Source organism: Nycticebus coucang, chromosome 12 (genome assembly GCF_027406575.1).
Source record: "Nycticebus coucang isolate mNycCou1 chromosome 12, mNycCou1.pri, whole genome shotgun sequence".
In the NCBI taxonomy this organism is placed as follows: domain Eukaryota; kingdom Metazoa; phylum Chordata; class Mammalia; order Primates; family Lorisidae; genus Nycticebus; species Nycticebus coucang.
This window is the reverse complement of record NC_069791.1, coordinates 74,870,816-75,014,994: the sequence shown is the minus strand read 5'-3', so window position 1 is coordinate 75,014,994 and position 144,179 is coordinate 74,870,816. Positions and strand designations below refer to the sequence as shown.

The following is a 144,179-nucleotide window of genomic DNA, read 5'->3' as shown; positions in this document are numbered from 1 at the left end:
GCCTTGAGTGGCCTCAGGCTCCAGCAGCCGCTGCTCCTGGCCCCACACAGGCACCACAGCAGGTGAAAGGACCAGGTCAGATTTCAGACTGATCTACACTCTGATATGGAGAAGTGAGGGCAGGTGGAGAGGCCTTTCTCAGTGTTCATTCATCTAAAACCCAGCTGCTTTCACTGTTTCCTGAGCTTCCCCACAAAAAGAAGTCCTTTTTGAAAGGAAAGGTGAAGAGAGAGTAGTGAGGGATTGCCAAGAAAACAAGTGGTGTATATAAATTATTGGTGTGATGCCCACTGCCCAGTGCCTGACTGTCCCTTCCTCACAGACGATAACATTTCCAGGCTCAGGAACAGGCTGGCAAGCACCAACCACCTTGGTAACAACTCTGCTATACAAGCATTTTTTCCCAAGTTTAAAGTCTCCATTTCAACTTGTTCTTACAGCAGTTCTCAACCTGTGGGTCATAACCCACAGGAACTGTAGTAAAGGGTCACGGAATTAGGAAGGTTGAGAATCACTGTCTTAGAGCCTCCACTGACAGTTTTTAATAAAGGAGTCAAAGCCTGCTGAGCCCACAGAGATCCAGGAGAGGCAGCAGCCAAGAAGAGGACCAACACAGTCCCTAAAACACTAGAGTTCATTTTTTTTTTTTTTTTGAGACAGAGCCTCAAGCTGTTGCCCTCAGTAGAGTGCTGTGGCATCACAGCTCACAGCAACCTCCAACCCCTGGGCTCAAGTGATTCTTCTGCCTCAGCCTCCCAAGTAGCTGGGACTACAGGCACCTACCACAATGCCCGGCTATTTTTTGGTTGCAGCTGACATTGTTGTTTGGCGGGCCGAGGCTGGATTCAAACCTGCCAGCTCAGGTGTAGGTGGCTGGTGCCTTAGCCGCTTGAGCCACAGGCACCGAGCCAACACTAGAGTTCTTCAGGTCACATCACAGTGGGTTTTTGACAAATAGAATCTTAATATTTTTCAAATCAAGTATTTCTTTTGCATTTTTGTAAGTGTTTTTATAAAATGCTTTTCACGATTTCAAAAGACATTATTAAAATCCTGCCTTCTAATAAAGTACTTACACACACTTTCACACATGCGCACACACAAATTGCTATGCACAGACTATCTCTTGGACAAGAGCATAAGAAACGAGCACCCATGCTGCGTCCGGAAGAATAGTAGGAGATGTTTTTCACAATACATTTTTTTGTACCATGAACAATGTTTTGTACTAAAAAAAAAAACCCAAAAAACCCTCTTTTCTTAGAATAACTTGAAGGACTACTAAATAACACTAAGACAAACTACAATTTAGAAAAGAATCTTTTTCTCCTTTAATTCTGAAATAAGCCTTTTTGTCTAATTGTACACTGCCCCCTAAGAAAACCCTTTATTTTTTCACTTGGTGGCTGTGGAGAGGCAATCTAAATATTGAACATCCTACGTTGTAAAGCGTTCCCTGACATGGGCCTCCATAAACAGCTCCTAGCTTGCTGACTTCTTCAAATACCTCACCCTTTGGAGCCTCTTAGAGCCTGGGCTTACTGATACAACACTGTGCCTTTGTTTCCCCGCTCCACATTCCCCGGGACAGTCTCTCATGGGACTTTTTTTTTTTTTTTTGAGACAGAGTCTCACTATGTCACACTCAGTAGAGTGCTGTGGCATCACAGCTCATAGCAACCTCAAACTCTTGGGCTTAAGTGATCTCTTGCCTCAGCCTCCCAAGTAGCTGGGACTACAGGAGCCCACCACAACGTCTGGCTATTTTTTTGTTGCAGTTGTCACTGTTTATTTTAGCTGGCCCTGGCTGGGTTCAGGCTGGTGGCAGCCTCAGTGTATATGGCTGATGCCCTATGCACTGAGCTATGGGCACCACCTCTCATGGGGCTTCCTACAGGAACAGACCCTTGGGTGGGCAACTCCCTCCCACCTCTCACTCCGCAGGCCCCAGGAGGTCCTGTCCCACCACTGGAGTGAAGACAGAGAGCCCTGAGGGCCTGGTGCAGGGCTCACTGTGCCCTGCCACCATCTAGGAGTCTCCCCAGATGCCACGGCAGTGTGTAGTGGCAGAATGTGCCACGGCAGGAGGGCAGCCATGACCCAGAAAGGGGAGCATGTTGTGTGACCCTTGTCCCAGCATGGCCGCATACTGGGCATCTACTGCGACACATCCTCAAGCCCGCCCAGGCCGGCCTTACCCTCCATGGGAAATACTGGTCTTCTAGGCGACCGATCCCCAGGCACCCTCGGATGTTCTTGCCCCACACAAACAGCTCTCCTTTGTCTGCAAAGAAAGGAAAATAGTAGCTTGGTTGGGGCTATGCAAAGAATAAGTTTCTGAGAAGAGAACGGGTCATGAGAACAGGCTGGCTGGAACCAGGTGCAAACAAAATCCCCTGTTAAACTACAATTTTTACCAGATGTTAATGCTTTCTTGTGAAAGGAAAAGTGTTTTAGATGCTGCCCCCATACCAAAACCACGTCCAAGGCCAAGACTTGCACTGTGTCCATCCACATGGGAGATGAGCTCGTGCATGGAGCTGGAGGTGGAGGTGGCTCCTGCACACGCTGCCTGTCACTCAGGCCCAGCCCCCACCACAGTCTGACCAAACTGCCCTCCATACATCCTGGCTACACCTTGCGCTTCCCATCTTGATAGTGAGAAGTAGAACAAATGGTATGTCATTCCTTCTTTGGGTTCCACTTCTCAGGAACATTCAGTCAAATGACATCTAGTTCCTGGGACCCTGTTTGTACCGGCTCTATGTCTGTGTTCTGGGAACAGACACAGGATAGTGACTGAATGGATATGGGTCCTGTCCTGCATGGGACTTGATTTAGTCAAAGAGCTAGAAATAAAAATGATTAACTGGCTCAGCGCCTGTGGCTCAAGTGGCTAAGGCGCCAGCCATATACACCTGAGCTAGCGGGTTCAAATACAGCCCAGGCCCGCCAAACCACAATGACGGCTGCAACAAAAAATAGCCGGGCATTGTGGTGGGCGCCTGTAATCCCAGCTACTTGGGAGGCGGAGACAGGAGAATTGCTTGAGCCCGGGAGTTGGAGGTTGCTGTGAGCTGTGATGATGCCATAGCACTCTACCCAGGTTGACAGCTTGAGGCTCCATCTCAAAAAAAAAAAAAAAGATTAACCAACAAATTCATGATTATAAATTGTTTAAAAAGTGTCATGAAGGGGCGGTGCCTGTGGCTCAGTCGGTGAGGCGCCGGCCCCATATACCGAGGTGGCGGGTTCAAACCCGGCCCTGGCTGAACTGCAACCAAAAAATAGCTGGGCGTGGTGGCGGGCACCTGTAGTCCCAGCTACTCGGGAGGCTGAGGCAGGAGAATCGCTTAAGCCCAGGAGTTGGAGGTTGCTGTGAGCTGTGTGATGCCACGGCACTCTACCCAAGGGCCATAAAGTGAGACTCTGTCTCTACAAAAAAAAAAAAAAAAAAAAGTGTCATGAAGGAAAAGGACAGGGTGCTGCCATAAGAGGGCAGCCCAGGAGGGAGAATCTAGACCAGGGCCCTGGAGGTGCTGCCTCAAGGAGGGTGCTGGCTCAGGGCAGCCTCTCAGAGCCCACCTCCAGACTGGACCCCATCCACACAGCTCGGGCAGTCCCCAGCACTGAGCCTCCTTTCAATACCAGCTATCAGGCAAAAAGCACGGGTCACAGGAGGCAGAGGAAGCAACCTGAAAACACCAGGACTACAACAACTTGAGCCGATGAAATATGAATCCTCTTTCAAGCTGTCATAGCCTCTTAGGTCTGGCCATCCTCCATGCCTCCGTGTCATACGTGTTTACAGAACAATTTGATCTGACTCCTAGACATGTTAGCTGACCATGGGATAAACAAACCAACTCCAATTCCATTGGCAAACTCTGGGCACACAGGCAGGGGAGAACCCCAAGCTCTGATGCTCTTTCTACTGAGGCACTGTAACTTCTATCTAGAGCAGTGGTTCTCAACCTTCCTATGCCACAATGTATTTTCATTGTTACAAAGGGTTGCAACCCACAGGTTAAGAACCACTGGTCTAGAGGATGGCTGTTGGGCCTTGGGGGAAATCTGGAGAAGGATTTCATTGCAGTGTGACCTGAAATAGCTACGAGGCATGACAGCAAACAGAGAACAGTCCACTCTAGTCAAATGCTTCCCACGGATTTCCAAACACTTGACTTCGCATGTAGTTTAAGCCTTAGAATATTCTGGAAGTAAATATTTTTTGTCCCCAGAATTAATCCATATGACTCTTACATGCTAACTCAAAAAATTCACAAGCCCTGGACTCATCTGGGAGGTAACTGCACTAGTGCAGCAGGGCAGGGAATTCTTCGTTCTCAATGCCTCCACTCAGCGCGTCACTACTCTCAGAGGTGACAAAACTCCACTCCCAACCACCCAGGCTCCAGCCAGCCGGTTTAAAGGCCCCCCAAAATCTGGAACTCAAGACAGTCCCCACATAAGCATGAGGCCAGAGAACACAAACAAGAATAAGCAAAACTGACTGTTCTGGGCCATGTGTTTACAAAAAGAATCACTTGCCATTAGATGGAGAGATTTCCTTATTGCAAGGAAATAACTAGTTTACTTGAGAAGCACAAAATGAAATTAACTTAGTACAGTTTTACTATTCAAGTCAACTAAAAAGCAGCAAATGGAACTGATAGTAACTGTGGAATAAGAGATGTGATCAAAGAAAAGCACACATTCTAGAGGTCTGGAGAGTAACTGGATATTCTGTGGCTTTGTAATTTGGCAAGTCTTTAAGAAAACCTCCACCTCAGCCTTCCCTTTCATCATTTTTTTTCCCCCAGCACTTTGGAGAAATTGGTAGATTTACCTCCAGAAAGCCATAGGACAGTCGTATAAGTCTGCCTCTTGCCATCCCATGTCCCTGGGTCAGATCATGGTTTTGGGAGTGGCCAGGGAATGGGATTATGCCCCACACAATCATTTCCTCACTGCCCACCTGTCAATTCGCCAAACCTCTGCTGGTTTCCTCTAGTGCCCCAACATAGTTGAGGTCCCCTCCTCTTATCACCAGCGGGTACACTCCTGAGAATCTTCACTTTCACATTAACCTAACCACCAACCAAACGAACCAAAAACAAAACTCCAGGATGAGGAAAAGACATATATTATATAACCTCAAGCCAAACAACTTCTAGATCAGCCGCCCTCTTTAATTAAACCATACAAAGCCACTGCTCCACTGGATGGATGGAATCTGAGAGCTGCCCACAGTTGGGGTTGTAGCTGAAAGAGCAAGCTTCTGCCAGTACTACTCTGGGGCTGCCAGGGCCTGGTCACTTACTGGTAAGTGCTGCAAAGTGGCTGAGTCCACATCGAATGCGGGAAACACCGACTTCTGGGTTGAACTCCGTCAAGCCAAAGAGAGTGGGTGGAATCATTTCTGGAAGAGCAGTTTCTACCAGGTTTGGTCCTTTCCCAAGAATTCCATATCCCCAGACAAAAACATGTCCTTCCCCTACATTACAGGAAAAGCAACTGTTAGCAAGTCAACCCAAGGAGAGCCTTCCCTCACCAGAAACTCAAACTGTACCATCAAGATTGATTATATCCACACAGACTTTTTTTCTTTTCTTCCTTGCTTGGCAAGAACATGCTGACAGAGATTTAAACTTAATTCCCTCTCCTCTGCTTAAATTTTTGCTTGTGGAGTCTGTCTAGCCAGCTAACCCATCTCAGAATGCAAACTTCCCACATCTTGAGCATAACCTGGAAGGGACCAGTCCATCAACCAGCCAGAAAACCCACGTGAGCACAGAGAAGTTGAGGACAGTTTTTCCCCTCCTGACAGCTTTAAGTTGCACACTGATCAGAAGACTGAGCCAAAAACACATAAACAGTTTCTGCCCAGATTCTTAAAACCCTTGGAAATAGTTTTCCGTTATAAAATGTTTAATATTCATCAGTGGTGCCAGACATTTAATCCCAGGGGCACCAATCTCAGTTTCCAACTCTGAGGCTCTTCTCCCATCTGCCTTTTATTTCTTGGCTGGAGAAGGCAGAGCTGGAGTCGCTAGCCAGGCTGAGTAGGGAGGATAAAGCAGTTTTCATTCTCCGCTCCAGAAGTTTGTGAGAGTATGACTAAGCTCTGTTGCTGTCTGTCTATATAAATCACAAGCTGTTATCCTTCTATCAAGAATCTCACCCTTACCCTGTAATAACTGGACTTCATCCAACTAGATCTTCCCATACCACATTCCCTTCTCTAGGCTGAGGTCTACAGCCTGTGAATCCAATGGACACTGGTCACTCCATCCAACCAAACTAGTTATAGCTTCCCAATGAGCTGCCAGAAGAGGTCTCACCATTGAGCACAGCACAGCCTGTACCACCACATGCAGCCTGCCGCACCTTCCCCACTCCTGAGAAGGGTAAGCACCGGGGCACATTGACCTGAATCAAAGAAAGGGGCCACAGTGTTAGAAAAGCAAAGAGGTGGGGACCAGGCAGCACTCTCGTCTTAAGTACAGAGTAGTAAGCCCCACTTCATTCCTTCACTCCACAAACATCTAATGTGGGCTAAGCATCATGCTAGGTGCTGGGAGTGCAAGAGGGAGCAAAAGAGATCTGGTTTCCACCCGCAGAGAGTTCTAGCCTAGCAGAAGAGGCAGATGTTGACTGAAATTAATAAAAAATTACATTTGTGTTAAATACAATGAAGGAAAGTTCAAGGGCCTCTGAGAGCGACCCCTGACGAGGAGTCGGGGGAGGTGAATAAGGATGAGGCTTGTTCAGGTGGGAGACACACAAGGGAGGTACAAAGGCTGACAGCCAGAAACCAACAGAGAGGGAGAGGTCGAAATGATGAGAGAGAAGGCCCCACAGATGGAGTAAGGTTCTCAGAAAGGATCTTGTGCGAAGGATCCAAGGCTTCAAATGGAGCTAGCTCCATTTTGTGTATGTTTCTTCTGTGGTTACAAAGGGAGCACGCCCTAGGTGGGTATGGACACAGAAGTGTGTGGGACACCCAGTGCACACAAATAGATGGCAGCAGTCTACGAAATTGGAGGCGACACCTGCTAAGAGAGAGATGGGAGCGTCAGAGGCTTGGAGGGGGGATGTGTGGCCAACTGAGCTTTCCAGCAGGACTTGGTCTCAGCAATTCTGCTGAGAAGTAACTTTAGAAAGATAGATTTTAAGTTCCTCAGTGACAGCCTTGAATCTCTACAGATTCACTTTCAGATGGAGACAGCTGAAAAAGAACCATCCCTTAGTTGACTCTAAAGGAACAAAGGGGCTTGCTGGCCCAGAAGATCCTGCCTCTGTGAAGCAAGGCTGTCAGAGCTGGGACCCAGACCTACTGCGGAGCTTGCAGAGCGTCTCTGCTTAACTGTGCTTTGGCATGGCACCCTCAGCACATGCTGGGAAATTCTCTACAATAGCCACTGGAAATACCACAGGGGTCAATGACAAGAAGAGGCTCAGGCCACAAGAAGAAATCCAGATGGAATCAAATTTTTTTTTTGCAGTTTTTGGCCGGAGCTGGGTTTGAACCCGCCACCTCCAGCATATGGGGCCAGCACCCCACTCCTTTGAGCCACAGACACCACCTGATGGAATCAATTTTTAAAAATAAATAAATAAATGTAATTTCTAAAAACCCAGATTGTGGTAAAATGGCTCCCAGTGATCCCATCTCTAGTTATTCACACTCAGATGTAATTCCTACCCCTTATGTGTAGGCTGGATCTAATGACTTGCTTCTAAGGAACAGAATTCCAGCAACAGTGACAAGGTGGATGTCACTTCCGAGATTAAATTATGAAACGCTGGCTTCTGCCTTCTTGGCAATCTTCTGCCCTCTCATTTGCTCGCCTGGTGAGCTGTGAGCTGCCACAGCTACCATGCTGTGAGCTGCCCCATGGAGAAGCCACGTGGTAAGGAAGCATGGAAGGCCTGGCCAACAGCTACCACATGGCTGGCTTCCAGCAAGGAAAGGGGGCCCAGTCCAACAGTCCACCAGGGGATGCCCCCTCCAGCCACCACCAGCAGCAGGAGCTTGGAACAGATCCTTCCCAGCTGAACCTTGAGATTACTATAGCCTTTGGCTCAGGGTCTGAGCCAAAAGACCCTGCTAAGCCACCTCCAGGTTCCCAACCCACAGAAACTGGGACATGATACCTGTGTGTTGTTTTAATCACTAAGGTTTAGGGTCATGTGTTACATAGCAATAGATGGCATGACATTAGATCTACAGGAAGGTCGGGGATACATTTTTCTCAGGTCTTGGCATCAGAAAGAGCAGTACTTCTCCTGAACACCTTATTTGCTGTTTATCTTACAAAAATAAGAAGGCATTTAGATGACCATGTTTTCTTCTTTGTAAGAGAACTCAGAGCCAAATCTGCATACTTCTAGCCACTGTGCCAGACCCCAGAGGAGGCATTTCTTTATTTAATTAGCTGATCTTTAGTTTCCCTCTGAGTTCTTTATCTATTAATATATATTTAAATATGATCGCATTAAGGAATGTAGTATGTTTCCTAAACAATCCTTGAGACATACTAAAACATTTATTGAATGAAATACAATATCTGGGATTTGCTTCAAAATAATTCAGGACAGAGAAGTAGATGGAATTACAAATGCAACAAAAGTGGCTGTTACTGATCATGGGGCCTTTTGGAAGAGTGATAAATGGTCTGGAGTTACAAAGCGGCGACAGTTGCACAAACTTGTGAATATACTAAATCCACTAAATTATACACTTTAAAATAGTGAATTATGGTATGCAAATTATATCTCCATTTAAAAAAATTGGTAATTATTAGGGAATTTTTGAACAGAGGTGATAAGTAGAAAAAGATTAGTTATACAGTAATCTGTTTTTTGTTTACATTTGAAATGTTCCTAATAACATACCAAATACCCTATTGCATTGTATTGATAGTGACTCCCTTTGCTGAGAAAGAGGGGACAGTGCTGGGGAGAGGTCACACGGCAGTGCCACTTGTATCCCACCATGGGACCTGGGGGAGGCACGCAGGTGTCTTCTTCAAGGTGCACACTTAGGAGGCCTTGTGTACTTTTCTGCATTGCATATATGTCATATATGTTATAATGCAACCAGAGGCATGATGTGACATCATGGGGACTTATACAAACATCCTCATATCCCTTTTAGAATGAGACAGAGGCAGCCATGTGTCCACCATGCCTGGCTAATTTTTTTTTTTTTTTTTTATAGGGATGGGGTCTCATTATTTCCCAGGCTGGTCTTGAACACCTGGCATCAAGTGATTCTTCTGCCTTGGGCTCCCGAAGTCCTAGGTTTGACCAGGTGAGGTGGCTCACGCTTGTAATCCTAGCATTCTGGGAGGCTGAGGCAGGTGGATTGCCTGAGCTCATGACCAGTCTGAGCCAGAGCGAGACCTTGTCTCTAAAAGAATAGCTGGGCGTTGTGGCAGGCGCCTGTAGTCCCAGATACTCGGGAGGCTCTTGCCTCAGCAAGAGAATCACTTAAGCCCAAAGAGTTTGAGTTTGCAGTGGGCTGTGATACCAGGGCACTCTACCAAGGGTGACATAGTGAGACTGTGTCTCAAAAAAAAAAAAAAATAGAATGAGGTAGGGTATACAGGCATGCCTAAAATACTGATCTAAATCAGTACTGTCTCATGTAATTACTGATAACAATGGCTTTTTAATCTGACCTGCTTTTAAGCTCCATGGAGATTGCTAAGAACTCAGTACCCTGAAGAGGTTGCTTTACAACAGGTTAAGCTAAACAATTTATATATCACAACTTGAAGAACCTCTCATAAGCATCCTTAACACTTTTATGTTTCCATACCTCCCAGCACCATGCTGTAGGTAACCTCATACCTGTGTAGATTCAGTGACAGAAGCCAGCTGCCGGTACTCAGAGTTTCCCCAACCGAAGAGGCCTCCATCAGCAGACACGGCCAGGCAGCAATCACCATAGGTGGCGACCTGGACAACGTTCACCCCCACAAGGTCTCCCCTGAGCTTCGTGGGCACACTGGTGATATTGTAGTGACCCAGACCTAACACAGGAAAAAAACATTTACTTTTAATTATTCATTCTTTTAACAAAAACTTATACAGACTTCCTATGTCATCCACTATTTAAGCACTGAACAAGTATCAACTCAGAAATCCTAATCTGTTCCTCTGCACACTCATATAATTTTTTTCTCCATGTTCTCTCAGAGATGGAAAAAGGATGTAATTTTAATTGGTATATTTTTAAAACCCTTGGTATTTTCTAGGTCTGATTCAAGTTATACAACTTTGCAAGATAAAATATCACTACACAATCAATGTATCAGAATTTGTGTAAATTACAAGTAATTTTTTTTTTTTTTGAGACATTATGTCACCCTCGGTAGAGTGCCGTGGCATCATAGCTCACAGCAACCTCAAACTTCTGTGCTTAAGTGATTCTCTTGCCTCAGCCTCCCAAGTAGCTGGGACTACAGGCACCTGCCACAATGCCTGGCTATTTTTTTGTTGCAGTTGTCATTTTTGCTTTAGCTGGCCTGGGCCGGGTTCGAACCTGCCAGCCTCAGTGTATGTGGCCGGAGCCCTACCCACTGAGCTATGAGCGCCACCTTTCTTTTTTGTTGTTGTTAACAATAATTTCTAATGCACTGCTGGGCTTGCTAGAAAATAAAGGAAATTTCTAAGAGCCCAACCCATCCCCAACACCATGCCCAAAAAACAGTGATCCAAAAACAACATGGTCACAGCAAACAGAGGAAAAGACAGAGCTTGCCCTAAGGACAAACATCAATATGGCACTACAGTGGGGTGTGGGGGGGGACCGTGGGCAGCAGCCCACAGCAGAACACAGAACCGCAGACTCCTGCTTTGAACCAGGACTCCTTAAATGGGGCTGAGGCAGCATCAGATTGGTAGCACCCCACGGCAACAGGCAAAAGCAAATCCAAGTTCTCTCTGGAGGAAACATCTCCAATTTAGATCCTCAGGGCTTCCACAAATTAAATTCAATAAAATACAAGTTTACAATCAAAAATCACTAACCGTGTAAGGAAAAATGCTACTGTGAGTAAGTCAACAGAACTAACCAACCGCCAAGTTACACTCTCTAGACACTGGAATTATGACATGTAAAATGAAAAATGATTCCATGTGCAACGCTTATACAAATAAAAACAGGAATATAAGACTACCGAAAATGACAAGCAATAAATACTTTAAGAAAATGGGGGCAAATTTGAAAAGAAAACAATTAGAAATGAAAATTACAGTTAAAATTAAAAACTCTAATGGACAGGCAAAAACAAAAGCCACAATTTGGAAGACTGCAACATAGTGACTGATAAAGAATACGGGCTCGGCGCCCATAGCACAGTGGTTACAGCGCCAGCTACCTACACTGAAGGTGGCTCGTTCAAACCCCGCCCAGGCCAGCTAAACAACTGCAACAAAAAAATAGCCAGGCATTGTAGCAGGCACCTGTAGTCCCAGCTACTTGGGAGGCTGAGGCAAGAGAATCACTTAAGCCCAGGAGTTTGAGGTTGCTGTGAGCTGGGACACCATGGCACCCTACCAAAGGTGACATAAGCAACTGTCTCAAAAAAAAAAAAAAAAAAAATAAGAATATGTAAAGAATTCCTAAAAACTGGGCGGCGCCTGTGGCTCAAAGTGGTAGGGCGCCAGTCCCATATGCCGAAGGTGGCAGGTTCAAACCCAGCCCCGGCCAAAAAACCCACCAAAAAAAAAAAAAAAAGAGAAAAAAAAAAAGAATTCCTAAAAACTAGTAAGAAAAAGACAAATAAGCCAAGAAAATTGGGTCAAGATACGATGTACTCTTCAGAGAAGAAAAAATTAGATAATAAACATGAAAATACAGTTATTCTCAGTAGTAATTAGGAAAATGAAAATTCAAACCAGTGATACATTCTTTCACCCCCTCTAAAGAGGCAAAAAAATGTTAAATAGGCAATACCAAGCCTTGGCTAGCCTATATTGAACAAGTCCCTAGTGATATGTGTGTCACCTCTTATAAATATTTTGGAAAACAATAATTTGAATATGAATGCATACCCTATAACCCAGCACTTTCACCCCAAGAGTCTTCATTATAGCTCCTAAAACTCCTGTACAAGGAGACATACAGGTGGTCATAGCAGCACTGCTTGTTACATAACAAAAGGCTGTAAACCATCTGTCTGTCAATAGGAAAACAGATAAATTGAAGAACAGTCCATCACAGAATATCGTACAGCTATAAAAATCAATGAACTGCATTCAGCAAAGTAGCAACATACAAAATCAACACATAAAAATCAATTGCATTTCTTTACACTAGCAATGAACAATCCAAAATGGAAATTAAAAAAACAATTTACAATAGCATCAAAGAGAATAAAAACCTTAGGAATTAAAAATGGAGACTTGGGCGGCACCTGTGGCTCAGTGAGCAGGGCGCCGGCCCCATATACCAAGGGTGGCGGATTCAAACCCAGCCCCGGCCAAACTGCAACAAAAAAAAATAGCCGGGCATTGTGGGGGGCACCTGTAGTCCCAGCTACTCAGGAGGCTGAGGCAGGAGAATCGCCTAAGCCCAGGAGTTGGAGGTTGCTGTGAGCTGTGTGACGCCATGGCACTCTATCCAGGGCAATAAAGTGAAACTCTGTCTCTACAAAAAAAAAAAAAGTGGAGACTTTACATCCTTCGTATTAACCTGGATGGAAGTGGAAGACATTATTCTTAGTAAAGCATCACAAGAATGGAGAAGCATGAATCCTATGTACTCAATTTTGATATGAGGACAATTAATGACAATTAAGGTCCTGGGTGGGGGGAGGTAGGGAGGGGGGTGGGGCCTTGGTGTGTGCCACACCTTCTGGGGGCAAGACATGATTGCAAGAGGGACTTTACCTAACAAATGCAATCAGTGTAACCTTATTGTACCCTCAATGAATTCCCAACAATAAAAAAAAAAAAACAAGAAAAAAAAACCTTAGGAATTAACTTAACCAAGAAAGTCAAAGACTTATACAATGAAAACTAGAAAATACTACTAAAAGAAATTTAAAAAACAAAAATAAGGGCAGCACCTGCAGCTCAGTGGGTAGGGTGCCAGCCCCATATACTGAGGGTGGTGGGTTCAAACCTGGCCCCAGCCAAACTGCAACAACAACAAAAAAAAATGGCCAGGCATTGTGGCAGGTACCTATAGTCCCAGCTACTCGGGAGGCTGAGGCCTGAGCCCAGGAGTTAGAGGTTGCTGTGAGCTGTGTGACGCCACAGCACTCTACCGAGTGCAAAAAAGTAAGACTCTTGTCTCTACAAAAAATAAAAGGAAAGACATCCTATGTTCATGGGTTGGAAGACTTTAACACTGTTATGCAATCCCCATCAAAATCCTCATACTGTTTTTTTACAGAAACAGAAAAATGCATCCTAATTCATATGGAATCTCAAGGGACCCCAAATAGTTAAACAATATTGAAAAACAGAAAACAAAGCTGAAGGACACACACTTTCTGATTTCAAAACTTACAACCAAGCTACAGTGATCAAAACAGTATGGTACTGGCATAAAGATGGACATACAGACCAATGGAATTAGAATAGAGAACCCAGAAATAAATATTCACATAAATGGTCAAATGATCTTCAACATGACACTCTAGTCAAAAAATAATGCTGGGAAAACTGGATAAACAGATGCAAAAGATTGAAGGCTGACCTTTACCTAATCCACAGGTATCCATAACTCAAAATAGATCAAAGCCCTAAATATAATACAAGAGCTAAAACAATAAAACTCTTAGAAGAAAAGATGGGGCAAAACTTCGTAACAATGGATTTGGCAATGACTTCTAGGATATGATACCAAAGGCATAGTCAACTAAATAAAAAATAGACTAACTGGACTTGACAAAAATTGAAAACATTTGTGCATCCAAACACAACAGAATAAAAAGGCAACCTACAGAATGGGAGAAAATACTTGCAAATAATATATCTGATAAGGGATTACTATTCTAGAATACACAGAGAATTTCTAAAACTCAACAAGAAAACCTGATTTTAAAATGGACAAAACTTGAATAGACATTTCTCCAAAGAAGATATACAAATGTCCAATGAGCACATAAAAAGATGCTCAAAATCATTAATCAATAGGAAAATGCAAATCAAAACTACAAGATACTGCTGGGAAGGTGGCTCACACCTGTAATCCTAGCACTCTGGGAGGCCAAGGTAGGAGGATCCCCTGGGCTCAGGAGTTTGAGACTAGTGTGACCAAGAGCAAGACTTGGTTTCTACTAAAAATAGAAAAAATAAACTGGATGTTGTAGTGGATGCTTGTAGTCCCAGATACACAGGAAGCTGAGATCGAAGAATTGCTTGAACCAATGAGTTTGGGGGTGGCGGGGTTTGAGACAAGAGTCTCATTCAGTCACCCTAGGGTTGAGTGTCCTGGTGTCATAGCCCACAGCAAACTCAACTCTTGGGGCTCAAGCAATTCTTCTCTTGCCTCAGCCTTCTACATAGCTGGGACCACAGGCACCCACCACAACACCTGGCTATTTTTTTTAGAAACAGGGTCTCGCTCTGGGTCAGGCTGGTCTTGAACTCATGAGCTCAGGAAATCCACCCACCTCAGCCTCTGAGAGTGCTAAGATTACAGGCATGAGCCACCTCGTCCAGCATTAGGCAAGGGGATATTATTCAGGACTAAAAATAAATGAGTTATCAAGCCATGAAAAGACATGGTGGAAATTTAAATGCACATTACTGAGTGAAAGAAATCTATCTGGGAAGGCAACACACCATATGATTCCAACTATATGACATTCTGCAAAAGGCAGAACCATGGAGACCGTAAAGATGGGTGGTTACCAGGGGTTGAGGGGAGGGAGGAATGAATAGATGGAACACAAAGGATGTTTAGGGGAGTTTGCAAGATACTATAATAGGGAGACATTACTTTGCATGATATTTAGGGGGACACATGTCATTATACATTTGCTCAAGCCCATAGAATGTACAACACCAAGAACGGACCCTAATGTAAACCATGGACTCTGGGTGAAAATGATGTGTTAATGCAGGCTCATCAACTGTTACAAATGTACTGCTCTGATGGGGGATGTTGATAACAGGGAGGCCACCCACGTGTGGAGGCAGGGGTTGTAAGGGGAATGTCTGCACCTTCTGCTCCATTTTGTTGTAATCTAAAACTGCTCTAAAAAATAAAGACTATTTTTAAAAGGGGGGGAAGGAAATTCTGATGCATGCCACAACATAGATGAACCTCGAGGATATTATGCTAAGGGTAGTAAGGCAGTCACAAACACCAAATATTGTATAATTCCACTTATATGAGGTTCCACAAGTAGTCAAATTCATGGCTTATTTTTTTTTTAAGTAGTCACATTCATAAAGACATAAAGTAGGGAAAGGTGGTTGCCAGAAGCAAAAGGAAGGAAATGGGAGTTATTGTTTAATGGTACAGAGTTTGAATTCTAGAGACACGTGGCAGCGATGGCTGCACAACAATGTGATTGTACTTAATGCCACTGAACTGTACACTGAAACATGGTCAAGATGGTAAATTTTATGTTATGTGTATTTTACTACAATAAAAAGAAAACTGGAGGGGAAAAAACAGATTATAGGCTGGACTGGCTATCCCAGTTGTAGGAAAATAAATAAATAAATGAACTGCAGATATGTATAACACGGCTGAATCTCAAGAAACTATGTTGAGTTTAAACCAAGTCACAGTAAATTGTATATAATATGGCCCCTATAATAAGCAAAACTAATCAATATAGGAATATGTATATATATAATTTTTTACCCTCAAAGAAAGGGATAAAAGATACAAAATTTAGGGTAGTGGATCTCCCTCGTGGAGAGAGAAGGGGATGGAACAGGAGAAGAGCACAGGGGATCAGTACTTTGTTCCCATGTCATGGCTGAATAATACTCCATCGCGTGGCTATGCTACATTTCAATCCTCCATCAGCGGAGGACTGGGTTGTCCAACCCATGGACAAGTGGGTTGTTTTTACTTTTGGCTGTTATAAACAATGATGCTATGAACTTTTGTGTACAAGTTTTTATGTAGACATATGTAAACATTTGTTTCCTCTTGGGTACATGCCTAGGAATGGAACTGTTAAGATATATGGTAATTCTACATTTAACTTTTGGAGAAACAGCCAAACAGTTTTGTACAACAACTGCACCATTTCATGTTCCCACTAGCTATGTCTGAGGATTCCAATGTCAGCACTTGTTATTTTCTGTTTATTTTATAGTAGCTATTCTAGGGGTAGGAAGAGGTATATCATAGCGGTTTTCCATGATGCATGTGACTTTCATGTGCTTATTGGCTACCTTTACAATCTTCTTTGGAGAAATGCCTACACCAAACTTTTGCCCATTTTTCTAATTGGGTTGTCTTTTAGTTACTGAATTGTTAAGAGTTATTTATGTATTCTAGATACTAGACCTTTATCAGATGCATAGTTTGTAAATAATTTTCTCCCATTTTGTGGGCTATTTTTTCACTTTCTCAATGATGTCTTTGGTTTGTTTGCTTTTTAGAGACAGAGACTCACTCTGTCTCCTAGGTTGGAGAACAGTAGTTCCCTGTAACCTCAAATTCCTCTCTTCAAGCGATGCTCCTGCTTCGGCCTCTCCAGTAGCTAGGATTACAGACATGTACCACCAGGATCGGCTAATTTTTTTATAGAGACAGGGTCTCACTATGTTGCCCTGAGTAGTCTTAAACTCTTAGCCTCACACGATCTTCCTGCCTCAGGCTCCCAAAGTGCTGGGATTGTGTGAGCCACAGCTCTAGCTGATAGTATCTTTTAGTGCACAGAAATTTTTAATTTTAATGAAGTTCATTTTACTCTTTCTTATGTTATTTATGCTTTTGGTATCATACTGAATAAACTATAATTTAATCTAAGGTCACCAAGATTTACACTTACATTTTCTTCTAAGAATGTTATAGTTTTACATTTATGTCTTTGGTCAATTTTGAGTTAATTTTTATAGATGGTGTAAGAGGTCTACCTTCATTCTTTTGCATGTAGATACATCCAATTGTCCCAGTGCCATTTGCTAAAAAGAATACTCTTTTCCTCCACTGAATGATCTTGGTATCCTTGTCAAAAATAACCACAAATTGACCTTTTCTTTTTGAGACAGAGTCTCACTATGTCGCCCTAAGTAGAGTGCTGTGGCATCACAGCTTACAGCAACCTCAAACTCTTGAGCTTCAGTGATTCTCTTGCCTCAGCCTCCCAAGTAGCTGGGACTACAAGTGCCTGCCCCAACGCCCAGCTACTTTTTGTTGTAGTTATCATTGTTGTTTAGCAGGCCTGGGCCGGGTTCAAACCCGCCACCCTTGGTATATGGGGCCGGTGCCCTACCCACTGAGCCACAGGTACCACCCAACAACTTTATTATTCTTATAAAAAACTGATTATTTTAAATAATGCACACCAAGATTTTAAAAACAGAGACTTCAACTTCATAGTTACCAGAGAAATGCAAAAATTTTTAAACTTGCAAAGTTAGACTATGATTAAAGTGGTACTTATATACATTGCTGATAGCAGTATAAACTAGTAAACCTTTGGAAAGCAGGACTGGGCACGGTGGCTCACACCTGTAATCTTTGCAGTGTGAGGGGCTAAGGTGAAAGGATCACTTGAGGTCAGGTGTTCAAGACCAGCCTGAGCAAAGTGAGACCTCCATCTCTACTAAAAATAGAAAAATTAGCCACATGCCTATAGTCCCAGCTACTTGGGAGGCTGAGGCAGGAAATTGCTTGAGCCCAGGAGTTTGAGGTGGCTGTTAGCTAGGCTGAGACCACAGCACTCTAACCCAGGTAACAGAGCAAGACTATCTCAAGAGAAAAAAAAAAAAAAAGAAAGAAAACTTTTGGAAAGCAATTTAGCAATTTAATCTGAAAACAATAAATTATTCTAATTTTTTGACCCACTTCTGGGAATTTATCCTTAAGACATAATCCAAATTAAAAAAAGCTGTATGTGCACACATGATAAATAGAATAATATCTCCAACAATGGTTCCCCCCCAAAAAAGAATGTCCCCTGACGACAGGGAGATGATTAAGTACTTTATGGTAAATTAATGGGATGCTGTATCATACACATATTAAAAAATGTAATTCTGAATATCATACCAACATGAAAAATGTTTTATATAAATTTAAATAATTTTAAAACAAGTATACACAATTATATTATTCCAATATAAAAGATGTATACATGTAAACAAGGGCTGGGAGAAAACATAAGACAGTGAACAAAGAGGGTGTGATGCACTGCTAGGATTAGAAAGGGTTTATAGAAAACTAAAATCTTAAAGAGCCTCTTTTGAAACAAATATAAAAAACCAAAATGACAATAATTAAGAAAATGCCAGGAAGGCTATGTTAACCAGGGTGATGAAAATATGTCAAATGGTATATAAAACCAGTGTATGGTGCCCCATGATCGCATTAATGTACACAGCTATGATTTAATAAAAAAAAAAAAAAAAAAAAAAGAACTACTCCTCCAGGTCAGAGGTTGGCAAATTACAGCTGTTAGCCAACTCTGGCCCTCTGCCTCCTTTTGTAAATAAAGTTTTATTGGCAACCCCCCAAAAAAAACCAAAATGCTACTCGGGAGGCTGAGGTAAGAGAATCACCTAAGCCCAAGAGCTGGAGGTTGCTGTGAGCTGTGACGCTACAGCACTCCATGAGGGCAACAAAGTGAGACTCTGTCTCTAAAAAAAAAAAAAAAACACCAAAATGATGAAATATGTAAGGCTGATACAGCTTGTGCCTTATTCCTCCTTCCCTTAATCATACTCTTCTCAAATTAGTTAAAATTGAGTTCCTTCAGGGCAGTGCCTGTGGCTCAGTCGGTAAGGCACCAGCCCCATATACCGAGGGTGGTGGGTTCAAACCCGGCCCCGACTGAACTGCAACCAAAACATAGCTGGGCGTTGTGGCAGGTGCCTGTAGTCCCAGCTACTTGGGAGGCTGAGGCAGAAGAATCGCTTAAGCCCAGGAGTTGGAGGTTGCTGTGAGCTGTGTGACACCACGGCACTCTACCGAGGGCCATAAAGTGAGACTCTGTCTCTACAAAAAAAAAAAAAAATTGAGCTCCTTTAGGCGGCATTCGTTTCTTCTTTAAAAGGCTCAGCTGCTTCTCAATGCTGAAAGGCTGAGAACTCTCCCAAGCGGCTAAAGCTACCTCAATGCTTTCTTGGTTCCCATCTATGGGAGCCAAGAGTGAGGGGATGCGAGGGACGCAAAAGAAGAGTACTCACCAGGAAGTAATAAGAGGTAAGAGCCAAACAAAGGCAGGTGGGTTCTAGACCATAAACCACCGCTCCCCCAGCTCACAGCTCCACATTCCATGGGCCATGAGCTTGACCTGCCCCCAAAGAGGTGAGAAGTACACTACCTGTCTGCCCATCAGCACCCCATCCGCAAGAATACACTTCTCCCTTATCTGTTAGGAACAGACTATGATCCTGACCACAAGCGACCTAGAAGACAAACAGAAAGGGTGATGCACCCCAGGATCCCAGTTAATGGAGCCAAAGGACCATTCCTAAGCACTCCTGAGAGCTGGAGAGATGGCCCAGGCAGGCTGCCCCACACTGCCTCTAATGCATGTTCTTTCCCAATCCACTGCAGCCTCACTTTGTCTCCCACTCCCCTGAAACTGCTCTTGCTAAAATAAACAGCACATCTCCTAGGGGACAAAAGCAAGAGCTGTTCCATCCATCCTCTTGTACTTCTGAGGAACCACCCTTCCATAATCCTTCTCCTTCTGTCCCTCTCTTCAGCTGTGTGATAGCTCCCAGCCTTGTCTGAGCTCAGTGTCTACTTTGTAACCTTTCTTGCTGGCATCTTTCTCCAAGGCTTGTCTTCTGCGCTCTTCTCTCCCCACTCCTCACCCTACCTTGGGAGACCACACCCATTCCCATAGCTTAACGTGCACCTCTACACTGCAATCTCCAGTCTCAACAACTTACTGAGTTTCAGACTTATTTTTCTATCTGCCTAATGAAAAGCACCATTTACTGAACACTTATTATGAGGGGCACTGTGCCAAGTCAATAACCAAAACACCTAGGAAGAAGCTGAATCTCAGAGAAGTTTGTAACTTGCCCAAGTCACTTAGTCATAAGTGGAGGAGGAGGGACATTACTTTGAAGCCTGTTCAAGAGGCACCACACTCTACTGTATGTAGCCTTAGAACCAAATGTAACCTGCCACCCCCAACCTCAAGGCTGCTCCCCTAGAACTCCCCACCTGGGTTAAGAACATGAGCACCCACTCGACTGCCTACTGAGTCCTCCTTGCCTCCTTCCAACCATCTCCCTACCCATGTGGTCAAGCCCACACATAGCCTGCTAATGCTCCTCCTTACATGTCTCTCCCACCTGCCCCTTCTCAACTGGCCCTCATCACCTTCTCCCCCAACTCTACTCAATACTGTCACCAAATTATCTTTCTAAATGTCACTCACTCTGCTTAAAACCTTTGCCCTCAACTGTCAAAAGACGAAGTCTAAACTCCTGAATACCCTGTAGCATTCACTCTCGGTCTGTCTCTCAGACTATTTCACGCCACTCCCCGCAAGTACATTAAACTCTAGCCACAAACTGCACACCCTCCATACATCAAAGTTTCAGGCCACGCCCTTCCCTCTGCCTTAAACCTTTCCCATCATCTATTGCTGCCTGTCCAGTAAGCTCCCCTGCCACTGCCTCCATGATGCCCTCTCTCCCTTCCATCCCAACCCTGGTAGACTTGACAGTTCCCCTTTCAGTGTTTTCACAGCACTTTCTATAAGCATTCATATGCATATTTAAATATTTGTTATAAGTACCGGCCATTAGCCAGGCATAGCTCTGGGGATAAGAATAAAATAGTGAGCAAGATACAGCCAGCCTGGAATATCCACAGCACTAAGCACACTGTCATACAGACAGATTTCAGCCTGTTCCCCTATTTAACGCTTTCTCCCCAAGTCTTATTTATTTATTTAGAGACAGAGTCTCATTTTGTCACCCTGGGTAGAGTGCCATGGCACCATAGCTCACAGCAACCTCAAACTCTTGGGCTCAAGCAATTCTCTTACCTCAACCTCCCAAGTAGCTGAGACTATTGTTAGAGATGGGGTCTCACTCTAGCTCAGGCTGGTCTTAAACTCCTGAGCTCAAGCAATCCACCCGCCATGGCCTCCTAGAGTGCTAGGATTACAGGCATGAGCCACCTCGCCCAGCCCTATCTCCCCAAATCTTAAGAAACTTTGTATCCCTAATACCTATTATAAATCCTGGCAGGCAGGAGGCAGGCTATAACTTTTACTAAAATAATTTTTTTTTTTTTTTTTTGTAGAGACCGAGTCTCACTGTACTGCCCTCGGTAGAGTGCTGTGGTGTCACACAGCTCACAGCAACCTCTAACTTTTGGGCTTACGCAATTCTCTTGCCTCAGCCTCCCAAGCAGCTGGGACTACAGGCGCCCGCCACAACACCCAGCCATTTTTTTGTTGCAGTTTGGCCGGGGCCGGGTTTGAACCCGCCACCCTCGGTATATGGGGCTGGCACCCTACTGACAGAGCCACAGGTGCCGCCCTAACTTTCAACATTTTAAAAGTACTTCCAGAGATAGGAAGAGCAGCTCTCAGCCCATGTCTCTTACCTGGACAACCTGTCCATCGAAGTCCTGCATTCTATGGATTTTATGACTTTCACTATAGCCAACAGCAAAGTAGAGAGAAGCAAGAGATATGGTCATGACAAGCACTGTGCAGTCTGGGCCCTCCCTGGCCCCCCTAACTGGTGGTCCATCCCCACATGTACACAGTAACTGTTAAGTGAACTCTCTTCAAACACAAGGCAGAACTAGGCCTGAGCATGAAAGTAAAACAAAACAAAGAAAACAAAATCGGGGCGGCGCCTGTGGCTCAAGGAGTAGGGCGCCGGTCCCATATGCCGGAGGTAGCGGGTTCAAACCCAGCCCCGGCCAAAAACCACAAAAAAGAAAAAAAAAAAAAGAAAACAAAATCGTAGGTGATTTTTTTTTGTAGTTTTTGGCTGGGTCTAGGTTTGAACCAACCACCTCTGGCATATGGGGTGGGCGCCCTACTCCATTGAGCCACAGGTGCCACCCCTATGGATTTTCATATGCAGCCAGACCTGAGACTGATGTTTAGACCTACCAGCATAATAAAAGGAACTAGAGCAGCGGTTCTTAACCTGTCGCAACCCCTTTGGGGGTCGAACAACCCTTTCACAGGGGTCACTTAAATACATCCTGCGTATCAGATATTTACAGTATGATTCATAACAGTAGCAAAATTACAGTTATGAAGTAGCAATGAAAATAATTTTATGGTTGGGGGTCACCACATGAGGACTGTATTAAAGGGTTGTGGCATTAGGAAGGTTGAGAACCACTGAACGAGAGGGAAATTTGTTTAAACACTGAAAAGAACTGAAGTGAAAGGGGATTTTCAAAAATTAATTTGGTAAAATAAACAATTAACTTACAAAAATTAATTCAAAGAAAATCTACATGCAGCTACCAGTCTCATCTGCCAGCCTCATATCCCACCAAGCTAATACACAGAATCCCGCCTGGAAAGGAACAGCACTCCCCACATCTCTGCCAAATCTTCCCAGCTCCCTCTCAAGCAAGCCTTGTCCTGCTCTGTGGGTGTACCACATGGTAACCACTCATGAAACATTTAGTGGTTACATAATACGAGACAGGATTATCCTCTTGGAAACTCACCTATAAATTTCATCTTCGACCACCTTTCTTCCACACTGCCCATAAGAATTATTTCCCATACTGAAGACTGAAAAGAACACCATCAATTAAATAAGTTCTGCAGGTTCACAGGATCCTAGAATGACAAGACTGAAAGAGGGTCTCAACAGTGGTTCTAGTCCTAATTAGCTCACCCTAAGTGCCCCTTGGCTTCCTTTTCCAACATTCCCAGCCTCTGCGGGCACGCCCAGCAGCATGTAGGGGTCGAGACCCACCTCCCAAGTCCTAGTTCTGCCTCTTGGGAACTACACATTATGAGACTGGCACGCGATTCCCTACACTTGTCACTAGTTTGCCCTTGATGCCAGATTCCCTCTTGAAAGAGCTCCTGACCACCACCTTCACTGTCTTTTCCTATGGAGTACGCTTAGCCATTCCATTTTCAAATGAAATTTGAAAAACGTAGCCACATTGGCCTTACCCTAGAAATAACCCCTCATCTGGAGAAGTTGTTACCCAGAGGCCTGGACTTTGAAAGCCTCGCACCACTCGGAAAAAGTGTGAGCAAACAGGCTTCTTTTGGTACCAACAGAAAAACACATCTATCCATACAGCCCAGCTCAGTGGCTTTATAGCAGGGGGAGCGGGGCTTGATAACCCTGCCTATGTGCCCTGTCACATTTATAAATACCTGTAATTTCCCAAGAATTACAGAGAGCAGAGCACATAAGATTTAGCAAGGTCTATCCAACACAGCTCTCTTGAGCAAACCGACTGTTCTGCTCAGGAAATGCCAACTTTCACGAATTGAATGTGGCTCAATTAAACAAGCTACTCAGGCCCAACACCCCTCCATGAACTTTCAAAGGTCAACTCACCTCCCTCGCTGTCTGTCAGGACGAGGGAGTGTGCTCTGCCACAGGAAACCTGCAGAACTCGTGTCTCCTGAGGTCTGTCCAGAGGCAGTGGGATGGGTGAGGGCTCCAAAACATACTCGTAGCCCCTAGCTGAACAGAGTACATGACAGTGACTGAGAGTCACAACATTTCCAACATTAGAAATCCTGGTGTCCAACCCTCACACTGCCACATAGGAAGAAAGCGAGTCAGAGGTAGGAAATCTACTCAAGGAACTTAGTTTAAGTAAAAGCATTTTCCTCCTGTATTGCCCACAAAATTTCTTAGCAAGAACAGCAATACTATATGATACCATTTACATAAAAAAGAATATGATTATGAAGAAATTAATATGCTTGCAGATGAGCTGAATCTCTCTAGATTCTAGAAAGGATAAACTGGAAGCCATTAACATAGGCTGTCTCCAGGGAGAAAGGCAGGGCTGGGAGGACAGAGGCGGAAAACAAACTTCTTACTGTATATTCGACCTCACCTTTAGGATAATGAACTATGCAACTATATTCTCTATTTAAAAAATAAATTTAATTTTAAATTTTAATTTTTAATTTTTAATTTTATTTATTTATTTTTTTTGGAGACAGTCTTACTATGTCACCCTGCATAGGGTGTCATGGAGTCACAGCTCACAGCAACTTCAAACTCTTGGGCTAAGTGATTCTCTTGTCTCAGCCTCCCGAGCAGCTGGGACTACAGGCGCCCGCCCCAACGCCCAGCTATTTTTTTTGTTGCAGTTGTTTAGCTGGCCCGGGCTGGATTTGAACCCACCACCATCCTCGGTGTATGTGGCTGGCACCATAACCATTGTGCTGGAGCGCCAAGCCTAATTTTAAATTTTAAATAGGCAAGTTAGGGTGAATGCTTTTTACTTTATTTTTTTTTTTTTTTTTTGAGACAGAGTCTCACTATGTCACCCTCGATAGTGTCATGGCATCACAGCTCACAGCAATCTCAAACTCCTGGGCCCAAGTGATTCTCTTGCCTCAGCCTCCCAAGTAGCTGAGACTACAAGCGCCCACTACAACATCCGGCTATGTTTTTGTTGCAGTTGTCATTATTGTTTAGCTTGTTTATTGTTGTTTAGCTTGTTGTATGGCTTCGGTGCCATAACTACGGTGCTATAGGCGCCAAGCCAAGGGTGAAAGCTTTTTAGAACTCACTCTACAGAAGAATTTTAGGGCCAGGTATGGTGGCTCACATCTGTAATTCCAGCACATTAGCAGTTCGAGGTGGGAGAATTACTTAAAGCCAGGAGTTTGAGACCAGCCTGGGCAATAGAGAACCAAAAAGAAAAATTAGCCAGGTGTGGTGGCTCACACCTGTTGTCCCAGCTACTCCAGAGCCTGAGCCAAAAGGATAAATCAAAGAAAGTAGGCAATGTTGTTATCTTATACAACCTTATTAACTACAAATACAGTACTTTAAAATACTGAAAAGTGGGGCTGGGCACAGTGGCTCACGCCTGTAATCCTAGCACTTGGGAGACTGAGATAGAGGTGGACTACTCTCATGGGTTCAAGACCAGCCTGAGCCAGAGCAAGACCTGGTCTCTAAAAATAGTCAGGCATTGTGGCGGGCACCTGTAGTCCCAGTTACTCAGGAGGCTGAGGCAAGAGAATCGCTTGAGACCAAGAGCTTGAGGTTGCTGTGAGCTATCACACCATGGCACTCTACTAAGAGTGACAAAGTAAGAAACTCTATCTCAAAAAAAATAAAAAATAAAATATTGAAAAGTGATTCACATGCCCCATTTCAGTCATGACAGTTAGACCCCTAAGCATCTACATAACATTTAAAGGGACCCTGTTCTAGGTCCAACCATCAATTCACAGGGAACCATAAAGGACAGAGGATCACATTGAATGGCACCATAGAGATACATTCAGCTAACTGCAGGCTAGAAAATTCCAGATAAGGAACACAATTTCTTCAACAAATAAATTTCAAAGAAAAAAAAAAAGATTAACGCATACATAAAAGACTTTTTTTTTTTTTTTTTAGAGACAGAGTCTCACTTTATCACCCTTGGTAGAGTGCCGTGGCGTCACAGCTCACAGCAACCTCCAACTCCTGGGCTTAGGTGATTCTCTTGCCTCAGGCTTTCAAGTAGCTGGGACTACAGGTGCCGGCCAGAATGCCCAGCTATTTTTTTGTTGTAGGTTGACCGAGGCCGGGTTCAAACCCGCCACACTCGGTATATGGGTCCGGCGCCCTACCCACTGAGTCACTGGCGCCACCCACGTAAAAGACTTTTTTAAAGTCAGATCAACCAATTGCAGTGTCTTGCATCTTACCCGGATTTTGAGTCAAAGAATTTTTTAAAAAATAAATAAAAATCTAATGACATTTTCAGACAACTGACAATTTGAATGCTGGATATTTGGTGATATTAAAGGATTATATTTAGCCAGGCGTGTGGCAGGCACCTATAGTCCCAGCTACTCGGGAGGCTGAGGCAAGAGAATCGCTTAAGCCCAAGAGTTAGTGGTTGCTGTGAGTTGTAACGCCACGGCACTCTACCGAGGGCGACCTACTGAGACTCTGTCTCTAAATAAATAAATACATAAATAAAGGATGGATCATATTGTTAATTATTTTTTAAGTGTGATATGATACTATGGTTACTTTTTTAAAAAGAGTCCTTATTTGTTAAATACATACTAAAATATTTAGAGATGAAATCAATAATGTTGGGATTTGCTTCAGATGTACTGAGGGGATGGTGACAGATACAAATAAAACAGTGACAGAGACGAATAAAATAATATTAGCATGAGCTGATGATTGCTGATCACACGTATAATACATAAACTATTCTGTCCACTTCTGTACATGTCTAAAATTATTCCTAATAAAAGGTATAAAAGAGGTAATGTGGATTCTTCCAGCCAATAAAGACTTTAATATCGAGATCGTCTCGTGCACCCCCGAAGCCCGGACTTGCATTCCCGATCCCTTTTGGTTCCAAGTCCAAAATGGCAACTGTCAAGGATCAGCTGATTCTTAATGTTCTAAAGGAAGAACAGACCCCCCAGAATAAGATTACAGTTGTTGGGGTTGGTGCTGTTGGCATGGCCTGTGCCATCAGTATTTTAATGAAGGACTTGGCAGATGAGCTTGCTCTTGTTGATGTCATTGAAGACAAATTGAAGGGAGAGATGATGGATCTCCAACATGGCAGCCTTTTCCTTAGAACACCAAAGATCGTCTCTAGCAAAGACTATAATGTGACTGCAAACTCCAAGCTGGTTATTATCACAGCGGGGGCACGTCAGCAGGAAGGAGAAAGCCGTCTTAATTTGGTCCAGCGAAATGTTAACATCTTTAAGTTCATCATTCCCAATGTTGTAAAATACAGCCCAAACTGCAAGTTGCTCGTTGTTTCAAATCCAGTGGATATCTTGACCTATGTGGCTTGGAAGATAAGTGGCTTTCCCAAAAACTGTGTCATTGGAAGTGGTTGTAATCTAGATTCAGCCCAGTTCCGTTATCTGATGGGGGAGAGGCTGGGAGTTCACCCATTAAGCTGCCACGGATGGGTCCTTGGGGAGCATGGAGACTCTAGTGTGCCTGTGTGGAGTGGAGTAAATGTTGCTGGTGTCTCCCTAAAGAATCTACACCCAGATTTAGGCACTGATACAGATAAGGAGCAGTGGAAAGAGGTTCACAAGCAGGTGGTTGAGAGTGCTTATGAAGTGATCAAACTGAAAGGCTACACCTCCTGGGCCATTGGACTCTCTGTGGCAGATTTGGCAGAAAGCATGATGAAGAATCTCAGGCGTGTGCATCCAGTTTCCACCATGATCAAGGGTCTCTATGGAATAAAAGATGATGTCTTCCTTAGTGTTCCTTGCATCCTGGGACAGAATGGAATTTCAGACCTTGTGAAGGTGACTCTAACTTCTGAGGAAGAGGCCCGTTTGAAGAAGAGTGCAGATACACTTTGGGGGATCCAAAAAGAGCTGCAATTTTAAAGTCTTCTACTGTCATAGCACTTCACTGTCTAGGCTACAACAGGATTTTAGTTGGAAGTTGTGCATGTTGTCCTTTTTATCTGATTTGTGATTAAAACAGTTATATTAAGATGGCCCAGGAAGAACATCATTGTCCTAAAGTTAAAAATGAGAAGGGTTTGTAAACCCTACAGTTGTATCCTGATACTAGATGAACCTTACTTACCCTGTGTAGTCCTAAATGGATTAGTGTAAGACAAACAGTTCCGCCACTGCTGAGGCATCACTGCCAATGTGGCACACGCTGCAGTTGCCCTTTGAACCAGATGTGTGTTCACTGGTGTTATATTACTTCTGGTTCCTTTACCCAACATGCCTAGTCCACCCTTTTCCCAATCAGTCACATCCGGGGAGCTAATGTATAAATTCCAACATTGCATGTCCTGCACATAACTGTCGTAAAGGATCTTATTTTATGCGCTGTATTTATCAGTAGTGTACATTGCCGTATAATGTAAAAAGAAAGATCTACATGTAAACAGTGCAACCAACTACTCAAATGTCATACCAACTGAACTACCCAATAAACCTTGAACAGTGAAAAAAAAAAAAAAAAAAAGACTTTAATATCGACTTATGAAAGACATTTCTGATATAAAATAAGTGAAAAAAGGCAGAAAACAAAACATATGCTATGATCAAAATTATGGAAAAATATATTTGCATATGAACAGGGAATAGAGAAAAAAGAAAAGTTTTCCAGTATTTCGGGTCATGTCCCTCTTACCTTAGGAAATATTTCATATTGTTCTTATAGTATTATTAGCAAAAGTCTACTTACTTAAATACCATTGTAAGTTATTTCTTTTTTTTTTTTTTTTTTGTAGAGACAGAGTCTCACTTTATGGCCCTCGGTAGAGTGCTGTGGCATCACACAGCTCACAGCAACCTCCAACTCCTGGGCTTAAGCGATTCTCTTGCCTCAGCCTCCCAAGCAGCTGGGACTACATGCGCCCGCCACAACGCCCAGCTATTTTTTTTTTTGGTTGCAGTTCAGCCGGGGCCGGGTTTGAACCCGCCACCCTCAGCATATGGGGCCGGCGCCCTACCAACTGAGCCACAGGTGCCGCCCCATTATAAGTTATTTCTAACATTTTTATAATCCAAGTTTCAAACATTAGGAATAAAACTTCCATCTTTAGCCGGGCGTTGTGGCGGGCGCCTGTAGTCCCATCTGCTCGGGAGGCTGAGGCAAGAGAATCGCGTAAGCCCAAGAGTTAAGAGGTTGCTGTGAGCTGTGTGACGCCACGGCACTCTACCCGAGGGCGGTACAGTGAGACTCTGTCTCTACAAAAAAAAAAAAAAAAAAAAAACTTCCATCTTAAGGATTTCATTGCTCTTTTCTCCAAAACATATTTTTGGCAGAGTATTTCAGGCTGTCTCCAAGGTAGAAAAGAAAGGTTATCCCTTTGGGGCCAAAAAGGAACATCAATGTTGTTACCAAAGAGGCCAAAATATATAATCTAGTTCAGACTGTTTCAAATGACATCCCTTTAAGACTCCATCTATTTAGGCCAAGTGCAGTGCCTCACGTCTCTAATCCTAGCACTCTGGGAGGCTGAGGCTGGAAGACAGCTTGAGCTCAGGAGTTTGAGACTAGCCTGCGCAAGAGCGAGATCCCATCTCTACTAAAAAATAGAAAAATTGAGGTAGGCAGATTGCTTTAGCTCAGGAGTCCGAGACCAGCCTGAGCAAGAAAAAGACCCCATCTCTAAAAGAACAGCTAGGTGTTATGGCAGGTGCCTGTAATTCCAGCTACTCAGGAGGCTGAGGCAAGAAGATTGCTTGAGCCCAAGAGTTTGAGGTTGCTATAAGCTATAATGCCATGGCACTCAACCCCAGGGTGACTGACTGAGACTTTATCTCAAAAAATAAATAAATAAATAAAAAGTAAAAAGCAGCGGGTGGCGCCTGTGGTTCAAGGAGTAGGGCGCCGGTCCCATATGCCGGAGGTGGCAGGTTCGAACCTAGCCCCGGCCAAAAACCCAAAAAAAAAAAGTAATTAAAAAGTAAAAAGCAGAAAAATTAGTCAGGCACTGTGGCAGGTGCCTGTAGTTCCAGCTACTAGGGAGGCTGAGGCAAGAGGATCGCTTGAGCCCAAGAGTTTGAGGTTGCTATGAGCTATGGTGACACCTTGGCACTCTATCAAGGGCGACAGAATGACACTCTGTCTCATTAAAAAAAAGACTCTACCTATTTTCTTATTATGGTAGGTTAATGTAATCATGTCCTTGAAAACCAAAGAGAGCGTTCTCAGACTGATCACAACAGAGAAGGCAAGATGATGTTGCTCACTTTTATCTTTCCGGCTCCTTTGAAATCCAAGCTGAGAGTCTTTGTTGAGTCCCATTCCCCAAACTTTTGTAACATCCTTGGTTTTAGAGGACAGCAACGTGAATCCATAACCACAGGCAGCAGATGAAATCTAAGAAAGAATTCCCATAAAGCATTAACTGATTTGTAATGTAAAGTTTTTTCAGCAATATGACAGGTTACTTACCAAAACCAAGAACATATACTATTAGTATAGTAACTAATATTTACTGAACATTTACTATGTGCTTGATATGTTATTATTTCATTTAATCTTTATGATCACTCTTATGAAGTATGATTTACATGTAGATCATAATCTATATCTAATGGCAAATGCTGGCTTAACAAAGTATTATCATCCCATTCACCAAGACGTGTCTAGCATAGCAGTTGACAGAATGCCTTACTTTGAAACCTGGCTCCACCCCTTAACAGCCATGTGACCTCAGCTAGATTACTTTACTCTCTATATCTGTTTCCTTCTCTACAAAGTAGAGATGATGACAGCATCTCATTGGGTTGCTGTGAAGACCAAATGAGTTAATATAGCTAAAAACCTCATAGTCAATGGCACCTGACTTAATGTAAGAGGAATATAGTGTATTTCTTATTGTTGGTAGTGTTAGGTGGATGATAAAAGTGAGGCTCCCAGAGGTTAAGTAACTTACCTTTCACCCTTATGCTACACTGCTACATTCTCAAACCATTACCAGACAGAGGAAGAATCAGCACTATAATGGCCATGAATTTAACACATGGCCAAGGTCTTTGTTGAGGCAGAGGGGGTGTGGGAGGGGCATTAACTAAACTCTTATCAATCTTCACCTTCACTGACCAGATTAGAAAACTGGGGCTTCCTTGGGCGGCGCCTGTGGCTCAGTGAGTAGGGCGCCGGCCCCATATGCCGAGGGTGGTGGGTTCAAACCCGGCCCCAGCCAAACTGCAACAAAAAAATAGCCGGGCGTTGTGGCGGGCGCCTGTAGTCCCAGCTGCTTGGGAGGCTGAGGCAAGAGAATTGCGTAAGCCCAAGAGTTAAGAGGTTGCTGTGAGCCCTGTGACGCCATGGCACTCTACCCGAGGGCAGTACAGTGAGACTCTGTCTCTACTAAAAAAAAAAAAAGAAAAAGAAAACTGGGGCTTCCAGTGGGGCTGGACATAAACCAAAGGTGATTTGATTTTAAAAATCAACCCTCTTTCCATACTACCCTGAGTGATCTCATATTCCCAGCTGGTGTTTACACCTTTGTCCCAACATTCACTTTTAAGTTGAACAACACAATATGTGGTTACCTTAACTATCCCTCACTGTCTCTCAGCTATGGGAAAAACTGCTAAACTGCTGGAACTTCAACAATAGCAGGAGTCTGCAGCCTTCTTGTCTTAGACTGTTTCACCAACAGCAGTTCAGTCAGCACAGACATTTTAAGAGGGTGAGACTGGCTGCAAAAACCTCAGCATGGCTGCCAGGAAGGAGAGATTTACTTTGGGGGAGGGTGAAACTCACGCCAAGCAGCAAATTCTATATGAAACAAACAAGTAAAACACACAGCTTGGCAAGCATGAGGTTGCCATCCTGATTGAGGCAAGAGGAAATTTAAATCAGCCAGAAATGTACCTGGATGATCCTAGAAATAAGAGAACCATCAAAAAGGCTCTCCACATATCCATGGCTTACTGGGAAACTACCCAAGTGAACAGGGGAGACCAGAGCACCTGGGGCACCCTGTAGAGTGTAGCACTAGGACAGACCTGAGAACTCTGTGATCTCCAACCTATACAAAGATCAATGGCATAGGCTCAGCACCCGTAGCACGGTGGTTACGGTGCCAGCCACATGCACTGAGGCTGGTGGGTTCCAGCCTGGCCCAGACCAGGTAAACAACAACTGCAACAAGAAAATACCTGGGTGTTGTGGCGGGCACCTGTAGTCCCAGCTACTTGGGAGGCTGAGGCAAGAAAATCACTTAAAGCCCAAGTAGTTTGAGGTTGCTGTGAGCTGTGATACCATAGCACTCTACTGAGGGCAACATAGTAGACTCTGTCTCAAAAAAAAAAAAAAAGGCTCGGTGCCTGTGGCTCAAGTGGCTAAGGCACCAGCCACATATACCTGAGCTGGTACATTCAAATCTAGCCCAGGCCTGCCAAACAACAATGACGGCTGCAACCAAAAAATAGCCGGGCGTTGTGGCAGGCGCCTGTAGTTCTAGCTACTTGGGAGGCAGAGGCAGAAGAATCACTTGAGCCTAGGAGTTGGAGGTTGCTGTGAGCTGTGATGCCACAGTACTCTACCCAGGGCAACAGCTTGAGGCTCTGTCTCAAAAAAAAAAAAAAAAAAATCAATGGCACAAAACAGAAACCCCACAAGCTGAAAGTGTTTGAGCACAACCTCTATGCAAATAATTTATCACAGCAGTACTAAAGACAGAGGAAAATACTAGGAAGCCAGATTTAAAAAAAAAAAGGGTAAACAAATAAGGAGAAAAAAACTATATTAAAAAAAAAAAAACTGGCTTGGCGCCTCTGGCTCAAGCGGCTAAGGCGCCAGCCACATACACCTGACCTGGTGGGTTCGAATCCAGCCCAGGCCCACCAAACAATGACAGCTGCAACCAAAAAACAGCCAGGCATTGTGGTGGGCACCTGTAGTCCCAGCTACTTGGGAGACGGAGGCAGGAGAATCGCTTAAGCCCAGGAGTTGGAGGTTGCTGTGAGCTGTGATGCCACAGCACTACCCAGGGCGACAGCTCGAGGCTCTGTTTAAAAAAAAAAAAGAAAAAAAACTCTGAGCAAACATATCAGGGGTCACACACAGCAAGGGAGACTGACTATATAAATCAAGTCCATAAAAGTTACTAACAGAATCCAGAGTTATTACAATATATCATCCACAAGTCTAGTTTTTAACAGAAAAGCATAAGACATTCAAAGAAACAAGAAAGCATGACCTATATATGCTGAACGGACAAAGCAGCCAACAGAAAACACTGAGTAGACCCACTGTTAGATTCATCAATGATTTCAATAAACTATTGTTCAAAGAACTTTTTTTTTTTTTTGTAGAGACAGAGTCTCACTGTACCGCCCTCGGGTAGAGTGCCGTGGCGTCACACGGCTCACAGCAACCTCTAACTCTTGGGCTTACACGATTCTCTTGCCTCAGCCTCCCGAGCAGCGGGGACTACAGGCGCCCGCCACAACGCCCGGCTATTTTTTTTTTTGTTGCAGTTTGGCTGGGGCTGGGTTTGAACCCGCCACCTTCGGCATATGGGGCCGGCGCCCTACTCACTGAGCCACAGGCGCCGCCCTGTTCAAAGAACTTTTAAAAACCACATTTAAGGGTGGCACCTGTGGCTCAAAGGAGTAGGGCGCCAGCCCCATGTGCCAGAGGTTGGCAGGTTCAAACCCAGCCCTGGCCAAAAACTGCAAAAAAAAAAAAAAACAAATTTAAAGAATTAATGAAAGTCTAAATTCATCAAAATGAATGCATTAAATATGAACAATTTTTATACAGCAGTTAAACCTCGATAAACCTTTAAGATAAATTAAAGGAAAATATGATGATAATGACTCAACAAACAGGGAATCTGGAATAGAGAAACTTAAAACTACATTAAAAACCTAAATGGAGGCTTGGCGCCTGTGGCTCAAGCAGCTAAGGCGCCAGCCACATACACCTGACCTAGTGGGTTCGAATCCAGCCTGGGCCCGCCAAACAACAATGACAGCTGCAACCAAAAAATAGCCAGGCGTTGTGGCGGGTGCCTGTAGTCCCACCTACTTGGGAGGCAGAGGCAAGAGAATCACTTGAACCCAGGAGTTGGAGGTTGCTGTGAGCTGTGATGAGATGGCACTCTACCCAGGGCAACAGCTTGAGACTCTGTCTCAAAAAAAAACCTAACTGGAGGGCAGTGCCTGTGGCTCAAGGAGTAGGGCGCCGGTCCCATATACCAGAGGTGGCAGGTTCAAACCTGGCCCCAGCAAAAAAAAAAAAAAACCTATGGGCAGCACCTGTGGCTCAGTGAGTAGGGCGCCAGCCCCATATGCCGAGGGTGGCGGGTTCAAACCCAGCCCCGGCCAAACTGCAACAAAAAAATAGCCAGGTGCTATGGCGGGCACCTGTAGTCCCAGTTACTCAGGAGGCTGAGGCAAGAGAATCGCTTAAGCCCAGGAGCTGGAGGTTGCTGTGAGCTGTGTGATGCCACAGCACTCTACCAAGGGCCATAAAGTGAGACTCTGTCTCTAAAAAAAAAAACCTAAATGGAGGGGGAATTCTGGCAAGATGGCTGAGTAGTAGCAACCCCTGGTAGAGGCAGCTGAGCAGACGAAGAATAGCTGGACGGAATGGGACTCTATGAAGCCAAAGGTGGGGAGCTGAGCCAAGAAAGTCCTGCAAGCTGTAACTCTAAGGAAGAGCATTAAAGAAAACAAATTACAGGTACAAAACCTATCGACTAGAGGACGGGAGATCCCTCCCCCAAGAAGGAGGCCTGCTGCAGGCTATCTGTGAATGAGCAGGGAACAAAAGACCTCTCATTTTACCTAGCTAGAGAGAGCCACTAAACTCCGGGTCTCTTTCTCCAGGGAGGTCCCACTTATGAACCTAGACACCACCCTGCCAGGCATAAAATTGAACAGATATTTTCCCCCACAAGTCCAAACTCCCAGTCCACCATTTGTCCCTCACAGTCTGAAGTTCTGCCCCCTGCAGAGCACAGAGTGTTTGGTCTTATCCTAAGAGATCTGGGCATAGTGTGGACTGCCAACCATCAGGACAGAATCTGTGACTAATGCGGAAGAAAGAGGGTGTAGGAAGAAAGGGACACTTGGCAAGAGGAGGAGCAGTCCCCTGGTTGTGACTATGCCCAGCCAGTGGTTGTGTTGACCCTCGGTTCGGGCTGTGTCTGGCAGGATGGAGTGCAGCACCCCTGGCTCTGACAGTACCCACAGTGGGAGAGTGGTTGCCCCATGTGGACTGAGTTCAGCAGACAGGGCTGGTCCCCAGCTCCTGCTGGGCCTGCAAGCAGAGGCTTGATAAGCGTGGACTGAGACCTGAAAACAAGGGTGTGGCCCCCTGATTCCAACAGAACCCTCAAGCAGTGGCTTACTGGGTGTGAACCAAGACCTGAGGGCTAGGGCATGGTCCCCTATCTCCAGCAGGGCTGGTGAGCAGAGGCTTACTGGGTGAGGACTGAGACTTGTGGGCAGGGTGCGGTGCCATGACTCTAACAGAGCCTGCGAACAGAGTCTTGCCAGGCAGTGGACTGAGTCTGGCAGGCGGGGGCATGGTCCCCAACTCCAACTGGTCTGGCAAGCAGAGGCTAGCTGGGTGTGGACTGAGACCGGTAGGTGGGGGCATGGTCCCTGGCTCTAACTGGGCCTGTGAGCAGAGAAGTGGACAACAGTGGACTGAGTCTGGCGGGTGGGAGTGTGGATCCCTGGCTCCAACTGTGCTGTTGGAGACCCTTGAATCCCTCTCTGCTGAGCAGGGTTTGCACCGCCTGAGACAATTTAATTGGAACTTGTGCCTGGGGCTGTCCACTTGGGGACACTCTGAGGTTGACTTTAGAAGTTCTGTAGAGGAAAAGAACTGAAGGGTAGGAGATGGGCGCCAAAGCTATTTGTATCTCTTCACAGTCAGATTTAAACCTAATACTGTGGTTTCTTAGGACAGGGTAGAGATTGGCTGATATCAAAACAGAGGTAGCTTACACTATCTCACCAAGTAGGTCCTCAGAGTTTCCAGCCAAAACTCTGAAAGGGGCCTTTGTAAGGTTACAGGAGATAAGCCATAATTACAAAGCCTAGCGCTTTGGTAAGGGGCTATCTCTACTACCTGGGAACCCCAATTCAATCTTACCCTACCAGTTCTAATAACAAATGGTGGAAAATAATCATGGTGCGGACCCAACAGAAGAACTCTGGCAACATGAATAACCAGAGTAGATCAACCCACCTAAGAAATGACAAAGGAGATACAACTGAAGATGCCATGCATAGACAAGTGGCAGCAATGTCAGAAATCGAATTCAGAATACGGATTGCAAATAAGATAAACAGAATGGAGGGAAAGATAGAAATTGAATTCCACAGAGTAGTTCTAAAGTTGTCTTAAGAAATTAATGAATTCAAAGCCCAAGTCACCAAAGATATGGACATAATGAGAAAAGAGATAGCAGAGCTCAAGGAAATGAAAAAGTTAGTTGAGGACCTCCAAAATACAGTAGAATCCCTCAGTAATAGAGTTGACCAGGCAGAAGAAAGGATCTCTGAAACTGAAGACAAAGCTTTTGAATGTTCCCAAACACTCAACGAGGCAGACAAATGGAGAGCAAAACTGATCATTCCCTGAGAGAGTTGTGGGATCACTCTCACAAAAAAGATCAAACATTCGTCTTATAGGAATTCCCGAAGGAGAAGAGGATGGTCCTAAAGATACAGATGTTCTACTCCAAGAGATTTTGGAGGAGAATTTCCCAAGCATTGCCAGAGATACAGAACTTCAGAGAGCAGACAGTTTCAGAACCCCAGCAAGACTCAATCCAAATAAAGCATCTCCTAGACACACTGTGATTACACCAAAGTTAAGATGAAGGAGAAAATTCTGCAAGCAGCCAGATGTAAGAAAAGCTACACCTACAAAGGGAGAAGTACCAAAATGACTGCAGATCTCTCAGCCAAAACGTTTCAAGTCCAAAGAAGATGGTCACTGACCTTCAATCTCCTAAAACAAAACAACTTCCAACTCAGGATCCTGTATCCAGCTAAAGTGAAATTCATTTGTGATAGAGAAATCAAATACTTTAATGACATAGACATGTTGAAGAAATTTGCCATAAGTAAACCAGCTCTCCAGGATATTCTCAGACCCATCCTCCACAGTGACCAGCGCAATGCTCTACCTCCAAAGTAAACTCACCCAGAAATTTTTGAACAAAACCCAATATCCACAGTGGTGAAAGGATTAAAAATGTCCACTGGACATCCAAAAATCATGACACCACAAACACAACCAGGCTTATCAATTCTCTCAATTAATGTGAATGGTTTAAATTGTCCTCTAAAGAGGCACAGGCTGGCTGACTGGATACATAAACTCAGACCAGATATCTGCTGTATACAAGAATCTCATCTTACCTTAAAAGATAAAAATAGACCCAGGGTGAGCGGATGGACTTGTATAATACAGGCAAATGGAAACCAGAAAAAAGGAGGGGTTGCAATTTTAGTAGCAGATACAATTGGCTTTAAACCAACAAAGATAAAGAAAGATAAGGAAGGTCACTACATATTTGTCAAGGGAAACACCCAACATGAAGAGATTTCTATAATTAACATTTATGCACCCTACTAGAATGCTCCTCAATTCATAAAGCAGACCCTAATGGACATGAACAACTTGATATCTTCCTGCACTACAATAGTTGGAGATTTTACGCCCCTTTGACAGTTTTGGATACATCCTCCAAGAAGAAACTAAACAAAGAAATTTTAGACTTAAACCTGACCCTAGAACAAATGGACTTTACAGACCTCTATAGAACATTTCACCCTAATAAAACTGAATATATACTCTTCTCATCAGCCCACAGGTCATCCTTCAAAATAGATCACGTCCTAGAACACAAGTTTAACCTCAGCAAATTTAAAAGTATAGAAATTATCCTTGTATCTTCTCGGACCACCCTGGAATAAAAGTTGAACTCAACTTCATAGTCAAACAAAGTCATGGAAACTAAATAATCTTCGGCTGAATGATAGCTGGGTCAAAGACGAGATTAAGAAGGAAATTACCAAATTTTTGGAACAAAATGATAGTGAAGACACAAATTATCAAAACCTGTGGGATACTGCAAAGGCAGTCCTAAAAGGGAAATTTATATCATTGGAAGCCCTCATCAAGAAAACAGAAAGAGGGTGGCGCCTGTGGCTCAAGGAGTAGGGTGCCGGTCCCATATGCCGGAGGTGGCAGGTTCAAACCCAGCCCCGGCCAAAAACCACAAAAAAAAAAAAAACAGAAAGAGAGGAAGCCAACAACTTAATGGATCATCTGAAGCAACTGGAAAAGCAAGAACATTCCAACCCCTAACCCAACAGAAGAAAAGAAATAACCAAAATAAGGGCAGAATTAAATAAAATTGAAAACAAAAGAATCATTCAGAAGATCAATGAAACAAAAAGTGGGGTTTTTTAAAATATTAACAAAATTAGCCGGGCGTTGTGGCGGGCGCCTGTAGTCCCAGCTACTCGGGAGGTTGAGGCAAGAGAATCGCTGAAGCCCAGGAGTTGGAGGTTGCTGTGAGCTGTGTGAGGCCACGGCACTCTACCGAGGGGCATAAAATGAGACTCTGTCTCTACAAAAAAATAAATAAATAAATAAATAAAATATTAACAAAATTGATAAACCTTTGGCCAACCTAACCAGAAACAGAAAAGTAAAATCTCTAATATCGTTTATGAGAAACAATAAAGGAGAAATAACAACAGACACTTCAGAAATACAAATAATCCTCAATGATTACTACAAAAATCTTTATTCCCAGAAATATGAAAATCTGAAGGAAATGGACCAATACCTAGAAGCACACCACCTTCCTAGGCTCAACCAGAAAGAATTAGAAATCTTGACTAGACCTATATCAATCATTGAAATAGCATCAGTAATACAAAATCTCCCAAAAAAGAAAAGTCTGGGACCAGATGGCTTCACATCCAAATTCTATCAAACCTTTCAAGAGGAACTAGTACCTATATTATACAACCTTTTCCAAAGCATAGAAAAAGAAGGAATACTTCCCAACACATTCTATGAAGCAAATATAACCCTGATACCCAAACCAAGAAAGGATCTAACAAAGAAAGAAAATTATAGACCAATATCATTAATGAATAGAGATGCAAAAATATTCAATAAGATCTTAGCAAACAGAATTCAGCAACACACCAAAAAAATTATACACCATGATCAAGCTGGTTTTATTCCAGGGTTACAGGGTTGGTTCAACATACACAAATCTATAAATATAATACATCACATCAATAAAATCACACGAGTCTCTCAATTGATGCAGAAAAAGCCTTTGATAATATCCAGCATCCTTTCATGATCAGAACACTTAAGAAAATATGCATAGAAGGGACATTTCCTAAACTGATAGAGGTCATCTACAGCAAACCTACAGCCAATATCATATTGAATGATGTAAAATTGAAAACATTTTGGCAGTGCCTGTGGCTCAACAGAGTAGGGCGCTGGCCCCATATGCCAAAGGTGGCAGGTTCAAACCCAGCACCGGCCAAAAACTGCCAAAAAAAAAAATTGAAAACATTTCCACTCAGATCAGGAACCAGGCAAGAATGCCCACTGTCTCCACTGGTATTCAGCACAGTAATGAAAGTCTTAGCCATCACAATCAGGCAAGAGAAGGCAATCAAGGGTATCCAAATAGGGTCAAAGGAGATCAAACTCTCACTCTTTGCTGATGATATGATCCTATACCTGGAAAATCCCAGGGACTCAACTTCAAAACTCTTAGAAGTGATCAAGGAATACAGCAGCATCTCAGGATACAAAATCAATACTTACATGTCAGTAGCTTTTATATATGCCAACAATAGTCAAGCTGAAAATATAGTCAAGGACTCTATTCCTTTTACAATAGTACCAAAGAAGATGAGGTATCTGGGAATTTACCTAACAAAGGACATGAAAGATCTCTATAAAGAGAACTATGAAACTCTGAGAAAAGAAACAGCTGAAGATCTTAACAAATGGAAAAACATACCATGCTCATGGCTGGGAAGAATCAACATTGTTAAAATGTCCATACTACCCAAAGCAATCTACAGATTCAATGCAATCCCTATTAAAGCACCATTGTCATACTTTAAAGAACTTGAAAAAATAGTACTTCATTTTATATGGAATCAGAAAAAACCTTGAATAGCAAACATTACTCAGAAATAAGAACAAAATCAGGAGGTATCACATTACCAGACTTCAGGCTATACTATAAATCTATAGTAATCAAAACAGCATGGTACTGGCACAAAAACAGAGCGGCAGATTTATGTAACAGAATAGAGAATCAAGAGATGAACCCAGCTACTTATCACCATTTGATCTTCAACAAGCCTATCAAAAATATTCAGTAGCGGAAAGACTCCCTATTTAACAAATGGTGCTGGGTGAACTGGGTGGCAACCTGTAGAAGACTGAAACTGGATGCCGACCTTTCACCATTAACAAAAACTAATTCTCACTGGATAAAAGCTTTAAACTTAAAAAAAAAAAATGGAAATGGGATGGAGTTTAAAAATACAATAACCAAAATTAAAGTCACCAGACAGACTCAATAGCAGGTTTGAGACAGAAAAATCGGTTGACATGAAGAAAAATTAAAATTGCCCACCCTAAAAGACAAGCAAAAAAAGATTAAAGAAAATGAACAACGCCTCACAGACCTGTCACACAACAAGTGTTATCAATATTTACATAATGTGCCAGGTACGGTGGCTCACACCTAACATCCTGGGAGACTGAGGCAGGAGGACTGCTTGAGCTCAGGAATTTGAGACTTGCCTGAGCAAGACTAAGACCCCATCTCTACAAAAAATAAAAAGACCCAGCCAGTAGGACTGCTAGAGCCCAGGAGTTTGAGACTGGAGTGAGTTATGATGACACCACTACACTCAACTTAGGGCAACAGAGTCAACTCTTATCACAACAACAAAAAAGGCAATATATATGTAATGGAACTTATAAAAGGAAAAGAGAAAGTAAGAGGCAGGAAAAAATATTTAAAGAAATGGTCAAAAACTTCCCACATTTTATGTAAAACATCGATCTATAGATCAAAGCTGCTCAATAAATCATGGTTAAACTGTTGAAAAACAAAAAGAGAATTTTAAAAGTAATAAAAGAAAATAGACTCATCAAGTACAAGGGAATGACAATAAGACTTACAGCTAATTTCTCATTAGAGACAAAAGACCAGAAACCAGAATGACACATCAAAGCAATGGAAGACAAAACTGCCAACCAAGAATTCTATATCCAGCAAAAATATCCTTTGTTAAGATAAAGGATAACTGCATAACAATAGTTATAAAATTGTATTACTGGGCTTAAAACATATAAAGGTGTAATATATTCTATATGAACCACACAAAGGTAAGGGGAGAAAATGGAGCTATGTTACATAGAACAACGTTGCTAGATTTATCAAAATTAGATCACTACCAACCTAATAGTGGTTGTGATAAGTTAGACTGTGATACATTAAAATGCATGTTATAATCCCAAGAATTTTTTTTTTTTTTTTAAGAGACAGTTTCACTTTATCACCCTCGGTAGAGTGCTCTGGTGTCACAGCTCACAGCAACCTCCAGTTCTTGGGCTTAGGCGATTCTCTTGCCTCAGCCTCCCGAGTAGCTGGGACTACAGGCACCTGCCACAATGCCTGGCTATTTTTTTGTTGCCGGGGCCAGGTTTGAACCCACCACCCTCGGTATATGGGGCCAGCACCCTACTCACTGAGCCAGGCACCACCCAAGAATTACTTTTTTAAAAAACTCAAAAGGGCACGGTGGCTCACACTTGTAATCCTAGCTCTTTGGGAGGTCGAGATGGGTGAATTGACTGAGCTAATAAGCTTGAGACCAGCCTGAGCAAGAGTGAGACCGCCCCAGGGCGGCGCCTGCCGCTCAAAGGAGTAGGGTGCCGGCCCCATATGCCAGAGGTGGCAGGTTCAAACACAGCCCCGGCCAAAAACTGCAAAAAAAAAAAGAAAAGTGAGACCCCCCCAACTTTACTAAAAAAAATAGAAAAACTGAGGCAAGAGGATGGCTTGAGCCCAAGAGTTGGAGGTTGCTATGAGCTATGACACCATGGCACTCTACCCAGGATGAGACTCTGTCTCAAAAAAAAAAAAAAAAAAACTCAAAAGATATAGGGAAGTTAAGCCTGTTCTCTCTCCCACAAAACCCAATTTTAGTAGCTTCCCTCAAATAAAGTCTTCCTTACTGTCTTTAAATACACACATACACACACACATATACTCACAGACACACACAGATGGTCCTCAACTTACGGGGTTTTTTTTTTTTTTTTTTGCTTTATGATGGTACAAAAGCAATACACATATAGTAGAAATCGTATTTTGAGTACTCACACAACCATTCTGTTCTTCACAATCAGTACAGTAGTCAACAAACTATATAAGATACTCAACACTTTACTAAAAAATGGGCTTTCTAGAGATGATTTTGCCCAACTGTAGGCTAATAGAAGTGTTCTGAGCATATTTAACGTAGACTAGGCTAAGCTATGATGATAGATAAGCTGTAAATTAAATGTATTTTTAACTTGTAATATTGTCAACTTACACTTGGTTTACTGCAATGGAACTCCCACTGTAAGCTGAGGCATCTCTGTGCGTGTGTATAGTGTATGTGCACATATATATACACATACCTAACAAAGGAATTTAAAAGGTACATTAGAAAAATATGAAGGCAGTAATAAATGAAGAACAAAGGAACAAAAAAGGTATACTGAAACAAATGGCAAAATGGAGATATAATCTAACCATATCAATGATTACATTAAAAGGATATGGATTGAGTAAGTGATATTAGCAAAATAGTAGGGCTCCAAAACACTGGCATATATTAGAGACAAAGAAGGGATTTTTACATTAATACACAGTCAATGCATCAAGAAGATACACTAATTATAACCACGTATGCACCTAAAAACAAAGTCACAAAATACATGAAGTAAAAGCTGACAGAAATTATAAACAAAGTTCAATAATAGTAGTTGAAGATATCAATGATACCCAACAACAGCAGAATACACATACTTTTCAAGCACACCTGGAATATTCTCCAGGATAGACAATATACTAGATCTTAAATCAACAGCCTCCCTTTCCACTTTAAGAAATAGAAAAGCATTGGCTTGGCGCCTGTAGCTCAGCAGCTAAGGTGCCGACCATATGCACCGGGGATGGTGGGTTCGAACCTGGCCTGGGCCTGCCAAACAACAATGACAACTACAACAACAACAACAAAAAGATAGCCAGGCATTGTGGCGGGTGCCTATAGTCCCAGCTACTTGGGAGGCTGAGGCAAGAGAATCACTTAAGCCCAAGAGTTTGAGGCTTCTGTGAGCTGTGATGCCATAGCACTCTACCGAGGGAGACATAATAAGACTCTGTCCCCCACCCAAAAAAAAAGAAAGAAAGAAAAAGAAGGAGAAATAGAAAAGCAAACTAAACCCCCAAAAGAAAGGAAATAATAAAACTTCAAATGGAAATCAATGAAATAAACAGGAAAAAAAGGAAAAGAATTCAATCAAATGTTGGTTCTTTCAAAAGATTAAAAAAATTGGTGGTGCCTGTGGCTCAGTGAGTAGGGGCACCGGCCCCATGTGCCGAGGGCGGCAGGTTCAGGCCCAGCCCTGGCCAAACTGCAACAACAACAAAAAATTAGCCAGTGTGTGGTGCATGCCTGTGGTCCCAGCTACTCGGGAGGCTGAGGCAATGAGCTATGATAACATAGCACTCTACCAAGGATGACAAAGTGAAACTCTGTCTCAAAAAAAAAAAAAAAAAAGAAAGATTAACAAAATTGACAAATGTTCAGCTACAACAACCAAGGAAAGAAAATAAAAGACACAAATTACCAAAAACAGGAATTAAAGAAGAGCCATTACTAGCAACCCTACAAACATTTTAAAAGTTACATGGAAGGGCGGCGCCTATGGCTCAAAGGAGTAGGGCACTGGCCCCATATGCCAGAGGTGGCGGGTTCAAACTCAGCCCCGGCTAAAAACTGCAAAAAAAAAAAAGAAGAATTACATGGAAATATTAACAACTTTATGTTACCAATGAGACAACTGAAATAAAACCAACAAGTTTCCGGGGCGGTGCCTGTGGCTCAGTCGGTAAGGCGCCGGCCCCATATATCGAGGGTGGTGGGTTCAAACCCGGCCCCGGGCCAAACTGCAACCAAAAAATAATAGCCGGGCGTTGTGGTGGGCGCCTGTAGTCCCAGCTACTCGGGAGGCTGAGGCAAGAGAATCGCTTAAGCCCAGGAATTGGAGGTTGCTGTGAGCTGTGTGAGGCCACGGCACTCTACCGAGGGCCATAAAGTGAGACTCTGTCTCTACAAAAAACAAAACAAAAAAACCCAACAAGTTTCCAAAAAGATACAAACTATCAAAGTGAACTCAAGAAGAAATAGAAGATGTTAATAGACCTATAATTTTTTTTTTAATGACTTCATAACCCAGAAGAGGTGGTACATACCTGTAGTCCCAGCTACTTGGGAGGCAAAAGCAGAAGAATCTCTTGAGGTCTGGAATCTGAGGCTACAGTGTGCTATGACTACACTATGAATAGACGTAAGACGAATATGTAAAAACCAATGAACACTCCAAAAATTAAATTAAGAACGCAATCCAGGCTCAGCACCTATAGCTGAGCAGCTAGGGTGCCAGCCACATACACCAGAGCTGGCAGGTTCAAACCCAGCCCAGGCCTGCCAAACAGCAATGACACCTACAACCAAAAAATAGCCTGGTGTTGTGGTGGGTGCCTATAGACCCAGGTACTTCAGAGGCTAAGGCAAGAGAATTGCTTAAGCCCAAGAGTTTGAGGTTGCTGTGAGCTGTGATGCCACAGCACTCTACCAAGGGTGACATAGTGAGACTCTGTCTCAAAAAAAAAAAAAACAAAAAACCCCACACAATTCTATTCATGATAGCATCACAAAGAACAAAATGCTTAGGAATACATTTTAAAAAATAAGTAAAAGACATACACTGAAAACTAATACACGGTTGAGAAAACGACAGATCTAAATAAACAGACATTCCATGTTCATAGACTGAAAGACTCCAAATTGTTTTGTTTTGTTTTGTTTTTGTAGAGACAGAGTCTCACTTTATCACCCTCAGTAGAGTGCCATGGCATCACACAGCTCACAGCAACCTCCAACTCCTGGGCTCAAGCGACTCTCCTGCCTCAGCCTCCCGAGTAGCTGGGACTAGAGGCGCCCGCCACAACACCCAGCCATTTTTTGTTGCAATTCAGCTGGGGCCGGGTCTGAACCCGCCACCCTCGGTACATGGGGCCGGCGCCCTACTGACTGAGCCACAGGCACCGCCCAGACTCAAAATTGTTAAGATGGCAATTCTGCCCAAATTGATTTAGAGATTCAACTTAATCCCTATCAAAATCCCACAAAGTATTTCCGCAAAAATTGGTAAGACAATCCTAAAATTCTTACAGAAAAGCAAAGTATTTAGAGTAGCCAAAAGAATTTTTTAAAAAGGACAAATTTAGAGGACTGACATTCCCAGTCCAAAATTTATTATAAAGCTACAGTAATCGAGACAGTGTCATTTTGACATAAGAACAGAGATATATATCAATGGAACAGACTTCAGAGTTCAGAAATAAACTCTTACATTTACAGTTAAGTGACCTGGTCAACCAATTTTCAACAAAGGTGCCAAGATGATTCAGTAAGAAAAAGATAGTCTGGCTCAGCACCTATAGCTCAAGCGGCTAAGGCGCCAGCCACATACACCAGAGCTGGAAGGTTCGAATCCAGCCTTGGGCCTGCCAAACTATGACAACTACCACCAAAAAATAGCCAGGTGTTGTGGCGGGTGCCTGTAGTCTCAGATACTTGGGAGGCTGAGGCAAAAGAATCACTTAAGCTCAGGAGTTGGAGGTTGCTATGAGCTGTGATGCCATAGCACTCTATCCAGGGTGACAGCTTGAGGCTCTGTCTCAAAAAAAAAAAAAAAGAAAGAAAGAAAAAGAAAAAGATAGTCTTTTCTTTTCTTTTTTTTTTTTTAGAATTGTAGCTTTTTATTTATTTATTTATTTTCTGCAGTTTTTGGCAGGGGCCGGGTTTGAACCCTCCAGTATATGGGGCCGGCGCCCTACTCCGATTCGAGCCACAGGCGCTGCCCAAAAGATAGTCTTTTCAACTAAGGATTCTAAGATATCTACATGTGAAAACACACCTACCTACACCAGACACAAAAATGGTTTAACAGAGCTAAATATAAGAGCTAAAACTACTAAGCTTATACAAGAAAGCACAGGGAAATAATCTTTGTGATCTTTAGTTATGCAAAGATTTCTTATATACTATACTAGAAATACAATCCACAGCAGAAAAACTGATAAACTGAATTTCCTAAATATTTGCTTTTCAAAAGACACTATCAAAAAATTTAAAAAGGCTGGACATGATGTCCCATGCCCATAAATCTAGCACTTTTGGGAGGCCAAGACAGAAGGATCACTTGATGCCAGGTGTTCAAGACCAACCTGGGAAATAGTGAGACCCCATCTCTACCACAAAAACAAAACAAAACAAAACAAAAAATTAGCCAGGCCTGGTAGGGCACATGCCTATAGTCCTAGCTACTTGGAAGGCTGAGGCTTGAGGACCACCTGCCCACACAAGTTTAAGATTGTAGTGAACTCTGATGATGGTGCTGCACTGCAGCCCAAGCAACAAAGCAAGACTCTGACTCAAAAAAACTAAATAAATAAGAAGCCAATCGTAGCTGTACCCCTATAACCCCAGCTACTCTGGAGACTGAGGCTACAGCCCAGAATTAGAGACTAGCCTGGGCAACATAGCAAGACCCCATCTCGAAAGAAGGAAGAAGAAAAGGGAAAGGAAAGGAAAAATGCCGCACCCCCGGCATCAAGCCGTGGCGGGATGGCTCTGTCCGCGTTGTAAAAACTGTGGTAAGGCGGTGAGTGCTCCCCGGAGCGTTGCCCCCGGTCCCCCTGGCCTGCAACAGCAGCGCATAAGTTGCCTAGCATGCCTTTTAGTGAACGTAAGAATTCATGAGGTGCGGCATAAAGGCCTGAATAACCTTTACCCTGAAACCTGTTTGAAACTTGTTTGTTGAGTTGAATGGTTAATTGTTGCTTGAATGTCCTCAGAAACTAAGAATAAACATAATGACTTACTAATCCATGACTTCATCTATACAATGGAGACTAAATGTCTCCAAGGGAACACGTTCCCACCATAAAGGTCAGTTAATTGAAACAATGTATCAAGAGAATGCAGGGATGATAAGTTAAGATGTTCCTACCAGATACCCGCTCCCTCCGGTCTCTTATCTCTACCTTATGTCCCTTTGAAACTGTTTCTTTGAAATAAGTTTTCTATAAAATTGCTTTCTCTATAATTTTGTCACTATACACTTAAAACATATACATAATTCACTATCAATTCACTAACAACATAAAAATCATAATCAAATATAAAAATATAAAAATACAAAATGTGAACAAAGCAGTTTTACAAAGAAAGAAGGTTTAAACATAGATAAAGAGAAGTAAAAGAGTAACTGCTGATAAGCAGCAGTCCTTTGTTCCCCCTTACGGGCAGAAACATTGTCTAAGAAAAGACAGTTGACTACTCCCATCTACAAAACTCGATAAGAACTTTGTAAGCATCAGCAAGTCATAAAAATATCTTTTGTAGTTTGTAAGACATTGTCAAAAATGTATAAATACCATGCCTAAAAATCAGTAAAGTACAACTGCTTTCTTCATCATCCTTGGTGTGTGGCAGTTTGTCATTTTCCTGCGTCGCCCTTTCAATCAACCTGAGCCGTTCTCGCCCTGAAAGCCCTCGGACTGAGACTCATTCGACTGGCGGTCCGCGGCAGCTGGCGCCTCGAACAGGGACCTGAAGGACAGGTGATCTTTCTTTTTCTTTCTTTCCTCTCTTTTTCAGATTGAAGGCGACTCTCACCAGGGAGCTGCAGTCCCGCCGGTAAAGGCTGACCGGTTAAGTGTGAGTAATCCGCAGGACAACATGGGGCATACATTGGGTAAGGAAGAACACATGCTCAGTGTCATGATACAGCGTTTGTTAGAAAAAAATGGTTTTCATGTGTCTCTCAAACGGTTGGAGGAGCTTATGCATTTCATAAAGTTGGTTAGTCCTTGGTTTCTGGAGGAAGGCTCTCTCTCTCTCTCCGACTGGAAGAGAGTGGGACGCGAAATGCGGAAATACATGCAAGAACATGGGGAGAAGGTCTTGCCCCCTCAGGCTTTTCCTTTATGGTTACAAGTTAGAGAACTTTTAGCTGACAATACCTTTTTAGAAGCATTTATAAGAGAAACTGATTCGGAGGTTGGTGATCCTGAATCTAAAGGGGCACCGATTCCTGATGAGGTTCCCCCCGAGGTTCTTAAAGATCCTGAACCGGTACCAAACACTGAGAGCGTTGTCCCTTCGGCTCCAACGCTCAAAGACATTCTACCACCACTCCCACCGGTCGATAATTCCTCAGACAGTGACGAGTGGGATGTGGTCGATGAATTTACTAAACCAGATGAGAGGGACAGAATGAATGATTTTATTCACCCCCGCCGAGCTTACCCGGCTGTTCGTGTCCCAAAAGTCACATCTAAGACAACCTCACAAGCTCCGCTTCCCCGCGTACCTCCTTGTCTCCCTCCGCCGCCCGCGGGCTTTCAAGCGGCGGTGCGAGAAGCCCGTCAGCAGGGAGATTTTACATTTGCTTTCCCGGTACGCTTTCCCACTGAGGATAGGGCACCACCCACCTGGGAACCTCTGTCGTTAAAGACGCTTAAAGAACTGCAACAGGCTGTCCGTACATCGGGAGCTTCTGCCCCTTATACCTTACAAATTGTGGAATCAATTAGCAGTCAATGGCTTACCCCGTATGATTGGCAGCAAACGGCCAAAGCCACGCTTTCCCCAGGTGATTATATTTTATGGAGAACAGAGTATGAAGATAGATGTAGAGAAAGTATTAATCAACATGTAGGAAGAAAAGCACAGCCCACGCTGTCCATGCTTCTAGGGACAGATGAATTTGCTTCTTTTGAAAATCAAATTAAACTACCCCGACAATTTTTAGAGATAGTCAGCCATAATGCAGTCTCCGCTTGGCGAAAAATACCTCCTCCGGGAACCAAGGGCACAACTTTAGCAGGCATAAAACAGGGTATGGAAGAGTCCTATCCTGACTTTATTTCTCGCCTGGAAGAAGCTATTAATAGAATGCTTCCACCATCAGAGGGCACAGAATTATTACTCAAGCAATTGGCTTGGGAAAATGCAAATACGCTGTGTCAGGACTTAATACGTCCACTCAGGAAAACAGGTACCTTACAAGATTATATTAAAGCATGCATGGATGCCTCACCAGCAATTGTCCAGGGAATGGCGTTTGCTGCAGCTATGCGGGGTCAAAAATTTAGTTCATATGTTAAAGGTGCTTTTGATAGAGACCCCAGTAATACATGTTTTGGGTGTAATCCCCCACATGACTTACCCACTTGTTATAACTGTGGGAAGCCAGGTCATATACAGAAGGATTGTAAGAAATCCACCGGTGCTAATAATAATAATAATAAGTCCCGTGGATTACCCCCGGGACCATGCCCTCGTTGTAAGAAGGGCAGGCACTGGAAAAATGAATGTAAATCTAAATTTCATAAAGATGGAACCCCCTTGTCAGACAAGGGTGCTAACTTTATTGATACCAACCAGACAAAAAACTAGATAAGGGGCGTTCTCCTAGCCCCAACTCCAAGGGAGAGTCTCCTGCTTCTACCGCAGTACGACCTAAGTTAGAGCCCACATCTACTGTTAATTGTATACCACCTGAATGGACAATTCATGATCTCCCACGTGGGACTCCTGGCAGTGCAGGTTTAGACCTTGCCAGTTCTAAAGATATAATCATATCCAAACATGATGGTGTTGTGTTAGTTCCCACAGGAATAAAAGGAAAGTTATTGCCAGGTACTGTTGGTGTTATATTGGGACGAAGTTCCAATTACACCAAACATTTTGAAATTGTTCCAGGAGTAATTGATTCTGACACTGAAAATACAATTAAAGTCATGGTAAAGTCTCTAGTAGAAACTACACAAATTCATAAGGGACAAAGAATTGCTCAGTTACTATTATTGCCATATATACCACTCCCCACTTATCACTTACATGATGCCAGGGGAGAGGGACAGTTTGGATTTACTGATAAAGATTGTGTGGCTCTTATACATGATTTATATGATAGACCGATGTTAAAAATGAAAATAGAAGGCAGGCCCATTAAGGGCCTGATGGACACAGGCGCTGATGTAACCTGCATTGCTGCCTCCGACTGGCCGAGATCCTGGCCGGTTCATCGAACTGGGTCTTCTTTAGTTGGTCTCGGTTCTGTTTCTGGTGTCATGCGTAGTACATCTCATTTGTTATGTGAATATAAGGACAAGAAAATTTACTTTCAACCTTATGTGTTACCCTCTCTACCCTATACTTTATGGGGACGAGATCTTTTACATGTCCTAGACATGAAACTAGTCACAGGGGATCAACTGAACGATCAGTGTTTTTCATAGGGGCCACTGCAGAAAACTATGCCTGTAAGATAAAATGGTTAACAGATGTTCCTGTGTGGGTTAGTCAGTGGCCCCTAACAACAGAAAAGTTACAGGCATTACAAATTTTAGTACAAGAACAATTAGATAAAGGTCATTTAGAGGAATCCACTAGTCCATGGAACACTCCTGTGTTTGTCATTAAGAAAAAATCTGGCAAATGGAGACTTTTACAAGATTTAAGAGCAGTAAATGCCATTATGGAAGACATGGGCTCCCTTCAACCTGGGCTTCCGTCTCCTGTAGCAGTACCAGAACAATGGTCACTTATAATTATAGATCTACAAGACTGCTTTTTTACTATTAATCTACATCCTGAGGATTGTCCTCGTTTTGCTTTCAGCGTTCCTTCTTTGAATTTACAGGAACCGTTTAAAAGATATCAGTGGAAAACTTTACCACAGGGCATGAAAAACAGCCCTACCTTATGTCAAAAATTCGTGGCGGCTGCATTAGCTGCACTGAGAAAACAATTTCCTAGTGCTTACATAATTCATTATATGGATGATATCTTGCTAGCTCATCCTGAGCTGCCAAAAGTACAGCTAATGCTAGAAAAGGCTATAGAACAATTAACTAAATTTGGCTTAGTCATTGCCCCAGAGAAAATTCAGAGAGATAAACCATTAAGTTATCTGGGACAATGGATTCACTCTGACTATATTGCACCTCAAAAGGTGCAAATAAGGAGAGATAAATTACAAACTCTTAATGATTATCAAAAATTACTGGGAGAAATAAATTGGATTCGACCTTTTCTGAAGATTACTACGGGAACCCTTAGTCCTTTGTTTACTATCTTACAGGGAGACTCTAATCCCCGTTCCCCTAGACATTTAACTCCAGAAGCCTTGCAGGCTTTACAAGTTGTTGAACAGGCTTTAACTCAAGCTAGGGTTAAACAAATTAATTATCAAAACCCATGGTCTTTACTCATTTTTTCTACTGAGTATACTCCTACAGCTTGCCTATGGCAGGAAGGTATTTTAGAATGGATTCATTTACCACATGTTCAGACAAAGATTGTTGCTGATTATCCATACCTGGTGTCTTTATTAATTGATAAAGGAAGAAAAAGATCACGGGAATTATTTGGTAAAGATCCTCATGTAATTGTAACTGCTTATAATAAAACTCAAGTGGAACAACTATTTCAAAATAATGATGATTGGGTATTGGCCTTACAAGGCTATGCAGGTCAAATCTTATACCATTATCCTAAACATCCTTTAATTGAATTTACAAAAACAGTTTCACTTATATTTCCTCTTATGTGTTCCAAACAGCCTCTGTCTGACGCAATAACCTTGTTCACAGATGGCTCCTCTACAGGTCGAGCTGTAGTTTTTAGCCCAGGCCTGTCTCCTCTTATTAAAGAGGTCACACAAGCCTCTGCCCAACAAACAGAATTATGGGCTCTAATCTCGGCCTTTAATAATTTCAAACAAAGGTTTAACTTGTACACAGATTCAAAATATATTGCTTCTCTTTTTCCAGCTCTTGAAACTGCTCTTTTAACAGGAACCTCAACTATTCTACCTTTATTAAAGAAACTACAAACTTTAATTCAGCAAAGGAATAATCAATTTTATATTGGTCACATAAGAGGACATACTAACTTACCTGGCCCTTTGGCCCAAGGAAATGCCACTGCAGATTTATTAACACGTACTATAGTGGCATCAGTGGCCGACGCTGAAGAAAGCCACGCCTTACATCACCAAAATGCTAACGCATTAAGAAAAATGTTTCAAATTACTAGAGAACAGGCAAGACAAATAGTCTTGAAGTGTAAATCCTGTCCTGTTACTCATCATCCTTTAAAATTTGGTGTTAATCCTCGGGGTTTACGCCCCAATGTATTATGGCAAATGGATGTAACACATGTGTCTAGTTTTGGAAAATTACAATATGTACATGTTACTGTTGATACTTTTTCTCATTTTATCTGTGCCTCTGCAAGACCTGGCGAGGCCTACAAAGATGTTGTACAACACCTGTTTTACTGCTTTCAGCAGCTAGGTGTCCCTCTTCAACTAAAAACAGACAATGCTCCAGCTTATACCTCTCGAGCATTTGAACAATTTTGTATACAGTGGAAAATTTCTCATTCTACGGGGATCCCGTATAATCCTCAGGGTCAAGCGATTGTTGAAAGAACTAATCAAATATTAAAATTACAAATTGAACGCCTTCAAAAAGCTCATAAATATTTTTCTCCTCATCATATTTTAACCCATGCTTTATTCGTCCTAAATCACCTTAATGTAAACTCCAATAATTTAACCCCTGCTCTCTCCCATTGGCAGCCACAATCGGCTGCCACCCTTCCTAAAGTTCTTTGGAAAGATTTATTATCGGGCCAATGGAAAGGCCCTGATGTATTGTTAACCTCCGGACGAGGCTATGCTTGCATATTTCCACAGGATGCCGACTCTCCCGTCTGGATTCCAGACCGGCTCATCAAACCGGCTCCTCCGGAGACCCCGGCGCAGAAGACAACGCCTGCGGCGGATGAAGATCCTATCTGCACAAATGAGGACGACTGTGGAAATTTCACCGAAACCCTCCAAGACCACGTGGACACAGATCCGTGCCCTGGTGAAACAAGCTAAACAACTTCTCATATCTCAAGGAAACCCTCTAACTCCTACAATGTACTTTCTTGCGTTTCTATCACTAATCTCTACTCCTAAGGTAGAAACTGCAGCTTATTGGTCTTATGTGCCTAATCCTCCTCTACTACACCCTGTGGGCTGGCTAGATCCAGACCCCATAAAAATTCTTTCTAATGATTCTATCCGCTTAGGAGGTTTAACTGACTCAGAATCCAGACATCATGCTGCGGCTTTAATTAATTTCACTGGCAAAGCCGACTCCTTGCCTATTTGCTTTACTTTAAGAGGCAACACACCTCCTTTTTGTTTACCTACTAGCTACAGGGTATTTTTAACTGATGCTCCAGATCCTCATGATGCAAATAGACGTTATGTTTGGGAATATGAGTTACAAACTATTGGAAGTCCTAATTATAATGAAACCTGTTTATCTGTTAACTCATTACCTCTCCCTAACTGTAAAGAAAAATATAGAAATAAAAATCAATTCTGGGAATCATCATTAACTAAAACACCTACTTGGCTTTCCTGTGGATTCCCAAATGCTGCCAACAAGCATTCTCCTATAAATTCAAACACAGTCATCTGGGATTATTCTCCTACTTCTTGTTTTGATCATAATAAATATTTCTCGAACCAATTAGATAAATTTCATCAGTATCAGTGGTCTGGTACTCCCCAACCAATACGACGATGGTTCACACCTGGTCTAGTTGAGCCCATATGGGTAGCTCAAGACAAAAATAAAACTCAAATACACTATGATTTATTTAGACTTGTTGCTGCATCCAACTTAATTTTAGAAAAGAAACCTAATATGCCAAAACCAAATGCAATGTCAGTAAGAACTTGTGTTGGATATCCATATGCTCTACTTTTAGCTCCAAATAAGTATTTAACTATTACACAATCTAAAAACTCTTATCATATTTCTTGTACCGCTTGTAAAGTTACAAATTGTCTTACTTCTACTGATTTATTCAATGAACGCTTGTTTAATTCTGTTTTAATTGTTAAAAGACCCTCTTATGTACTATTACCTGTTGATTTACAAGATGATCCTTGGTATGATAATTCTGCTTTACAAGTTTTACATACTGTTAATCAGTTAATTCGACCTAAGAGGTTTGTAGCTGCTTTAATTCTCGGTATTTTAGCTTTAATTTCTATAGTCACAACATTTGCGGTAGCCACTACTGCTTTGGTTCAAGAAGTTCACACAGCTCACTTTGTTAATTCTCTCAGCAGCAACATAACTCTAGCTTTAATGACTCAAGCCAGCATAGATAATAAACTTGAAGCAAAACTTAACATCCTAGAAGAAGTAGTTTTAGCCTTAGGACAAGATATAAAGTTTATACAACATAAACTTCAAACCAGATGTCATTCTGCCTTTCCTGCTATTTGTGTAACTCCTTTACCTTATAATATGTCCACTTCCTGGGACAAAACTAAAGCTCATCTACAGGGTGTCTGGAAGGACAATGATATTACACATGATTTACATACTCTCCAAAAGGATATCACTGCCATCAGTGAAGCTCATTTACCTAGCACTTCTCTTGATTCACTGGCTCAATCCCTCTCTGACAATCTTAAATCTTTAAATCCTGTGTCCTGGATTCAGTACATTGTGTTTATTGTCATTATTGGATGCTTGATATTCTGTGTTGTTTTACTGTTACCTTGTCTCCTTCGTTGTGTCTTTTCCTCCTTAAAGGCTGTTCGCCAAGACCTCTTTGAGCTACGTTTCATTAACAAAAAAGGGGGAAATGCCGCACCCCCGGCATCAAGCCGTGGCGGGATGGCTCTGTCCGCGTTGTAAAAACTGTGGTAAGGCGGTGAGTGCTCCCCGGAGCGTTGCCCCCGGTCCCCCTGGCCTGCAACAGCAGCGCATAAGTTGCCTAGCATGCCTTTTAGTGAACGTAAGAATTCATGAGGTGCGGCATAAAGGCCTGAATAACCTTTACCCTGAAACCTGTTTGAAACTTGTTTGTTGAGTTGAATGGTTAATTGTTGCTTGAATGTCCTCAGAAACTAAGAATAAACATAATGACTTACTAATCCATGACTTCATCTATACAATGGAGACTAAATGTCTCCAAGGGAACACGTTCCCACCATAAAGGTCAGTTAATTGAAACAATGTATCAAGAGAATGCAGGGATGATAAGTTAAGATGTTCCTACCAGATACCCGCTCCCTCCGGTCTCTTATCTCTACCTTATGTCCCTTTGAAACTGTTTCTTTGAAATAAGTTTTCTATAAAATTGCTTTCTCTATAATTTTGTCACTATACACTTAAAACATATACATAATTCACTATCAATTCACTAACAACATAAAAATCATAATCAAATATAAAAATATAAAAATACAAAATGTGAACAAAGCAGTTTTACAAAGAAAGAAGGTTTAAACATAGATAAAGAGAAGTAAAAGAGTAACTGCTGATAAGCAGCAGTCCTTTGTTCCCCCTTACGGGCAGAAACATTGTCTAAGAAAAGACAGTTGACTACTCCCATCTACAAAACTCGATAAGAACTTTGTAAGCATCAGCAAGTCATAAAAATATCTTTTGTAGTTTGTAAGACATTGTCAAAAATGTATAAATACCATGCCTAAAAATCAGTAAAGTACAACTGCTTTCTTCATCATCCTTGGTGTGTGGCAGTTTGTCATTTTCCTGCGTCGCCCTTTCAATCAACCTGAGCCGTTCTCGCCCTGAAAGCCCTCGGACTGAGACTCATTCGACTGGCGGTCCGCGGCAGAAAAAAATAAAAAGAAGAGAAAGAAATGTATGGAAAGACCACAGGCTTAGAGATAGTATTTGTACATATCATGTGGTAAAGGGCCTATATCCTGAACACATGGAGAATTCTTACAACTCAAAAAACAGATCAGATCATGCCAAATCTTACAGACAACAGAAAAAGAAGAAATACTTCAAAATCATTCTACTTGATCTGGGTACACCTGATATTAAAATTGGAGAAAATATATTATTATAAAGGGGAAATAAAGATTTGGCATGATCTGTTTTTTGAAATTATCTTTTACTTTTATTTATAAATATTGTCTATTTTTTGAGACTTAAAAAAATTAAGAAGTTAACTGATGACACCATACTGAATCTCAGAGTCAAAGCATTCTATAATAGACATACTCTTATTGACAATGTGAATGTTACTTTCTTTGCATTATTATTATTGCGTAATATTCAATGCAGCAATTCTCTGATTTCTTTTTTGAACGTATTTATGTTCGTTCATTCTTTACGAGGTTTTTGTTTCTAGTCATCTTAAACATTGTTAGTTATTAAATTTTAAGCCTCTTTAATTTTGTGAAGGCAAAAAATGTAAACCTAATAAACACATGTATATGAAAAAATTAAAAAAAGAATTCTTACAACTCAATATTAATAAGTCAAACAACCCAAATTCAATTCTCACTCATCTAGAGCTTAAATTCTTTGCCTTTCCTCATCTCCTCTTTTAGTTAAAAGATCACTTGCTGTCCTCAGCAGAAAAGTCAAAAGCCAAACTGAACATGCTTGCTTCTTTTTCATCACCCACCAAGATTTCCACAACCATCCCCAAACAAGAACCAATTCTAAGCATTCACTTTTGTTCTTTTGAGTGTTAGCTTCCAGAGGAAAGTGCCCCTGGGCAACTGTCCTTTGCTGTAACCTTTTCAAATCTGAGCTCAGTTAAAGTCATCCTATGCAACCATTTGGCATGTTTAGACCGCTCAGCCTTCCTCTCTCATTTCTGTCACTATTAAGAGTTAACACTTCCCTTCCAAGTTCTTCATCCATCAAAGCCAGCCCACATTGTGTTTGAACTTCCGAATTCTGCTTTCTGGACATAAGATCTGGAGCCAGACTGGCCCGAATAGGAATCCCACTGTATATACACCTATCAGCTATGGGGCCTTAGGTCTGAACCTCTCTAAGCATCCCTATAGTACGGAGATGACAACTGCCACTCACAGATGCTGAGAGAATGACTCGAGCCACGCACACTACCTGGCACGTTTCAGTCACCCTATAAATGTGGATTGTAGTTCCTAACGCCTTCCCCTCCCACACATGCAGTTAGCTAGATGGTCTTCCTCCCCAAAGTCTGGCCACCCACAGTAGCCAACTTCTCAAAGACTGCCGAATATGTCGGGGGTGGAGGGCAGAGGCAAAGGCCAAGAAGGCGGAACAGAGGGAAGAAAAGAGGGAGGAAATCGCGGTCGGCACCTTTTCGTCCAGCTCCAGGCGGTAGGGCACGATTTGGATCCTGCGGTACGACCGCGAGCCGGCGCGAGACTTGGGCCCGGAGCCAGGCAACACGAATGTGGGTATGCCCAGCGCCCCCGAGAAAGTGAAGCCCCACACGAAAATGCGGCTGACGCGTGCGGCATGCTCGCCCACATACTGGAATACTGGCTTGTCTGCCTCAGCTTCCGCCGCCTCGCGCCGGCTCCGCGAGCCCTGGGCTGCGGTCCAGTGCCCTCGCCCCAGTCCCGGCCAGCTCGGCCGCCGCCCCAGCCGAGCCCAAGCAGCGAGCGCAGCCAGGGACATCCTCCCCTCCATGCGTTAGCAGCTCCTGGGCGCCGCCATCTTGTATGACCCTTGAGCCCCCCCCCAGCCACGCCCTTCCGCCGGCGACGTTTACTATTGGCTGGAGGCAAAGACGCTGAGGACGACCCTAAACTCAGGGAGGCGGGGCCAGGGAGGCGGATCCCAGTTTCTCAGGGCGACTATAGTGTGGTCCACTAGGTTATCCTATTTTTTGTTCCCTTGCCACACAGCCTCTCGTCATTGTCATTTGTCATCCGGCCTTGCCGCAGCCGTCCCCGCTCCTAGGCCGCTTCAGCCTGCCCTCCAGCCACCTTCGCCAGCGCACCTTCCTGCCCAGTCACCCAGTGAGACGGCCAGCTATGCTTGCGACTTCTGAATCCCAGCGCCTCGACCGCCCTTCCCACTCCCCACTCCTTCCAGGTGTCTGGCAAACTCGTCATGGTCCTCTAAGGTCCAGCTCAGAGCATTGGACGTTCCTTGGAGGCGGGAACTTCCTTCACTGTCCTCACCAGTTTTGTACTAAGCGTAGCACGCTGCAGAGAATAGGAGCAGCCTTTGGTGATAATAATAGAGCACACAAGCCCACTGAACAGGGCCGCAGGGCCGAGAGCACAAGTCCCGCCCAGAAAGGGATGAGTGCACCAACACCGGGACCGGGTATGCCCATCCCACCGTGCCCCTCACTCTGACTTTTCAAACTCAGCCCACTTTCATCTGAGTGAAGTAAACGGTCGAGGTGCCCACACCGTACCGGGATACCATTTCCTTTTTTCATCTCTTGGAAGAACCTCTCAGATAAATTACTTGGGGACCAGGTAGGCCTGGCTTTCTGATCGACTTTCCTAGTGGCATTGGGAAATTGTCACCCATCTCTGAATCTCACCTGTAAAATGAGGGGAGTTAAAAAAAAATCAATGCGGGCGGCGCCTGTGGCTCAGTGAGTGGGGCGCTGGCCCCATATGCCGAGGGTGGCGGGTTCAAACCCAGCCCCTGCCAAACTGCAACAAAAAAATAGCCGGGCGTTGTGGTGGGCGCCTGTGGTCCCAGCTGCTTGGGAGGCTGAGGCAGGAGAATCGCGTAAGCCCAAGAGTTGGAGGTTGCTGTGAACCGTGTGACGCCACGGCACTCTACCCGAGGGTGGTACAGTGAGACTCTGTCTCTACAAAAAAAAAAAAAAAAAAAATCAATGCATGAAATGTATTTTTTTTTTTTTATAAAATGAACGGTTTGGACTTTATGGTGTACAGCAGGGGGTGTCCAACCTTTTGGCTTCTCTGGGCCACGTGTTAAATACACAACACTAACAAAATCTGATGAGCAAAAGGAAAGACCCATGCATAATTTTCATGATACCCATCACCACAGATAAGCAAAAAAGTCCTCATGTAATAATCCTAATTATGCAACAGCCCATTCAGAGAGTGTTTTAAAATCATTAAGCAAGTCCCAAGTTTATAATCACTAATGTAGGCAATATACATATCTAAGTCGTAAAACATTTTGGGGGTTTTTGGATACTTTTATTGCAAAAGTAAAAGAGAAGTGGGCAACATAAAACTAGTGGGATATTTGATATTGTTTGAGAAACTAATGCATCAATATCTGGTTTGATGGAAGTAGTTGCGATTCTCAGTGGAGTTGTAAAGGTGGTCATCAGATACTTGGGTTCTACTTTTTACTCTTAACATGCCTCCTTGTTTTTTGTTTGTTTGAGACAGGGTCTCACTCTTTTGCCCCAAGATCATGCTAGAGTGCAGTGGTGTCATCATAGCTCACAGCAACTTCAAAAACTCTTGGGCTCAAGAGATCCTCTTGCCTCAGCCTCTGAGTAGCTGAGAGTACCACAATGTGCCAGCACGCCTGCCTAATTTTTCAATTTTTAGTACAGATGGGGTCTCACCTCTGCCCAGGTCTTGAATTTCTGAGCTCAAGCGATCCTCCCACCTCTGCTTCCCAGAGTGCTAGAATTACAGGTGTGAGCCATCACACCCAGCCTTGAAACATTGTATTAAGGTGGTGTTCACCTTGAAGATACATGTTTAACTCACTTAAATGAGCAGTTAAATCCACTAAAAATGCTAAATATATAAGCCAGTTTTTATCATCAAGTTCTGGTTACAAATTTGGTTTTTGATATCATTAACAACTTGGTAACGTCACAAATCATAAAATCTTTTCAACATTTGGCCTCCACTTAGCCATTTTGCTTACAAAAAGTAAATGATGTCACCATAGTCAGCATCAATACTTTTAAGGAATTTCTGAAATTGGCAATAATTTAATTCCTTGGCCCTTATGAAATGTGCAGGCTTGATGACAATTTGTGTGACATTTTCAAAGCTTTTGCTCATACATTTTCTTGGCAATGATCATCAAATGTGAGTTTGGGGCAGCAATTGCATCGTCTTCTATTAATTTTACAAGTCTCTCTCTTTTGCTTACCATCCCCAGGGCACCATCAGTAACTATACCAGATATGTTGATAAGCGACAAAGAAAATTGCTTGAACATTTTTTACTGCTTCCTGCCAATCTCCTGATTTACTTGTTTCTTTTAATGGCATTGATAAAGCCTTTTCTTCAGCAACATTGTATTTCTAATCAATACCTTCAATAAAAATGTCAGGTTGAGCCGTATGTATAGCATGAGTGCTATCATCCATTGCCAAAGCATAAAATTTAAAATTAGCAGCCTTAGCCAGGCACTGTGGCTGGCACCTATACTCCCAACTACTTGGGAGGCTGAGGCAAGAAGATCATTTGATCTCAGGAGTTTGAGGTTTCTGTGAGTTATGATGCCACAGCACTCTGCCTAGGGTGACAGAGTGAGATTCTGTCATGAAATAATAAATAAAATAAAATACAGCTTTACTTTTCAAACAACTTCTTTCAATAGATTTTCCAATCTCTTCGATTCCCTTGGCTATAGTAAGGGAAGACAAACTGATAATAGAAATATCCTTTTTTTTTTTTCAGGGCAAATTATATCTACTATGCTTTCCATACATTGCTTAATAAACTCACCATCAGTAAATGGTTGTTGTTGTTTTTGTTGTTATTTTGCTATTAAATATGCTACTGCATAAGTAGCTTTTACAATGGAATCTGAGTTGTAACTTTTTTATTTTATCACTATTTTATATATATATATATATTTTTTTTTTTTTTTTTTTTTGAGAAAGTCTCAATATGTCGCCCTCGGTAGAGTACTGTGCTGTCACAGCTCACAAAAACCTCCAACTCTTGGGCTTAAGTGATTCTCTTGCCTCAGCCTCCCAAGTAGCTGGGACTACAGGTGCCTGCCACAAAGCCCAGCTATTTTTTTTTGTTGTTGTTGTCATTGTTCAGCAGGCCCAGGCAGGGTTGGAACCTGCCAGCACCCTTACCACTGAGCTATAGATGCCAAGCCTAAGTTGTAACTTTTAAAAAAGAAATTTTATTGAGAAGACAGAATTTTTTTCAGTTCCTCCATTTTTGTCCTTCAACATAAGCCTTCATATGAATCGAATTTGGCAGCATTTTTTTTTGTATATAATGCCTTTTGAAATTACAGTCCTTGAAAAATTGCACAAATTCTCTACAGATTAAGCAGAGTGCCTTACTATTTTTTTCCTTGACAAAAAAATAATCATCTGTCCACTTTTCATTGAACAATCTTCCTTCACCTGTAATTTTTCTTTTGGGGGGGGGCTCTCTTTTCTTTTGAGACATTGTAGAATCCATGCTGGGAGTAAATAATAGATAAGGTCTGAGCTCAGTGGTTCATTCATGCCTGTAATCCTAGCACTCTGGGAGGCTGAGGCAGGTGACTTGCTTGAGCTCAGGAACTTAAGACCAGCCTGAACAAGAATGAGACCCCATCACTACTTAAAATAGACAAAACTAGCTGGTGGCCAACTGTAGATCCAGCTACTTCAGAGACTGAGGCAAGAGGACCAGTGGAGCCCAGGAGTTTGGGGTTGCTCTAAGCTGTGATGCCATGGCACTCTACCCAGGGCAACAGAGTCAGACTCTGTCTCCACAATATGTATATATAATAGACAAGGGACTATATTTACTTTTATTATGAAAATTAATTGACAGGAAAATAGCAAAGTTTGGGCCCATCCTCATCTCAACTGCAAGGTAAGGCAGAGGGCCAATTGTAAAGTGTGGCAAGTGATGTGTGAGGCACCACCAAAATGTGGAACTACACTTAATAATAAATTTAAGAATGCTTACCTGACTTTTTTTTTTTTTTGAGACAGAGTCTCCCTTTGTCACCCTTGGTAGAATGCCGTGGCATCATAGCTCACAACAACCTCAAACTCTCGGGCTCAAGCGATTCTCTTGCCTCAGCCTTCCAAGTAATTGGGACTACAGTCTCCTGGCATGAGGCCTGGTTATTTTTAGAAACAGGGTCTCACTCTGACTCAAACTGGTCTCAAACCTGTGACCTCAGGCAATCCACCCTCCCCAGCCTTCCAGGGTGCCAGGATTACAGGCATGAGCTACCACACCAAGCATTACCTGACTTCTCAATAACATTAAATGGCTACCATTGCAATGGTAGGTTGAAGTATTATTGACAATTGCTGCCTCGCCACATCACCAGAAGCACATATAACATCTGATGGTGTTCATCTGACTGTCTATACTTGGAAGATAACACCCTGAAAGCTGCACGCTGCTATAAAACTGAAGCCAGGCATGTGTACAAATAGCAAGAGCATACATATGTTTATTTTATGTGACATTGCAACATGACATTGTTGTCTACAAAGTTCCATGCTCAAGTACCCCAAAATCAAGTTCACCAAAAAAATCACAAAAAAACTCATAATTTTTTTTTTTGAGACAGAGTTTCACTTTGTTGACCTTGGTAGAGGGCTGTGGCATCATAGCTCACAGCAACCTCAAACTCTTGGTCTCAAGTGATCCTCTTGCCTCAGCCTCCAGAGTAGCTGGAACTACAGGCGCCCGCCACAACGCCCACCTAGTTTTTTAGAAACAGGTCTCTATCTGGCTCAGGCTGGTCTTGAACTCGTGAGCTCAGGTAATCTACCTGCCTTTGCCTCCCAGAGTACTAAGATTACAGGTGTGAGCCACTGTGCCTGGACTAAAACTCATAACTTTTAAAGTAAGTTTACAATTTTGTGTCGGGGCTCATTTATGGTCATCCTGGGATGTATGTGGCCCATGGGCCACAGGTTAGACCCCCTTGGCGTAAAAGATCTCTTACAGAAGCTGCTTACGATCCATGACAGGGGTTCCCAAACACTGGTCCCCGGTACAGAGGCCAAACTCCTTCCTCCCCTGCTTCCTTTCTTCTTGCTCACTTTATATTGCTGAATACCTGGGGGAGGGGGAACTAACCCAGTTTTAATCTGCTCCCAAGACCAGCACGAATTATTTTGTCATCCTGGAGTGTATGCAGTCTGTGAAACATATTTTTAATATTGTGTGGTAAAATGTGGTTGATGTTTTACCATTCTGTGGAGCTGTTTTATAGAGGGTTATTGGAGGAAACCCCAAATAAGATGTGGTGGCCCTGAGATGGGAAGTGTAATTCACCAAGGCTCTGAAACCGTCCATCTGCCTGGCTGTGGAATCTATTCTGTTTTCACTGAGGTCATACTATTTTGGAATCACTCCCAAGACTGAGCCAGGCAGGGATAGCCCCTGGGGCAAACCTATTCCTGGACTACACGGACTCCTCTGATGGTCATCTTTGGCTCAAAGACTCCCCCATGGCCTTGCCAAGCCTTCCTTACATTACACTAGGACACTTTTTACACTAGGAGATTAATCTAGGATACTTTCACCCAAACTTCCCTCCTCTCAATTAGGGTCAGACTTGCATCGTGGCCCAATGGTTCTCCCAGATTTATCAGGATTCTGTCACATTTTCTCTTACAGAGGCATTTCCCCTCATAAAATCCTTGCCTTTTTAATTCTGTCTTGGTGTCTTCCTCTCAGAGGACACAAACTAACATATAAGGTAACATCTGAGCAAAGGCATGAGGAAATACAAGAGGGGGTGCTTACTGACCTCCAAGTGGACTTTTTGCCAAGTTCCTGATTGTTGAGAAAAGAATTTTGGAACACACTTCGTAAGTCGAGCAAGTGACAGCTTTTTATGGAAAGCAAATGTACACTCTCAGGAGACAGAGCAGGCCGGATGGAGAAAGAGGAACTGCACTGGAAAGAAGTGATTTTAAATCTTTTGTAGTTCTCCTAATGGAGGGAAGGAATATTCAAGACCAAGGGGTGGGCTGCTACTAAGAATTTAGGTAGGGTGGTGTCTGTGGCTCAAGGAGTAGGGCACCGGTCCCATATGCCGGAGGTGGCGGGTTCAAACCCAGCCCCGGCCAAGAAAAAAAAAAAAAAAAAAAGAATTTAGGTAATAATTCCTAGAATTGCGTTCCCACCCATTTTCACACTTTCTATGGTTGTCTCAGAACTGTCATGGTGATTTCAAGGGCAGAGAATTTTTTAAACAGATGACAATGCAACTGATATTGTATTAATAATTAGCCAAAATTCATGTAAGGTGATAAAGATAGCTGACAAGCCAGTTCAAGCTTGTTCTTGCCTACAGTTATCAGCCCCTCTAGTTGGCTTCTAGAGAGTTGTTTACCTTAACACCTGCACTCAATCTGAAAGCCCCTATACCCAACCCTGTCTCCCACTCTGCTATTCTAAGAGAGCCATTTAGACATGTCAAATAGTGTCAGAGACAAATGGGTACAGCAAGTACAAAGGCCCAGAGGTTAGAGACTCCATGAGCGTGTGTGCTGCAAACTGACCTGAGCAACTTAGGCTATTCCCAAACAGTCCTGCACAACTCTTTGGTTGTTTTTGGTGCAAGACAACAGCCACAAAAAAATCATTGCTTTGGTAAACATTAGGAAACAGGGATAAAACAATTCATAAAACCTATTCTGTAAGCCTAGTAAAGTCCCAGCTTTCTGTCTCGTTAGACACACTGACCAGCACAAGAGTTTCTCAAGGCAAATAGAACATTTCAGAAGCAGGATTTTTGTTTCCCCTTAAGAGCACTTGGCATTTGGCTTGACAGAAGTTTTGGGCACCAAACCCCAAGTGTCAAGTCTAAAGTAAGGTCTTCACTGGATTCTCATACCCTGCTCATGGAAGAGAGGGACTAGCTCAGAAATCTGCCTTTTAAAGCCGAGTGTGGTGGCTCACACCTGTAATCCTGGCCATGGCACTCCACCAAGGGCAACAAAGTGAAATTCAGTCTAAAAAAAAAAAAAAAAATCTGTTTTTCGAATGACTATTGGTAAATCCACAAATGAAAGCCTGTTTCTAACATCTTCAAATGCCCAGTGTTATCAAGTATCAGTTTATTGCCTCCCAGCCCCAAATTCACTCTTCATTGCCTGCCCTGTGAAAAGATGGGCTCTTTAACTACTTTTCCTAGAGAGATTAGCAGGAGGAAGCGCTTGCTCCCTGGTTCCAGGTGTTTCTCTTTTTAAGCCCCTGCAGCACTTGGTGACCAGCAGCACACAGCAACCAGCAGTCCCCTCATTTAAATGGGGCACCTCCTCATAAATTATTTTCCTTAGCTCCCTAAAGCATGAATTTCTAGAAAGTTCCAGACTGCTCAATTTCATTGAGTTCTGCCAGCACTACAGTGACTTCTCACCATCCAGCGAGCCATGGCTGTGCCTTTGCCAGCAAAGTCTGGTCTTAGTCTGGAGTGGCCTCTCCCTTCGGCACCTACCTCAGCCCTAGGGTGGTGGTTGCCCCTTATCTCTGCTAGTCCCACATTCTTTAAAATTCTTTTTACTTTTAACCTGCCAATTCCTTATTATCATTAATAATTCTTAAAATTAAAGTCTCCCTATTTAAATTACCAGGTGGTTTCTTTCTCCTGCTTGGACGTTGACTGATACACTAATTAACAAGTCACTAATTTTACCAAACCCATTTATAATGCTCATTAAGCTCATTAGCAAATCCCCCAATGCTGATGGAAAGACAGATGGCTGCCGGAATTGGAGCTGAGTGAGGAGGATGGAAAGACAACGGACTAGCCCTTGCAAAGTTTTTGGCTTTTCTCTAATATGTGGATCTATAATTGTGTATCAGAGCAGGCACGGCCAACACCCTCAACACATCCTCTTGGCCTTGTCTCTGATATGTCTGAGATGAACTCCCTTCAGAGTGATGCACACTTCAAGCTTCTTGTCCCATGTTCATGCCACGCATTTTTTTTTTTTTTTTAGAGACAGCATCTTACTTTGTTGCCCTTGTTAGAGTGCAGTGATATCACAGCTCACAGCAACCTCCAGCTCTTGGGCTTAGACGATTCTCTTGCCTCAGCCTCCCAAGTAGCTGGGACTACAGGCACCCGCCACAAAGCCCGGCTATTTTTTTTGTTGCAGTTTGGCCAGGGCTGGGTTTGAACCTGCCACCCTTGGTATATGGGGCCGGCACCCTACTCACTGAGCCCCTAGTGCCACCCCATGCCAGGCATTTTTAAAAATTTTTACCAAGAAGCTCCCCAGATGCCTGAGACAGGGAAAGGAGCTCATGGGCCCTGTATACACAGGCATCTTGGAAGTGAGGAGGAGTTAGCATCCTAAGAGGCAACTTTCACCCACTGGAGGTAGAAGCCGATGAATTTACCTCTATGGTCTATTTGGGAAGCCCCTCTGTCTGCTTCTCAGGAGTCCTGGCAGGATCAGAAGCCCACTGACTACATCTCAGTAGTGCCCTTTTAGATTGGCTTTTCCTCCTTTCCTGACTGGCTCTTCCTGTTCCCTCCCTTCTAGGATTCTAGAGAAATAGGATCACCACGCAAATGAACCACCAGGGCATAGGGCTCTGTTTTGGGGAGGATACAAGCTAAAGCAGTTGGCACCAGAAGTGGAGTGATGATGACCCCCAGCTTGTGCACCATCATGATTGCTAAGGCTCTTGCTTGTAGTGGGGGAATGATGTACAACACTTGGTTAGGCTGTACATCTATTGCCTGACTTTATTAAATGTGTAGGAAGCCTCAAAGAGAGGCTGATTTTGGTTGGCACCATGTAAAATTGCAGTCTCTTACCCAGGTTTCAGATCTGACCGAGGTCTCAGGCCAGCCAGGAATTAGAGAGGAGACTGGATCCACTTGAGGAAGGGCCCTCCAGAGCCACCACATGCACAGGCAATGAATATTTCTCCCAATCCCATCCCAAAGGAACCTGTGGATATTTGCTGGCATTACTAGATACTGGAGAAATAAGAATAAGCAGATCTTCCAGAAGCAATTGGATCAGGGTCTGAGTTGACACTGACATCAGAGCCTAAATCTCATTGAGGCCTCTAGGAACAAGGGGCTCATGGATGCCAAGTTCAAGTTTGTCTCACAGTGGATCAAATAAATCTATGGACCCACCTCGTGGTAATTTTCCTGGTACCCAGGTACATGGTCAGGTTAGATACTTGGCAGCTCACGTTGGTTCCCTCACCCCGTCTTGACATCGCCAGTATTAAATCAGAACACACGCTGCATAACAGGCAGAATTGGAGAGCTGGCACCACCTTCAAAGACATAAAGCATTCCAGTGGCTCCTATTCAACGAGTGGAGCTCGAGTGGAGCTCCCCACTGAGTTCACCTGTTTTGATTCCTCAAACCAGATGGATTGTGGCAGAGGACAGTGGACCAGTGTAAACTTAGGCAAGTGCATAGCTCAACTCATAGCTGCTGTGTTGGGAGTGGTATTTTACTAGGAAAGAATCAGCACATATAATCAGCACATCAATCCCCTATAACTTGATAGGGGACACGGATCTTGTGAGTTCTTGTCAATCCAAATAGAACAGAGTATTGAGGACAGTCTCCCTCTACATAAGGAAAGACAGCATCACTCAGGAACTCTCCTGCTCTCTCACTCTCAGTACTTCCCAAACTAAGTATGTATGTACAAGACCTTGTCTCCAGCTCTGCTTCAACTGATAAAGCTGATACGTATATTGATAAAGGAGAATTATATAAATATTATAGTTATGGAATATGTTTATAAAATGGGTATGCTGTTTTCAGATATCCTTTCATAAACAGGATTGTCTTTTCTTTTGAGTTTATGGCCTTTCTAGTTTTTTCATGTCTGTTTTTTTTTGTTTGTTTGTTTGTTTTTCAGTTTTTTTGGCCGGGGCTGGGTTTGAACCCGCCACCTCCGGCATATGGGGCTGGTGCCTACTCCTCTGAGCCACACATGTCTATTCTTTTACAAAATGAGAATAACAGGTGGCGCCTGTGCCTCAGTGGGTAGGGTGCTGGCCCCATATACCGAAGGTGACAGGTTCAAACCCGGCTCCGGCTGAACTGCAACAAAAAAATAGCTGAGCGTTGTGGCGGGCACCTGTAGTCCCAGCTACTCGGGAGGCTGAGGCAAGAGAATCACTTACACCCAGGAGCTGGATGTTGCTATGAGCCGTGATGCCACTGCACTCTACCCAGGGCCATAGCTTGAGGTTCTGTCTCAAAAAAAAAGATAATAACGATAGATATGGGCGGCGCCTGTGGCTCAGTGGGTAGGGCGCTGGCCCCATATGCCAGAGGTGGCGGGTTCAAACCCAGCCCGGGCCAAACTGCAACAACAACAACAAAAAAAAAAAATAGCCGGGCGTTGTGGCGGGCGCCTGTAGTCCCAGCTACTTGGGAGGCTGAGTCAAGAGAATCGCCTAAGCCCAAAGATTTGGAGGTTGCTGTGAGCTGTGTGACGCCACGGCACTCTACTGAAGGCGATAAGGTGAGACTCTGTCCCTACAAAAAAAAAAAAAAAATCTTTACTTGAGAGTCATGTTTAATGTTTTATATATATACATATATATAAATCTTGTCACAATTTAAAAATTAATAACGCCATATGGATCTCTTGAATTTCTAAAACATTTTACTTTTAAGGGATATACAAAAGACGCAAGCTCTGGTTTAAGATTTGGGAGACAAGGGCGGCGCCTGTGGCTCAGTGAGTAGGGCGCCGGCCCCATATACCGAGGGTGGCGGGTTCAAACCCGGCACCGGCCAAACTGCAACCAAAAAATAGCTGGGCGTTGTGGAGGGCACCTGTAGTCCCAGCTACTCGGGAGGCTGAGGCAAGAGAATCACTTAAGCCCAGGAGTTGGAGGTTGCTGTGAACTGTGTGAGGCCGCGGCACTCTACCGAGGGCCATAAAGTGAGACTCTGTCTCTACAAAAAAAAAAAAAAAAAAAGATTTGGGAGACAAAAGGACGAACTCTGCAATGCAAAATAAAGCCACTGGGTGGCAATGCTTGCCTAACAATTTTATGGCTCCTGTTCACAAACTGGCTAAAACAGCCTAAAAGTTGATGTTAGCCAAGAAAGAGCTGAATTTATAATCACACATGGACTGTAATATTTTACTATCAAAACCTGGTTGGCGGCTCGGCACCGGTAGCTCAGTGGCTGGGGTGCCAGCCACGTACACTGGAGCTGGAGGGTTGGAACCCGGCCCAGGCCTGCCAAACAACAATGACAATTACAACCAAAAAATAGCTGGGCATTGTGGCCGGTGCCTGGAGTCCCAGCTACTTGGGAGGCTGAGGTAAGAGAATTGCTTAAGCCCAGGAGTTGGAGGTTGCTGTGAGCTGTGATGCCACTGCACTCTACTGAGGGTGACATACTGAGACTCTGTCTCAAAAAAACAAAACAAAACAAAAACTTGATTGGCTTTATAGACTGGGAAATACTTGCATTTTTGTACAAATTTTTGCTAGGAAAAGATGGCTCTGACTGGGGGTGCTGTGGCGCTTGCTTGTAATCCCAGCACTCTTGGGAGGCTGAGGATCACTTGAGGCCAGGAGTTCAAGACCAGCCAGAGCAAGAGTGAAACCCCCATCTGTGCTAAAAATAGGGAAAAAAACTGCGGCAAAATGATAGCTTGAAAAATAATTATTATTAACTTTTAATTACATAATTAATTTATCACCTAGTCACTTGTAAAAACAATAATCAATTAATTAAACATTGTACATGGGTAAGGCTAAAGGCTCCTTTAACTACAGCTTCATAAACATATCTTGCCATAGAAAAAGTATTTTATTTGTGTTGTATGTGTTTAAAGAAAATGTATAATATAGATCACATCACATTCTGCAGCTTCTTTTCACTCAAAACTGTAAGTTTGAATCTATCCTGTTCTTTTTCACTGTTGCATATTAGTATGAATTAAACACATCTTATTTAATAATTATTCTTTTAGTAGGTATTTGGATTTTCATTTTCTTTTCTTTCTTTTTTTTTTTTGAGAGAGTCTCATTATATCGCCCTTGATAGAGTGCTATGGCATCACAGCTCACAGCAACATCAAACTCTTGGGCTTCAGCGAGTCTCTTGCCTCAGCCTCCCAAATAGTATTTTCCTACTTTTAGTAGAGACAGGGTCATGCTCTTGCTCAGCTGGTCTTGATCTCCTGAGATCAAGCAATCTTCCCAACTCACCCTAATCCTAGAGTGTCAGGATTAGGTTTGTATAATCTAATCTGGCCTGTTTCCATTTTTTTACTATTACGATATTACAATGAATATTCTTGTACATACTTCCTTTTGCATAGGTGTGAGAATATCTCCTAGGCAGATGTTAACAAACAACTACTGAGTCATGGAAAATGCTCATTTAAAAATTCTGATAGATGTTTTCAATTTGTTTTCCATGAGTTGTGTTTCATATTCTTGTATGAATGAATTTGTATACCATATCCCCATCACAAGCTGACACAAATTTTGTTACTATTTGCCAATCCGATTCCTAAAACATATCCCATTGTTGATTTACTTTATTTTTAGTACTCAATAGGAAGGTTGAATAGCATTTTATGTTTCTTCTACAGAGAATTTCTTATCTATTCATATTATTGGCCACATTTTTAATGGGTCATTTGCCTCTTATTAATTTGTAGAAGTACTTCATATACATATTCGCATAAACTCTTTGTTACATGTTGAAATATTTTCTCCTATAATTTATGTTGTCTTTCATCATATAAAATTTTATCTTGATTTAGTCAGTTTTATTTTTTATTTTTTGTGGTTTTTGGCCAGGGCTGGGCTTGAACCCGCCACCTTTGGCATATGGGACTGGTGCCCTACACCGTTGAGCCACAGGCACCACCCTAGTCAGTTTTATTAATCTTATCCATTAGAACATTAGCTTTCTGTATCTACTGCCCACAATATAAAGATACTCCATAATATTTGTAAAACATTTAATCTAATACATTCACTGTTTATATTCAGGTTTAGAATTGACTTTTATGAATGGTTTCAAGCCAGGCTGTATATTTATTGATATTTTTCCAAATGCATATGTGATTCTCCAAAATAATTTATTTGCTAGTACAGACTCTACCTGAAGATTTAAAGTGTCGTTTATAATGCATGATAAATTTCCACATATACATGGGTCAATCTTCTGGAAACTTGCTTCTTCTGCTCTATTCTTATATTAATATGACAGAGTTTCAAATGCTTTAAAATATGCTCTGATTTTTATTCATTCAAATCTTGTCTTTGTTCTCTATTCTACAAAATTGCTTTTGCTATTCATAACGTTTACTTCCATAAATTTTAAAATCTTCTTGTCAAGCTGCAGTAAAAAACCCACTGGGATTCTAATTGAAATTACATTAAATTTATGAGTTAATTGAGAGAAATTAACCAGGAAAAAATCATATTTTACCATCTTGAGTCTTCCCATCCATAAATGTGATATACTCTAATATTACCATTGGTTTCAGTCATCTACTTGGAGAAATTCAGCCCTTCAATTGTAGATAAATTCTTTGCATTTTCTGGATCACTGCCCTAAGAACTTGGAAGTCTGTGTTCTCAATCTTCCAAGTTCATAGGGCAGTGATCTTCAAAATTTTTTTTTTAATTAAATAATAACTGTGAGCTTGGCGCCTGTAGCTCAAGCCGCTAAGGCGCCAGCCACCAGAGCTGGTGGGATCAAATCCAGCCCAGACCTGCCAAACAATGACAACTACAACCAAAAATAGCCAGGCATTGTGGCAGGCGCCTGTAGTCCCAGCTACTTGGGAGGCTGAGGCAAGAGAATCGCTTAAGCCCAGGAATTGGGGGTTGCTGTGAGCTGTGACATCATATCACTCTACCCAGGGCGACAGCTTGAGGTTCTATCTCAAAAAAAAAAAAAAAAATCATAACTGTGTACATTAATGCATTTATAGGGTACAATGTGCTGATTTTATATACAATTTGGAATGCTTATATCAAACTGGTTAACATAACCTTCACCTAACTTGCTTAATTGTTGTGTTAAGACATTTATACTCTACTCTTAATACATTTGACATGTACCCTTGCAATATGCACCATCTTCAAATTATTTTGATTACACATCATTGTGAGTAAAATTTCTGAGCATGAAAACATATATACATACATTTTTTACAGACACACTATTATACTAATATGAACTTCATTAAATATACAAAGAATTTTTTAAACAATAAGATAAAGAGTAAATAAAGAATAGTTTTAAAACATTTTATTTTGGTTTTTAATCCTTTTGCTCTCATTAAAAACAGTATGTTAGGAAAAGAGTTCTGGTAAGATGATTTTAGCTAGAGCAATATAAATGCATATGTTTGAATTAAAATAGTTTAACTATTTCATGACAGACATATGTGAAGGGCTGAATCTTCAATCAACTTGGAGACACAGTTTATGTATACTAATTGTATTAATTTAAAGTATGCAGTTTGATGAATTTTGAAAAATGCCCTCAGCTATGTGAATGGAGATAATAGCATAACCATTATCCTCAAAAAGATCCTCATGTTTTTGCAATCAATCATTTTCTTTGTCCTCAGTGCTAAGAAATTGATGTTTTCTGCCACTAAAAACTTGTTTGCACTTTGTAGAATTTTATGCATATATGTGTATACAATCACAAAATCTAGACATTTTTACTCCAGCTTTCTTGACTCAGCATGATGATTTGGATGGAGATTGATGCCTGTTTTGCGTGTATCAGGAATTCATTATTTTTACTACTGAGTAGCATTCCCTTGTATGGACATACCACAGTTTTTTTAATTGAGTGGCTTACTGATGGGCATTTGGTTTATTTCCTGCATTCAGCTATTATACATAAATCTGTTATGAACATTTGTGTACAAGTGCCTGTAATTAATATAAATTCCTCTTCTTTTAAGTAAATACTTATGAGTGAAATAAAATCATATGGTGGCAGGACTTTCATCTTAAAAATTTTTTTTTATTTTGGTAAAATATACATAACAAAATTTACCATTTTAACAATTTTAAGTGTACAATTCAGTAGAATTAATTGCATTCACAGTGTTGTGCAATGATTGCCACTATGTATTAACATAAAATTTCTAAAACTTTTTAACCCTAGCAGAAACTCTGTAACCATTAAGCAATAACTCTCCATTCTCCCCTCCTACCTAGCTGTTGGTAACCTCTAGTCTACTTTCTGTCTCTATGAATTTGCCTATTCTAAGTACCTCACATAAGTGGAATCATACAATTTTTGTTCCTCTTTGTCTGGATTAGTTCACATATCATAATGTCTTCAAGGTCCATTCATGTTGTAGCACATATAAGAACTTCATTGCTGGGGCGGCACCTGTGGCTCAAAGGAGTAGGGTGCTGGCCCCTTATGCTGGATGTGGCAGGTTCAAACCCAGCCCTGGCCAAAAACTGCAAAAAAAAAAAAAAAAGAACTTCATTGCTCTTTAGGCTGAAGAGTATTCCACGACAGGTGTATTTCCTTCCCTTTCAACTGAGGACACTGGGTTGTTCCACCTTCTGTCTATTGTGAAGAATGCTAAAGAGCATTAGTGTACAAGGGTCTGAGTCTCTGCTTTCAATTCCTTTGGAGACATCCTAAGATGAGGGGAATTGCTAGATCATATGGTAATTCCATGTGTACCTTTTTTTTTTTTTTTAAGAGATGAGGTCTCACTCTTTTTTTTTTTTTTTTTTGTGGAGACAGAGTCTCACTTTATCGCCCTCAGTAGAGTGCCATGGCATCACACAGCTCACAGCAACCTCCAACTCCTGGGCTTAAGCTATTCTCTTGCCTCAGCCTCCCGAGTAGCTGGGACTACAGGCACCCGCCACAATGCCCAGCTATTTTTTGGTTGCAGTTCAGCCCGGGCTGGGTTTGAACCCGCCACCCTCGGTATATGGGGCCGGCGCCTTACCGACTGAGCCACAGGCGCCGCCCATGGGGTCTCACTCTTTTGCTGAGGCCAGAGTGCAGTGGCCTGATTGTAAATCGCTGCAGCCTCAAATTCCTGGGCTCAAGTGATAGTCCTGCCTCAGCCTTCTGAGTTGCTGGAACTTTAGGCACGCCCACTTTTTTCATTTTTGTAGAAACAAAGTCTCAATATGTTCACCAGCCTGGTCTCACCCAGCCCATATCCTTTTAATGTTTATAGAATCTATAGTGATTTTCTCTATTCCTAATATCAGTAAGTTGTCTCCTGTCTTTTTTTTTTTTCTCTGACCAGTCTGGCTAGAAGTTTATCAATTTCATAAATCTTCCCACAAATATATCTTCAAATTCATTGACTTTCTGTATTGTTCTTCTGTTTCACTGATGTCATATCTTATTTTTATTATTCCCTCTTCTCTTTTCTGCTGTTATTAACAGGTATTTAATTTTCGCTTATTTTTCTAGTTTTTTAAGTGGAAGCTGAATTCATTAATTTGGGACATTTCTTTTTTCTAATATAGGTATTCTGTACAGCATCTCACCAATTCAAGGTTTATTTTTCTTTCGTTTTCATTCAATTCAAAAGACTTTCTACTTTCCCTTTTAATTTCCTTTTTAGTCCATGTTTACTTAGAAGTGTGTTATTTGGTCTCCAAATATTTAGGGATTTCTCAAGCATCTTTCTGTTGTTGATTTCTGATTTAATTTCATCATAGTTGCTTTTATGTTGCTTCTCTCTCTCTCTCTCTTTTTTTTTAGAGACAGAGTCTCACTTTGTGGCCCTCCATAGAGTGGTGTGGCGTCACAGCTCACAGCAACCTCCAGCTCTTGGGCTTAGCTTATTCTCTTGCCTCAGCCTCCTGAGTAGCTGGGACTACAGACACTCACCACAATGCCCGGCTATTTTTTTGTTGCAGTTTGGCCAGGGCAGGATTTGAACCCACCACCGTCGGTATATGGGGCTGGCGCCCTTCTCACTGAACCACAGGTGCTGCCCTATGTTAATTCTCTTTAACGCTGGTTCTGAGCAGATTAAAGTTTTGCCTGAAATCTTAATGTAGTTTTTTCATGTTTCTCGTGCTTGGGGTTTGTTGAGCTTCTTGAATCTATGTGTTCATAGTTTCTGTTAAGTTTGGAAATTTTTCTCTCCCCTCTTCAGGGACTTCAGTTATTTGTATATTAGCCTACTTGAAGTTATTCCAAAGCTTACTAATATTCTTTTCCTTTTTAAAAATTTTTTCTCTGTGTAGTAGTTACCATCACTATGCCTCCAAGTTCACTAACCTTTTCTTCTGTAATGTCTAATTTCTCATTAATCCTATTTAGGGTATCTTAAAAAAAAACACTCAGCCATTATAGTTTTTATCTCTAGAAGTACATATGTCTAATAATCTTTGGTTGGATGCCAGAATGTAAATTTTACGTTTTTTAAAACTGGATACTTTCACTCTACTATAAACCTTCTTGTGGTTTGTTCTGGAATACAGTAAATTACTTGGAAACGGTTTGATGCATTCATATCTTACTTTTATGAGGTCAAGTGGGTCTGGAGCAGTGTGAAATCTAAGGCTAATTTTGTCCCCCTCCTCAACATAGTTTGAATGCTTGGCCCATCCAAATCTTATGTTGAAATTTGATTCCCAGGCAGCGCCTATGGTTCAGTGAGTAGAGCACTGGCCCCAGTAGATTCAAACCTGGCCCCAGCCAAACTGCAACAAAAAGATGGCCGGGAGTTATGGTGGGCACCTGTAGTCCCAGCTACTCGGGAGGCTGAGGCAAGAGAATCAGCTAACCTCCAGCTGGAGGTTGCTGTGAACTATGACACCACAGCACTCTACCAAGGGGGACAAAGTGAAACTCTGCCTCTAAAAAAAAAAAGAAAGAAATTTGATTCCCAGTGTTGAATGTGGGGCCTTTGGAAGGTATTTGGGTTGTGAGGTTGTTCATGTGGATCCCCCATGAATGGCTTGGTGCCCTCCCAGCAATAATGAGTGGGTTCACTCATTGTTTGTTCACTCAGAGCTAGTTGTTTAAAAGAGCTTGCCACCCACTCCTGTCTCTTGTTTTTTCTCTCACCATGTGACACTCCTAGTCCCCCTTTACCTTCCACCTTGATTAGAAGCTCCCTGAAGTCCTCACCAGACACAGATGTTGGCGCCATGCTTCTTGTACAGCCTGCAGAACTGCTAGCCAAATAAACCTCTTTTCTTTATAAATTTTCTAGTCTGAGATATTTTCTTTATAGCAACACAAATGGACTAATACACGCCCCTAATGAGGCAAGCCCTTCCTTAGTACTCTACCCAATGACCTGTGACTCTTGAACAGACACCATTCTCAGACTGTGTAAGTGCTAAACACTATTCTAATACATTCAGATGGTTCTTTCCCTGACCTTAGGTAATTTCCTCATGTGTGTGTGCTGATGTATTCAGCTGAATATTCCAGGGGTTCCTCTGGAGATTTCTGGGTTTCTCTGTGTGTACTTTTTCTTATGGCTGTAGTTGCCTTGGTCTCTCTGAACTCTCAGCTCTGTATCCTCAGTTAAGGAAGTCTGCTGGACTGTGCCTTAGTTTCCCTTCCCTGTACCATGACCTGAAAACTATATCAAGTGTGTAAGCTGGGCAATTGTAGAGCTGGCCTCATCTGTTCATCACTTCTCAAACAACACTGTCCTTTATTGCCTGACATCCAGTGTCTTGAAAAAACATTGTTTTGGCTCCGTGCCTATAGTTCAGTGAGTAGGGTGCCAGCCACATACACTGAGGCTGATGGGTTTGAGCCCAACCCAGGCCTGCTAAACAACTGCAACAAAAAAAAATAGCCAGGTGTTGTGCTGGGTACCTGAAGTCCTAGCTACTTGGGAAAGTGACGTAAGAGAATCACTTGGCCCAGCCCTGGCCAAAAAAACCAAAAAAAAAATAAATAAATAATACTTAAAAAAAAAAAAAAAAAAGAAAAGAAAAAGAGAATCACTTGGGCCCAAGAGTTTGAGGTTGCTGTGAGCTGTGACACAATAGCACTCTACAGAGGGTGACAAAGTGAGATTCTGTCTCAACAACCAAAAAAGCATTGTTTCATGCATTTTGTTTGTTCAGTTGTTCAAGGTGGGAGAGTGAATCGGATTTTCATTACTTTCTCTTGGCTAGAAGCAAAAGTTGGGACGTTTACTCTGAGATGGACGGTTTTGAGCAAAATATGAAATGAGTTACATTTTATAGGATTCTTCTTGTTGCTGTGTTGAGGATGGGCTGAAGAGGGTTAAGGGCAGAATTAGAGAGACAAATTAGGAGTCTATTGCAAGAAATAGAGTAGGCCTGGACCAATAGTAGTGGGGTTGTAGAGGTTATTGAAAAGTGGTAGAATCTGAGTAAAATTAGAAGTGCTGAACTAACGATGTCTGAAAGATTAGTATGGGGTTGTGGGAAGAGTAAAGGGTACTTCAAAGGTTTTTGGCTTGAGTAACCAAAAGAATAGCGCTTCATTAACAAAGATGGGGAAGACTACCAGACAAACTGGGGAGAGGGTGAAACATGTTCTACTTGAGATACCTAGTCGTCCTCCAAATGAAGATTTCAAAGTAGACTGTTGGTTATATAGATTTAGAGTTCAGGAGAATGGTCTGGACTGGAGATATGTATTTGGGAGTCATAACCATATAAATGGTATTTAAGGCCCCAAGCCTGGATGAGATTCATCTAAGGCAGTGGTTCTCAACCTTCCTAATGCTGCAACCCTTTAATACAGTTCCTGTGGGTCGAGACCCACAGGTTGAGCACCGCTGATCTAAGGGGTGAAGAAAGAACAGGAAAGAAATCCACAGTTAAACTGAGGGGCATCTGCACTATGTAATGGTTGGGAAAAAGAAAAGGATTAGGAACAGACTAAGGAAGCGCAGCCAAAAAAGCAGGCAGGACAGCAGTGTGTTGTCTCACAAGCCCAGCATTGTTTCAAAGAAGACAAAGTGATTAGTTTTGCCAAATGCTCATAAATCAAGTAATTCACAGCATAAAAACATGATCAGAAGATTTAGCAATGCGGTAGTCACTTGTGATGTTGGAAAAGACAGTTTTAGTGGAGTGCAGGGGATTAATTGGAGTGAGGACAGAAATTAAAGAGTGTGTACGTATAACCCTTCCTGGTGCTAAGCAGCTATTTTTTCAAACCAATTAGAAGATGTGTATTTTGACATTTTTAATTCAAAACACTCAAACTCTTCATAGAGAAAAATTTTAAGCACACTAGAAAACTGTTTCCAGGTTTAAAGGGACAAATATGACTATTCATTTGTTTCAGGGACAAGGTCTCCATTGCCCATGCTGGAGTGCAGTTGTATGCTCATAGCTCGCAGAAGCCTTGAACTTCTGGGCTCAAGCAATCCTCCAGCCTTGGCCTTCCAAAGTGCCAGGATTACAGATCTAAGCCACCTTGGCTGACCTAAGTGGACAAAAATGAGAGTTTTATCTTCTTGTTGTTTTTGGTAACAAAGTACAGTCAATCTTCATTATTCGTGAATTTGCCTACTCACTAAAATTTGTAACCTACAAACCTATACTTTTGCCCATTCACAGACATACACAGGGCAGCTGGAAATTTGGGTTTCTTGACATGCAAGTTCCCAGCTGTGATTGAACAAGGCCATTCCCTCTGTCTTGTTTCATACTAGAAACAAGCACCTAATTCTTTTTTTTTTGGCCAGGGCTGGGTTTGAACCCACCACCTCCGGCATATGGGACCGGCGCCCTACTCCTTGAGCCACAGGCGCCACCCAAGCACCTAATTCTTGATCAGTTAATAAAACTTCTTTCACCTGGGTGAATGTGTACGTGTGTACATGTGTGTGAGAAAGAGAGAGCTTGCTGTTTAAAATGGCCCCCAGGGGCGGCGCCTGTGGCTCAGTGAGTGGGGCGCCAGCCCCATATGCCGAGGGTGGCGGGTTCAAACCCAGCCCCAGCCAAACTGCAACAAAAAAATGGCCGGGCATTGTGGCCGGTGCCTGTAGTCCCAGCTGCCTGGGAAGCTGAGGCAAGAGAATCGAGTAGGCCCAGGAGTTGAGCCGTGTGACGCCACAGCACTCTACCCAAGGGCAGTACAGTGAGACTCTGTCTCTACAAAAAAATAAATAAATAAAATAAAATAAAATGGCCCCCAGAAATAACGCTGAAGTGTTGTGTTGTCTCGTGTTCTTTTTTTTTTTTTTGGAGACTGAGTCTAAACTTTGTTGCCCTAGGCTGGAGTGTCAGAGTACCAAGGTGTCATAGCTCACAGCAACCTCAAACTCCCCGGCTCAAGCAATCCTCTTGCCTTAGCCTCTTCTAGTGGCTGAGACTACAGGCATTTCTATTTTTAGTAGAGACAGGACTCACTTTTGCTCAGACTCATCTCAAACTCCTGAGCTTAAGCAATCCACCTGTTTCAGCCTCCCAGAGTGCCAGGATTACAGGTATGAGCCACAGCACCCAGCCTTGTCTAGTGTTTTTTTTTTTTTTTTTTTGTAGAGACAGAGTCTCACTTTATGGCCCTAGGTAGAGAGCCGTGGCCTCACACAGCTCACAGCAACCTCCAACTCCTGGGCTTAAGCGATTCTCTTGCCTCAGCCTCCCGAGTAGCTGGGACTACAGGCGCCCGCCACAATGCCCGGCTATTTTTTGGTTGCAGTTTGGCCGGGGCTGGGCTTGAACCCGCCACCCTCGGTATATGGGGCCGGCGCCCTACCGACTGAGCCACAGGCGCCGCACTTGTCTAGTGTTCTTAAGTGCAAGAAAGCCTGTGATGTGCCTTGCAGAGAAAATACATGTTAGATAAAACTTTGTTCAGGCAGGAGTTACAGGCCTGTTGGTTCAATGTTAATCAATCAGGCCTGTGATGTGCCTTGCAGAGAACATACATGTTAGATAAAACTTTGTTCAGGCAGGAGTTACAGGCCTGTTGGTTCAGTGTTAATTAATCAACAATAAATATTAAATAAGGAGTCTTTCAACAGAAATCCCATAAAAGGTTATGTATTCACAGGTTCACAAAAATGTCAGAGGCTCCAAGAATCTAACCCTAATTCAGTGTTAGCTACAACTTTACAGAACATTACTCTGAATAAGAATAGACTTTAACAAAGAAATATTTTCCAACACCCCATTTAAAAATGTCAAAAAGCAGATACTTTCTCAACTAATTGTTGAATTATCTTTCCTTGAAAAGACAAAAACGTTTTTTGACAGTATCTGGTAGAAGGCATATCTTTGATAGCTACTGACAGAAAAGTATCAGCAAATTTGGAACACTAGTCTATTTCAAAAGAAAAATGTGTATTATTAGAACACATATATTTACTTCAAGACAGCAATTATCTAGGAGAGACAGGAATGAGAATGGTGCCTTCAATTGTCTGTAATGTTTGATTTCTTAAAAATACGAAGGAAGGCACAAAGCATCTGTGGCTGGGGATAAATGGTTTCTATTATCCGATTCTCTTTTTGACATATTTAAAGTAAGTTTGTAACTGATTTAATCAGACTAAACACTATTGTAACGTCTATTTGATTCAGGGCGCCACGGTGTGGACAGATCGCGATTGGTGGGCGATACCCCAGGCCCCATTAAGGGTCAGAATACTCTTCCTAACTCGGCGACTGTAAGGCAGATTCCCTGGTCACTCTAGCTGTGACCTAATTGCTTTAAAGCTACAGATTGGAGTCACACACAAAATAGATTAAGCTAAAAAAAACTACATCCACGTTTGAAGGCAGTGCCTAGGGGTGAGAAAAAGACACGTGCCAGCAATTCATCAAAAACTAGCAATGGATGACGCCCGGACGAGAGTGGAACCGGACTGAGCCTCAACACAGGCGCAGCGTGCAGCTACACTGGATTCCACGGCACCGGAAACGGCAACTCCCACTTGGGGCGCTGCGGACACACGAGTCAAGACTGCCTTCCAGGAAGCAAACAAAAAAGAAAAAAAAAGGGGAAAGAAAGAGAAAAAGGAGAGCTAGTGGCGAGCAGGGGGCTCGGCCGCCGCCCGCGCCCGCGCCCTGCCTCCCGCTGGTCACTGGCGCCGGGCTCCCAGCCGCTGCCCTGCCCTCAGCCGCTGCCCGGTGGCCCAGGCCTCGGACTCCGCGGCCGGCCGGGCGCAGCCCGCTGGCCGGCGCCCTCAGGTGCGTACCCCGCCCCCGCCGCCATTGAGGGCGGGTGCTTTTCTCGGAACTTTCTCTTCCCGAGGGCCCGGAGAAGGGAAACCGTCTAGGTGCATGGCGAGAGGTGAGCCCCGGACGCCCCGGCGCCCTGCGGCGGTCCCTGAACCCCAGTCCCCGCGGGCAGGATCTGAGGAGTGGGGGTGGGGCGGGGAAGCCCTGGCGCGGGGGGCAACGGTCGCACGCACGGGGCGCGCACCCCTCTCCTTCCTGATTGGCTGGGCCTGGGCCAGGGGCTCTCTGGGACCCGGTACGCGTGAGGTCACGCTCCGCCTGGCGTACGTGGGCCGCTCGCGCTTTGTGCGGACGCGCTTGATTGGTTAGGCCCGGGGGCGGGGTCAGTGCTGTTACCTGGTAACTGCTTCTCGGCTCCGCCCCTCACGTCACGCGTTGCCATGTGGCCCCCGGCGTGGGTTTTGTCCGCGGGTTCGCGCGGCGGTCTCTGGGGGCCTGTTTGTTGACTGAAGACATCCCGGCGCCAGTGGAACCCGGCTCAGGCCTTGAAACACAGTCCGTCGCAGTTCTTTGTACTTTGGAGTTCAAGGAGGAAAAAGACTGGCAGGGCTGTATTTTCCAGCCCTCAAACCCGAGCTTTGTTTTTGTTGTTTACTAATAAGGTCCACCGTAAAATTCGCCCTCTAAAAGTGTATAATTCAGGGGACTTTAGTAGATTTACAGAGTTGAGCAACCATCCCTATGTCAAATTCCAGAACATTTTCAGCACCCCGGGAGAAACTCCAAGGCCATCCTCCGTCATTCCCCGTTTCTGACCCCACCCTAAGCCCCTGGCAGCCACCTTCGTGTCTATGATTTGGCTATTCTGGACGTGTCATGTAGATGGAATCATCCTAAGGAGTCTTTTGTGTCTGGTTTCTTTCATTCATTTTTATGACTGAGCAATAATCTATGATATGACTATACTACATTTTTATTTTCCATCCATTGATGGATATTTGGGTTTCCACTTCTTGGCTATTATGAGTGATGCTGCTGTGAACATTGGTGTAGGCATTTTTGTGCGGACATTTGTTTTCAATTCTCATAGGTGTATACCAAGGAGTGGAATTGCTGGGCCAAGCTTTGTGTTTTAAGAAAAAAAAATCATATTTTAGTTTCGTGCTGGTTATTTGAAGTAAACAGATGTCTAGATATGAGATTGGAAATTGGCCAATTGGATGTTGCTCACGGCTGCAGCTGAAGGATTGAGCAGCCTTTTCTCCTTTTGTCTACTATTTGGAGATGAAGGCATCATCATCATCATCAGTGTGACATCAGTGGACACAGGGTTTGGGGCCAGGTTGCAGCAGGTATCAATTTGCAGTGGCAATTTGGAATGGATCACAGATCATCCTGTCTTCCTGTTTAGCCTGTGAGGTCTACTGTCTAGACCTGTGGCTTCAGCCTGGACAAGTCCCTTGCCTCATTCTCAGACTACAGAACTCAGAAGTACCGTAGACACACACACATACACGCACACACACCGTTATCTGCAGTTTACGGTTTCCTGAGGTCAGCTGTGATATGAAAATTCCAGAAATAAACAATTCATAAGTTTTAAATTGCACTGTTCTGAGTAGTGTGATGAAATCTCACACCATGCTGCCCAGGCCTTGAATCGTCCCTTTGTACAGTGGCTCCAAGCCGTAGACACTCCCTGCCCTTAGTCACTTAGTAGCCGGCTTGGTGTTCAGACCTACTGTCGCAGTAGCCAGTGCTTCTGTTGAGTCACTCTTACTTTATTCCATAATGGCCCCAAAACACAAGAGTAGCGAGGCTCGCAACTCAGATAGGCCAAAAAGAAGCCGTAAAGTGCTTCCTCTAAGTGAGAAGGTGAAAGTTCTCGACTTAATAAGGAAAGAAAAAAAATCATATGCTGAGGTTGCTAAGATCTACAGTAAGAATGAATCTTCCATCCGTGAGATTGTGAAGAAGGAAAGAGAAATTCGTGCTAGTTTTGCTGTCTCACCTCCAACTGCAAAAGTGACGGCCACTGTGCGTGATAAGTGCTTAGTTAAGATGGAACAGGCGTTAAATCTGTGGGTGGAAGACATGAACAGAAAACGTGTTCCGATTGACAGCAACGTGTTGCGCCAGAAAGCATTGAGCCTGTATGAAGACTTCAGCAAGGGATCCCCTAAAACGAGTGACACCAAGCCATTTACAGCAAGTAAGGGATGGTTACACAGATTCAGGAATAGATTCTCACATCATCACAAGAAGAAGAAGGGTGAGTACAGTACAATAAGATGTTCTGAGAAAGATACCACATTTACATAACTTGTATTACAGTATATTACAATTTTTCCATTTTATTGTTACTTATTGTTAATCTCTTAGTATGCCTAATTTATAAATTACAACTTCATCATGATAGATGTAAGTATAGGTTGAGCATACTTAATACAAAAATTCAAGATTTTATTTTATTTTATTTATTTTTTTGAGACAAAGTCTCAAGCTGTCACCCTGGGTAAAGTGCTGTGGCATCATCATAGTTCACAGCAACCTCCAACTTGGGCTCAAGCTATACTTTTGCCTCAGTTTTTCTATTTTTTTTTCTTGTAGAGTCAAGGGTCTCACTTTTGCTCAGGCTGGTCTCGAAACCATGAGCTCAAGCAATCTACCCTCCTCAGCCTTCCAGAGAGCTAGGATTATAGGCATGAACCACAGTGCCTGGCCAAAAATCCAAGATTTTAAATTTTACAAATCTGATACTTTTTGAGCACTAACCTGATGCCATAAGTGCTATATTATCCAACTGACGCTTTTGCTTTGTGATGATTCGGTGTACAGAAACTTTGTTTTATGCTCAAAATTATTATTATTATTATAATTTTTTTGTAGAGACAGAGTCTCACTTTACTGCCCTCGGTAGAGTGCCGTGGCATCACACAGCTCACAGCAACCTCCAACTCCTGGGCTCGAGCGATTCTCTTGCCTCAGCCTCCTGAGCAGCTGGGACTACAGGCGCCCGCCACAACGCCCGGCTATTTTTTGGTTGCAGTTTGGCTGGGGCCGGGCTTGAACCTGCCACCCTCGGTATATGGGGCCGGCGCCCTACGGACTGAGCCACAGGCACTGCCCTTATGCTCAAAATTATTAAAAATATTAGATAGAGGGCAGTGCCTGTGGCTCAGTGAGTGGGGCGCCGGCCCCATATACCGAGGGTGGTGGGTTCAAACCCAACCCCAGCCAAACTGCAACAAAAACATAGCCGGGCGTTGTGGCAGGCGCCTGTAGTCCCAGCTGCTCGGGAGGCTGAGGCAGGAGAATCGCCTAAGCCCAAGCGCTGGAGGTTGCTGTGAGTCCTGTGACGTCATGGCACTCTACCAAGGGCGGTAAAGTGAGGCTCTGTCTCTACAAAGAAAAATATTGTATAGCGGCTTTCTCACTTTTTCTCCTTCATGAGAGGAACCCACTTCCAACTCTCTTTGAAAGTACTCTAAACTCTCTCTTTGTTCTTCCTAAATAAAATTTCTCTTTGTTATCCTAAAAAAAAAAACTGTGTAGAATCACCTTCAGGAAATGTGTAGAGATGGATACGAAACATAAATGAATATCATATTTATTTTTTTAAGAGACAGGGTCTCTGTCACCAAATTGGAGTGTAATGGTGTGTGATCATAGCTCACGACAGCCTCGATCTTTCGGGCTCAAGCAGTTCTCCCACCTCAGCCTCCTGAGTAGCTGGGACTATAGGCCATATCCAGCACCCAAATGAATTTCATATTTAGGGTTGGGTCTCAACTTCAAGATAGCCCATATGTATATATGCAAATATTCCAAAATCTGAAATCTGAAACATTTCTGGTCTCAAGCATCTTGCATAATGGATACTCAACCTCTATAGGAAAAACCTTCAATGTAAAGGGTTCAGTACTATCCCTGGTTTCAGGCATCCACAGGGGGTCTTGGAATGTGTCCCTCAAGGGTAAGTGAGGGGGACTACTGTGATGCTTAGATGCCTTCATTTTTCTCATCTTCCCTCAATGCCCACTCTGTGTTCCCAGGGCAGGTGGGTGGAATCATTCAAGGGTGTCTGGCTTTCTTTTGCGTTTATTGCCTGAGATTCTGCCTTGTGCAAGCAGTTCTGTCTCATGGGAGAGCAGGAGTTGGATTTGATTCACCTTTCTTTCCCTGCTTCCTGCCAGCAGTGTGTTCGTTTTCACATTGCAGGTGCTCAGTACATTCTTGTTGAACTATGAAACAGGTACACTTGATTTTGTAGTTTTCATTTACTGTAGACCTGGGCTGAGCTGTAGAGAAAGTAAAACTTGTTAATTAAAACTAAGACCTCAGAAGTCTGAAAAATTAACCTTTGGAAAGGAGAACATATGAACATCTTAGAAAATAAACCTGGCTTTCTTTCAAGATCATTTCAGGGCGGCACCTGTGACTTAGTGAGTAGGGTGCTGGCCCCATATACCAAGGGTAGTGGGTTCGAACCCAGCTCCAGCCAAACTGCAACAAAAAAATAGCCAGGCATTGTGGCAGGCGCCTGTAGTCCGGCTACTTGGTAGGCTGAGGCAAGAGAATCAAATCGGCTAAGCCCAAGAACTGGAAGTTGCTGTGAGCTGTGATGCCATGGCACTCTACTGAGGGTGACAAAGTGAGACTCTGTCTCTAAAAAAAAAAAAAAAGGGCTGCGCCTGTGGCTCAAAGGAGTAAGGCGCCGGCCCCATATGCCAGAGGTGGCGGGTTCAAATCCAGCCCCGGCCAAAAAAGAAGATTAAAAAAAAAAAAACATTTCAAATAATGAAAAGTTCTGAATTGATGGGCCTTGGTTAAAAAAAAAAGAAAAAAGTTATTAATAATGAATGTAAATTCTAGATCAATAATTGGCAAACTTTGTCCAGATAGTACATAGTTTTGGTTTTGAGAGACAAATTTTCTTTGTCTCATGCATGCAATCCTGTAGCCATAGACAAGATGTAAACAAATGAATATGACCATATATTAATAAAACTTTATTTACAAAAATAGGTGGCAGTCTGGATTTGACTTGTAGGCTGCAGATTATTGACCCCTGTTCTTGAGATTTGCTTTCCATTAGTAAAATACTACATTAAAAGGGAAAGGAAGTTTTTAAGGATTGCTGAAAAACAATGTGAGATTTGAGAATTATTTTGGTTTAGATCTCCAATTTTTTTCTTTTTGAGACAGAGTCTCACTCAGTTGTCCTGGGGTTGAGTGCTGTGGTGTCAGAACTTACAGTAACCTTAAACTCTTGGGCTCAAGTGATTGTCTTGTCTCAGCCACTCCAGCAGCTAGGATTACAGGCACGGCACCTGCCACAGCGCCCGCTGTGCTCTCTTAAAATTTTTTTTTAGAGACAGGGTCTCACTCTTGCTCTGACTGGTCTCGAACTTCTGAGCTCAGGCAATCCACCTGCCTTGGCCTCCCAGAGTGCTAGGATTATAGGCATGAGCCACCACACCCAGCCTACATCTCCAATTTTAAAAGAACCAAGTGTTACACTACGTATAAAAATCTGCAATGCAGGGCAGCATCTGTGGTTCAAAGGGGTAGGGCGCTGGTCCCATATGCCAGAGGTGGTGGGTTCAAACCCAGCCCTGGCCAAAAAAAAAAAAAAATCTGCAATGCAAATCCCCATATAGGCTTCAGGGGATTTTATTCTGTGGTACAAGTTCTTATTGTCAAGAAATGTTTAGCTTTGTTAAATGCATTGAATTTTTCTAAGGAAAATGTGCTTGGGATGGGAAATACTGTTAGCTTATAATCATGTTTCATTCTTTTCTTTCTTTTTGTTTTTTTACCCACTGAGCCACAGGCACTGCCCTAAATTAAAATTTTTAATTGACATATACCATATTTTGCTGTATATAATGTTCTCCCACATATAATGCATATCCATGTTTTTGGCCCAGATTTTTTGGAAAAATGACCCTCAAGAAAGTGGCCATGGCCAAGATGGCCATGAACATGCTTGGAGGGCGTGGGAGGTTCTGAGGCTGCTCAATCTGTGGCCAGCAAGTCAGGTCCTTGGGGCCTGTGAGAGGCTCCTGGTCCCTACCACATGGCTGTGCTTCAGGCCTTGGCCCTCACCACACCTGGCTGCAGCCTGCCTCACCAGCCCTGCCACCACTCCCTCCCCTGATCACAGTGCTCAAAGCCTGCTCCCGCCTGATCTCAGATCTTCCCAGATGGGAGCCTTGTGTACCCAGTAGGCCCAGGTCCAGGTGGAAGTGTATGGTAGCCCCAGGAGACCCACTGAGATCCTCTGCCCCCAAACCATCATACCCACGTATATCCTTGTTTTTCCCTCAGAAAATAGTGCATATCCTTGTTTTTCCCTCAGAAATTTGGGCAAATTAGTACACACCATACACAGAAAACTATGATAATTGTACATATTTATGGGGTACATAGCAATGTTTTGATATATAATATGTATAATGATCAGATCAGGATAATTAGCATATCTATCATCTCAAATATTTGTTATTTGTGCCGGGACCATTCAATATCTTCCTTCTAGATAGGTGTGTAATATATTATTGGTGTAGAATACTGAAATTTAATCTTCCTATTTAGCTATAATTTTGTATCCTTTAACAAATCTCCCTATCTCTCCCTTCTCCCTCACATTCTATTTCATAATAGAGGTACAGATTTCTAAAATTTCTTATCCAAAACAATTTGCATCCTGCAAATATGCTGGTTTGGCATAACTAGTCTATGTGGTCTGATAGTTAAGTTTGTGAACTTACCCTAGAAGAAGTGCTACATCCCTCATTGCTAAATATCATTGCAGCCACCTTCGAAGTGCTCCCCTTGGGAAGCTGTGCACTAATGCCAGCACCAATCCCCCTTCAAAGCAGTTGTAGAACTCTTTCTGGAATGGCCATCAGAGTTGTCATAGGGTACACAAAAACATGCAAGAATAATGAAGGCCACGCAGCAGGAGACTGCACATATTGATACAAACGCAGCTGTGAGACACTGATATACCAGGGTTATGGAACTTTACCAAGTTGTTTGTATGGAGCTGCCAAGCACACAGTGGCAAGTTTGTGAATTTAATTATCAGACCTTGTGTATTGACAGCTCGATGGCCATTTCAGAAAAAGAGTTCTAAAATTGCTTTGAAGGGTGGAGTAGGCAAGTGTGTAGCTTCCCAAGTGAGTGAAGTACTTTGAAGGTGACCATAGAGATTGAGCAATGAGGTATGTAGCACCTTTTCTAGGATGAGTTCATGAACTTAATTGTCAGAACTTGTATGTTGTCAGGAGTATTATAACTCTAATTAAGAGATCCTCAAGTATCTTTAGAGAATTTAGATAGATAGTTGCATTTTTAGAATTCCTTTTTAGCCTCTTATATCTGTCCAGGTTGGCTAGGTTGTACTGTGGTTACAAATGCCAGATTTGGGAGGATTAAAGGAGCAAGGATTTATTTCTTGGGTGCATTAAAGGTCTGTTGTGAGTTGGCTGTGGGTTTATTGCATGTTATCCTCAATCTGGAACCCAGGCTGATGGAATGGTCCCCTATAGAATTTTGGTAGTGAGGAGGAAGAGGGAGCATGGCAATGGCTATGCCTAGAAGTGATGTCACTTCCTTGATGTGGTGTCACAAAAGTCACATGGCCACACCATATTCAAGTGGGCAGGGAGTTGAACAACATGCTTGGAAAGAAATGCGTCAAATCTCCCTGAGTATCCTTGTATTATCACCATGCTTTGCTCCCTTACGTCTTCAGTCTTCCTTCTGCGTGCATCTTCATGTTGGTCTGTTAACCTTTTGCTTGTAGATATAATTGCTTACAGATATAAGCCAGCTATTGGAGCAGCATAACACATCTGATAAGTATCTAATTTGCATGCTCTATTTGAAAAACTTTTTAGAGTTTTGGAGAACTCGTTCAAAATTTTTTAAAGCTAATTTAATTTAGAGCTTGGCAAAATTTAGAGTGAGCTTTTATGTGGCAGAAATCCCAGGGGAAGGAAAGAAGGAATTTTCTCTTCTCATCTGTAGAACACAAACCCACTTGTCTCCTTTTTATGTGTAAGTGAAGTGGAATGTGGTATCTGGCACAGCCATGCTGAAAGCTGACAAAATATCTCAATTAATCAATGGATTAGTAAGATATATTTCCTTCCCCTCCTCTGGGAAACATTTATTGTGCTTTTCTATACCTGAATTTGTTTTATAGAGAGGTGATATGTAGATTTAGTGGAAAATGCACTTTATAAAGGATAGTGTTACAATTCAGGACAATTGTTACAATTGTGGGCAAGTCACCAAATCTCTGTAAGGTTTGAACTAGGTCTTCTATGAGGGCCTTCACAGCTCTAAACGTGGGTTTAGGACTTCAGGTTTCTGCCACTCACTTTTTTTTATTTTTTTCACTTTTCTTGCACAGGGACCATGGCCCAAGTAGCAGTGTCCACCCTGCCTATTCAAGAGTCGTCTTCGGAGAGCAGGATGGTGGTGACATTCCTCGTGTCTGCCCTTGAGTCCATGGTGAGATGGCCTGTGGCTCTTAATATTCCATAGCTGGATCACTGATGAAACATTTCAGAGTCTCTCTTGATGTTCACCTTCCACATAACATCTTGTCTATCTAAAGGTGTCCTTTATAGAGGATAGTGAGCTTGTCCAATTACTTACTGACTTATGTATTCATTTATTTATTACATTATGGATGTGATTATATAAATGTAAGCTCCTCAGATTTGAAATGTAGTGTACCGTTTGTTTGAGACTATTTCTTATCTCATTTCAATAGTAAAATAACAATCCATTTACATCTGTTTTCATCCAAAAGGTAACATTTTTGGTCGTGGGTGAAAATTTGATAAGAAATTTACATGACTCCAAAGTTTCTAATTAGAAGATACTTTTTGATTAAAAAGAGGAAATCAGTAACTATCCAGTGAAGAAATCTGAGAAATAGCACCTTAATCAAGTGATAAAGTTAACATCTCGAGGCAGGAACAAAAGAATATCGCACGCCTCCTGAGCCGATGCACCAAGAGGGACAGTCCCCCTGTATGTGTCATTCCTGCCAAAAGGATAGAATCTGAATCTACTGGGGGAAATACCAGACAAACCAAATCTAGGGGCATTCTAGAAAATAACTGGCCTGGACTCTTAATAAATATCACTGTCATGAAAAACAAAGGCAGACTGGAAAACTGTTCCAGGTTATAGGAGACAGAAGAGGAAGGAGAACCAAATAGAAAGTACAGGTCCGGATTGGATCCTGGACCAAAAAATACACACACACGCATTTATTTTTCTTTTTCCATAAATAACATTGGGTCACTTGGCAAAATATCAAACACACACAACTCACTTAAATATGCATGCACGTGTGCCCACACAGCACCAAGACCCATCATCCATAATCTGCTAAAAATGAAATAGAAAGAAAAAATCTTGAAAGCAGCCTATGGTAAGCTGGCTCCCATGCCTTCATCCTTAGAACCTGTGAATATTACCTTACTCAGCAAAAGAACTTTGTAGACATGATTAAGTTAAAGATCTTGAGATAGATTATCCTGGATTATCTGGAGTTAAATAATTAACTACTTTTCTAAAAGGCTGGGTGCAATAGCTCACACCTGTAACCCCAGCACTTTCTCAAAGTGAGAGGATGAGGCAGGAGGATCAGCTAGGCCAGGCGTTCAAGACCAGCCTGAGCAATGTAGTGAGATCTTGTCTGCACATACACATTTTTTTTAATTAGCCAGTTGTGGTAGCACACATCTGTAGTCCTAGCTACTCAGGAGGCTGAGGCAGGAAGACTGCATGAGCCCAGGAGTTTGAGGTTGCAGTGAGCTATGATGATGTCACTGAACTCTAGCCTGGTAAACAGAGTGAGATCCTGTCTCAAAAAAATAAATAGGATAGGAGAAGTGGCCATGCCTCTAATTTCAGTACTCTGAGAGGCAAGTAGATCTCTTGAGCTGAGCAAGATCTTGACCCCATCTCTAAAAAATAGCCTGGTGTTGTGATGGACACCTGTAGTCCCAACTACTGGGGAGGCTAAGGCAAGAGGATCACTTGAGCCCAAGAGTTAGAGGTTGTTGTGAGCCATGACACCATGGCACTCTACTGGGGGCAGAAAAGTGAGACTCTTTCTCAAAAAAAGTTAAGTAAATAAGTTGGGCATGGCGGCTCATGCCTGTAGGCCTACCTCTCTGAGAGGCTGAGGTAGAAGGATCCCTTGAGCTCAGGAGGTCAAGACCCCGTCTTTACTAAAAATGGAAAAAATTATCCAGGTGTTGTGGCAGGTACTTGTAGTCTCAGCTACTCGGCAAGATGAGGCTGGAGGATCTCTTGAGCCCAGGAGTTTGAGGTTGCTGTGAGCTAAGCTGATGCCACGGCATTCTATCTGGAGTGACAGAGTGAGATTCTGTCTCAAAAACAAAACAAAACAAACAAACAAAAATATATATATGACTTAGAATAAACTTTAAAAGAAAGCATTAGAGCTAAGTATAGTGGTGCAAACCTGTAGTCCCAGCTACTCAGAGGCTGAGTGGAAGGATTATTGGAGGGTGTAACTATAGCATGCTATAATCATGCCTGTGAATAGCCTCTGTGCTCTAGCCTGGGCAACATAGCTAGACCCTGTCTCTTAGAATAAAACTGTGTCAGAGCTGGGCACCATAGCTCAGTGGTGCTAGCCCTGCACAGCAAGGATGGTGGAGTCGAACCTCGCATGGGCCTGAGTAAGAAAAAAAATGTGTTAGGATCTGTTTGAAGAAAACTAGAAATCTTAGCTAAGAACTTGCAGAAGAACTGATGACTTTCCTTTCATTTGATAAGTATTCATGAAGCCCCTCCTAAGTCTAGGCCATCTTCTAGGCACTGAAACCACAAGACTTGAGAAGGCAGCTAAGGTCCTCCTCACAGAGATCTTATATTCTATCTGTGGAGACAGATAATTAAAAAATTATATGTGTGTGTATGTTTCTATCAGTTAACATAATTAATATTATAAAGAAAAGGGGAGCAGGAAATAGAGTTTTAGGGGAGAGATGGATGGGTAGGTCAGGAGTCCAGGAGAAATTCTCTGGGTTGTTGCCTTTTATGCCAAGAGCTGGATGAAGTGAGAAAGTGAGCCAAGGAAGCATTAGAGGCAGACTACTCAAAGCAGCAGGAACAGCTTGTGCAAAGCCCTTGAGGTGGGAGCAGTTAGGTATTTAAGGAACATCCAGAAGTCCAGAAATACTGGAGCAGAGTGAGGAAAGGAGGAATGGTCAGAGGAAAAGATTAAAAGTCACCTAGATTATAATGAACTTTGGACTTTTTTCCTCGGGTGTGTTGAGAAGCCATTGAAAGTTTTGAGTGAAGGGGTGATTCAGGAGTGACTCTTATGGAGCCGTTAGGTGACAGGGCCAAGAGTGGAGGCAGAAGAGCAGTGAGCCAGCTGTGGTGAGGATTGGGGGAAATTTCGGTAGCCTGGACCAGGTGTGAGGGATGAGGTATCAAGAAGCCATTGGGATAGAAAGATCTGTTGATAGGACTTAGTGATGGGTTGGGTGTCAGCTATGAAATTTACTTGGGGGAAAATAAGAATTAAAAAATAAATGTATAATATATTTACCATTTTAACCATTTTAAGTATACAGTTCAATGGCTCACGTACATTCACATTGTTGTGTAATCATCCCGACCATCCATCTTCAGAGCTCTTTCATCTTCCCAAGCTGAACCTCTGTGCTCATAAAACTCAGACTCCCCACACCTCACCCCCAGCCCGTGACAACCAAAGTTCTTTATTTCTTTAAATGGATTTTTATTTAGTGAGACTTCTAAGATTTACACAAAATTTACAAAGATAGTGTAGAGTTCTCCCATACCCCTCACCCATAACTTACATAACCATGGTACATTTGCCAAAACTAATGGACTAGCACTGGTCCCTTACTGTAAACCAACTCTAGATTTTATTTGAATTTCATCAGTTTTTCTATTATACTAATGTCCTTTTTCTGTTCTGGGGTCCATGCTGTGATACCCACCACATTGGATTTAGTGATCATATCTCCTTATTCTCCTCAGGTCCATAACAGTTTCTCAGTCTTGCTTTGTTTTTCACGCCCTTGATAGTTTTCAAGAGTACCGATTGGGTATTTTACTCAGTTGCCTTCAATTTGGATTTCCCTGATGTTTTCCTTGTGTTTAGAGTGGCATTAGGGGGTTTTGGAAAAAAGACCATAAGAGTGAAATGCTCCTTGCCTCACATCATATGTGTGTGATACAGGATGTGAACATGGTTTATTATTGGTGATGCTAACCTGGATCACTCAGTTAAAGTAGTGTGACGGTTAATTTTATGTGTCAACTTGACTGGGCCCCAGAGTGCCCAGATAGCTGGTTAGACATTATTCCTGGGTGTGTCTGTGAGCATGTTTCCAAAAGAGATTAGCACTTGAATGGGTGGATGGGTAAAGCAGGTGGCCCTATCTGGTGTGGGTGGGCTTTATCCTGTCCATCGAGGGCCTGAATAGCACAAAAGGCAGAGGAAGGTTGGATTTGCTCTCGACCTAGGACATTGAGCTGTGACATTGATCTTGTACCCTCGGTGCTCCTTGGTGTTCTTTGACCTCAGGGCTTTGAGCTCCACCATTGGCTTTCCTGGGGCTCCAGTTTGCACATGGCAGATTGGCATGGGCTTCTCAGCCTCGGTAATTGCATGAGCCATTTTCTTATGCTGTTTTATTATACCCAGGTATACCTACGTATCGCCACTTGGTTCTGTTTATCTGGAGAACCCTGAGTAACACAGGTAGTATCTGCCACATTTCTCCATTATAAAGTTATTTTTCCCATTCCGTATTCTGTTCTTGGGAAGCAAGTCACTGAGTTCAGCCTACAAATAATGCTTCTCAGTGCTTACATGGTAAGGGGATCTGGCTCCTCTAAGTGTTGGTGGGAGTGTAAGCCTTTCCAAAATGCTATTGTGGTAATATGTTTCAAGAACCTTAAATCAATTCTTTGATTCGGGTGTTGCACTCATATGATTCTATCCCATGGAAATAATCAAACATCCATGGAAACATGTACATTCATGTATGTTCATTGTAGTGTTATTTGTAATTGGAAAAAACTTCTCAGTAGTGTTATGGTTAAATTATGTATGGATAGGATAGGATATTATATATTCATTTAAAGTCATACTTTTCAGAATAATTGACTTGCATTTTAAGAAATGGTCCAAAAAAAAAAAAAAAAAAAAAGAAATGGTCCAAAACGGGGCAGCACCTGTGGCTCAAGGAGTAGGGCGCTGATCCCATATGCCGGAGGTGGCAGGTTCAAACCTACCCCAGCCAAAAAAAACCAAAAAAAAAAGAAATGGTCCAAAACTTAATATTAAGCAAATAAATCATAATGCTAACCTATATACAGTACACTTACAATTTTGTTTATAAAGGTTATATATACATGTATGCACATTTCAAAATGTGTATAGTGGTTATGGTGGATAATGGAATTACAGGTGATTTTTTTCTTCTGTGTACTTTTCTGTACACATATTTGCTAAAATTTGTATAATATGCATACTTTATCATGAAGAAAATGCTTTTCAAAAGATCTTTTTTACTGATGATAACCTAAGTAGGGCAAAAATTTGGAAATTTCCCCGATATCAGATTGTGTATTTCAGATAGATAAAGCATGGAATTTTTGGTTCATTTGACATAAACAGAGGTTGATTTTGCCATGAAGCTAATGACACATTATCTTTTGGGCCCCTATGTTGCACTGGCCCCTTCTGTGGCCTTGGGAAGGGTCCTAGTAATATGTGCATATGTATTTCCCTAAAATTTGTCAAAGATAAGATATTTAAAATTTGTCAAAGTAAGATTTAATAATATAATATCCCCATAACAATTGCTGTGTCCTTCCCTTCTGACTTCTCTCCCCCACAGCATCTTTGATTCTTATTACTGTTGTAACAAATTACCACAGACTTCATGGCTTTAAACAACATAGATGACAGTTTATGATAGATCTGACAGTTCTGTAGGTTGTACGTCAGAAAATGGGTTTTATGGGGCTAAAATGAAGGTGTCAAGATTCCTTCTGGAGGCTCCTAGGGAGAATCGTACTTTGTGTTTCCCAGCTTCTAGAGTCTGCCTGCATTCCTTGTCTGTGTCTCCCTTCCACACTGACCTCTGATCCTGTTATCTCAGCTCCTTCTTCTGCCTTCCTCCTCTGCTTAAAAGGGTCCTGTGATTACTTTGGACCCACCCAATGACCCAGGATAATCTCCCCATCTCAAGATTCCTAATGTAATCACATCTGTAAAGTTTTGCCATGTACAACAATATATTCGGCGTCTTTGGCCAGCCCATCCAGCACATTTTACAATAGTAAAGGCATGAAATCAACTTAAGTGCCCACCAACTAAAGAGTGGATAAAGAAAATGTGATTATTTACCATGGAATACTACTCAGCCATAAAAAATGAAATAATGTCTTTGCAGAAACTTGTATGGAACTGGGACCATTATCCAAGTGAAGTAACTCAGGAAAAAAAAAACAGACACTGTGTATTCTCACTTGTAAGTAGGAGCCAAGAGATGGCTTAAGATATTGTCAGAGCAGGACCTTTGAAGATCAGAAGGCCACCTTTCCTCTGCAGGTAAAGAAAAAAGTCAGTGGGGGCCAGGTCAGTTTAACAAGAAATTTAGTGTTTGGAGGAGAGGAAGATGGCAGCCGAGTAACAGCTTCCTTGCATCTGGGCACCGTGAGTCCGGGGAGATAGGACTCCAGGCATCTCTGGCTGGTGGGATCTGCCTATCATCACCCCTGTGAAGATACAGAGAGTCGGCGAGAGACTTCTGGACCCCAAGAGGAGGACTAAAACAGTGGAAAACCAGCAAGTGATCGCGTGTGTTCAATCGGTCTAAACCCGCCTGCAACTGTAAGTTCAGTAGCAGCGAGACTGCAAACCGGAAAGGCCTTACCTGTGAACTGTTTTGGTGTCTTTGGACTTGGCACTCAGTTGAACTGCCTTGGGGAGAGCCTGGGCGGAGAACTTTAGCCGTTGTCTGGAGTCCCAGTCTGAGCCGCTGAGCCAGACGGAGCTAATAGTGTTTGGCTGTGGGCCACAGGGAGCCATTGTGAGCGATCTGCCCCGGCAAGCTCCACCCTCAGGGTTGCAGAGCTAGAATCGGGTGAGCCGCCTTGCAGCCCTAACCCTCAGGGGCAGAGTGAGACCGGTTTTGGCACACTGGGTAAGTGGATAGCCACTTAAGCAGTGATTCCAGTGACAAGCACTTTCCTGGGAAGGTGTCTGCTCAGCAAGTTTACAAGTTCAAAGTGCCTTTTAAGTGGGCTGAAGAGAGATTTAGGGTGTCTACCTTCAGGGGTTTGAGAAACTAGCAGCCTCCAGTCATATCAGAACTGTGATTAACATCTCATACCCGAGAAGACCACGTGTTGCCCAGACAATATTCAACAACATATACATACTGCTTTGTTTTTGGTTCTGTTTTGTTTTTTTTTTGTTTGGTTGTTTTTTTGTTTATTTTGATGTTGTTGATGTTGTTTTGTTTTCTAATTTCAACGTTTTCCGTACAGATCTTTTTTCTTTCTCAATTTTTCTAGTTTAATTATAATTTCCCATTGCTGCCTTTTTTAATAACTAGAACTTCATTTTTGCTAGTGTTTCTATCGCTATTATTTGGTTTTTCACCCAATATTATCCCGTAAAGTTTTCTGTTGGCTTGTTTTGGTTTGATTTGTAACGTTTTTGTCTTTCCTCTCTACTTGGTGGAGGGGGGGTACTGTGTCTGATCAGGTTAGCAAAGAGCTGCTGACCTCAAGGGAACCACCCAACTGGGCACCCCCAGAAGGTGGGTTTTTTTTTTAAGTTTGTGTCAAAGTACCCTACTGTATACCTATATTGCTCTGTCTCCCTCTTTCTGTGCCTCTCTTCTTTTTGTCAATATTACTTTTACCCACCCCCTCTCTTTTCTCTATTTTTTTTTTTTTTCTTTTCACTCGGTCCTCCTTTCTTTCATCCCTTTCTTGCTCTTCAACCTTCTCATCGTTCTGGTCCTGTACCAAAAGGACTCATCTAACACTTAGTCCACAGGCACAAGAACTTAAAGAGCAAGAGGAAGTGAAAGGAAAATTAGGGCAGGGAAACAGATAAAAGAAATCACTCATGAGGAAGAATCAGCAGAAAACTCCAGGCAACATGAAGAACCAGTCCAGAACAACCCCGCCAAGGGACCATGAGGTAGCTACTGCAGAGGATTCCACCTATACAGAAATGTTAGGAATGACAGAAAGGGAACTTAGAATACACATGTTGAAAACAATGAAAGAAATGATGGAAACAATGAAGGAAACTGCTAATAAAGTGGAAAATAACCAAAGGAAATCCAAAAACAGAATCAAATCAGAGATGAACGATATGAAGAATATAAAAAGGATATAGCAGAGCTGAAGGAACTGAAACAGTCAATTAGGGAACTTAAAGATGCAATGGAAAGTATCAGCAACAGGTTAGACCATGCAGAAGAAAGAATTTCAGAGGTAGAAGACAAAGTTCTTGAGATAACTCAGATAGTAAAAGAGGCAGAAAAGAAGAGAGAGAAAGCAGAACGTTCACTGTCAGAATTATGGGACTTTATGAAGCGTTCCAACATACAAGTTATAGGCATCCCAGAAGGGGAAGAAGAATGCCCCAGAGGAATGGAAGCCGTACTAGAGAATATTATAAAAGAAAATTTCCCAAATATCACCAAAGATTCTGACACACTGCTTTCAGAGGGCTATCGGACCCCAGGTCGCCTCAACTCTAACCCAGCTTCTCCAAGACACATTGTGATGAACCTGTCCAAAGTTAAGACAAAAGAAAAGATTCTTCAAGCTGCCAGGAGTAAGCGCCAGTTGACCTACAGGGGCAAATCCATCAGAGTGACCACAAACTTCTCTAATGAAACTTTCCAAGCAAGAAGAAAATGGTCATCTACCTTTAATCTACTTAAACAGAACAATTTCCAGCCCAGAATTCTGTACCCTGCTAAGCTAAGCTTAAAAATTGATGGAGAAATTAAATCATTTACGGATATACAAACATTGAGGAAATTCGCCACAACAAGACCAGCTCTACAGGAAATACTTCAACCTGTTCTGCACACTGACCACCACAATGGATCAGCAGCAAAGTAAGAACTCAGAAATTAAAGGACAGAACCAAAGCTCCACACTGATGCAAAAGATAAAACTAAGCAATGGACTCTCACAAAATAAGATGAATAGAATACTACCACACTTACCAATTATCTCAATAAATGTTAATGGCTTGAATTCCCCACCGAAGAGACATAGATTGGCTGACTGGATTAAAAAACACAAGCCATCCATTTGCTGTCTGCAAGAAACACACCTGGCTTCAAAAGACAAATTAAAGCTCCGAGTCAAGGGTTGGAAGACAATTTTTCAGGCAAATGGCATTCAGAAGAAAAGAGGAGTTGCAATCTTATTTTCAGATTCATGTGGATTTAAAGCAACTAAAGTCAAAAAAGACAAAGATGGTCACTTTATATTGGTCAAGGGAAAAAATACAACAAGAAGACGTTTCAATTCTAAATATTTATGCACCCAATTTAAATGCTCCCAGATTCTTGAAACAGACCTTACTCAGTCTGAGCAATATGTTATCTGATAATACCATAATAACAGGGGACTTTAACACTCCTCTTACAGAGCTGGACAGATCCTCTAAACAGAAATTAAACAAAGATATAAGAGATTTAAATGAGACCCAAGAACAACTGTGCTTGATAGATGCATATAGAATACTCCATCCCAAAGATAAAGAATACACATTCTTCTCATCACCCCATGGAACATTCTCCAAAATTGATCATATCCTGGGACACAAAACAAATATCAACAGAATCAAAAGAATTGAAATTTTACCTTGTATCTTCTCAGACCATAAGGCACTAAAGGTGGAACTCAACTCTAACAAAAATGCTTGACCCCACCCAAAGGCATGGAAATTAAACAATCTTCTGTTGAATAACAGATGGGTGCAGGAAGAAATGAAACAGGAAATCATTAACTTCCTTGAGCATAACAACAATGAAGACACAAGCTACCAAAACCTGTGGGATACTGCAAAAGCAGTTTTGAGAGGAAAATTCATCGCTTTAGATGCCTACATTTGAAAAACAGAAAGAGAGCGCATCAACAATCTCACAAGAGATCTTATGGAATTGGAAAAAGAAGAACAATCTAAGCCTAAACTCAGTAGAAGAAAAGAAATATCAAAATCAAATCAGAGATCAATGAAATTGAAAACAAAAGAATCATTCAGAAAATTAATGAAACAAGGAGTTGGTTTTTTGAAAAAATAAATAAAATAGATAAACCATTGGCCAGACTAACGAGAAACAGAAAAGTAAAATCTCTAGTAACCTCAATCAGAAATGATAAAGGGGAAATAACAACTGATCCCACAGAGATATAAGAGATCATCTCTGAATACTACCAGAAACTCTATGCCCAGAAATTTGACAATGTGAAGGAAATGGATCAATATTTGGAATCACACCCTCTCCCCAGACTTAGCCAGGAAGAGCTCCTGAACAGACCAGTTCAAGCACTGAGATCAAAGAAACAATAAAAAATCTTCCAACCAAAAAATGCCCTGGTGCAGATGGCTTCACACCAGAATTCTATCAAACCTTCAAAGAAGAGCTTATTCCTGTACTGCAGAAATTATTCCAAAAAATTGAGGAAGAAGGAATCTTCCCCAACACATTCTATGAAGCAAACATCACCCTGATACCAAAACCAGGAAAAGACCCAAACAAAAAGGAGAATTTCAGAACAGTCTCACTCATGAATATAGATGCAAAAATTCTCAACAAAATCCTAGCCAATAGATTACAGCTTATCATCAAAAAAGTCATTCCTCATGATCAAGTAGGCTTCATCCCAGGGTTGCAAGGCTGCTTTAACATACACAAGTCCATAAACGTTATCCACCATATTAACAGAGGCAAAAATAAAGATCACATGATCCTCTCAATAGATGCAGAAAAAGCATTTGGTAAAATCCAGCATCCTTTTCTAATTAGAACACTGAAGAGTATAGGTATCGGTGGCACATTTCTAAAACTGATTGAAGCTATCTGTGACAAACCTACAGCTAATATTTTACTGAATGGAGTAAAACTGAAAGGTTTTCCTCTTAGAACTGGAACCAGACAAGGTTGTCCTCTGTCACCTTTACTATTCAACATAGTGCTGGAAGTTCTAGCTGATACAATTAGGCAAGACAAGGAAATCAAGGGAATCCAAATGGGAGCAGAGGAGGTCAAACTCTCCCTCTTTGCTGACGACATGATCTTATACTTAGAGAACCCCAAAGACTCAACCACAAGACTCCTAGAAGTCATCAAAAAATACAGTAATGTTTCAGGATATAAAATCAATGTCCACAAGTCAGTAGCCTTTGTATACACCAATAACAGTCAAGATGAGAAGCTAATTAAGGACACAACTCCCTTCACCATAGTTTCAAAGAAAATGAAATACCTAGGAATATACCTAACGAAAGAGGTGAAGGACCTCTATAAAGAAAATTATGAAATCCTCAGAAAGGAAATAGCAGAGGATATTAACAAATGGAAGAACATACCATGGTCATGGGCGGGAAGAATCAACATTGTTAAAATGTCTATACTTCCCAAAGCAATCTACCTATTCAATGCCATTCCTATCAAAATACCAACATCATACTTTCAAGATTTGGAGAAAATGATTCTGCGTTTTGTATGGAATCGGAAAAAAACCCGTATAGCTAAGGCAGTTCTTAGTAATAAAAATAAAGCTGAGGGCATCAGCGTACCAGATTTTAGTCTGTACTACAAAGCCATGGTGGTCAAGACAGCCTGGTACTGGCACGAAAACAGAGACATAGACACTTGGAATCGAATTGAAAACCAAGAAATGAAACTAATATCTTACAACCACCTATTCTTCGATAAACAAGAACATACCTTGGGGGAAAGACTCCCTATTCAATAAATGGTGTTGGGAGAACTGGATGTCTACATGTAAAAGACTGAAACTGGACCCACACCTTTCCCCACTCACAAAAATTGATTCAAGATGGATAAAGGCCTTAAATTTAAGGCATGAAACAATAAAAATCCTCAAAGAAAGCATAGGAAAAACACTGGAAGATATTGGCCTGGGGAAAGACTTCATGAAGAAGACTGCCATGGCAATTGCAACAACAACAAAAATAAACAAATGGGACTTCATTAAACTGAAAAGCTTCTATACAGCTAAGGAGACAATAACCAAAGGAAAGAGACAACCTACACAATGGGAAAGGATATTCGCATATTTTCAATCAGACAAAAGCTGGATAACTAGGATCTATAGAGAACTCAAATTAATCCACATGAAAAAAGCCAACAATCCCATATATCAATGGGCAAGAGACATGAATAGAACCTTCTCTAAAGATGACAGACGAATGGCTAACAAACACATGAAAAAATGTTCATCATCTCTATATATTAGAGAAATGCAAATCAAAACAACCCTGAGATATCATCTAACCCCAGTGAGAATGGCCCACATCACAAAATCTCAAAACTGCAGATGCTGGCGTGGATGTGGAGAGAAGGGGACACTTTTACACTGCTGGTGGGACTGCAAACTAGTACAACCTTTCTGGAAGGAAGTATGGAGAAACCTCAAAGCACTCAAGCTAGACCTCCCATTTGATCCTGCAATCCCATTACTGGGCATCTACCCAGAAGGAAAGAAATCCTTTTATCATAAGGACACTTGTACTAGACTGTTTATTGCAGCTCAATTTACAATCGCCAAAATGTGGAAACAGCCTAAATGCCCACCAACCCAGGAATGGATTAACAAGCTGTGGTATATGTATACCATGGAATACTATTCAGCCATTAAAAAAAAATGGAGACTTTACATCCTTCGTATTAACCTGGATGGAAGTGGAAGACATTATTCTTAGTAAAGCATCACAAGAATGGAGAAGCATGAATCCTATGTACTCAATTCTGATATGAGGACAATTAATGACAATTAAGGTTATGGGGGGGAGGAAAAGCAGAAAGAGGGACGGAGGGAGGGGGGTGGGGCCTTGGTGTGTGTCACACTTTATGGGGGCAAGACATGATTGCAAGAGGGACTTTACCTAACAATTGCAATCAGTGTAACCTGGTTTATTGTACCCTCAATGAATTCCCAACAATAAAAAATATATATATATATATTCACAGACCCCCCCGGATTAGAAATGGGGCATCTTCGGGACGCCATAATTCTGCGTACCGTAGTCCCTTATGTCAGGAGATGATGGAATGTTCATGGGCATCTTTGGGGTCTGGATAAGGGAAGCTGAGGTGGGGAACACATTTAGTTTTAGCTGAGTGGTATTATGTGGCTTGCTGTTATTTCCGTGTATAGGTGAGTTATTGCTAGACTCCCAGTGGAGGAATAGTTTCCGGGAATACTCACATGGTTCTCTGTGTCAACTTCTGATGTGTGGGTGCGAGGCTGGAGGTCATAGTGAGATATGAACACGTTCTTTAGTGCTGCAGTCCAGAAGTGTGTGGGTAGTAGGGGAGAAGCAGGTTTTAAATGTACAGAGGCAGAAGCTGGTCTGTGGAAAATTCTTCCCATCATTAAATGGGTAAAATTGGAAACAGAGGATTTATTTTTCATTGTAGAATTTATCAGAATCATTATGTCTTGCTGGGCGTGTGGCTCACGCCTGTAATCCTAGCACTCTGGCAGGCCGAAACTGGTGGATGGCTTGAGTTCAGGAGTTCAAGACCAGCCTGAGCAAGAGTGAGACCCTGTCTGTAAAAATACCCAGGTGTAGTGTCGGGCCCCTGGAGTCGGGAGGTGTCTAGTACAGCTACTCGGGAGGCTAAGACAAGAGAATCACTTGAGCCCAAAGTTTGAGGTTGCTGTGAGATGTGACGCCACGGCACTCTACCAAGGGTGTCAAATTGAGACTCTGTCTCAAAATAAAAAAGAAGAATCATTATGTCTTTATGTCATAAAGCTATTGCTACCATGAATAGCAAGTGTTTCTGTATAAAACTTCATGCTTTATGTATTCCTATATTTTTTTTTGCAGTTTTTGGCTGGGGGCTGGGTTTCAACCCGCCACCTCTGGCATATGGGGCCAGCGCCCTACTCCTTTGAGCCACAGGCGCCACCTGTATTCCTATCATGTTAATAGAAAATATGATCAACCATTAGAGGAAATATTAAATTATCTCTCTATTCTCTCTGTAGAAAATGATATTATAAAAATGTTGTTGTATGAAAAGCCAACCAAATAGTCTACAGGCAAAAAATGTATGACACGGGTGCTATGAGAGGCATGTCTGGCAGCAAATAAAAATATGTTTTTGGTTTTTTTGATGTTTATGGCATTTGCTTGATAAATTTGTTTTGGTTTTTTCTTAGTAATTTTTCTTGTTCTAAACTATTCCTTTTTCTACTTCATTTTGCATTTCCTCAAGTAGACTTCTCAGGCCCTATAAACTTGGATCTGCCCTTGTATATAAAACGTCATTTTTCGTGTCTCTTTCAGTGTAAAGAACTGGCCAAGTCCAAGGCAGAAGTGGCCTGCATTGCAGTGTACGAAACAGACGTGTTCGTCGTCGGAACCGAGAGAGGATGCGCATTTGTCAACGCCAGGACAGATTTTCAAAAAGATTTTGCAAAATACTGTAGGTGTTCATAATTTTATCCTTAGTATTTCATAAATCTTAAACTGTTAGCAGACAAGACCTATGTAATGTTTTCTTCAAAGATACCATAAGCATTCTCCAAAAAATGGTTCTGACACATCTCCTTTGAGTTGGTCTACCAACTGAATAGCTTCTTAACAGTCAAACTACAACAAAAAAATAGCCGGGCGTTGTGGCAGGTGCCTATAGTCCCAGCTACTTGGGAGGCTGAGGCAAGAGAATCGCCTAAGCCCAACAGCTGGAGGTTGCTGTGAGCTGTGATACTACAGCACTCTACCGAGGGCAACAAAATAAGACTCTGTCTCTAAAAACAAAACAAAACAAAAACAGTGAGCAGTCCTATACAAATGGTCAGTGTATTATTTCATCCTAGGTCCTCAGCAGCACTCTAGTTTTGTAGAACAAATTTCTAGACATAGAATAAATTGCCTTTAATTCTTAAAGCAAACCCATGTTTTATAAAATACTCTTGCTTTTAGTGCTTCCCAAAGAAAAGGGAAAAAAACTTGTCTAGGGTTTATTGTGTATTCTCCATTAATAACCATTATGCACTTACCCATTTTCTCCCTCACTTTTCCTTTTTTTTTTTTTTACTGAGGTAATTTCAGAGCCTTGAAATGCCAAGGTATGTTGGAAGTGCCCTGTGTAAGTGAGCATATGTGGTCATGCATCCAGAAACTACTCTAAGGCCTGGGGGAGATGGTGCACAACTATGATCCCAGCACTCTGGGAGGTCGAGGCAGGTGGATTGCTTGAGCTCACAAGTTCGAGACCAGCCTGAGCAAGAGCGAGACCCATTTCTAAAAGATAGCTGGGCCTTGTGGCAGGTGCCTGGAGTCCTAGACACTCAGGAGGCTGAGGCAAGAGGATCACTTGAGCCTAATAGTTTGAGGGTGCTGTGAGCTGTGACACCCCAGTACTCTGCCAAGGGTGACAAAAGTTCTGCCTCTCTCCCCACCCCTCCAAAAACTGAGGTGTTCAGACCTACGCCTTTTATGATGGTGATCTCTACTAGGTTATCTGCCAAGTATTATGTATGCCTGGGAACCAAGAAAGGGAAAAAAATTTCCAGAAAGGTTTGTCAGAGGGTATAAGGGCATAAATATATGGAGAGAGAGAGAGAGGTAACTCCAGGGATTGGCAGAAGGGGTGTGTGTGTGTATACTACGGAGCAAATATCTAAGATTATACATGGTGTATATATACATATCCACATATATATGTATGTGTATTGTGTATATAGATGAGTCAGGGGAATTGAATGATAGATTGATTCAGATCAACTTCCAGGATCTCAGCTTCAGGTCTCCACTATCAAGAGGATGGATTCAAAAATAAAGCCTTTTTTTTTTTTTTTTTTTTGAGACAGTCTCACTATGTTGCCCTCTGTAGCATGCCCTAGCGTCACAGCTCACAGCAACCTCAAACTCTTGGGCTTAAGCGAATCTCTTGCCTCGGCCTCCCAAGTAGCTAGACTACAGGCATCTGCCACAATGCCCGGCTATTTTATTGTTATAGTTGTCATTATTGTTTGGCAGGCCCAAGCAGGGTTCGAACCTGCCAGCCTTGGTGTATGTGGCCAGAGCCTTAGCCACTGAGCTACAGGTACCAAGCCAGTGCACAGGTTTTTAACTCTTTGGTTAGGTTTGGTTAGTGTATAGGAATACAACTGATTCTGGTGTTTAATATCCTGCAAGTTTGCTGAATTTATGAGTTTTAATTTTTTTGTGTGTGTAATTTTTTTTTTTTTTTTTGCAGTTTTTGGCCGGGGCTGGGTTTGAACCCGCTACCTCTGGCATATGGGGCTGGCACCCGATTCCTTTGAGCCACAGGCGCTGCCCCTGTGTGTGTAATTTTTAGGGTTTTCCACATATGTGTACGTGACCATATCATCTACAGAGATAATTGTACTTCCTTCTTTCTAGTTTGGATCCTTTTTTCTTTCTTTTTCTTACTAATTGCTCTGGCTAGGATTGTGTTGAATAGAAGTGAGGTGAGTGGGCATCTTTTTTCTTGTTTCAATCTTAGAGGAAAAGCTTTTCATAAATGATCTTTATTGTATTGGGTTAGTTTCCTTCTAAAGTCCTTGTTTGTTGAGTCTTTTTATTCTGAAAGGAAGTGTTGAATCTTGCAGATGCTTTTTTGGCAGCAATTGAGATGATCACATGGTTTTTGTCTCTTATCCTATTAATGTACCATATGACATTGGTTGATTTTCATATATTGAAACATTTTTGCATTGGAGAAATAAATCTCATGTGGTCAGGATGCATATTGGTTTGTTAATATTTTGTTGAAGATTTTCATGTCCTTTACAGAGATATAGGTCTGTAGTTTTATTTTCTTGTAGTATTTCTTTTTTTTTTTTTTTTTTTTTTTGAGACAGAGTCTCAGTATGTCACCCTTGGCAGAGTGTCATGGCGTCACAGCTCACAGCAACCTCAAACCCTTGGACTTAAGCAATTCTCTTTCCTCAGCCTCCCAAGTAGCTAAGACTACAGGCACCCGCCACAACATCCGGCTATTTTTTTGTCACAGTTGTCGTTGTTTAGCTGGCCAGGCTAGGTTTGAACCCACCAGCCTTGGCACATGGGGCTGGCACTGTAACCACTGCGCTATGGGCGTAAAGCCTTTCTTGTAGTATTTTTGTCTGGCTTTGTTGTCAGGAAAATGTTGGATTTCTAGAGTAAATTTAGAAGTGTACCTTCCTCTTTGATTTTTTTGGAAGAGTTTCAGAAGGATTCACTTTAAATTTTATTTAAATGTTTGGTAGAATTCTCTATGGAATCCATCTGGTCCTGGGCTTTTCTTCATTGGGAGGTTTTTGATTAATGATTTACTCTCTTACTTATTATTTGTCTGTTGAGCTTTTCTATTTCTTCATGGTTCAGTCTTGGTGGGTTGCAACCTATTTCTTGTAGGTTGTCCAGCTTCTTGGTATATAATTGTTCATAGTTTTCTCTTATAATCTTTTTTGTTTCTGACACATTAGTTATAATGTTTCCTCTCTCAATTCTGATTTTAGTTACTTGAGCCTTTTTGTATTTTTTCATAATTAATATTTACCCATTCTATTCATAGCCCTTGTGAATTTTTTTTTTTTTTTTGTAGAGACAGAGTCTCACTGTACCGCCCTCGGGTAGAGTGCCGTGGCGTCACACAGCTCACAGCAACCTCTAACTCCTGGGCTTAAGCGATTCTCTTGCCTCAGCCTCCCGAGTAGCTGGGATTACAGGCGCCCGCCACAACGCCCGGCTATTTTTTTGTTGCAGTTTGGCTGGGGCTGGGTTTGAACCCGCCACCCTCAGCATATGGGGCCGGCGCCCTACTCACTGAGCCACAGGCGCCGCCCAGCCCTTGTGAATTTTTTTTTTTTTTTTTTTTGATTTTTGGCCGGGGCTGGGTTTGAACCCGCCACCTCCGGCATATGGGACCGGCACCCTACTTCTTGAGCCACAGGCGCCGCCCCCTTGTGAATTTTTTAATGGACTTATATAGCATTTGTTTTAAGTTCGTTGTTGTTTTTCTTTTTGAGACAGAGTCTCACTTTGTTGCCCTGGATAGAGTGCTGTGGTGTCACACACACCTCACGGCAACCTTAAACTCTTGGGCTTAAGCCATTCTCTTGCCTCAGCCTCCCGAGTAGCTGGGACTACAGGCGCCCACCACAACACTCGGCTATTTTTTAGAGAAGAGATCTCGCTCTGGCTCAGGCTGGTCCCAAACTTGTGAACTCAGGCAATCAACTGGTCTTGGCCTCCTACACTGCTAGGAATACAGGCATGAGCTACCTCGCTTGGCCTGTTCTAATTTTTATGTGCTAATTTCTTTTAATCTCAAGATTACTGAGTAATATGTGATAATTTTAACATCTGAGTCTGCTTGTGTAGACTTTATTTTTTCTAAGACCAAGTTTCACTGTGTCACCCAGCTGGAATACAGTGGCTATTCACAGGTACACTACAGCCTCAAAACCCTAGGCTCAAAGGATCCTTGTACCTCAGTCTCCTTAGTAGCTAGGACTGTATGTGCCACCACTCCCAGCTCTAGAATTTTTTCTCTTGATCATGGGTTACATTTTCCTACTTTTTCACATTTCTGTGAGTTTTGTGTTTTATACCAAGCATTGTGTGTGATCTATGCATGAGCTGTTGTAAAAATCTGCTAAATAATGTGATTTGTTCTAGCAGGCAGTTAAGTTATTGGCTGGTCACCTTGACCTGGGCTGTTTGTTTTGATTTGCCCTTTGTTCTAGGGCATCACTCTTAGTCTTGGAATGTGGCCCTAACTCCTAATGCGTGCCCCATCTTGGGTTTCACAGGGGGGTTAACATGTTTCTCTAACTTGGCAGGACTTAAATTCTAAACTCCGTCATCCCAGCACCACACAAATGTTTCCATCTTTGCTCCTTAGCTTCCACATGTTGCTTTTCCTTAGAATCTCAGCCTGTGCTTGGGCAGTGTGGGGGCCAGTCAGGAATTTGGGGGACATCTGTACGAAATGTTGAGGCTTCCACCTCTATGACTTGCTACTTTCCAGGGTATATTTCCCTCCTCAATTTCTAGTCACTATGACAGTCCTGATCTACAACATGGATTTCACCATTCCACTAAAACTGCTGCTCTTGAGTCGAGTTCTATTTCCATGGGTGCTAAAGGAACTAAGTAATTTCCCCACAGGGAAAAAGCCAGTTAAATGTAAGTGTCACCCAGAATTGCACATCCCTTCCTTCAAGGATAGCATTCCTTGCCGGGCTTGGTGGCTCATGCCTGTAATCCCCGCACTCTGGGAGGCCAAGGCAGGTGGATCTCTTGAGCTGAGGAGTTCAAGACCAGCCTGAGCCAGAGCAAGACTCCATCTCTAAAAAACTAACTGGGGCTCAGCGCCATAGCACAGTGGTTACAGCGCCAACCACATACACTGAGGCTGGTGAGTTTGAACCCGGCCCACGCCAGGTAAACTACAATGACAACTGCAACAACAAAAGATTATAGCTGGATGTTGTGGTAAGTGTCTATAGTCCCAGCTACTTGGGAGGCTGAGGCAAGAGAATCGCTTAAGCCCAAGAGTTTGAGGTTGCTGTGAGCTATGGCACCATGGCACTCTACTGAGGGTGACAAAGTGAGACTGTGTCTCAAAAAAGAAAAATAAATAAAATAAAAATAAAAAATAAAATAATACTGAGTAGATAGGGATTGACAATCTTTTTCTGTAATGGGGAAGATAGTTAATTATTTAATTTTGGTGCCAATCACAATCTCTGTCATAGCTACCGAACTTGCTCTTTCAGTACAAAAGCAGCCATAGGCAATATGTAAATGAACAGACCTGGTCAAGAAAACTTTATTTGTGGATACTGAAATTTGAATTTCATATGTCATGAAATGATCTTCATTTGCATATTTTTTAACTGTTTCAAATTGTAAAAACCATTCAGCAGTCATACCAAAACAGGCAGTCCCTTAGACTGTAGTTTACTGACCCCAGCAAAGCATGTGGGCAGTTTAATCAGTTCCTTGTTTACCTCTCACTTTACCTGGAAGCCAAAATTGTTTGAATGGCCAAACACACTTAGGGTTTCATCTGCTTCATTCTTTCAGCCTAATTTACTGAAATGTAAACATCCACAAGAATTGCTTTGCAGAATTGTATACGTAAAACTAAATATTATGAACTTAATGGATGACTGAGGGTTTTTAGGTATAATTTTCTCCACACAATTTTTGCCTCATGTTTGACTTTAAAACATAACTCTGTTGTATGGGCCTCTCTTGCTCAAGAAATTCCTGAGAGATGGTTTTCAGTGTGACTGTTACCAATTTATTGCCTCTCTGCTCCAAGGTCAACCTTCTTTGCCCTGCTTTGTAATATTGGAGCTGGACCCTGTAAACATATCTCCTGTGGTAGCTGGCACAGTATTCCCCTTGGTTGGAAGAGGCCTGGGCAGAGGGGTATACTGGAGGAGGAAGGAACTTTTTCCAGTGGGCTCTGGCCTGCAGGTGATGACCAGCACCACTTGGGGTACCCGGTGGTGCTCATTCCATTGAGTTTCTGGGGCACTCCTACCACACACAGCTTCCCAGTTATTTTCACTGGTACACAGCCAGCTTCCCAGCAAGTCTTAGGGAAGTTTCAGAAAATTCCACGAGGAAGCTTCACAGTAAATTTCAGTGGCACTATACCCGCAGGCTATTGCCCAGTGAATTCCACTGGCACTCCCAAGAGCAACTTTCCAGCAAACCCTTTTGGCAACACCTTGCCGGTAGCTTCCAGAGGGTTCTACCAGCACCCTAGAGCACGTCTTCCCTATAACACCCAGCAGATCTTGCAGGCACTCACTGATCAACTTGCAGGTGATTTCCACTGGCACCCTCAGAAAGCAGGTCCCTTCTTGCCAGCCAGCACTTGAGACACCTCAGCAGTCTTTCCTGCCTCCATGGGGCCTTGGCCATGTCATCTCTGGGCCTCAGCACCAGAGTCGAGACTGCTCCCCCAACCTGCTGCGTATATACTCTGTAGAGTTCTCCTTACCTCTTAGTGAGTTAATTCCATGTCACGAGTTGATGATTCTTTGATAAAACTTTCCCTGTTCCAATTTCTGTGTGGTTTCTGTTTCCTGACTAGTTCCTGATTCAAATAATCTTCAAAATTTCTGGAGCAGCATTTGCTTGGAGACTGGGTTCAGTAGATGATTTTTTTACACAATTATTGTTGCTTCTCAACTATACAGCAAATAAAATTTCTGTTATAAATATAATTTCCTTTATACTACCCACCTTTTCTTCATATGTTGAATTTGGAATAGTTCTTTATCCTTTCATCATAAATAACCCTGTTCTTTTTTTTTAATTGAAAGATCTTGTTTTTTATCTATTTCTTCTTCCCCCTTTTCCTTTCAATACCAGAAACACAGTAAGGCAGTGTATGGCACAATGCTTAGATACTAACCCAGTGCCCATCATGCATTTGCAGGCGTCGCCGAGGGCCCATGTGAGATGAAACCTCCCTGCCCTGTGAACAGGATGCAGGTCCACTCGGGAGAAGCAGAAATACTCAGGAGGGCCGTCGAGGACTATTTTTGCTCTTGTTACGGTAACGTTCACTTTAAGCATGAATTCTCTAGCAGGAGTGTCCAGCTTTTTTTTTCTGAAGCACATTGGATGAAGAATTGTCATCTTGGGCCACGCCATAAATACACAAACACTTGAGCCAAAAAGAGGTCTGTGCAGAGTTTTTGAAATATCCGACACCACAGATAAGCAAAACAGGCCTCAAATAATCCACATGTGGCCAGCAAGCCATGGGTTGGATACCCCTACAAGGGTTCACTGAGGAAATGGGACAGTGTCATGGATAGTTGTACTGGTGTGACTACTTGAAAGTTTTGAACATTTTAAAATTGACATTCTCACCAGGTGTGGTGGCTCATGCCTATAATCCTAGCACTCTGGGAGGCCAAGGTGGGTGGCTCTTCTGAGCTCATGAGTTCGAGACCAGCTTGAGCCAGAGCAAGACTTTGTCTCTAAAAATAGGGGGGCGTTGTGGTGGGCCCCTGTAGTCCTAGGTACTCGGGAGGCTGAAGCAAGAGAATCACTTGAGCCCAAGAATTTGAGGTTGCTGTAAGCTGTTATGCCATGGCACTCTACCAAGGGTGACAAAATGAAACTCCCTTTCAAAAAAAAAAAAATAGATAGATAAATAAATAAATAAAATAAAAAACAAAACCCACATTCTCATCTAGCAAAGAGTCAGTTCTTTTTTTTTATTTATTTTTTTAGACAGAGTCTTACTTTATTGCCCTCGGTAGAGTGCTGTGGCATCACAGCTCACAGCAACCTCCAGCTCTTGGGCTTAGGCGATTCTCTTATCTCAGTCTCCCAAGTAGCTGGGACTACAGGTGCCTGCCACAACGCCTGGCTATTTTTTTTGTTGTTGTTGCAGTTTGGCCGGGGCTGGGTTCAAACCTGCCACCCTCTGTATTTGGGGCCGGCGCCCTACTCACTGAGCCAAAGTCAGTTCTTGGCTCCCATAGCACAGTGGTTATGGTGCTAGCCATATACACCAAAGGTGATGGGTTGGAACCCAGCCTGGGCCAACTAACCAACAATGACAACTGCAACAAAAAATAGCTGGCAGGCAAAAAAAAAATAGCTGGCAGGCACCTGTAGTCCCAGCTACTTGGGAGGCTGAGGCAAGAGAATCTCTTGAGCCCAAAAGTTTGAGGTTGCTGTGAGCTGTGATGCTACGGTACTCTATTGAGGGCGACATAGTTAGACTCTATCTCAAAAAAAAAAAAACAATAAAGAGTCAGTTCTTAATTACCTTAATTACTTATAAGTGTCCTTAAGATGATGATTTGGATCTCAATGTGCTGAGCCATTGGAATCTCCATGTTGATCAGTCTTCATTCCTTGATCTTACTTTAGGGCCCCCACACTGAGGCACACACAGTACAGCTGGTCAAGACAGTCAGTGGTAGCTTCGGGATTCCTCCACCCCTCAGCTGTCTTTCCACCTACTCATGCCTTTCCACAGGCATGAAGAGAGATGTAAAAATATGCCGGTGGCGCCCAAAGATCACTCAGCAAGGGTGCTGGCCACATACTCGTTAGGGTGGCGGGTTCGAACCCAGTCTGCTAAGCAACAATGACAACTGCAACTAAAAAAAAGAAAAATAGCTGGGCGTTGTGGCGGGCGCCTGTAGTCCCAGCTACTTGGGAGGCTGAAGCAAGAGAATCACTTAAGCCCAAGAGTTTGAGGTTACTGTGAGCTGTGACGTCACAGCATTCTACCCAGGGTGACAGTGTGAGACTCTGTCTCAGAAAAGAAAAAAAAAAAAAAAATATATATATATATATATATATACCTACACAGTGTTTTAAAAAGCTACATAACCAAAACTGTTTCAGTGTTAATACTTCATTGCAACACAGGGAGCACCCTTTCTTTCTTAGCTTCAGGAATTTCTGTGACCTCAGGTCCTTGTGAGCATTTGACTTTGGGGACCTCCAGCAGAGGGCATTTTGGGGTCTGAGTTACACTTCCTTCATGAGAAATGGGGCTTTAGTGTCTTGGGCTTTCCAGCCAGTGCAGAAAACTGACACAGCTCCAGATGGTGACTTGGGGCCATGCTGAGGTTGTAACTTTTGGCACGTTGGCTTGGCTTAGGTGGTTTGACATAGTGTCAGTTCAGCTTTGGGTGAGGGGCTCTCATCCTCTTTTGGTACCAGCTTAGGTGACCAAGGGGTGCTCCCTGCAGCCCTGGGGGATGCCAGCATAAGTATTCCAAATTGTGCAACCTGCAAGGAAATAGAGAAAAAGACCTCTTATTTTCTCTTGTGTGAGTAAAACATTGTAGACATTTTTTATTTTGGCCCTTTGGTTGGGAATTACATTAACTCAGGACATAGATAAGGAGGATAACTTCTAAACCAAATGTCACCTCCTATATTTGTTTATCACATTAAATAAAACTGATGGAGTCTCATGCTTATACTGTCTAAAGATGTTTTGGAGCCAGGTACCCTGGCTCTTGCCTATAATTCAGCATTCAGGGATGGCAAGGCAAGAGGATCACTTGAGGCCAGGAGTTTGTGACCAGCCTGGGCAATGTAGTGAGATCCTATCTCTAAAAAAAGAAAAAAAATTAGTTGGGCATGGTGACACATTTCTTCAGTCCCAGTTACTCAGGAGGCTGAGGCAGGAAGATCACTTGAGTCCAGGAGTTCAAGGCTGTAGTGAGCAATGGTCGTGCCACTGAACTCCAGCCTGGGCAACGAAGCTTGTCTCAAAGCAAAAACAAAACAGTACAAACCCAAAAAATATTAATAGAAGATGTTCTGTCATTTCTCTTAGGTAAAGCCTTAGGGAGCACAGCAATGGTACCTGTTCCCTATGAGCAGATGCTACAAGACCAGGCAGCTGTGGTAGTGCAGGGGCTTCCGGAAGGAGTTGCCTTTCAACACCCTGGGAATTATGACCTCGTAACCCTGAAGTGGATTCTGGAGAACAAAGCAAGGATTTCATTCATCATAAACAGGTAAAATGCTCTGCCCCCTCATAATGTTAGTTCATTTAAAGATAAAATGACAGCCCAGTTTTAAGTGATTTGTTAATTATGTCCTATCACTTTCAAAAGTTGATTTTTCAGATGTGTAGTACTGTTTTTCTTGTGTGTTTCTATTGGGTAATGGTATTGGTTTTCTTGCAGACCTTTCCTGTGTCCAGAGAGTCAGCTGGGTAAGTGACAGCTTCTCAGGCTTGGTGGCTACCCCAAGCTGCCAGACCACTTCTGCTTCCTTCATCAAAATGCACACTCTGGCACATTCTCTGGTTTCTCCACATTGAAGAGATATTTCAGGGGAGAGGGTCAGATGTTTGTAGGAGATTTGTGGCTTAGGGACCATGGAGGGCAGGATGACCTCTCCTGTCCTCGTGCATAGGAGTGTGTGAATGCTAGGAGTCACTAGTCACAAGCAAGGCTTTGTTGGGGTTATGAGTAGATCTAGGATGTGTTTCCACACTTGTATCTCACTGGAAATGATTCTATCCATCAGAAAGCTGGGGTGTCCCATACTGCACTCGGAATGGCTGGAGGATGTCCCCGAAAGTCATGGAAAAGGGTTAGAATTGTTCAATTGGAAGCACTGGCCCTCAAAATAAGCAGAGTCTCAGCAGATTGGGAAGCTGCTCCCTGTGAACAGGTGGAAGCTCTGTGCGAGGGTATTTGGGACCACGTTGGGAACCCAGAATCCCTGCCCAACTTCCTTGACTCAGGATGATTGAAGGACCTCCCCCAGTAAGAGTAACTTTACCAGGAGCACTTAGAGATTGCCTATGCCCACCTCTTATTTTCTCAGATATTTATGTTGGAACATAGTTGGGAGCCTCAGCCTGTTGCTGTTCATGAAAGATCAGGTATAAAGAAGCTGTCTTGCTGAGACTGCGTAGGTAATGAGATGGCCACAGTGGGGGTCATGCAGTTCACAAGGCACCTGCTGGGTACTGGGGGTGGTGTGACATGCCTGGGTTCTTCTGAGCCATAGACTAATCAGAGTAAAGTCTGTTCTTAGAGCAATGGTGAGTTTTTGTAGTCCTCTCGCTCATGTTAAAGGAGGGCAAGTGGAGGGGAGGATGGCAGGTGATCATGTGATTGTCATCCCAGATGACCTGTGTCATCTTATAGAATAACAATAATACAAGCATCCCCCCTTATACCTGGCTACTTTCCAAGTCTCCCCAGATAATACCAAACCCTGTGTTTTTTCCTACACATACATACCTGTAATAAAGTTTTAATTTATTAATTAGACATATAAGACATTAACAATAACTAATAATGGAGCAATAATTATAACACTATACTATAATAAAAATTATATTTTCTGTCCATAAGTCAAGAACTTTTTACCTTTTTACTTAAAGGAAACACTTTACAGCTCTCTTTGGCATACCTGAATTGCCACCAGAACTTCCCTTGCACCTTGGGGTCATTATGAAGTCAAATAAAGGTGACCTGAACAGTGGCGCTGCGATCTCCAACAGTCGGTTTATAAGCCAGGCAACTCTTAAGTGACTCACAGGAGAGTAGCACAGACAGCACTGGAGACACTGGACAAAGGCACAATTCATGGCCCCAGCCGAGCACAGCAGGCAGAGCCGAGTTTCCATCACACTACTCAGAACAGCATTGAATTTAAGACTTACGAATTGTTTATTTCTGGAATTTGCCATTTAATATTTTCAGACCTTGGTTGACCTCAGGAAGTGAACCAAGGAAAGTGAAGCCGAGGAGGAGGAGGGACTACTGTAATATAGATGACACTTACTTAGTGCTCACGGTGCCAGGCACTGTTATGACTGTGCTTGTCTTTACAATCCTGCAAACCGCCACCTTCATGAGGAAAGGGAGGCAGAGGGAGGTCAGTGGCTTGTTCAGGGCTGCCCAGCTGGCACAGTGAGGCTGTGCCACACACCTTTACTTCAGCCCAGAAGCCCCTCACCAGTCACACCTTCATCCTTCCCCTGAAGATGCCCCAGGACACAGGCTGCTTTGAGTTGGTGTCTGCCCTACTCTTATTCCATGATCACCTCCACCTGGGAGTTCTGTTTTGTCTGTATTTACTTTCAATTTAAATGCCTTTGAACGTGCATCATATTTCAAGGTGCTAAAGGGGGCTAGTATTTGTCTTTTTATTCCTGTGCAGGTGGTCATGTGATGGAAAAAGACACTGAGAGATCAGTAATGTCACCAAGTGAAAGGTAAAGGATAAAAAATAAAATCCACATCCAACCACAAAGTGTTTTTAGACTGTTTAAAGGCTTTCCTAGGCTGGCACAGTGGCTCACACCTGTAATCCTAGCACTCTGGGGGGCCGAGGTGGGTAGATTGCTTGAGCTCACAGGTTCGAGACCAGCCTGAGCAAAAATTGAGACCCCCCCATCTCTACAAAAAATAGAAAAACTGAGGCAAGAGGATCGCTAGAGTCCAAGAGTTGGAGGTTGCTGTGAGCTATCATGCCAGAGCTCTCTACCCACGGCTACAGCTTGAAACTCTGTCTAAAAAAAAAGGTTTTCCTGTAACATTTGAAATATAATATGAAGGGTTAATATCCTACTCTTCCTTACTTTGTTCTAATATTCTTTATCCAAAAGGATGTTTAGAATTATAAGACTATTTTCAGTTGATACCTTTAATTTTATAATAAATTATTAAGAATACTAATGTTGGGCGGCGCCTGTGGCTCAGTCAGTAAGGCGCCGGCCCCATATACCGAGGGTGGTGGGTTCAAACCCGGCCCCGGCTGAACTGCAAACCAAAAAATAGCTGGGCGTTGTGGTGGGCGCCTGTAATCCCAGCTACTCGGGAGGCTGAGGCAAGAGAATCGCTTCAGCCCAGGAGTTGGAGGTTGCTGTGAGCTGTGTGTGATGCCATGGCACTCTACTGAGGGCGATAAAGTGAGACTCTGTCTCTACAAAAAAAAAAAAAAAAGAATACTAATGTTAGAGTTGAGGAAATTTTGCATCAATTGCTGGGGGCGGGGATTTGAGGGCCTGGAAATGGGGCATTTGAATTCAGCCCAAGAGCTGGTGGTCAGTCCTCACTCTGCCCATCTTGACTAGGGTCCCCTTTTCCTTGCAGCTGTGGCCCCACCAATGTGAAAACTGAACCCATGGAAGATTCTGGTAAGTACCCTGATGCTTTTATAATCAAATATTTAGCAGGTTATCACTGGACTCTTCTTTTGTTTTACCAAAAAAAAAAAAAAAAAAAAAATGAGGACCAAGGCACTAATTAACTTCAACTGCAGCCTTATTTGCAGAAGAATCATATTTTACTCAAAGATCTAGAACAGATAGCCTTCTAATTCAGTATTAGGTACTAAGATGTTATTAAGTAGATGTATTTGCAAACAAAATATTATTTTAATTACATTTAGAACCTGATTCTGAAGTGAGTAAAAAGTTTTAAATACAAATTTGGAATTCTAACTTGACTTAAAAATAGAGTGTTTTCATTTTCAGACATATTTTACTGCTTCCTGTACTCTTCTGACATTTCTAAATGTTTTACAATACAGGTGTGTTATAACAATGTATAGTAGGAAAAAAAAAATCCCTCTTTGATGGATGAGAGTAGGTAACCCTTCCCTGCTTCTTCCCCACTCCTCATAAAAAGAAAATCAACATTGGCCAGGCGCAGTGGCTCATGCCTATAATCCTAGCACACGGGGAGGCTGAGGCAGGAGGATTGCTTGAGCTCAGGAGTTCAAGACCAGTCTGAGTAAGAGCAAGACCCTGCCTGGCTAAAAATAGAAAAAATTAGCCCAGCGTTGTTGCAAGTGCCTATAGTCCCAGCTACTCGGGAGGCTGAGCAAGAGCTTGAGCCCAGGAGTTGGAGGTTGCAGAGAGCTAGACTGGGGCAACAGAGTGAGAATGTTTCAAAATATATATATGTGTGTGTGTATATATATAGATATATACACATACACAGATAAACTAGGTGTTGTAGTGGGCATCTGTAGTCCCAGCCACTTGGGAGGCTGAGGCAAAAGAGATCGCTTGAATGATCCCAGGAGCTTGAGGTTCCTGTGAGCTGTGATGATGCCAGGGCACCTCTACCCTATCACCAAAAAAAAAAAAAAAAAAAAAAAAAAAAGAAAATGGGCATTAATTAGAGAAAAAAAGTTACAAGGTTAAGAACAGAGAAAGATGGGAAAATACTGAAAGCATTAAAGGAGGAAAGGTTAGAAAACAAATATATAAAAGCAAAACTTAAAAAAATAAAAATGAACCCAAACTGGCTATAAGAGAGTAAAACTAAAATTTTATAATGCTCAGAAAAGCAGTCAAGAAATATGAAACAGACGGTGCACAATGTAATTAAAATTTAATTAGAATGATCCCAAAGAAAAACAATGTTCTGTATTAAGAAGAAAATATATAGAAAAAGGGACTTAAGCACGAGTAAACTGAAGTCAGAACGTCAGCATCCCCAGTGGTGGGTTTTTCTCAGCACTTCCAAGATCCCTGGGAAGTAGGCCTAGAACACAGGTGGACCTGCCTCCATGGCCTGACTTCTCTTTTGTCACATTCAGGTAAACATGTTTAGTAGAAGCTCTATCTTAAAATATGAGTAGCAGGCATAGTGGCTTAATCCCAGCCTATTAGGAGCCAATGGAGGACCAGGAGTTCAAGACCTACCTGGGCAACATAGTGAGACCTCAACTCTACAAAAAATAAAAGTAAAAATTAGCTAGATGTGGTGGCACGCACTGTAGGCCCAGCTGCTCTGGAGGCTGAGGCAGGAGGATCACTTAAGTTCAGGAGTTTGAAATTAAAGTGAGCTGTATTCACACCACTCACTCCAGCCTTGGCAACAGAGTGAGACCCTGTCTCCAAAGACAAAAACAAAAAAAAGAAAGTCTGAAAAAAATGATGCCTGTCCACTTTAGTGGTTCCAGGTAAAAGGAATACAAGTTGATGGAAAGAAATGTGCCAAGTTCTGTTCAGCTCAGTGGAATTTAGCTGTAGAGTTTTAATCTCATTTACCGCATGACAGGCCTTAAACTCTTGTCCATTTAATTTCAGCCTTGGATGCCCTTCCAATCTCAAATATGTTCTGCCTGTGTCTTGGATGGTCACAGAGAATTTAAAACCCCTGAGGTGCGGGCTCCTCTTAGAAACTGAGAAGACCCTCAAGGAGTAGGGCACCGGTCCCATATGCCGGAGGTGGCCGGTTCAAACCCAGCCCCGGCCAAAAATCACAAAAAAAAAAAAGAAACTGAGAAGACCGATGGGGTGAGCACGAGAGGTTGTAGTTCTCTGGAGGCCTGTCACAAATTCCCCCCTCCACGCCTCCCTGGGCTCCCAGCTGTTGGCCTGAATGAGTTAAAATAGCCCTCAGTTTTTGTGGCCTCTCTTTGAAGATGTGGTTCAGTTTGAACAAAAATATGTTTCCTATTAATATAACTTTCCACTGTGCATTTCACGATGCGGTATGAATCGCTTGTGGCTGCCGCACGCTCCTGAGAGCTGGCCACCAGTCAGCTTTACTTCTTGTGATGTTTGTGTAGCACTTGCTACACAAAACAGATTTCACTGGCTTTGAATTTTTATCTTGCTCTCTTTTTCTCTCTCTCTTATCTCATTTTGAAGAAAGGCTGAAGTAAATCTGTTTTCATTCATTAGCATTTCAAGCACGTTCTGTGACTGTCAAAGCTGGTTCAAATTGCCTGGATTAGAAAGGAATTTTTCTTGCCAGCAGAGCTAGAGAACACATGTTTATCAGATGTATCTGTTAGTGGACTTGGTGGCTAATCAACCTAGAACTTGTACCTTTAATTAAAATGTATTATAAAATATTGCAAACATTGTACATGTTTGAAATGAAAATGAATTCAGACTAGTATGAAGGGGAGGAAAGAAATAGCTTTCTTTCTCATTGCTAGGATCATGGCAGCCATAGCAAAAGACAGATAAACAAGAGAAAAGCATACAAATGAATTTAATATGTTTTACATGACACAGGAACCTTCAGAAATGAAGACCCAAAGGAACAGGGAAACCTGTGTATTTGGGGACTTAGGTTTGAAGAGTGGATAGTCGTATAGAAGTACAGTTGGACAGGGGAGTCTGATCTCATGGGAATAGTCTGGGGGGCATTATCAAGGCCTTTTTGTTCAGATCCTCTCTTCTGGATGTAGGGAGGGCACCTCTGGATTGAGAGTTTTATGATGTGCTTCAGGGGAGAAGGGTGAGAGGGAGGTGAAAGACACCTTGCTGCTTCTGTTTTCTCCAAAGCCAAGGGGCCATATTTTGGGGTAGTATGTCCTAAACCCCATCGAATGATACGAAGTAATATATAAACCCATCTTCACCCTTCCACTCTCCCCTCTCAAAAACTCCATTCCCCCCACCTCCATACACCTCAAATTCCATTCTAGTGGTAACAACTTCTAACCCTTCTCTGAAAATTCTTTCAGATCACTTACAAAAACATAAATAACTTACTTTTCTTTTATGCATAAATAGGCCTTGATTTGTGTTAATCTTTCTATCACGTTGCCTTTTTGCCCCATTTCTGGGCAGTTTCCTCAACTTAATCTTCTATTTCAAAAATAATGGCCATCAACCATGTCCATTCTGTTCCTCAGTTTTCTACCTAATTTTTCTTGTTGATAATCACATTTTTCTAAATATCCAAATTTACTATCCTTCTACCAACAGAGTTGTTAAAGGTTTTCAGTAGATCCCTCTTTCGAATTAATGCTAAACTGTGAATCCTAAGCTGTGATACAGTTTTTGCTTTTGCTGTTGTTAACATTTATGGTTAAATTATATGTATATTCTAGTATCAGTTATCTATTGCTGTATTAAAAAGTACCCCAAAATGTAGGGGCTTCAGCAGTGATTTAGTCACAGTTATGTGTATTGACCGGGCCCACTCAGCAAGAGCTGGATGGTCATGGATCTGGGACCTTAGCTGAGACAGGGGGGCCTCTCTCCTCATGGCCTCACATCCTATAGGAGATACCCAGGCTTGTTCTCATAGAGAGAAGGTTCCAGAAGCAGTAGGCGCAGATGCTTAAGAACTTTTCCAGCCCCTGCTTTTGAACCCATTAGCTGATATCCCATTGGCCAAAGCAAGTCACACGGCCAGGCCCAGATTCAAAGAGCAGAACGAGAGGCTAGGTAAGAGGCTAGATGAGAGGCTAGGAAGTTGCACTGCAGTGGGGCATTCATCCAGGATGGGAGAAACCTGGGGCTGATTTTCACAACTACCACACATTTCTCTGATAGAGGCTCTTGGTCTTTTGTTTTTTTTGCAATTTTTGGCCGGGGCCAGTTTTGAACCGGCCACCTCCCCCATATATGGGGCCAGCGCCCTACTCCTTTGATCCACAGGCACTGCTGTAGAGGCTCTTGGTTTTACCAATGTAGAAGAGTTTTGAAATATGTCCCATTGTAATGGGTAAATTAAGATGCTAAGTCCAGATTCAGGTCCCCCTCCAGGAGAATATTTATGGACTTTCCTGTAAATGCGTGTGTGTATTCAGCCATCTTGAAAAGGAAGATTTCCCAAAACTGGGCCTGGATCTGGAAACTGAGCTCTCCCTCCGTTCCTTCCTCTTCCTCCTCCTTGCTCTCCTTTTATGTTGAATTTACATTGCTATTATCGGTACTATTTTATATACAGTGTAAATAAATACATAAATATGTAAATATATGCTGTATATATTTATATTATTTTATATTTATAATATTTATCTTTTTGCATCAGTAAGCCACATTTGTTCACAGGAAGTGAACTAAAAGTTCTTCTGCTGATTGTAACATTGCTATACTAATCAAAACAGAACCTGGAACTTTTCTTGGCTGGTCCTAGTTCTCTGTTAATGGGTTTAAAACTAACACAAAATTTTATAATTTTCACTATACAGGCATTTCACTGAAAGCAGCAGCTGTGTCAGTCAAGAAAGAATCAGAAGATCCTAATTACTATGAATATAATATGCAAGGTAATACTGTTTTATAATAGTTTTCTTCTCCAAAAGTTGTTTGTGACAGAAAATTTTAATTACCACCCTTCTCAAATACAGGCTAGGAGTAATTAAGATCTATGTATGTTTATCTAGGATCTAACATTCTGTCATTTAGGGAAAAGAATCTTACAGTTATAAAATAGATTCTAATTAGCCTAAATCCATATGTTCTTAGGCATGTCAGGATGCATTTTACTTGACTTTATTTGTGTGTTCCAAAATATTTGTCCCTTAATCTTCTCTTAGCTAGCCTGTGTTCTCTGCTACTGAGAAAATATTAAAAAGTAAAGCTCAGCGCCTGTGGCTCAAGTGGCTAAGGCACCAGCCACATACACCTGAGCTGGCGGGTTCTAAGCCAGCCGGGGTCCCCAAACAACAATGACAGCTGCAACCAAAAAATAGCGGGTGTTGTGGCGGGCGCCTGTAGTCCCAGCTACTTGGGAAGCTGAGGCAAGAGAATCGCTTAAGCCCAGGAGTTGGAGGTTGCTGTGAGCTATGATGCCATGGCACTCTATCCAGGGTGACAGCTTGAGGCTGTGTCTCAAAAAAAAATTAAAAGAGGCCAGGTGCAGTGGCTCACACCTATAATCCCACCTTTTTGGGAAGTTGAGACAGGAGGATCATTTGAGGCCAGGAGTTCCAGACTAGACTGGGCAACTCATCAAGATCCAAACTCTAAAAAAGGAATTTTCTTTTCTTTTTTTTTTTTAATTAGCCAGGCATAGAGTCATATGCCTATAGTCCTAGCTACTCCTGAAACAGGAAGATTGAGCCCAGGAATTGAGGTTCCACTACCCTATGACCATGCCACTATACTCCAGCATGAGTGACAGAGCAAGACCCTCTTTCTAAAAGAGCCAGAGAGAAGTAATTCAAATGCCTGCCCTTAATTATTATTGCCTCTTTTATTTTTTTGAGACATAGTCTCACTCTGTTGCCCCAGGCTAAGGTGACATGGTATCATAGTTCACATAAACCTCAAACTCCTGGGCTCAAGTGATCCTTCTTGCCTCAGCCTCCCGAGTAGCTGGGACTACTGGCACCTACCACAATGCCCGGCTCGTTCTCTTATTTTTAGTATAGACAGGTTCTCACTCTTCCTCAGGCAGGTCTTGAATTTCTGAGCTCAAGCATCCACATTTCTCTTAGCCTCCCACAGTGCTAGGGATTACAGGCATGAGCCACTGTGCCAGGCCTATTATCGCCTCATGACATCAGCTAAGTGGGGACCAAAAGATAGTTCATTTCAAATTGCACACACTTTTAAAACATGGCACAGGTAGGCAATTTGTGCACTCACATGGCTGGGTCTCCTCTCCCCTAGTCTTTTTCTTTTTCACTTAAAGAATTTAAGGAAATAAAAGAAATCATAAATTGGCACCATTTTGCAACTCCTAATGAAACAATGCATATTAGTAATAATCATCAATGGCCATCAAAAACATTTCCTGGGCGGCGCCTGTGGCTCAGTCGGTAAGGCGCCGGCCCCATATGCCGAGGGTGGCGGGTTCAAACCCAGCCCTGGCCAAACTGCAACAAAAAATAAAAATAGCCGGGCGTTGTGGCGGGCGCCTGTAGTCCCAGCTACTCGGGAGGCTGAGGCAAGAGAATCGCTTAAGCCCAGGAGCTGGAGGTTGCTGTGAGCTGTGTGAGGCCACGGCACTCTACCGAGGGCCATAAAGTGAGACTCTGTCTCTACAAAAAAAAAAAAAAAAAAACATTTCCTGAGCCTGTGGCTCAAGCGACTAAGGCACCAGCCACGTACACCTGAGCTGGCGGGATCAAATCCAGCCCAGGCCCGCCAAACAACAATGGCAGCTGCAACTGAAAAATAGCTGGGCTTTGGGGCGGGCACCTGTATCCCAGCTACTTGGGAGGCGGAGGGAGGAGAATTGCTTGAGCCCAGAAGTTGGAGGTTGCTGTGAGCTATGATGCCACAGCATTCTACCCATGGCGACAGCTTGAGGCTCTGTCTCAAAAAAAAAAAAAAAAATTTTTTTTTCCTGAAAGGCTAATGGGGACTTTATCATGAATAGATGACGATTTCTGAACTCACTGGTCTCTGGTGAAAGTCACAATTAGAGGTGACCAGACATTATATATCTCTTGTTGGGATCCAGTGTAAAATATGCCACACCACTTTTGTCAAGGATTCTCCCCCCAGAAATCAAACTTAAATGTGATCCAACCTCTAGCTCTAACCAGTAACTTGCCAGAAATATGGGGAATAAAGGAACATACGAAAACCACCATAAGAATGCAATCAGTAAACCCCAGAATGTGAGAAACTTCCATAAGACAAATGAACTAATTTCTTCAACAAATAAGGGCAAGTTGAAAAACGAAAGGAAAAGGAGAGACATTTGTTTTATAGTAAAATAAATTTAAGAAGGTGGCGCCTATGACTCAAGGAGTAGGGCACTGGCCCCATATATAGAGATGGTGGGTTCAAACCTGGCCCCAGCCAAAAGCTGCAAACAAACAAAAAAATTAATAAAATCCAGGAATTACCAATACAAATAACATATTTAAAAAATAAAGAAATAAATTTAAGAGACAGAACCAAGTGCAATGTGTGGGTTTTGCTGGGATCTAGATTTGAACACTAGCTGCTTACAGTGGGATATCAAGTGATACCTGGGAGATGGGAAGGAGCGCTAGAGTTGGAAAAGCATCTTTTTACAACCATTACAGTGAAAGACTGGATCACTCAGGAATCATCTGTGGATGCCAATGCTAGGGAAGAATTTAGAAAAGTAAAATATTTATAAGTTTCTCGCTCTACAAGCTGCTTGCAAGTTACAAGAGGAAAGAAAAAGAAAAAAACATAGTTATACCATGGCAAAATGAGACAACAACTTGGCCAGGTGTTCAGATTCACATGACTAGTAGGGGATATCCCGCCCCCACCAGCTGTGACATGCTGAAAAGGACACACCATCTACCCTAGCCAGTGCTCTGGCCAAGGATGCAGAATCTGTAGCTAATGGCAAGGGAACATCAGGCTGACTCAAAATGAGGAAGGCTGTATGGTGGAAGAGGCTGAGGAGGGTGGTTACCATTACTTTCTGTTTTTAAAAAATGTCAATGCTGTAAAAGACAAAAACATACTGTGGAACTGTTCTAGATTAAAGGAGACCAAAGGGACATGGCAGCCAGAAGCACTGCCTGGCCCTAACCTGAATCCTGTACTAAAAAGGGAAAAGCTCTCAGGGACATTTGGGCCAATTGACAAAACTAGATCATGAATTTCCTGAATTTTGAGGTCTTATGATGAATGTGTAAAGGAATATCCCTATTCTTAGGAAATAGTCACTGAAGTAATTTTGAAATAAAAGACCATGGCATGTATAACTTTCCTTCAAATAGTTCAGAAAAAAATATAGAAGTACGTCTACATACGCTGCTATAGTTGTAAGGAAGGAAATACAAATGATCAAGGAGATGGGAGAAGGGGTGGCGCCTGTGGCTCAAGGAGTAGGGCACGGGTCCCATATGCCGGAGGTGGCGGGTTCAAACCCAGCCCCGGCCAAAAAAAAAAGGAGATGGGAGAAAACATTACCATGGGCCAGGCAAGGTGGCTCACGCCTGTAACCCTAGCAGTTTGGGAGGCTGAGGTGGGTGGATTGCTTGAGCTCGCAAGTTCAAGACCAGCCTGAGCAAAAGCAAGACCTCGTCTCTAGTAAAAATAGAAAAACTTAGGCAAGAAGCATGGCACGGCACTCTACCCAGGGTGACAGCTTGAGACTCTGTCTCAAAAAAAAAAAACATTTACCATAGTGTCATCTCAATAGAGAGCATTTGGATCTTTGTACTATTTTATTTTTGCAACTTTTCTATAAGTTTAAAACCATTTACAAATAAAAAGTTTTTTTTAATGTAAAAGACATTTAGGAGACTCTAGGGAGGTTTGAGCAATGACCAGCTATTAGGTGAGGATGAAGCACAAATGTTGCTTTGGGGAGCAGTGGTGACGCTGCAGGTGGTGAAGCTAAAAGGGGAGTCCTTGTGTCTCACTGGTGCATGCTGCGGTGTTTGCACATGGAGTTCTAGGACAGTGGGATTCACTTTAAACACCCAGTGGGCTGGGGCGTAGGAGGTACAGATAAAAGAGGATGGGTTGATGGTCATGTGGACTTCATTATATGACCTATCTGCTTTTGTATGTCTGAAAATTTCCAAAGTAAAGGTAAAATAATGAAAAAAGGTAAAAAAAAAATTTGACTTTTATTTCAAGAAGTAGAAAGAAGTATTTCATGTGTATTCCCGTGTGTGTCTTAAATTGCTTGCATTATACTAAATGATTTCTTTTTTAAAATTTGTATTTCTACCTTTGTTATATATTCTTTATTTTCCTTTCAGGAAGCTGTCATTCTTCCACAAGCAAAGAAGTAATAGAAATGGAATCACCAGTGGAAGGTTAGAAAAATGAGTCACTTTCTCTTTCTCCTGTTTTTATGTTTATAGAATTTTGCAGAGAATATACCCCACACGTTTGAAAATAAAGAAGGTGACTTCCTGGTGTGCCCACCTTCTTAGAAAACTGGTTGTCTCCTCGTCCTGTGATACAGTATGAAGGGATCTGTCACTTCTCTTACTTTTCTCATCTGTAAGTGACACTTAAAAGCACTTCAAGTTAACTTCAATAAGGTATAGAAGTTAGACTTCAAACCAGTGCTGTTTTTGGTTTTATTTCATTTTGACTTTTGATGTGCAATGCCAAAATTCTTTTTGACAGAGTTGAATGGTATTTTAGGAAATTCTTGAATTAGAAGTAAAACTTGATAATACTTCTCTTCATTCACATATAAATCTTGAGCATCTTATATACATATAAATCTTAAGAATAAAGCCTGAATTATTTTTTGGAGGGCAGGGACAGAGTCTCACTTTGTCACCCTCCGTAGACTGCTGTGGCGTCACAGTTCACAGCAACCTCAAACTCTTGGGCTTAAGCAATTCTCTTGCCTCAGCCTCTCAAGTAGCTGGGACTACAGGGTCCTGCCACAACACCTGGCTATTTTAGAGACCGGGTCCCACCCTGGCTCAGGCTGGTCTTGAACTCCTAAGGTCAGTCAATCCACCTGCCTCCACTTGCCAGAGTGCTAGGATTACAGGCGTGAGCCACCTTGCCCATAAAGCCTGAATTCTTAAAGTGATTTATATATGTTCAAAATAAAATTAATAAAGAGGACCTTCCTCTCCAAACCTGGAGGTCTGAAACAACAGGCCAGATGGTCTTAATGTTAGGAGTTGTATATCTGCCTCAGTAACAGGTATAGTACAAAATAATTTTGGTTTTTTTCTCTGAATCAAGAGCATTGCCCAAAGCACTGATTTGTAGCCAATTTTTGTAGCAGTTTATCCAGTCTTCTGATCCCCAAAAATTTTGATAGATTTTGTTTGTCCAGAAAAGGAGACTGTAGTGAGATAGAGTGTGGTCTTAGAATTGTTTATTTACTTGTTAAATTAGTCATTTTGAACCAGTTGGCTTTAAACCCAAAAGACAAATTGATTCTGGCACTAATTAATTTTGATTTATTTTTTTTAATTGTGGTAGGAAATATATAAATTTATCATCTTAACCATTTCTAAGTGTACAGTTCAGTAACATTAAGTTACATTCACATTGTTGGAAAACAGATCTTCAGGACTGACTTACCTTGCAAATCTGAAACTGTTCATTAAACAGCAAGTCCCCTATTTTCCCTGCCCCTCAGCCCCTGGCAACCACCATTCCACTTTCTGTTCCTGTGAAATTGACTGAATATGAGTAGAATCATAATGTGTTGTCTTTCTGTGAATGGCTTACTTTATTTAGCATAATGCCCTCAGGGTTCATCCTTTTTTTTTCTTTTTTTTTAAGACAGAGTCTCACTTTGTCGCCCTCGGTAGAGTGCTGTGGCATCACAGCTCACAGCAACCTCCAACTCCTGGGCTTAGGTGATTCTCTTGCCTCAGCCTCCCGAGTAGCTGGGACTACAGGCGCCCACCACAATGCCTATCTATTTTTTGTTGAAGTTTGGCCAGGGCCGGGTTCAAACCTGCCACCCTCGGTATATGGGGCCAGTGCCCTACCCACTGAGCCACAGGTGCCACCCGGTTCATCCTTATTATACCATGTGACAGAGTTCTTCCCTTTATTTTTTGTTTTCTTTTTCTTCATTTCTGTCTCTGAATTTCTTGTGGTGTGGGGAGGAAAATTATTTCTAATTCAGCTTGAATCTATTCCTCTTTTACATCATTTTACTTCCCTAAAGGGAAGTAGATATTGCTAGATAGTAGATATTATTTATAGTAGTGCTGTTAGATATTGTTTGGTCATTTTTTTAACAGATAAGTGATATTTAGAAATAAGAAGATCTGTGGAGGACATAGGTAGGAATCAGTTGTAGTGCAGTCAAAATTATTCCACTGGCCTTTGAAATAACTATTTCTGGTGGTTTGCAGTGGCTCACGCCTGTAATCCTAGAACTCTGGAAAACTGAGGCAGGTGGAGCCCTAGAGGTCAGGAGTTTGAGACCAGCCTAAGCAAAAGTGAGAACTTGTCTCTTAAAAAAATAGGTGTTGTAGAGGGCACCTATAGCCCCAGCTACTTGGGAGGTTAAGGCAAGAGGATTGCTGTGCCCAAGAGTTTGAGGTTGCTGTGAACTATGATGCCAAGGCACACTACCAAGAGTGACAAAGTGAGACTCTGTCTCAAAAAAAGGGGGGGATGGAATAACTTTATTTCCAGTGGCACATGGCTCACACCTGTAATCCCAGGGCTTTGAGAGGCTCAGGTAGGAGGATGCCTTAAGGCTAGGAGTTCAAGACCAGCCTGGGCAACATAGTAAGGCCCCTATCTCTACCAAACAATAAAAATATTAACCAAGTATCATAGTGCACACCTGTAGTCTTAGCTACCCAGGAGGCTGACGCAGGAGGATCACTTGAGCCCAGGAGTTCAAAGCTGCAGTGAGCTATGATTGTGCCATTGCACTCCACCCTGGGTGACAGAGTGAGACTCTGTCTCTAAAAAAAATGGCAATAGATACTTTGGGGCAGTGCCTGTGGCGGCGCCGGCCCCATATACAGAGGTGGTGGGTTCAAACCTGGCCCTGGTCAAAAAAAAAAAAGAAAGAATGGGCGGCGCCTGTGGCTCAGTGAGTAGGGCGCCGGCCCCATATGCCGAGGGTGGCGGGTTCAAAGCCAGCCCCGGCCAAACTGCAACAACAACAAAAAAAAAAAAAATAGCCGGGCGTTGTGGCAGGCGCCTGTAGTCCCAGCTACTCGGGAGGCTGAGGCAAGAGAATCGCGTAAGCCCAAGTTAGAGGTTGCTGTGAGCCGTGTGACGCCACGGCACTCTACCGAGGGCGGTACAGTGAGACTCTGTCTCTACAAAAAAAAAAAAAAAAAAAAGAAAGAAATACTTTATGTCTGGAGATATTTTTATTATCATAGTACAGTTTAGTTTTTTTTTATTATTAAATCATAGCTGTGTACATTTTGCAATCGTGGGGTACAATGTGCTGGTTTTATATACAACTCGAAATAAGAATCAGTTTACAAGAATGGAAGAAAAAGTACCCAATGTACTCACCCTTATTATGAAACTAATGTGGGACCTTCACATAAAAGCTATAACCCAGTTACAACCTAAGAATAGGGAGAAAGGGGAAAGGGAGGGGGGAGGGAGGGGGAAGGAGGGGGATTACTGGGATTACACCTGCGTTGCATCTTACAAGGGTATATGTGAATCCTAGTAAATGTGGAATGTAAAGGTCTTAGCAAAATGACTAAGAAAATGCTACAAAAGCTATGTTAACTAATGTGATGAAAATGTGTCAAACGATCTATGAACCAAGTGTATAGTGCCCCACGATCATACTAATGTACACAGCTATGGTTTAATAAAAATAAATAAATATAAAAAAAATAAAGGAGGAAGAAAAAGAACCACACTTACTTTAAAAAAAAAAAAAGAATCAGTTTAGTTTTATACTTCAACTTTTTATACTGAAATAATTATAAATTCACAAGAAGCTATAGAAATAGTACAGGAGAGGTCCCATGTACCTTCACCCATTTTGCTCCAAAGGTCAAAACAGCTACATTAGTTTTTTGAGACAGAGTCTCACTTTGTTGCCCTTGATAGAGTGCCATGGCGTCATAGCTCACAGCAATCATAAACTTTTGGGCTGAAGTGATTCTCCTGCCTCAGCGTCCCGAGTAGGTGGGACTACAGGGGCCCACCACAACACCTGGCTATTTTTTTTTTCCAAGACAAGGTCTCGCTCTTGGTTAGGCTGGTCTCAAACCTGTGAGCTCAGGCAGTTCATCCGCCTCCGTCTCCCAGAGTGCTGGGATTACAGGTGTGAGCCGCTGGACCCGGCCAGCTACATTAGTTGTTGCCTTCTATGATTTCCTCCTTTACTAAGAATTAATATAATCTTTGGCAGATTAAGTGAGATAATCTATAGCCAGGCAGGGATTTTATTATCTTACTTCTACCTAGGATCGAATGTAATGTGTACGTCATAATTGTTGTCCTGCTAGAACCATTAATTGAGCTTCCATGTAATAGACTGTGAGTCACCTTAGAGTTACTGGCAAAATAAGAGGGGACTATTAACCAAAACAAATGGCGTTTTTAAATCTTTTTTTTTTTTTTTTTTTGTGGTTTTTGGCCGGGGCTAGGTTTGAACCTGCCACCTCCAGCATATGGGACTGGCACCCTACTCCTTGAGCCACAGGTGCCGCCCGGCGTTTTTAAATCTTAATAGTTCCTGATGACAAGAAAACACTATGACCACATGAATCCCTTTACCCCAAATAGAATGATTCTGTGTCCATTAATGTGGGTAACTCTGTGTGTTTTGATGCTATCTAGAAGTTATTATTTCTCCTTTTATCCCTTATAAGAAGATCCTTTATAAAATTATCTTTTAATATTCTGTTATCTCTTATAAAATTAAAATTACATTTATGTTTACTATATGTGAAATATAGTTAAAATACCAAGATAAGCTACTTTTTTTCTATCAGAGCAGTAAAATGTTAGAATGGGAAGAGAATACTTAATGAGTGTCATTTTAGAAATTTCTTTTTTAAGATTCTATGCAGCTGGTGCCTCCAGAAACAACTGAGGACCCAGAAGCCGAGGTGAAAATTGAAGGTTAGTTGCCCAAAGCCTTGTCACAATTCAATGCTATGTTTTTCATTCTTTCTAAAAGAATTATTGTGGGGAAAAGATTGAGATGGATACACGTGGATGTAGGACTAGAACAGCCCATATCCCATCAGGGGCCAGTGCTTGGAGGTGCTTTAGACAACATGATTCAGCCATGCTTCACCGTAAGCATGTATTACTTCAGAGACAAAGTCAGAAGTGAACTGGGCCTATGCAAATGGACAACCTTTCTGCAGTGTTTTAGCTTTTTTGGAAATTATGTGGCGGTGCTATAATGTCAAAGAGCACAGATGTTGCTTCCTATCCAAGAACAGGGTCTCAGCCCACAGAAGACGGCCATGCATTTCCAGGTGGATTTTCCATGAGTGAGGTTGGATTTGTGCTGGTTCATCTGTACTTGAAGTCAGCAGGGCCTGAGTAGGGGGTTTATGGATAAAACAAAGTATTTACATGGCCCAGTTTGGATCCTCCCAGGGTTTCGGTGTGACATCAAATACTCTTGATTTTGGACCATCCTCTGAGCTATCAGTGACACTTGAGATTTTTTTTCCCTTTAAATTTCACTGAAGGAAACCTTAAAGTACTTCAATTTTTTTTATTGAGGTAAAATTCACATGGTTGATATAATCAGCCATTTCATACAGAATCTCAGGCCTTACCCAGACCTAAGTTTTCAGAATTTGCAGGCTCTCTAGGTGATTTGTATGTACCTTTAAGTTTTGAGTTACTAACATTTAACTTTTACATCCTATTACTCTATTTCTCAAGTTAGTTTCAGTTTTAATTCTATTAAGTATAAAATGTTCACTGCCAGTCCTCTTCCTGTATTTTCCCTTGTTTTGTTAATGTTCATTTGTCATAATTTCCTCTGAAAGAGCTCATTGGAAGAATACATCTTGACTTGTGTATTCTTTTTTTTTTTTTGGTTTTTGGTTTTTGGCCGGGGCTAGGTTTGAACCTGCCACCTCCGGCATATGGGACCAGCGCCCTACTCCTTGAGCCACAGGCGCCACCCTTGACTTGTGTATTCTTGAATGGTTCATAGTCTTTATACTCCAATGAGGGTTTCACTAAATACAAAATCCTTCATTTATATTTTCTTTCCTTAAGTTATCTGATAAATTTAATTGTATTATCTTTGAGGATTAAAGATTGCTATAGAAAAATTTGAGGCCAACCTGATTTTTTTTTTTTTTTTTGTAGAGACAGGGTCTCACTTTATGGCCCTCGGTAGAGTGCCGTGGCCTCACACAGCTCACAGCAACCTCCAACTCCTGGGCTTAAGCGATTCTCTTGCCTCAGCCTCCCGAGAAGCTGGGACTATAGGCGCCTGCCACAACGCCCAGCTACAACCTGATTTTTAATCCCTTAGAAATGACAAAAATTTTTTTCCTTTCTGCTTAAGTCTTAATATTGATAATTGATAAAATGGGTCAACTTTCCTGGCATGGTACCCTTTCAGACTCATTCTTTCTTTTTAGGAAAATTTTACCATTGTTTTATTTCATCGGTAGTACTGTTTCCTTCCTTAAGGAATCAACATTAACATGGCTTGCGAACAGCTGAATAAAAACAAGAAACCAAATAAGCATTTCTATTTCACCTTTGTTCAGATTCTCTTCTTATGTCTATTTTGTTTCATTTACTTGACTTATTTTGACCTCCACATTGTCTCTTGGCTTTGTGCTCCCTGTTTCACCTTCATTTCTATATTTCATGATTTTTCTTTAAATTAAAAAAAAAAACTTTCAGGCTGAGTGCTGTGGCTCACGCCTATAATTTCTAGCACTCTGGGAGGCCAAGGTGGGTAGATCACTTGAGCTCAGGAGTTTGAGACCAGCTTGACCAAGAGTGAGATCCGGTCTCTACTAAAAATAGAAAAACTGGCCAATGTTATGGCGGGTACCTGTAGTCCAGCTACTTGGGAGGCTGAGACAACAGGATCACGTGAGCCCAAGAGTTCGAGGTTGCTGTGAGCTCTTAACATCTTGGCATTCTACCCAAGGTGACAGAGTCAGACTCTGTCTCTAAAATAAAATAAAATAAAAATAAAACAAAATGATGAAATGATAAAATAAAAATTTCAACATGAACGATCCAATGGCATTTCTTTCACAGTGTTGTACAATTATCACCTCTGTCTAGTTCCAAAACAGTTCCGTCACTCTAAAAGAAAGCCCCACACCCACTAAGCAGTTATTCCTCCTCCTGTCCTCCAACTGGCCCTTGGTAGGCACCAGTCTGCTTTCTGTCCAATGGATGTGCTTACTCTAGGTATTTCATATAAAAGGAATTACAAGTGACCTTTTGTGTCTGACTTCTTTCACGTAATATCTTTAAGGTTCATCTGTGTTGTACTGTGTGTCAGAACTTCCTTTCTTTTTAAGGCTGAATATTTCATTGTATAAATCATAATTTGTTCATCTGTCCATTGGGTTGTTTCCTTAAAGTACTTTTAAGAATGTAAAGAGAAAAATCCCATGTTAGAATCAAAGTCCAGCACTCATTTAAATGGTGGCCAGTAGGAAATATTCTCCAGGTGGCCTCTGGGTTGTGCTGTTGTCTTTGGGGCATCACAATTGAATAGGAAGCATAGGTCTAAGCATAATTTTGTTCTAGATGGTAGTTTTTTTAAGAATTGGTCATAAATAATTTTGTAAATAATTTAGCCACTAATGAGCATGTATCTAGCAAAGGACTAAAGGATTTGGAAGTCCACCATAGGTGTGTTCTTATCCTCCTTTTGTCTGACAAGGATTACTACGGTGATTTGTAGAATATGGAGCCAGATGGAGAAGGTTTTTTTTTTTGCAGTTTTTGGCCGGGGCTGGGTTTGAACCCGCCACCTCCTGCATATGGGGCCGGCGCTCTACTCCTTTGAGCCACAGGCGCCACCCCAGATGAGAAGTTTTAAACTAATCTAGAAGGCAATTAAGCAGTCAAGTCATGAAGAGTCATTGCTTACGGAAAGTGAGAGTTTTAGAAGAGTTAAGACTTAGACTCCTTGGTGAAAAGTGCCATCCATTTATTTGAAATGTGCAGTGTAACACATTGAGTGCCAAACACACAAAAAGAAATTTTTCCTTGGGACCATGGTGTTTTATTATGAAAACAGAATAAAAACTTCAACAACAAAATGATCCTAAAACATACATCAATATAAAATAATAAGCCAGGGCAGCACCTGTGGCTTCATGGGTAGGACACCGGCCCCGTATACCGAGGGTGGCAGGTTCAAACCCGGCCCCGGCCAAACTGCAACAAAAAAAATAGCCAGGCGTTGTGGCGGGCATCCGTAGTTGCAGCTACTCGGGAGACTAAGGCAAGAAAATCCCCAAAGCCTTGGGCGGCGCCTGTGGCTCAGTGAGCAGGGCGCCGGCCCCATATGCCGAGGGTGGCGGGTTCAAACCCAGCCCCGGCCAAACTGCAACAAAGAAATAGCCGAGCATTGTGGCGGGCACCTGTAGTCCCAGCTACTTGGGAGGCTGAGGCAGGAGAATCGCCTAAGCCCAGGAGTTGGAGGTTGCTGTGAGCTGTGTGACACCACGGCACTCTACCGAGAGCAAAAAAGTGAAACTCTGTCTCTACAAAAAAAAAGAAAAAGAAAATCGCCTAAGCCCAAGAGTTGGAGGTTACTGTGAGCCGTGACACCACGACACTCTATCCAGGGTGACAAAGTGAGACTGTCTCAAAAAAAAAAAAAAAAAGTAATAAGCCAGGCACAGTGGCTCACGCCTGTAATCCTGGCACTTTGGGAGGCCCAGGCAGGTAAATTCTCTGAGCTCAGGAGCTCAAGACCAACCTGAGTAAAAGCGAGACTCCGTCTCTAAAAAATAGCCAGGCGTGTGGCAGGTGCTTATAGTCCCAGCTACCAGAGAGGCTGAGGCAAGAAAATTGCTTTGAGCCCAAGAGTTTGAGGTTGCTGTGAGCTATGACCCTCATAGCACTCTACTGAGGGTAACAAAGTAAGACTGTCTCAAAAAATAAAAAAAATAAATAAAAAGGTAATAGAAAAACTTGGAAATTAGTAATATAAAAGGTAATGTGAAAAATTGGAAAATGACTTATAACACATAGGACAGTTAATGTGGTAAGTAAGAAATTCACTGCTAACTTGTATGTAGTAATTATAATTGGATTTGATCCATTTATTTATTTGAGACAGAGTCTTGTTTTGTTGCCCTCGGTAGAGTACTATGGTATCATAGCTCACAGCAACCTCAAAGTCTTGGGCTCAAAGCAATTCTCTTGTCTGGTCTTGAACTCCTGAGCTCAAGCAGTCCCCACCCCTTGGCTTCCCAGAGTGCTAGGATTACAGACGTGAGCCACTATGCATGACCTGGATTTAAAAATTGACATTGTACTTGGTGTGATTTGTGACAGATTTTTACATTTTGAAGAATTAGTTTTAATGATAAAACATAAGCACTTTGGTTATGTTAAAAATATGAATATTTGAATAGAGTGCCTCATTCTCTGGCACTACGTGTTGATGACCTGAATTTGGTTCTGGGCTTTCTGGAGGCTTAGGAATGTTAAGTGTCCTGTAGTATTTTCCTTATTTTAAGGTGACGATGGAACCCCATAAAAGTTTCAGTAATCTCTTAATGTTGAACGGGCTTGTTAGAGTCAGACTTTCTAGAAAAAATTAATTTTAATAAAAAAATGAGTAATTTTAAGGTCAAGAACAAGAAATTTTCCAACATTTCCTCTGATGATTCTGTGTATGATGCAGCATGGGTACCCTGGACAAAACTGAAGGCTTTTGTTGACAATGAGGCTGCTCTTGTCCCTCTGAGGACCTTGCCCCCCAGGTGCAGACTCAGGAACCACCAAAGCTGGGTCATTCATAGAACATAGGGACTGAGTGTCATGCTCCTCAGAGAGGATTGGGTGGGTTCATTTATATTTTTTTACACATAAATGGATTCGTGTTTATCATTTGGTCAAAAAACATGGTGACTAACATCAGTCATGATTTTTCTATTTATCCGTGTTGGGCCTGTCCTTGACTATGTCTGCTAAGTCATTTTTCTCAGGATGTCTGCTTTTTAAATATCTTCTAGGACATATTTGTATGTCTATTTTCTTTTTTCCCCCTTTACATTGAGAATAACAAGAAGGGAAATATAATTTTAACACCCTTCTTTTAAAATAAAATTAGACTTGGGCGGCGCCTGTGGCTCAGCGGGTAGGGCGCCGGCCCCATATGCCGAGGGTGGTGGGTTCAAACCCAGCCCCGGCCAAACTGCAACAAAAAAAAAAAAAAATAGCCGGGCGTTGTGGCGGGCGCCTGTAGTCCCAGCTGCTCGGGAGGCTGAGGCAAGAGAATCACGTAAGCCCAAGGATTTGGAGGTTGCTGTGAGCTGTGTGATGCCATGGCACTCTACCGAGGGCGATAAGGTGAGACTCTGTCTCTACAAAAAAAATAAATAAATAAATAAAATAAAATAAAATTAGACTTACTGGAGCATGTATTAGGCGCAAGGAGTGGATCAAAAGTTATTATACCCTTCCCTTTGACCTCAGCATTGAACTGTAGAGACTCAGTGATGCCAGGATATCTTGTTATCCTGCTGCTAACTGTCCTCTGCATTAAAAATAATTCAGTCTGGGGTGGCTCCTGTGGCTCAGTGGATAGGGTGCTAGCCCCATATACCGAGGGTGGCGGGTTCAAACCCAGCCTTGGCCAAACTGCAACAAAAAAATAGCCGGGCGTTGTGGCAGGCGCCTGTAGTCCCAGCTACTCGGGAGGCTGAGGCAGGAGAATCGCCTAAGCCCAGGAGCTGGAGGTTGCTGTGAGCTGTGTGACGCCATGGCACTCTACCGAGGGTGATAAAGTAACACCCTGTCTCTACAAAAAACAAACAAAAAAAAATTCAATCTGGGCTTCTGATCAAAGTGGTACTTTGACATTTTTAGAGGAGAATTGGCCTTATTTTCTGTAAATTCTAAACCTCAGTTTCTGTTTTAAGGGAACACAAATTCATCCAATATTACAAATTCTGCAGTGGGTGTTGAAGATCTTAACATCGTTCAGGTGACAGTTCCAGGTATGGATGTTTATTTGGCTTTATCATAATTTACTTTATATTTTTCATTTTATCGCAACAATTTTATGGCATAGGTTAGTCTCTTGGAACTGTTGTTTTTTGCCTACTTCACTGTGACAGTTAAGGAATGACAACTCAGGAATCTGAAATATGTGGCAGGTCACTACCGCCTAGTATCTTGCTCATGTTTGACATATATCGCTTCTGCTGGGCCAACCTGAGAAGTACCTGGGAGATCCACCTCAGGACAGGAAATTCTAAGCACCAGCTACCATTGAATTAGAATTGGCCACAGAAGGTGAAATTTTTTGCTGCTTATCATTAAATAATCTTCTTTTCTGAATATATGTATGTAAGGTATTACATATCTGTGAAGATACAAAAGAATTGAATACAGTTCTCTCAGTGAAGGAAAATGACAGCTGAGACAGGGATGAGAGAGAAAAGTTTCTATACATGGTTTTATATTTCTTGAATTATGAACCATATGATTGCTTCTTTAAAATTAAATTAAAGAAAATTTTAAAGTATTGAAAAATATGTTCTTATTGCTTTTACTTGTCTTATTTCACTGGTCATGATTTCTATGATAATGTTGAAGGGCAGTGGTGAAAGTGGCTATCATGGTGTTACATGATATTGAAAATATACCCTAAAAATCCATGCCCCCCTAAAAGCGGGCATTAGGTGTACAATTCAATTATTTATATAGGGCTATATAATTGGGGAGATTCTCTATTAACTATAATGGCTTCCATTTGCAAATTTCTAAAGTGTTTAATTATTACTAAAGTAAACTGAATAACAAGTCAAGTAAAGTTCTTTCTTTGGTGCTAACGGGCATTTCTTCCAACAGCTTTCTTGGGACATTAATAGTCCTGGTTTGTTTATTTATCTAATTGTTCTTAGATAATGAAAAGGAAAGATTATCAAGCATTGAAAAGATTAAACAGCTAAGAGAACAAGTCAATGACCTCTTTAGCCGAAAATTTGGTAAGTTTTTATATTGTTACATATCTGGAATTTATACACTTGAAATATTTCTTTTTAAAAGAATACTTTATCTGGGTGGTGCCTGTGGCTCAAAGGAGTAGAGCGCCGGCCCCATATACCAGAGGTGGTGGGTTCAAACCCAGCCCCGGCTAAAAACTGCAAAAAAAAAAAAAAAGAACACTTTATCTTATAAGAAATTGATGTTCTGGGCAGCGCCTGTGGCTCAGTGAGTAGGGCGCCGGCCCCATATGCCGAGGGTGGCTGGTTCAAACCCAGCCCCGGCCAAAACTGCAACAAAAAAATAGCCGGGTGCTGTGGCGGGCGCCTGTGGTCCCAGCTACTCGGGAGGCTGAGGCAAGAGAATCACTTAAGCCCAGGAGTTGGAGGTTGCTGTGAGCTGTGTGAGGCCACGGCACTCTACCAAGGGCCATAAAGTGAGACTCTGTCTCTACAAAAAAAAAAGAAATTGATGTTCTGTGAAAGAGCTCTATTATTTGGTGTATATTTTTACTGAAGAGCTTTCACAGGGAAGCACTGACTAATTGCAATAATAATAGCTATCTTTGATTTACTGAGTTCTTATCTTGGGTGAGTATTATTTTTTGTTCTTGGCATCTGTTTAATTACTTACTTCTCACAAGAACCTTTCAGGTGGGATTGGGGAACTGAGTCTGCCACACTGTTCACACCAATTTCAATATAAATAAAATTATGTTCACACATCATAACCACTGGAAATAAAGCATCTCATCTCATCTGATGAGAATGATTTTTTTTTGAGACAGAGCCTCAAGCTGTCGCCCTGGGTAGAGTGCTGTAGCATCACAGCTCACAGCAACCTCCAAATCCTGGGCTTAAGCAATTCTCTTGCCTCTGCCTCCCAAGTAGCTAGGACTACAGGCACCCACCACAACGCCCAGCTAATTTTTGGTTGTAGTTGTCCTTGTTGTTTGGCAGGCCTAGGCTGGATTCGAACCCGCCAGCTCTGGTATATGTGGCTGGCACCTTAGCCACTTGAGCTACAGGTGCCGAGCCTGATGAGAATGATTTTAAAACCTAGCATTAAAAATAAAGCATGGTTTGGGAAAGGTAAGTGGCAGACCCAACTAGTTTTATGCTCCTTGTCTTGTCACAGGTGAAGCAATTGGTGTGGATTTCCCAGTGAAAGTTCCCTACAGGAAAATCACGTTCAACCCTGGCTGTGTGGTGGTGGATGGCATGCCCCCAGGGGTGGTATTCAAAGCCCCTGGTTACCTGGAAATCAGCTCCATGCGAAGGATCTTGGATGCAGCTGAGTTCATCAAATTTACGGTTATTAGGTAAGTGAGAACTGCCCTGCTTGGTTATGAGAAGGGATCTAGAGATTGTAACTTGCCTGAGGTAGACAAGTGTCACCCCAGGGATTTCTCCCCCAGAGGTGGGCTGTGGAGTCCCTGCAGTTTCCTGGCCGTGTTGCCTCTCACCCTCATTTCATTGTCTTCTGCAAATTGTGTCCATGTTCCTGGTGATCGGGGGCAGCCCATCCCAGTGTCAGCTCCTACTGCACTCAGCAAAGCTTGTCCAATAGAACTAAATGGACAAGAAACTATAAATTTAAAAAGGAGGAAACGTGAGCTTTGTTGCATTTACCGATGTCTCTTTCTCTTCAGACCGCTTCCAGGACTTGAGCTTAGTAATGGTGAGTATTCTGTGTGGTGAGAAGACCATTCCAGCACCGTTGTGATGTGTAAAGTGTCTCTGTGGGCACTCACTGTGGGCTCCTTGCTTTTTGAGCCTTAGAGCAAAGCATGTGGCTTTTGATGGGGACTTTATTTTTCTATAATTCTGTGGCTTGAGTTTTATTACCCCAGGTTTTTTTTCATACAAATTAGATGGGGCTTGATCTGCACCACACCGTGTGTGACGTGTGATATAGCACACTCTTGACTTAAGTAGCCTTTATGGAAAGGCCTGTGGCCACCCTTACAGCTACCCTCAAGGTCATAATGCTGAACTCCTCTGTGTTAGTTGGCAGATAGTGCCTGGCTGGCCACCCATCCCCACCCTGGCACTCCCCTTCCCCAACTTGACTTTCCTACAATTCTGAGGCAAAAGTGGTACAGCCTGACAAAGCAGAGGCTCTCAGATGCCTCTAGTGCAGAGGTTGACATCTTTTGTGATTGAGCAGAGTCCAGGCTACTCTGTTTAATATTTTCAGTGTCTTCCCTGGAGCCCTTGCAAATAAGTCAGCATCCTATAGAGTAGGGTGGGCAAAACAGAAGACATGGGGTTATTCTCAAGAGTGTGAGTCACTAGGGAGCCTCCTAATTTAAAGTTTGAAAACTAATATGTTATTTTCACATGCTCAATTATTATCCCTGATTGCATCTGGTTGCTAAATGATTTTTAAAATATTTTTAATAGCTTCATTGAAGTATCATTTGTCTACCGTAAAATCCACTTATGTTAAGTGTACAATTCAATGATTTTTAGTCAATTCACAGATTTGTGCAGCTTTCACCATTATCTGTTATTAGAACATTTTCATCACACCCCAAGAGATCCCTTCTGTCATGACCAGTCATGTCCTAGCCCCAGCCTTGGCCCAGGGAACCACTGTCTCTATCGTAATTTGCCTATGTATTTTACAAAGTGCACTCTGTACACTTTTATATCTGTGTTCTCTGGAAGTACCTTGCTTACCTGCATGGTGGCCAGGTTCTTTAATTTAAAACCCTGGCCCATGCTCATTTGAACACATTGACACATTGATATGCACGATGAGTTCTGTGCAGGGCTGAGGCTGCCACCCATGTCATTAGAGACTCACAGCAGGTCAGTCATATGCCTTTTGTGCTTGTTCCTGTCTGTCTTTCCACGTTCTCTTAGGACTCAAATGAAAAAATATACTTTAAAATGCAGACATTCTGTCAAATCATTCCTGTTTAAGTCAGAAGTAGCTAACATAGGTATGCACCAACCCTCACCAAAGATGTCCTCTGTTTCACTTGTATACCTTTTTAAAACAGGGATTAGTGGCCAACGTCAAAAAGCCAGGCACTCTCTCATAAAAATCCATCTCCAAGATTTCTGTAGAAATCTGAAAATCTGGCCATGAAGGGCCCAGGCTCCCTCACAGCAGCAGCTTGCAGGAGCTGAGGGTCAGCCATCCTTCCCTGAAGGAGTGGGCTGCTCCACTGTTACCCTCCCCTGCACTGCCGCAGCCGCTGTACCCCTCGTGTTTATCATCATGCGTTTGCTGTTGCTGTTTCTCTAACAGTAGAATTAGGAGATGAATGAAATATCTGTTGTCTCTATGTCTCTGTCAAAAGTGGGGAAACGAAAGATAGACCAAGAGGGCCGTGTGTTTCAAGAAAAGTGGGAGAGAGCGTATTTCTTCGTGGAAGTGCAGAATATTCCAACATGTTTAATATGCAAACAGAGCGTGTCTGTGTCCAAAGAATACAACCTGCGACGCCATTACCAAACCAACCACAGCAAGCACTATGACCAGTATACCGAAAAGATGCGTGACGAGAAGCTTCATGAGTTAAAAAAAGGGCTCAGAAAGTATCTCTTAGGGTCATCAGAAATCGAGTGTCCTAAACAAAAGCATATGTTTGCAAGTGTGAGTCCAAGTGAAAATGCTGCTGTGCAACCTGTAGAAGACGTGGCTGGGAACTTATGGGAGAAGTTACGTGAAAAAATCAGATCATTTGTGGCATATTCTATTGCAATTGATGAGATTACAGATATAAATAATATTACCCAGTTGGCTATATTCATCCGTGGTGTCGATGAGAATTTTGATGTATCTGAAGAACTTCTGGACACTGTGCCCATGACCAGTACAAAATCTGGAAATGAGATATTTTTGCGTGTTGAGAAAAGTCTGAAAAAGTTCAGCATCGACTGGTCAAAATTAGTAAGTGTGGCCTCCACTGGCACTCCTACAATGGTCGATGCCAATAATGGGCTTGTCACAAAACTAAAGTCCAGGGTGGCGACGTTTTGTAAGGGCTCAGAACTTAAGTCCGTTTGTTGCATCATTCACCCAGAATCACTTTGTGCTCAAAAGCTAAAGATGGACCATGTCATGGATGTGGTAGTTAACTCAGTGAACTGGATCTGCTCCCGTGGACTGAACCACAGCGAGTTCACCACGTTGCTTTACGAACTGGACAGCCAGTATGGCAGCCTTTTGTACTACACAGAGATCAAGTGGCTCAGTCGTGGGCTGGTGCTGAAGAGATTTTTTGAATCATTGGAAGAAATTGATTGCTTCATGTCATCCAGAGGAAAACCCCTGCCTCAGCTGAGCTCCAAAGATTGGGTCAGAGACTTGGCCTTTTTGGTTGACATGACAATGCATCTGAACACTCTAAACATCTCTCTCCAGGGGCACTCACAAATCGTTACACAAATGTACGACCTGATCCGGGCATTCCTAGCAAAATTGTGCCTGTGGGAGACTCATTTGGCAAGGAATAATCTGGCCCACTTTCCTACCCTGAAATCAGTGTCCAGAAATGAAAGTGACGGCCTGAACTACATTCCTAAAATAGTGGAACTAAAGACTGAATTCCAGAAAAGGTTGTCTGACTTCAAACTGTACGAAAGCGAACTGACACTGTTCAGCTCGCCGTTCGCCGTGAAGATTGACAGTGTGCACGAAGAACTGCAGATGGAGGTTATTGATCTACAGTGCAACACAGTGCTGAAAACGAAATACGACAAGGTGGGGATCCCAGAATTCTACAAATACCTCTGGAGTAGCTACCCCAAATACAGACACCACTGTGCAAAGATCCTCTCTATGTTCGGGAGCACCTACATTTGTGAACAGCTGTTTTCCATTATGAAACTGAGTAAAACAAAGTACGGCTCCCAGTTGAAGGACTCACAGTGGGATTCTGTGCTCCATATCACGACGTGATGGGGGAAAAACTCCTAGCAATGCCCCTGTGGTATGTAAGGCTGAAATCTTCTAGGTTCAAGAGATTGTGAGTTGAGAAAATTAACGATTAAATATTTCCGTTTTTCAGTTTTTCCACTTTGAATTGGAAATACAATTTGCAGTAACTTACTTGTTTGTACAACCTTTTATGCTTCACCATTCAGTAAAAATCAAGAAAGTTTTATTGTATTTCTGGTAGTTGACTTTTCTTATGCCTGACCTCTTTCTTTCTTTCTTTTTTTTTTTTTTGAGACAGAGTCTCACTGTGTCACCCTCAGTAGAGTGCTATGGCGTCACAGCTCACAGCAACCTCAAATTCTTTGGTCTTAAGCAATTCTCTTGCCTCAGCCTCCCAAGTAGCTGAGATACAGACCTTTCCATAATATCTGGCTATTTTTTGTTGCAGTTGTCGTTTAGCAGGCCTGGGCCAGGTTCAAACCTGACAGGCAGCCTGGGTGTATGTAGCCAGTGCCCTAACCATTGAGCTACAGGCGCCGAGCCCTGGCCTGTCTCATTCTTTGACATTACCTGCCCCCCTCCCCCATAGGCATGGTGGTTGGCATTTCCAGGTTTAAATCAATCAATGGAGAAGTAGACAGATGTGTATATTCACTGAGAAGTACATGCACATACACACTCCATCTGCCTGGTATCCCACATGGTGTAACATGATTCCAAGTTTAAGGAGAAATAGTTGGGTGCATATTCCCATCACACATTCGCTCTCTCTGCCTTCACATGAAGCTAGAGAGATAAGGCTTAAAACAGAAATCCCCCAAACAAATAACATATTGACTATAAAAGACTAAGTAAATTGAGGTTTGGAGGTTGTCTCTTTTTTTTTTTTTTTTTGCGGTTTCTGGCCAGGGCTGGGTTTGAACCCACCTCTGGCATATGGGACCGGCGCCCTACTCCTTTAAGCCATAGGTGCTACCCCAGTTGTCTTATTTTTAAAAACTTTTTGCAATAACATCAAATTTATAGAAAAGTTGCAAAAAAAGTAGTGTGAAAAAAGACTCATAGGACCGTTAGCTGTATTCTCTTATTGTTTAGTGGTTTTTTGTTTTGTTTTGTTTGAGACAAGAGTCTCA

General features: G+C 42.4%; 3 protein-coding genes across 6 annotated transcripts in view; 2 read left to right on the top strand and 1 right to left on the bottom strand.

Annotated features, from left to right (window-relative positions):
• RCC1L (RCC1 like) overlaps positions 1 to 57,776 on the bottom strand; it is a 63,808-nt gene extending 6,032 nt beyond the window's left edge. For both annotated transcript variants that reach the window (XM_053554717.1, XM_053554718.1), the window contains exons 1-10: positions 57,395 to 57,776; positions 30,036 to 30,165; positions 23,692 to 23,820; positions 22,835 to 22,901; positions 21,740 to 21,791; positions 19,485 to 19,569; positions 9,862 to 10,043; positions 6,345 to 6,432; positions 5,324 to 5,497; positions 2,199 to 2,284 (exon numbers count right to left, since the gene is read on the bottom strand). In XM_053554717.1, coding sequence (XP_053410692.1) covers positions 2,199 to 2,284; positions 5,324 to 5,497; positions 6,345 to 6,432; positions 9,862 to 10,043; positions 19,485 to 19,569; positions 21,740 to 21,791; positions 22,835 to 22,901; positions 23,692 to 23,820; positions 30,036 to 30,165; positions 57,395 to 57,730 — 1,329 coding nt within the window. In that variant the 5' untranslated portion in view covers positions 57,731 to 57,776. The remainder of the gene's footprint in view (positions 1 to 2,198; positions 2,285 to 5,323; positions 5,498 to 6,344; positions 6,433 to 9,861; positions 10,044 to 19,484; positions 19,570 to 21,739; positions 21,792 to 22,834; positions 22,902 to 23,691; positions 23,821 to 30,035; positions 30,166 to 57,394) is intronic.
• On the top strand, positions 26,642 to 27,815 carry LOC128560997 (L-lactate dehydrogenase A chain-like). The gene has a single exon (XM_053554720.1). The coding sequence runs from the start codon at positions 26,703 to 26,705 to the stop codon at positions 27,699 to 27,701; it is 999 nt and encodes a 332-aa protein (XP_053410695.1). The 5' UTR covers positions 26,642 to 26,702; the 3' UTR covers positions 27,702 to 27,815.
• Positions 57,777 to 80,852: 23,076 nt separating the features above from the next.
• Positions 80,853 to 143,934, top strand: GTF2IRD2B (GTF2I repeat domain containing 2B). Of its 3 annotated transcripts, none has more exons than XM_053554707.1 (16): positions 80,853 to 81,091; positions 89,511 to 89,611; positions 103,731 to 103,869; positions 110,863 to 110,982; positions 113,746 to 113,929; positions 114,101 to 114,129; positions 116,097 to 116,151; positions 117,032 to 117,075; positions 121,833 to 121,910; positions 126,297 to 126,353; positions 131,029 to 131,091; positions 137,082 to 137,159; positions 138,069 to 138,152; positions 139,288 to 139,471; positions 139,802 to 139,830; positions 141,464 to 143,934. In XM_053554707.1, the coding sequence occupies exons 2-16, from the start codon at positions 89,516 to 89,518 to the stop codon at positions 143,065 to 143,067; spliced, it is 2,844 nt and encodes a 947-aa protein (XP_053410682.1). In that variant the 5' UTR covers positions 80,853 to 81,091; positions 89,511 to 89,515; the 3' UTR covers positions 143,068 to 143,934. The 3 variants fall into 3 exon arrangements, with proteins under 3 accessions (XP_053410682.1, XP_053410680.1, XP_053410679.1); XM_053554705.1 differs by having other exon boundaries at positions 80,853 to 81,194; XM_053554704.1 differs by lacking the exon at positions 80,853 to 81,091 and adding an exon at positions 82,815 to 83,354.
• Positions 143,935 to 144,179: the final 245 nt, after the last annotated feature.

Bases quoted from the DNA above. Each gene is read 5' to 3' on its own strand.
- LOC128560997 (XM_053554720.1), top strand. From the start codon at position 26,703: ATGGCAACTGTCAAGGATCAGCTGATTCTTAATGTTCTAAAGGAAGAA.
- GTF2IRD2B (XM_053554704.1), top strand. From the start codon at position 82,874: ATGGCCCCAAAACACAAGAGTAGCGAGGCTCGCAACTCAGATAGGCCA. The intron at 89,612-103,730 runs GTGAGATGGCCT...TGTCTCTTTCAG, and splicing joins TGTCTGCCCTTGAGTCCATG to TGTAAAGAACTGGCCAAGTC. The intron at 114,130-116,096 runs GTAAGTGACAGC...ATTCCTGTGCAG, and splicing joins GTGTCCAGAGAGTCAGCTGG to GTGGTCATGTGATGGAAAAA.